The sequence below is a fragment of the Onychomys torridus genome, chromosome 9 (assembly GCF_903995425.1).
Source record: "Onychomys torridus chromosome 9, mOncTor1.1, whole genome shotgun sequence".
Lineage (NCBI taxonomy): Eukaryota > Metazoa > Chordata > Mammalia > Rodentia > Cricetidae > Onychomys > Onychomys torridus.
Window position 1 is genome coordinate 92,900,475 of NC_050451.1, and position 144,179 is coordinate 93,044,653.

Sequence of the window (144,179 nt, forward strand, 5' to 3'; positions counted from 1 at the left end):
AAGCTTGCGACAACACCCATCTAATTTCTCCTACCAGAAGGTTATATAAAGAAATAACATTTTGGAATGGAGGCTCATAGAGGCATTCACTAACATAATGGAGATCAATTTAAGAAGTGTGAGTGCAGTTGTCTTTCCTTCCTTTTTAATTATGTGTTTGTTTGCCATGGTGGCCTAATTTAGTCCAGAAGATGAGCCAACATTAAAAGCTAGTAGGAGAGGAAAGTAACCCCAAGGGTGAGTTGCTTGCACTCAACAGTTTCAAAGCTACACAGGCGGAGGCTGGAGCCAAGGTGCATTTGAGAAGGGGGTCCACATGACAAACAGTGAAAGGCGAGCAAATCAAATTTTTCACAATTAGTTGAACAACAACTGTGACAGGTTTAGCGCTTAGCATTTTCATTTGTGTGCTCAAATTTGGTTATCTGTCCTCTTTTATGCAAATGCGATGTGACAGGAGAAGCTGGGAGCACTGGAGCAGGCCAATCACTCACAACAGGGGCTAGGGCTGCTGGGCTGAGAGTCCGGGATTAAATGGACTGGATGCTGATGGATAAATGGCAGAAGCTGTGCTGAAAGCCTCATGAACTGATTTAAAACTTCTAAGGGAGGATGCTAAGAATATAATTATGCTTTATGCCCCAGCCTAAACTGTCTAAAAGATAAAATATATAAATTGTATCAAATTTATATTACCAGAATTCATAATTTAGCTAAACCCATTATGTTTATCCTGCACTGGAAGGTACCTAAGATTGCAAGGTTGAGCCCTGAGGACCACCAGCCTTAGGAATGGAGGAAAGCTGGGAATTTGGAAGTGAAGTACAATAGAAAGGAATTTAAGGCATCTTAAATCTCTAGCAAGACAGGGTCCCTCTGTGAAGCTGGAACAGACAGTTATCTTTAAGTGCATCCTCCTCCATTGTATAGAGACCACAAAGAGTGAAGAGAAGAAATTTCCTTTCTTCATAGGGCCTTGGCACATGGCGACCAGAACGTGAAGGACCATTTCCCTGAGTTTTCAGGTGCTCATCTCCAGTATCATCGAGCTCTAATGTTCAATGACTGTCAAAGACTGACACACGTCAGAACCTGTTCTTGTTTGCTTCCCCTATATCGTGTGGTTGTGCTGCTCCTGTGAGGTCTTAGTAGAAGGGTTTGCAATGCTCAGTTTCTTGCTGAGTCAGCTCTAATCCAAACCCGTTACCTGAACCACTGTTCTCAGATCTTTTTAACACAACTATACAAGCTCCCCCACTCCTCCCTTCCTCCCTCCCTGTCTCTGTCTCTGTCCCATGTCTGGTGTATGTGTGTTATGCATACATCTGTGTGTGTGTGTGTGTGTGTGTGTGTGTGTGTGTGTGTGTGTGTGTGTATGCGTGCGCGCGCACTTGTACATACTCAGCACACTTAGCTTTTTGCGGAGTTTTGGTTAACTGAACTCAAGTCTTCATGCTTGTGCAGCAGGTGCTCTCACCACTGAGCCATCGCACCAGACTGACTTCATTCCTTTACCATACACACATGACTTTCTGAGAAAGTCTCAACACTTTCAGTCAAAACCAGAAATACCCACGTCTATGTATTTTATGACTCTATTCAACAAGGGAGAGCATGAGCTTAAATTCTTTCAGAAAAAAAGGATAATAAACATCTAATACAACATGAAGATAAGCAGACAGCAGAGATAGGACAAAGGCAGGCTGGGCACTTAGCTCAGTGGTAGAGCGCTTGCCTAGCAAGCACAAGGCCCTGGGTTTGATCCTCAGCTCAAAAAGAGAAAGAGAGAGAGAGAGAGAGAGAGAGAGAGAGAGAGAGAGAGAGAGAGAGAGAAGAGAGAGAAAAGAGGGAAAGAAAGAAAGAGAGAGAGATAGGACAAAGGCAAGCTGTTTGAATGAGTTGTGGGATATTTACATTTAACATAATAAAGACATGTTACATTTTCCTATGCAAAATTCTACCAGTTAATAACAATTTTCTCATTATATAAGAAACCTGGACATAATTATTAACATAGTCCAACAACAAAATTTGTATCGTTGTTGCTGAGTATGGTAGCACACACCTGCAGTCCATGACTTCAGAAGTTGAGGCAGGAGAATACTGAGTTTGAGGCTGGACTGGGCTATACAGTGAAACAGAGGACAGTCTGAGCTACATGGTGAGATTCCATTTCAAAAAAAGTACAAAAGGGGGAGGGGTGCAAATGCCAGCCCCTTCTGCAAACGTCTGTAATCTATGAGCTTATGACAATAATTATTAAACTTTCTAGGCAGTGGTGGTGCACCACTAGAGAAACAGAGACAGGTGGATTTCTGTGAGTTCAAGGCCAGCCTGGTCTACAGAGTGAGTCCCTCTCAAAAAAATAAGAATTATTAAACTCATTTTTACAGGGCTAGAATAATATATTTGCTACTAAACCCTTGTAAAAACATTTATTTAAATTTAAAAAAAAAATAGGGCAGGGAATGTGGTTGAGCAGTAGAGTACTTACCCAGCATGTATGAGGCCTCAGATTAAATCTCCATGACCATAGAGAGGTAAGAAAAAAGTATGAACATTTACAAACTGCACAATCATCATTTTTTAAATAAAATTCCAATAGAATTTTTTTAAGATTTATTTATTCATTATGTATACAGTGTCCTGTCTGCATGTGTCCCTGCAGGCCAGAAGAGAGCGCCAGATCTCATTACAGATGGTTGTGAGGCACCATGTGGTTGCTGGGAATTGAACTCAGGATCTTTGGAAGAGCAAGCAGTGCTCTTAACCTCTGAGCCATCTCTCCAGCTCCACAATCATCACTTTACTTGTGAACACAGAAAACAAAGACAGTGTGTGCCCACCACCTGTATCAAGACAGGAAGTGTGACCATGGAAGCCCTGAGCAGGCCTGTCCACCAGAAGCGTTCTTCAGAGTTCCATGCACACCTTTTGACGGAGCCTGTTTTTAACTTTATATCAAATCTGTACATTGTGGTCTGGGGTCCTTTTTGGGGGTGAGAAATGACATTTTTGCTAAATATTTTATTTGCTTTATTTTATTTATTATTCATATTGTTGTGTAAATGGTAGCTTATTCTTTTTCATTATATGACAGTTTATTATATATCTAGAACATTCTACCATTAATGAGCATAAACTTTACTGGTTTGAGCTACTATTCTACTTACACATTTGCTCTGGTATATACTCTGCTTGTACACTACTTGGGTAAGTATATATTTTACTTCTGTGAAGTTTTATATACCTAGGACTTGGATGGCTGAGTCTTTGGACTTACACATATTTTATAATGTGAATTTATAGCTTCAGTAGTTTCTATCCTTTGTCTGGAGTGAAATAAGGCATTCTTTCTATAGTAAAGAAAACTCACTCTATGCTCTGTAGATTTTTCTTTTAGATTATGAAACAAAAAAAAAGGCAAGAAAAATAGCCAAAATTAAACACACACACACACACACACACACACACACACACACACACACACACACTCCAAGTGAAAAGAATGTGTCTGAATTAAAAGCTTAATTTAACTGCATCTAACCCTGCCTGATTGTACATGATTCACATGGTTTGGCTATCAGCTCTGACGCAATCTACAGACGAGTTCATGAATTGTATCAGAAAATGATTACTCACTGAGCAGCTTCCAAAGTGTGCTCAGCTTAAAAGCAAAGTATACACCCACAGCCTCTATGTGGAGGACACAGCACCCATGCTATGCATCTGGAATGCAAGGTATGTGTCACTCCTTTAACACGGCTGGTTTTATCTTTTCAGAAAGCAAAAACCGGCTGTATTTTCAGTGCTTCACAACTGGGCTAAATAAACTGGCTGCTCAGACGAGAGAGGAATCAGGCAGCTACAAAAAGCCATCACACGGCCCCATGCAGGCTCATCTGCTGCCAAAATGGGCACAGGCCATGTACAAAGCAAATCCAACTGCTAAGTGTCATCTACAGGCATGCTAATTCACACTCAGAGTCTCGGTGAGGGACAATATATATATTGGTTTTTCAAGACAGGGTTTCTCTGTGTAGTTTTGGTGCCTGTCCTGGATCTCACCCTGTAGACCAGGCTGGCCTCGAACTCACAGAGATCCGCCTGGCTCTGCCTCCCGAGTGCTGGGATTAAAGGCGTGTGCCACCGCCGCCCAGCATTTATTTCTTAATGAACTACAACTTCTTAATAAAAACTAAAACTCATGCCATGAAAACATCTCCATACTGGTGATTGTCTACCTGATATAGTTAGCCATGCATAACTGGGTATCATTTTTTAGTCATATAAGTCCAATCATATGACAGTCTAGAGCAGACAAATTTGGCACATGGTGATGATCAGAACAGTGGTTTCTTCTGGTTTCTGTAGCTTCCTCTAGCTCACAGGGAGAAGGCAAATATGGAGGAACCTCTAAGAAGGTCCCTGGTCTGAGAATTTCCCCACTTCTCTGGAGATCACAATACAATCTTTATTCTCTTCTCTTTATGTCATCTTTTTCACATTTATTAACTTTTGATGTTTCCGGCTGCTGGTACACAATAGACTGGTCACTCCATGGTGACCACATGACCACTCCTCTGAAGACAGACTCCTGCTGGTGCCATTCATGTTTAGCTTTAATGTCATCATATGACATGTTTCTATCTTCATCGCCCTGGAGGAGCTCAGGGTTCTGAGAAGCCCTTTGTTTTGGTTACCATTTCTCTTTTCAGCCAGCCCATGTTCCTCCCTTCCCCCGAGCCTCCAGTTTTGGTTTATACCTCTGTCACCTGTCTTGTGAATGCTCTCCCAAAGTCTTTATCCAGGGACATGTAAGTAAGTGTTCATCTGAAATCCCTCATCCCTGTATCTCCCAGGTAGTCAAATCACATTTCCGGGCCCACATCATCTGGCCATAGCTTCTTCAACAATTAGCAAAATAATTACTAATGAATAAAAATTCAATTTTCTAGAGTCCATCTTTACCAAAATAACCCTCCAAAATACAAATATCTGTAGGGAGAAATTTTATTTTCATTAATGTCAAAGCACATAAGACATGCTCTGAAGGGACACATTGTTACTGGTTTTGAGCTCAGATGTCATTGCCTCTGAGGAACCTGCACAAACTCCTTGAGACAAGTTAGTTACTTCATTGTCTGAGTTTCACAGACTATTACAGCATTTAACAGCTGTATGATAATTATCTCCCAGGACTGCTGCCTTCCCCACTGGGCCATGAACTCCACAAGAGCAAGAACTGCATCTTATTCACCTTTCAATCCCCATTTCAATTCAATTCAGCAAATATTCAATACCCAGCACTGTGTCAATTTCAAAGTTAGCACTTCATAAATATTTCATGAGAGAATGAAAGGGTGAAGGAAGATACATTTACATTATCTTAAAATACTTCCCAAAAAGTTTTGGCAGAAACTACTTTTTATTCTTACTTCTAAGAAAAAGTGTGTTTTTCCAAAATTCATACTCAAATCAAGGAACCCCAAAATTTGTTCTTCCAGTTTGTTTTATGTTTATAAATTTAAATTTAGAAGACAAATAAGTTGAATTATATAGCAGACTATAAGCAGCCTTGAAGGAAATGTAGTCTAGGGGAGACCGCTAATATATGGAACATACGGCCTGTTCTTCACCTCCTGAACCCAAAGCAGATAGCATTAATCGGTCATGGTGCTCTTTCTCACTAAATCTTAACTCTGCCTTAGAATATACTGGTTAGCACTCAGCACTTTTAGGAGTTGGTTCTCAAGATGACTCCTATGCAACACTGATCTGGTTCCTTTTCTCTTGCTGCAGAAAGTCAAGTAAGTCTCTGAGAAACTAAATCACTGTTTCAGTCACAGAGTTGGTTAGTATTCAGAGCCTGAACCAGAACTCCACTAGCCTATGTCCCTTTTTACACTACACTTATTAGAATATACTTTAATTCAATAGCTGCTCAATAATGTGCATCTATATATGTATGCATATAAATGTACATATACTACAAAAGTAACATTTTCAACTACTATTTGCCCTTTTAAACCAGATAACAGATTTAGATATATGTGTGTATGCTATTATATAGTATATGTGTATTGTTTTATATATTCTATTTTTTAATCAAAAGTAAAGTACTTTCTGAAAGCATGGCATTTAAAATGGTAAAATATGGACTGAAGAGATGGCTCAGTGGTTAAGGGTACTGCTGTTCTTACAGAGGACCCATATTCAGTTCCTAGTGCAGACATCGAGGTTCACAATAGCCTATAATTCTGAAGGATCCAAAGCCCCTTTGACCTCCATGGGCAGCAGGCATAGATTTGGTGTACATGCATATATTCAGATGAAACATTCATATGCATAAAAAAATCTTTACAAAATAGTAAAAGACAAATCAAATAAAATCTGATTAGTATAACCATTTGCATCTTTCTCATAGCTTCTTAGCATGTCTAAGACACAGCTGAGAAAAACAGGTATAAAATTGAAATAATAAGTAACTCTCATAAAGTGTTTTTTCCCATCAGTATGGAGGCAGTATTTTATTAATTTTTACTTTTCACTGAGCAAACACTGGTCCCTAGTACAAAGAGGAACTGGGGGCTCAGAACAGCTTTAGTGGTATTTCAATCTGTTCAGTTCCTATAGATTCCTATCTTACCATGCACAAATGTGCACATGTCCAAGAATGATTGCCAAAGAAAACAAGATTACTGAAAAGTAACCATAAGCTACTGTTTTCTGCTTCACCTCAAGCTGCAAATTCTCCAGAGGAATGGACTTGTTTCTTCCAAGTCAGTCAACAGGGGGGTGAGAAAAAAAACACAGGGGGTTGAAATAAAATATATTATATTCTTTAACCTCCTTTGCTTTGAGAAGAGGAACAGAAAAATATTCTCCAAGAATTAAAACCCAGGATACCTCATTCCTAGAAAAAGGCAAATGAAACTAAAAGTAAAGAAAAGCAATCCCACTGCCTGAAATAGACAAAAAAAAAAAAAAAAGGGCAAGAAAGATCTTGGACATAGAAATACACAGAGGTTTGTTATCTGAGGAAAAGAAATGAAATAAACTATTAGAAAATAGCAATGATAGCTTTGGAAAGAAAGCTGAATTTTGTGAAAGAAATAGTTGTCACTGATGTCTGGTCAATACTTGGGCTCCATGTGACCATCTGCATCACTGTGTCTTACATATGCAGTTGTCTTCTGACAGTGGCCTTGGAGATGTGCCTTTCAGGCACCGGGTTAAGGATGGGCTTCCAAATTAAGCTATTAGTGGTCCTAGTTGCTGACAATCACAAGGAGAAGTGCAGGTAGCGACTGTGGCAGGTATTTATCTACTGTCTCTCAGGCTCTAGCCAATCTTCCTAGCTTTTCTTCTGTAATAAACAGGATGTGGTGTCTGAAAATTCTCAGACTGCCTTGACAACTGATTTCCAGTTGAAAGGACTATGGTAGACTCTAAAGTGGAGGCCAAGCAGGAAAGGAGACAGGTTCTCCCACCTCCAGCTCTTCAGCGCCCTCCTCCTTCAGCATGTCTTACCACTTTCACAACCAGCCCTGTGCGATCCCCTTGAAGTCCAAGTATCAAGTGTTTCAGTTGTTCCTCTTCCCGGATCAGCATCTACATCAGTCCCCCACAGCAGCAACTGTCATCCTTCATTTCTAAGCTGCCAAAGCACTTCATTTTAATTATTTCTTTTGATAAAATATTTCAGGTGATCTTTGGAAGACAGGAAAACAACATAACTACATGTTTTGCGCTGTGTGTGTGTGTGTGTGTGTGTGTGTGTGTGTGTGTGTATAAATTGAATAAAACAGGGCTAGTAATCAATAACTGACAAACTTTAAAACAAGAAATAACATGATGGAGGAGGGGCTTATACTAATTAAAGGAACTGTGGTAACTCATGGTTACATGCATGTGAATAGCCTAATTCAAGGACTATGCACTTGTTCATGTGAAAATTCAACTATTTGGGGGCATTATCATAAATGAATTCTTGACCTGGAAATTGTCTTTACACTAGCAATAAGAAACCATTCAATCAAGTCTGAACATATCTTAAAAGATGTGGCTTTGGCCATCATTTATTGATAGCTGTTTTTATGGCCCTTGTCAGACATCCCTTTATACAGTACAACAGGAATGGTTCACCAATTGTAAACCAAAGCCTTCAGTCATCACCCTCAAGCTACTCTTCTTTTACCCACAATCACGGAACCACCACCTTCAATGCTACCTTTGATTCATTGTGCACATTTTTTAGTCTCACCTCCCAGTTACTCTTCATTTTACATCACTGTCTGCTGTGGAGTTTACACATTTCCAGATCTACAGCCTCTGGCCATCTTGATCAGATTTGATCTTACTTAAACAAGCCACTGTTGGGGGCCATGTAAGAGGAACAGGAAACAGCTTTGGAACTCATGAGAAATGGCTCAGTGGTTAGCATACACACAATGGGTATGCCTTGGAGTAGAACATGGATGACTAAGTTTCCTGAGGATCTCATGTTGTCATTGACCTGCTTATTGCCCTCAAGATCACGTCTCTCATAATCTATGAGTTGTATGAAATCTCTAAGGGGGTTTTTCTAGCCCCTCACTGGGCAATGTCACTGGTACATAAAGTGACTGACTCTTTCCTAGCATTGCTGCTGGAAATGATTCAACCATCACCCTTAGAATTTAGAGATGTAGATTGTTAGTAAAGTTAGGTTAAGATGGTTTTGTTAGTGGTTTTTATGTAGAAAGTCTTGGGGAACAACTTAAAGTTTAGAAAGGCACAGTTTTGTTAACTGAGTGGGGGAATCATTGAGGTCAAAGAACAAGAACAAAGGCAGCTTGGTTATTACTAGCTGACATGCCTTTATTGTGAAAGATAGGTTAGCAACCAAAGGTGATGATTAATTTCATGTACCCATTTTTCCCCTCAGCTTCCTGGTATGATTTCATAAAAAAATTGTTGATGAGTAGATGTGTACTCTAAGGACTTAAAGTAGAAATGGCTGGTTTTTATATATAAAAGCTTTGATTTGTGATTCTTTTAAGATTTTTTTATAAAATTACTTTTTGAGATAAATAATAAAATGATTGATCCTTTGTGACTGCAAACAGCTGTCTGCCAGTACAAAAAGAACTAGCTGAAATATACTTGGCTTGCTTAAAACCTTTATAAATTACGAAAGAATATTCCTTTGGAGTGAAGATGTTATGGTGGGAAAATAAATACAAAGAAAAACATTTAACTACTTGTAGGCTTCTAAGAAAAACTTGTAAACTTGTGATCATAATGCGATTTTTTTTTCCTGTGTAAAGATTTTAACTTGTTTTGGAAACTATGTAACTTATGGTTGTGAAGTAATCTTTTCTCGTGTAGAAATTTTTGTTTTAGGAGGTACTAAAGGGCTAAGAGAAAAATAAGAGAAGGAAAACATTAGGAAAGATGTAAAAGGAAAACATCAGGGTAAAAAAAAAAACAGAACAGAGTAGGAACAGCAGAAAGAGAAAAATAAATGAAGAATTAAGTTTCGACCCTCAGGAAAGTCTCCTGTGTGTGTGCAGTTGCACTGTCTTGTCTCCACACTTCCTCTTCAGTTCCTGACCTACTGAGGGCTGGCCCCCTTAGCCAGCTACCACTTACAAAGTTCCCTCCTTCCTCAACTTTTTTGACACAGCTGCACTTAGTTTCTGCTAGAAACTTACATCTATGCCACATATATGTTCTTGTCTTCCAGCCCTTGTAGAATTCACCAGGCTTCTATCCTTAGTCTGCTACATGTGCACCCTACAGAATTTCACCCATAGATATGGCTATCAGGTCTTTGTCTTCAGCCTAGATTGTCCTAGACATATCCACTAGATAGTTCCACTTTGAAATCCCACAGGGTCACAAATAGCAATGTATCAGAAACTAAGTCAACTCATCATTTTGGACTACAAGTTGGCTCTCAGCCCAATGATAGATTTCTGGATACCACACAGCCACCAACTTTGTGCTCAACCCAGAGACCCAGACTTTCCTAAGCAACCTATGCTGCTTCTGCTGCCCCCATCTCACCACTGCATGATTTCTTTAAAATGGAAATGGAATGATTCTTCAGGTCCCCCTTCCATTCTTTCCTAAGTTTTGAAGAGTTCCAATGGCTCCCCAATACCTCAGGATGACATTCACATGTTCTTACCACACACTAGAACTTCTGGGTTTTTTGTTTTTTTTTTTTTTCCCAAGCCAGGGTTTCTCTGTGTAGCTTTGCACCTTTCCTAGAACTCACTCTGTAGCCCAGGCTGGTCTCAAACTCACAGAGATCCACCTGCCTCTGCCTCCTGGGTGCTGGGATTAAAGGCGTGTGCCACCACCGCCCAGCTCTAGAACTTCTTTCAAAGCTTCTGTTTCTCTTCTCCTCCTCCCTCCCCGGCCCACTGCTTGCTTGGTTTGTTTTACTTAAAACCCTTCACATTTTAGTCATTTCATGTTTCTTGCCACTTCACTGAGTACTTATTTGCATGAATATTCACGAGTAGTTTTTTCCGTAAATAAGAGATTAGGGCAGAAAAAAATGGAGAGTGGAAAAGGATCACATCATGGGAAGGATAAGACAATGGTTGCCTATCCTCTAGTTTGAAGAGTTCATATAGGAAATAGGAAAAGTGCTCAAGACTGGCTCTGAAAGATGGTGTGCACTGGGCCACAGGAAGACACTGACAGTTGAGTTAGGGATGGATCCCTGACTTCCTCAGATTACAGTGCAGCTTTGTAGTTGACAAGAAAGACTCAATGAGAGATCCTGATGAGCCTCTCATTGAGTTTCATAGAAGATTCAAAGAAGAGGGGTGTAGTTGAAGCTGGACTTTTTTTTTTTAATTGAATTTTTTTCATACAATATATTCTGATCATGGTTCTCCCTCCTACAAGTCTTCCCAGATGCATCTTCTCACCTCCTTAACACCCTTTCTCTCTTTAGAAAACAAATGGGCAAACAAAACCAACTTTAAAAAAAGGAAAAACACAATGCACAGAGAGAGAGAGAGAGAGAGAGAGAGAGAGAGAGAGAGAGAGAGAACTTAAAAATACAAAATTGGAAACCATAATATAGAAGCAAAAGCTCAGTGAGGCAGAAAAATGCCCAAACAAAACAATATGAGACAAGAGACTGAGCATTCTTAACCCCAAGTATAATTAGGAAGGACAGTAAAAAATGTGCATGAGAGGTGCCAGAAATTATAGACGTGGGTACTAGGCAGCAAACTACATTTCTACTAATGAAAAAAAAGAAAGAAAGAAAGAAAGAAAGAAAGAAAGAAAGAGAGAAAGAAAGAAAGAAAGAGAGAAAGAGAGAAAGAGAGAAAGAGAGAAAGAGAGAAAGAAAGAAAGAAAGAAAGAAAGAAAGAAAGAAAGAAAAAGAAAGAAAGAAAGAAAGAAAGAAAGAAAGAAAGAAAGAAAGAAAGAATGAATCTTGAATGTAAAAAGGACTTGTAGGGAAGAAAGGAGGTCAGCATAGGTGGGAAGATTAGAGGAGGTAATAATAACCATAATGCATATTGATTTTGTTAAAAAATTTCCCCTCCCCAATCCTTCCAGATCCTTCCCAGCCATTCAACTCCATGCCCTTTCTTTCTCTCACTTCAAAAATCAAATAAGCCAAGCCCAACAGACAGAAACACAAACACACACACACACACACACACACACACACACACACACACACACACACTCCCATAGAAGCACAAAATCAGAAACCATAAAAAATATAAGCTAAAGACTAGTAAGTAAAAAAATGCCCAAAGTGGTATGAGACAAAAAGTCTATAAAAGCACCATTTAATTCATTTTGTGTTGGCCGTATACTACTGGACATGAGTCCTACCCTCAAGAGTGGTTAATAGGAGACTCCCATGAAGAAAACTAAATTTCCCTCTGCAAGCAGGTGTCTTAGTTAGGAATACTACTGCTATGATGAAACACAATGACCAAAAAGCAAGTTAAGGAGGAAACTGTTTATTTGGTTTACACTTCTATATGGGTGTTCATCGTGGAAAGAAGTCAGGACAGGAACTCAAACAGGGCAGGAACTTGGAGGCAAGAGCTGATGTAGAGACCATGGAGTGTGGGAGCAGGGGGGTGGGAGGTGGGTGGGTATTGCTGCTTACTGGCTTGCTCAGCCTGCTTCTTAGAGAACCCAGGACTATCAGCTCAGGGATGGCACTACCCTCAACAGGCTGAGCCCTCACTCATCAGTAATTAAGAAAATGCCATACAGGCTTGCACACCCCATCTTATGGAGGCATTTTCCTAATTGAGGCTCCTTCCTCAAATGACTCCAGTTTTTTGTCAAGTTGGCATATCTAGCATGGCAGTGTCAACTGTATATAGCTTCTTGGTCAAGGGTGCAATCTCCTGTCTATGTCCCCCTTTCAATGCTAGCACCATCAGGTTTCTACCTGCGCTGGCACTGTATATGCTGCCTGTGATGGTTTGGAAGAAAATAGACCCCAAAGGGAGTGTCACTATTAGGTGTAACTTGGTTTGAGTGAGTGGGTATAGCTTCGTTGGAGGAAGTATGTCACTGTAGAGACGGGCTTTGAGGTCTCATATATGCTCAAGCCACACCTGGTGACTCAGACCACTTGCAAGATGTAGGACTCTCAGCTATCTCTCCAGCACCATGTCTGCCTGCATGCCATGTTGCACCATGATGACAATGGACTCTCTCTTAACTTCCTCTTGCACATAGCTCCCTGAGCCTTGAGGGTGGGGGTTTGATGAAGTCATCCCATTTAGGACAATGTTCCAAAGTCTCTCACTTTCCATATATTGTTTAATTTTGGTTCTGTGTTCTCACCTACTTCAAGAAGATGGTTCTCTGATGATGACTGAGCACTGATCTGTGAGTATAACATAACACCATTAAGAGTCATTTTATTGCTGTTCCTTTAGCAGAATAGTATTTAATTTTCCCCTGTGCTGATGACCTATCGCCACCTAAGTAGTATCAGACCTATATGGATTCCATCTTACAGAGTGGGCCTTAATTTCAATTACAGAGGTTACTTCCCTCAATTTTTTGTGCTTTGATTAAGTTTCTGGCTTCCCTTTCTCATTCTTTGCAAATTGCTTTCATATCTTTCTGCTACACTTAAAAACCACAAAGAAAGCCATTTTCAATGGCAGATACCTGTAATCTTAGCTATGTTGAAGGCCCAAGTACAAGAACTATTTGAGTCTCAAGAATTTAAAGACAGCCGAGGAAACACAGCAAGACAAGAAAAAAAAAAAAAGCCACCTTAAAATATATTTTTTCCCGTCTGCATATCCTTAACATTCTTTGGCTTTCATATCTATAATGGGACAGGGGGCTGGAGGGATAGCTCAGCAGTTAAAAGCACTTACTGCTCTGCAGAAGACACAGGTTCATCTCCTTGCACCTACATGATGGCTCACAACCATCAATTCCAATAATTCCAATGTACCTGACGCCTTCTTTTGGCTCCCATGGGCTTCTTCATGCCTGTAGTTCATATAAACTTACACAAAACTATTTTATAAATAAACCTTTAAACATTCCCAAAACATTTTCTGTCCCTTTGAACATATTACCTTTCTCCCTCTTTGGCAGCCTCTTTGAATGCTACCTAGATTAAATGGAGTGTACCTTCTATCCTTAACCTCCAGACTCCAGATTTATTGGTTAAATTAAGATTCTCATCTGAAATTTGGTTTGCATCTTTACACTATAGTCACTTTAGTGACTATAGTCACCATAGTGGCTTCTTTCAGTGTTTCAAGTGTACTGTATTAGCTCCCCCCAGCCATTTTTTACAAACCAATAATTTATTTTCTTCTCCCAGAAACCACTGATTAAATCAAAGTCCCTCAATGCAAGGTTAGGCTATTTACATATGAGTTTTAGGTCAGAGAAGCCCAAGTCCCCCTAAACTGCTGTTGGTTGCCCACCAGAACAAGACTGTTAAAATCTTACTGCTGAAGACACATTTTTGTTGTTACAGGACTTAGAAAAAGTTGAAGGTGAACTAGAGGCTTGCTCTCTACTAGCTAGCTTTATTGGTGTTGAAAGGTGCTCTGAAGACTGCTAGTGGAGATTACCAGCAAGTTTTCCTCAGCTGTGGATGATGCATGCTTCCCTATTGACTGCTAGGCACACAGCAGTGCAACAGTGGCTTCAGTTACAGAGGTAACCAAACCTTAGGGATTTGAGGACTGCTACAGGAGAGAATTCATGGCTGGCACTGTAAATGTGGTCAATAGCCCACAACTGGGGTGCTCATGGTATACAGTGCAGAAGTGACTACTGTTATTTGCTAAATGACATATTGTGTACATAGAATTGCTAATAAGTTAGTGCTGCTGTCAGCTTCAGTTCTTTTACAGTGGGACTCCATTGCAATTCCAAACTAGTCAAAACTGCTGAGATTGTGACTGTTCAGGGTCCAGGCCTAAAAGGGACCTGTATTTCACAGCCCCCCCCCCCCCCCCCACACACACGCAAGGCTCAGGGAATACAGCAGAAGAGGTAAGAAGTGAGAAAGGAGTAGAATGTTGTCTTTTAGGTATCTCATGGCCACCGAAGCTTTGAACTTTCAGCAGTAGTGATTACCTGCAAAGGATTGAGTCAGGCAACACTCCATCCATCATATATGGGGAAGGGCTCATGAGGCTTCTCACCTCTCTGAGTAACTACAGGCTGTTTAATGGTTGCTAGAGAGATATTCTTCAGTGGCACAGCAAGCCATAATCCTGTAAGCAATCCTAATTAAACTCTTTGGAGAATGGTGTCTCTCTCTCTCTCTCTCTCTCTCTCTCTCTCTCTCTCTCTCTCTCTCTCTCTCACACACACACACACACACACACACACACACACACACACACACCATGAAAATAGAAAGGGGGAGCTGGTGAAGAGGAACAGGATTAGTGGGAGGGAACAAAAGAAAGTAATGGGCATGAATATACTCAAACCATACCACATACATGTATACATACAAGTGAGACTAATTATGTATTACCATAGACTAATAAAAAGCCTGTTATAAGACTGTTTTCCTCTACTGAACTATTGCTGTTCTCAGATATTAACTGAACTTCCTTTGGGTTTATTTACACTGCCCAAGTTTACTCCCCCAGTGCTTTACACCTCCACAGGACCATGTTACATTCCTTCCAGCTGGTATGTTGGAAAGATACATTTGCTTCTCTCTCTCTCCACCACCTTTGGATGGCTTCAACTTTCCATAGCTAAAGTAAGGACTGGTAAGGTAAAGCAAACATTCATAATTATCACCCACTTCCTCAAATATCACCCATTTCTCAGTCTAACAACTATAAGCAACAATATGGAAATGGAATGGAAAAATAAACAACAGCATACAATTGGAGTCACTCCATTTAGACACTGTATAAACAGGAGAAATGAGTTCTCGGTATCTCCAGGACAAACTCCATCTGTTCCTTTTCTCTACCTCTAGTTTCTCTTTTAAAAAATAACTTTTTTCAATGACAGCATGAAATTTGCAGGCAAATGGATGGAATTAGAAAAAATCATCCTGAGTGAGGTAACCCAAACCCATGGTATGTACTCACTCTCAAGTGGATTCCAGATAGAAAGCAAAGAAAAATCAGACTGCAACTCACGGAACCATAAGGCTATATATATGGCATGGAGGACCCTAGGATGACTGTTGCTTATAAGATCTGGTAATACTCAATTACTGAGCAACCCTCAATGAAACATTACACTATTAAGAACAATAAAATTCCTCATAGGGTTTCTGAGCGCTGAGTGCACCCTTTGGCTGCAATGGAAGCCCAACATGGCAGAAACCTATTGGGCCTTCGTGAAAAACTCCCCTTCTGATACCAATGGGGATTGAAAACCCAATAGGGCCAGGTTTGGCAAGCATTAACATAAGCCTAGGAACTGCAGCCATATGGTTGGAGTCTCCAGAAAGCAATGTATGGTAACTGCTTTTTCTTTTTTCTTTATATGGGAGGTTTATTGAGAGGAGGGGAGAGAAGGGGCAGGGAAGGGAATAGAGACTTGTACCTGGAGATGAGATTGAAGGAAAGGAGAGAGACGGGAGGTGTACAAGGCCCCCTTTTATAAGGAAACATAGTGAATGCCCAGGGTGTGCTCTTAGTGGCTGCAGCTGAGGATACATCCTGACAAGACCCTAAGGGCAAGCCAGTACAGATGCCTAAATGCCAACATTCCTCCCTTCTGTTTATTATAAAAATGTGAGGAGTTGTAAAGGGGTAGAAGGTGAGGCGGGGATGAGGGTGCCATGTTCTCGAGAATGCTTCCTGCTAGTCTGGGGGACATCAATCATCTTTGGGGAACCTGAAAAATCTGGGGTGCTGGCCATGTCCTGAGGTAGACAGCTGGACACTTCACTGTCCAGGCTCTGTGGAACCGTCAGGCTGTTTGAGGTGGATCAATCGTCAGCGTTGGAGAGACCCAGCAATTCGTTAGGTGGGAAAAAAGTAGGGCTGTCATTGGTGCAGGGTCCTAGCATGTCTCAGACTGAATCTAAATCTCGGCACCAAATGTATTTTTAAACCAGCAGGGAAGGAGTCACACCATACAACAGGGCCCACGTGGGAGGTTTATTGAGTGGATGGGAGAAAAGGGGCAAAGAAGGGGCATAGAAGAGAGCAGGGATCCAGTCCCTGGGAACAAGAGTGAAGGAAGAGAAGGAGAGGTAACTGCTTTTTCAAGTATGTTTGAGAACATGTCACCCAGACACCTAGGAGATTAAGGATAACACTGAAGATCACTGACCTCCATTTAGTAACAGTAGCATGCCAGCTAAGCATTTTCATTCTCACAATCCTATTCATGCTGGAGCAGTATCTACTTCCCAGGAGTGGCTCTGTGCAACATTTTTTGGCCTCCTGAAACTCATTTAGCCCCCTTTGAAGATACCTTAAAATTTGAGTCTGTCCCTCCTCTTTGACAATTGGAGCCCTGGAGCTCCACCTGGGGCCTGGCTGAGGATCTCTGCATCCACTTCCATCAGTTATTGGATGAGAGTTCCAGCAGGACAGTTAGGGTATTTGGCCATCTGATCACCAGACTAGCTCAGTTCAGGCCTTCTCTTGACCATTGCCAGTAGTCTACAGTGGAGGTATCATTGCGGATTTCTGGGGACCTCTCTAGCACTTTGCTTCTTCCTGTTCTCATGTGGTCTTCATTTATCATGGTCTGTTATTCCTTGTTCTCCCTTTCTGTTCTTGATCCAGCTGAGATCTCCTGCTTCCCTAAGCTCTTTCCCTCGAACCTTGCCCTTCATTACTCCCACTGTAAGTGTGAATTGTTGAGACCAAGATTGGAAAAGCACAGGGACAAATAGCCAAACTAATGGAAACACATGAATTATGAACCAAAGGCTGTGGAGCCCCCAACTGGATCAGTCCCTCTGGATAAGTGAGACAATTGAATAGCTTGAACTGTTTGGGAGGCACCCAGGCAGTGGGACCCGGACCTGCCCTTAGTGCATGAGCTGGCTGTTTGGAACCTTGGGCTTATGCAGGGACACTGCTCGGCCTGGAAGGAGAGGACTGGATCTGCTTGTATTGAATCTACCAGGTTGAGCTGTATCCCCAGAGGAGTCTTGGCCCTGGAGAAGATGGGAATGGAGGGGAGGGGCTGGGGGAGAAGACAGGGGTGGGGGGGGGGGCGGGAGGGGGAGGACAGGGGAACCTATGGCTGATGTGTAAAATTAAAACAAATATAATAAAAGGTTGCATGAAAAAATTTGTCTTAGTGTAGCCATTATGAGACCATTAGTTCTGCTGCTTGTGAGCTGCCTGTTTTTCCTTTATGGTTCTTATTCTTTTGCAGAGCTGCCAGCTTAAGTCGTGCTGGGATCAAGAATAATGGGCCTCGGCAGTTCCTGTTCCTGGAGTTGTGCCCATGCCAATGGACAGCCACACGTTCCAGAAGAGAATCTGACATCACTGCTGCCGTTGTTGCTGTTGTAACAGTGACGGCCACCACTACTACTGTTTCTGGGATTGCCATTTCATAACTGGTTACTACAGCTAGCACAGAGAAGACCCTGGCAGCAAAAGTAGCTACTACAGTCAACTAATTTTTCATTCTATTGGGCATGACAAATTTAAATCAAAAGTTATATACCTTTCGATTGGCTTTGAAAGTTATAAATTTACAAACTCAAGTTCCATTTGCTCTCAGGATACCATCTTTACAAGGACTCCAATTTGCAATAAGGCTCGTTAAGGAAGGGAATGGCTCAGCTGCCTTTAGCCTACCAGCTATGGGTGGGTTAAGACTTCTGTTGGTCTTTTCTGTGTCGAACACACAGATTGCAAGCCCAGCGCCACTTAGAGATCTTTGGCAACACTTAACTCTGCAGGTCTCACACAATTGACCCTGTATGATAGTGAGTATTCAGAGATGGGTAATGCCTGGGGGGCGCTCACCAACCCAAGACAGAACACCTGTGTGGCCTGGACTGTCTCCATGATGGGTAAGGTGACCTGATGACATCCCATGCAACCTTAGTCAGAAGCTCATTTTTTTTTTTTTTTTTTTTTAAGTAAAAGGGGGGAACCTGTAGGTCCCTGGCCCCCGTTTTGGATAACTGTTGCCTTGCTTGCCGACCTTGACCTTGATATCCTCCCTATGCTAATTCCCTGCAAGATTCCACCCTCCTGAATGCTTAAGGGAAGCTCCTTGTCTGTGTATCCAGCATATTGGGCGTTAACAGTTTAGATGCAAGATTGTAAAGCACCAGGAGCAGGGGTGGGGATTTAGCTTAATGGTAGAGCAGCACTTGCATAGCAAGCGCAAGGCCTGGGGTTCGATCCTCAGCTCCCCCCGCCCCCCCCCCCAAAAAAGAAGCAAACTGCTGCCCTCCGGGGTTCTCCCATTAAGCTGTAAGCCTGTATTTAAGACCTCCTCCCTCCTTCAATAAACAGCATTTGGCAAAAAAAAAAAAAAGAAAGAAAGAGAAAGGGAGGGAGGGAGGAAGGGAGGGAGGGAGGAAAGAAAGGAAGAGAGGGGAGGAGGAGGAGGAGGAGGAGGAGGAGGAGGAGGAGGAGGAGGAGGAGGGATCAAGATCATGATGGAGAAACCCACAGAGACAGCTGACCAGTGCTAGTTGGAGCTCACTGACTCTAGACTGACAGAGCTCGGGAACATGCATGGGACTGAACTAGGTCTGCCAAATGTGGGTGACAGTTGTGTGGCTTGATATATTAGTGGGGTCCCTGGCAGCAGGGCCAGGACTTATCCCAGGTGCATGAACTGACTTTTTGGAACTCATTCCCTGTGGTGGGATACCGTGCTCAGCTTTGATACAATGGGGAGGGGCTAGGGTCTCCTTCAACTTGGTATGCCAGACTTTGTTGACTACCATGGGAGGCCTTACCCACTCTGAGGAGTGGATGGGGGCAGAGTGGGAGGGAGGTGAGGAGGCAGGAGAAGGGGAGGGGGAACTGGTATTGATATGTAAAATGAAAAAATTTTAATAAATAAATATATTTTAAGAAAATAACTGTTTTGTTTGATTTTTCGAGAAAGGCTAGAAGTTTGGCTGTCCCGGGACTTGCTCTGTAGACCAGGCTGGCCTCAAACTCAAGAGATCCCCCTTCCTTTGCCTCCAGAGTGAAGAACTTTTTTTTGTTTTGTTTTGTTTTTCGAGATAGGGTTTCTCTGTCATAGCTTTGCGCCTTTCCTGGAACTCACTTGGTAGCCCGGGCCTGGCTCCAAGCACTGCCTCCTGAGTGCTGGGATTAAAGGCGTGTGCCACCACTGCCCGGAAAGTGAAGCACTTTTTAAAGGCTAATTTTATTGAGAATTTCATACAATTTTGAAAATATTCACACACCACCCAAGTCCTCCCATAACCATCGTTTCCACCCTTCCATCAAACATTTCCCCTTTCCTACTGAGTACAGTCTGTGTTGCCCAGTTAATCTTAGTAGAGCCTGCCCTGACTTGTGGTGGACCATTAAAACAACAAAAAATGATTCTTCCTCAACTAGCAGCTAACAACTATCAACAGCTTCTCAGCTAATAGTGAAATTTTGTGCCAATATTCCCCCACCCTACACCCTCACACACTGGGATTTTGTAATGCTGCAACTTATGCACATCTTGTGCAAACTGTCACAATCTCTGAGTTCATATGTGAAACTGTTCTGTTGTGTCTAGAAAACAGCTTTGCTTGATGCTATCTACTATTTCTGACTCAAGATCTTTCTGCTCCCTCTTCCAGGAGGGTATAGCTCAAGTTCTTGCAAGTACTAATCCTTGATAGGTGAAACATTTCATTCCAAGGTATTTCTCCAGATTCTACAATTTCAAAATGTAGTGAAAATGTTGTTCTTTGAGTACTTTTCTAAATCAAACCTAATTTAAAACTTACATACAGACATAAAGTAATAGGAATCTGGGGGAAGAGGGGTGGCTCAGGGGTTAAGAGTACTTGATGTTCTTTTCTTGAGGACCTAGATTTATTTACAAGAAGCCACATAACCTCACAACCTGTTAACTCCAGCTCCAGGGGACCCAATGCCCTCTTGTGGCCTGCATGGGCACTGTAAGCATCCAGGCACACACACATAAGACATAAAATAAATCTAAATAACAACACACACATACACATATGGGCAAGCGAGGTGGTGTATAGAGGCAGAGGCAGATGAATTTCTGAGTTTGAATTTAGCTTGTTTTATGCAGCAAGAGGCATACAAGACATGGCTAGAGAGACCCTATCTTGAAACAAAAAATACAGATTTCACAATTCTTTTAAACTAAAAATTTCCCAATCGTATTAGATTTTAAAACTGTAATACAAAGCTACAAGTAGGATACTGACAATGACAGTTCCATCATTAAGAGGGGGTTCCTGTAGCCCTTTTAGTCACATCTACTACCCTCCCAATATGCCACTTCAAACACTTATAGCAAAGATCAATCCACTAACCACTTTCACATTTCAAGAATTTTATATATATATGGAGTTTCACAATAGTCTTTTGAAATTGTCTTTCTTCACTTAGCACTATCTCCAGAAATTCATCTAGGTTGAGTATGTATCAATGGTTGGCATTGTGCTTTAATGTAACAATATAAATTATACTCAAGTCCTCTTATATCACAGAAGGTAAAAAGTGCTAAGTGCCTGTGGTCCCAGCTACTCAGGAGGCTGAGGCAAGATGATGACTTCAGACCATGAGTTCAAGTTCAGCCTGAGGAACAGTGAGGCTAGTCTCAAAATAAACAAAAGCAACAAAAACCGGATGGTGAATTTGGAACCACTCAGACTGAAGAGTGAACACTCTATCTCGATTGTGTCCAGGAGGAAAGCAGGTCCTCTACAGAAGTGCTTTTGCAATATATTCCTTCTCATGGAGTCTTAATATTCATTAACCATCAGTAAAGCTTACCAGGTGGGAAAATCAAATTGTACTGCCTGTTTCCAGGCAGCTTGCAATCTAAAACACTTTCACAATGCACATTATAGAACTCTTATTTCTTCTCACCCTGGACATCTTCCAAGGCTCTACTCTTCTATAAGCACTGTCAAATTAGGGGCTGCACCTCGACAAAAAAAATTATTCCTGTTACTAAAAAAACAATAAAGCATGTTATGGAATAGTTCATTAACTAGGCAAAGATGTGTTGGATTTCTTTATGCGCCATTTGTTTAATGGTATAAAGACGTGCTACATTTGTTTATGCTGCATTTAATTATTAAAGATGTGTTCCCGTTTCACCTTGCCTGCCTAAGGCACCTGGTTAGTCTAATAATAAGCGAATGGCCATTAGCTAGGCAGTAGAGGGATAGGCAGCACTGGCAGGAAGAGATAATACGTAAGAGGAAGACAGGGAGAATGAGAAAGGAGAGAAGGAGAGAACAAGGTAGAGAGGGACACGCCCAGGGCCAGCCAGCCATGGAGGACACACCGAAGGGAAAAAAGATTAAAAGCCCCAAGGCAAAATGTAGATGAAGAGAACAGGTTAAAATGAGCTACAAGAGCTGGTGGGGCAAGCCTAAGCTAAAGCCCCATCATTTATAACTAATAATAAGTCTCTATGTCATGATTTTGGAGGTAGTTGGTGGCCAAAACAAAGAATGCTAAAAAAGTAGGTTTCTATAAAATGCTTAATAGATGTAGCTTTTGCCCCATTTAGTATTACAAGTGATGTGTGAAGTTTGTCACAATTAGTAAGCTCAGTCACCAAATAACTTTTCAACAACCTTTTATATTGAAATAAATACAGCCCTTCCAATCTACCACAGCAATTTTATGTATGATTTCTAAATTTTCCTGTTTAATGCTTCTTTAAATGAGATCCTTGGGATAAAAATATTTGAAAACATTAGATGACTTCAAAAATATCAAGAACTTTTATAAGCTACTTTAAAAAAAAAATGGGACTTGTACTTTATGCTCACTAAGCAACTTCATTAATCATATATTCTAAATCCTCCAAGCAAGAAAGACTAGGACGCAGCTTAGCTGGGAGTGCCCCTTCCCAGCAGGTACAGGCACTGAGCTTGATGTCCAGCATCTTGTCTCCCATAGATAATAACACAGCAAGTTCAAGATCAGCCTGGAGCACATGTGACTATGACTCCAAAGTACCCAAAATTGCTAAGAATCATGATTTCATGATTTTCAGAGCACTGAATAAAATATGTATTACATTAACTCCAATAATGCACATTTAAGCATACAGTGTATCAGTAACGGAGAATGTAAAACTCTACAATGCAAACCTGTAATTACTTAAACCACAGCCATACTTTTTTATACCAACTTTTCCTAGTTATATAAAAACACTGCCATCAGGTAGATAACCCACGAAAATATTCATGATTTGCAAGGAATTTTCTTCCAAACAAAATAGATTACTTATCTCCTTTTAACTTCTTTGTCTGGGGTTGGAGATGGAGCTCAGGAGTAGAACACTTGCCGAGCATGCCCTGGATTTCATCTCTAGAAACACCAAAACAAAACAGCCTTTTCTTTTGATAACATTAGAAAAAAAGAGAACCAGACAGAAATACAACTATTTATTAGCTTATTTTCTTCTTTCACTGTCTATTTAATGCTTTGTGTATATCAGAATGGACTTCAATAAAAATACACTTTTTATTCTAGAGAAAAGCAGAACACTTAAAAAATTTAAAAATGTATTACCAAATTTCTACTTGGTAGATCTTTGTGTATTCCTGAATATGGTTTAGAGATGGAAACTCCAACCTGGATGTTATCAGTTATTTGAATAAAAATGAACATTTACTATATCTTATACTAAAATATTTAACAACATCATAAAAATTATTAAAAAGTCAGTTCCAAGAAAAGAAATTCTGGCAACTAAATGTTGTAAAAAAAAAAAAATCACTAATAGCAAGACTGTACTTTTGACTCCTAGATGTGCCTACACTTTGTAAAAGATCAAGTGCAAATTCTATCTCTGGGTTAAAAAACTAGTAAACTTTAGTGTTGAGAATGTCATAAAGAAATAACCATGCTGGGCGGTGGTGGCGCACGCTTGGGAGGCAGAGGCAGGTGGATCTCTGTGAGTTTGAGGCCAGGCTGGTCTACAAAGCAAGTTCCAGGACAGGTACAAAGCTATAGAGAAACCTATCTCAAAAAACCAAAAAAAAGAGAAAGGAGAGGGAGAGAGGGAGAGAGGGAGAGAGGGAGAGAGGGAGAGAGACAGAAAGAAGAAAGGAAGGAAGGAGGGAGGGAGGGAGGGAGGGAGGGAGGGAGGGGAGGGAGGGGAGGAAAGGAAAGAAGGAAAGAAGGAAAGAAGGAAAGGAAAGGAAAGGAAAGGAAAGGAAAGGAAAGGAAAGGAAAGGAAAGGAAAGGAAAGGAAAGGAAAGGAAAGGAAAGGAAAGGAAAGGAAAGGAAAGGAAAGGAAAGGAAAGGAAAGGAAAGGAAGGAAAGGAAAGGAAAGGAAAGGAAAGGAAAGGAAAGGAAAGGAAAGGAAAGGAAAGGAAAGGAAAGGAAAGGAAAGGAAAGGAAAGGAAAGGAAAGGAAAGGAAAGGAAAGGAAAGGAAAGGAAAGGAAAGGAAAGGAAAGGAAGGAAAGGAAAGGAAAGGAAAGGAAAGGAAAGGAAAGGAAAGAAGGAAAGGAAGGAAAGGAAAGGAAAGGAAAGGAAAGGAAAGGAAAGGAAAGGAAAGGAAAGGAAAGGAAGGAAAGGAAAGGAAAGGAAAGGAAAGGAAAGGAAAGGAAAGGAAAGGAAAGGAAAGGAAAGGAAAGGAAAGGAAAGGAAAGGAAAGGAAAGGAAAGGAAAGGAAAGGAAAAAGAACCAGAAGGGTAAAGATATTCTGCACCAGGGCCTCTGAATACATACTGTGGTTGTTCAGCTTGGGGTTTCTGTAGACCTAACAGTGGGAGTCAGGGTGTCTCTGACTAATTTGCCTTCTCCAGAACCCTTTTCCTACTACTGGGTTCCCTCATCCAGTCTTAATATGAGGGTCTGTGCTTAGTCTTATTCTATCTTGTTAGGCTATGGTTGGTTGATACCACTGAAGGGGAAAGGAGGAGCAGTGGACCTGAGGAGAGGTGGGAAGAGAGGGTGGAGGGAAGGGAAACTGCAGTTGAGGAGTACTGTATGGGAGTAGAAGAAAGAAAAAGAAAAAGCCGCGCTTTGGAGGCGCACACCTTTAATCCCAGCACTTGGGAGGCAGAGCCAGGCGGATCTCTGTGAATTCGAGGCCAGCCTGGTCTACAGAGCAAGATCCAGGACAGGCACCAAAACTATAAAAACCCTATCACGGAGGAAAAAAAAAAAAAAGGAAAAGAAAAAAAATCACATCAAAAATTACATGCAATTTTTTAAAAAGACTAAAACAGAAAAATCACTCTTTTGAAGAAATACTTTTGGGTAAAGTAGAAACTGACAACAGAATCTGAAAAATATCCACAGGACTGGCTATGTATTTGTGTACATGTGTATGAGTGTGTATTTACATGTATGTAGCTACAAATTTTAACAAGCACCATTTTTATTAAGAAATATTACTGTTTAAAAACTAAACTTTTATGCGGGGGTGGGGGGGTGGGGGGGGTAGCGGCACATGCCTTTAATCCCAGCACTCGGGAGGCAGAGCCAGGTGGATCTCTGTGAGTTCAAGGCCAGCCTGGTCTACAAATCGACTTGCAGGAAAGTTGCAAAGCTACACAGAGAAACCTTGTCTCAAAAAAAAAAAAAACAAAAACAAAAACAAAAAAAAAAAAACCCTACTTTTATATAGATTACCAAGATTTATATCCTTTAAGATAAAGATGTATTTTTAATCCCCAAACTCTGTCCCAATTAGATGGGTTACCATCAAGCTTTTTATACGTGATAGATGGAACAGCTACAAAGAAACACAAAAGAATATGTAATACTTGTAACAAAATTAACTACGACAGGAACATGTTGAATGTGAGAAAAGGGCCTACAGAGCAGGTGGGGAAGGGGGTCTCTATTACCATCAGGTTACAGGGGAACTTCTGAAAACATTTTATGAATTTGTGAATTACAATGTAAGCATTTTATATAATTTTACCTTCAGACTCCACAGCAGCCATTCTTAGTCACCACTGCAATAGTTTGTACTTGTTCAACATAGGAAGAACTTTTTGGCCACCAAATGAAATAAAGAGAAAATTCAGCAGTATAGAGACAGGAGCTGAGGACAAATGGTAATTAAGGTTTGTGCATGAATGGGGAAGAGGCACTGCGGCTAACACACTGGAGTCATGGTGAACCTTAAACAACTTCATGTGAGAACAGAGAGTAAAGAGTGAAAGAAGAAACGTGTGGCTATTTCTTCACTAATAGTTTCAGAAATCTCAACTGTGTATGCATGGTGGATACAAATCTTATTTATATAAATGTAACTGTTGTAACATGTAGGATAATTTTAAAACATTAACAACTGTTTTTATTAAGACTATTTTATTTTTAAAATTTCCAAAATATAAAAATAATAAACATGGATATTTAATAAACAAAACAACATAATTCAACTATAAATAATAGAAGTGTTGACAACCCACATAAACACAGTTACTATAAACATTCTGTGCATACAAGAGTAATTTTCTAGTTCAAGTTTTACCTTTTCAGTTCAAGTTTTATCATCACTTTAAAAAATAAACAAGAAAGCTGCTACAGCTTAACCAGTTACTTTCGCTCCACTCAAAGAGCAGGGAATTTCCCCCATGCCAACACGCATTCATGAAATGGGATAATTATGGGCACAGGTACTGACCACTGGAACAACCCAGTCTTCAGACAAGAAAAAGACTCCTTTGGTGTTTTCAGATTCAACAACAGTCCATAGAAACTGAGTTAAAATGAAGCACTTATTAAAGAAAATATTTGTGCCAGACAGTATGTTCTGAAGTTTTATCACAGGCTTAGGATTCTGAGAATCAAAAGTAGACATGTATGAATGCTTTGCTGATACTTAACTGTATCTTAAGAACATTCACTAAGGTGCTAGAATAAAATCTTAGGGGCAAAATGAAAATGATACATCAGGGAAAACTTGTACAATGTAATAGCCCATGTCTTTATAGCTCATCAAATACTCTGTAACTATCTGTAAGAAATTCTCTGCCTTCAGTGAGTAAAGAACAGATGAGAGTTTAAAGCAGACTAAAATTACACAATTATTTTAGGACGAGAAAAGTTTTCCACTTCAAATATGAGGAAAAAACCATGCTTGAATATATCATTTTAAAATGCTAATCAAATTAATAGCCTTCCTCTTATCAAAATAAACTACTTCTTTTGGGAGAAGCTGGGCACAAATAAGGATTCAGTCATTCTGCATTATTTCCTTAAATTATCAGGTGTTCTCTAATGGGCTGGGCTCGTACCCCGATTCAGCACATACCGTTTTCTAATTCTGCGGCTAGCTGGAGTCCTGTAAGCGACAACAGAGTAAATAAAGCCTAGCAAAGACTAGACAACAGACCCAATGACACTAAAAGATTGGGTAGCACCAATGACTGTTTCCTAAGACACTTGAGGGGACTGTATCACTTTAAAGAATTATCTTGTAAACAAGACCAAAAATATTTAATTGATCTGTATTTTGAGCATAAATATTTATAAATTCTATTTAAAAAAAACAACAAATATAGCATGACTAGAGCGACCAAGTGTAAAATCTAAGTATATTGAAAAATATAAAGATATATAAAAGGCTTCCTTAATGCAGTCATGCAGAGGTAAACTGCTCCATTCAATTACACAAAAATGATTCTGTACAGTTATGTACACATCGCTCCACGACGAGTTTATTCAGGAATAAATTTTAAAAGAGAATCTTTAGTAACCAATGTATAAGGACTTAAATATAACTGACCAACTGATTTTCCCAACAATTTTCAAAAAATGCACTGATCTTACGGAGACGTCAACTTGACTTCTGATTCCCAAGGGCATATTCCATTTTGTTTTGCTTTGTTTTTGATTCAATAGCAAAAGGAAAAAGTAATAGCAAAATAACTTTAAGGTGACAGCATGTAGCATTCACCAGTTAACCCATCAAAAGAGTTACTTGCAGGTATGGTCTCTTCGGACAATGTTCTTTGGCTCTAACTTAAGCAGCTACAACATTACCACTGTAAAGACTTCTTTGAAAATAAAAAATATAAACTATTCTGGTATGAAATCCTCATAGCTATATGAAAATTCGTTTAAAAAAAAAAACAAAAAAGTGTGGAGGGGAGGTAAACAAAAATGTCTTGTAGGTTATTAGGTAATAATTACTTAAAATACATGCTTTTCCTTTAATCATGCATGTATAATCAAGACATAATTTATAACATGACTAATGAATTTGTTACATTTTATTATTCATGAAGACAACCACAATGCATACTCAAGCGGGAAAAAGTGTTTGTAGGATATCTGCTTTGTATAAGTATGACTGAGCAGAACTTAAAACAAAAAAAAAAAAAAAAAGGAAAAAAGGCAGAATCAATATAATTTGGATTTGTCTAAGAATCGTTATATTAGATTTCTCAAATACCTCTAAGAATCTATGAATGAATACTCAAAATAACAGTGAAAAAATAATTTTAGTGTTCTATAAAATGATTATTAATATTTAGAATGAGAATTTTAATTGTCCACTTTCTAAGTTTAAGCTATATTGCTTATTATTAGCACATACACTTTTAAAGCAGCTGAAAACTAGTCAAAAAAACATGTAACACTATTTCCCCTTGCTTGTAAGACTGTCTTTGATGTCTTGATTACAAGTGATGAAAACTGTGTAAATTAGACAAATTTAGTAGAAGTTCAATTGTAGAACCCATAGGTCATCATTTATTACTTGAAAAGAAATAAAATTATTTTCCTTGTTTTTGAAGAGTTAAGAGCAACAACAAAAAGTTCACTGGAGAAAGTAGCCCTGGCAATCACATGAATTAATTAATACACTCACAAGAACAGACAAATTCATTACAATATGTGGAAAGTACTTTATAGTCTTCTCAAAATTATTTTTAGTGGCTATCCTAATTCAATAAATACATCCTAAAAATAAGAAAAATTAAAGCCAAACTTATGTTTAACTCTTTAATTCATTTTCTTCATTCTAAACTGTTCAATTAGTGCTCTCGTGGCTTTATAGATTTCCCAGACACAATTCTCAGTTTGGCTGCCATGTAATATATCTCATAAGGAAATTAAAAGGCCATGTTCCTTCTTAGGGTGTTTTACAAATTAAATTGCTATAAAATAAGGAAAGAAAACAGTGTGAGTAAGGTCAAAAACTTCACACATTTGATAACACCTCTGGGCTGAGATGTACTCGTACAGACTGGAAAGATAAAATGGTCACCACAGCACATGTAAACATCTGTTCAGATTGGAAAAGGGCAAACCAAATGACAGGATGGTGATATTAACAGTCGTCTCCGACAACAGGACAGGACAGAGCTTGCTCATGTAGTCATAAAGCTAAATTCAGGCAGTGATGTTCTCTCTCTGCTGGAAAAAGAGAACACTTATTAAAAAATACATAAATAACAGAAGAACCCAAAAACTGAATTGCAGTATGAACTAACTCTAACTTATTAAAACATTTTTAAAAGTCTACTTGAGAAGAATTGAAATGAAAGTTACAAATTGTATCAAAGATTACCTTTGGACTAAAGTGATTTTTTAACAAAACCTCTCTGCATCATACTTTCTAAAAACATTAGGTTTCAAGATCACAGCACTACAAAATAGCTGTCATTGGGGGCAGAAGGGAGTTAGAAAAATCTAACTGTTCAGGTGGTATTTTTACATAGAGCTGTGAGTAGGTTAAAAAAAAAATTAAAAATCATGTACAAGCCTCAAGTCGTTGTAAATAAACCAAAAGCAAAAACAAATTTCCTAAAGTTTCCCAAAGATTTTTAAAATAATTAGGATACCTCATTTCTTTAAACTCCATATAATGATCATTTCTTCCTTTAATCATCCTATGACACAAAATCCTAAACCAAGCACTAAGTGCAACAACAAAAATGTTCAAAAGGAACATGTAATGAGACAGTGCCTGGCATACGAAGAAAGACTAATTTTAGATGGGTAAGATGAGTGGATGAAATAAAGAAATAGAGGGAAGATTTAGAAAAGATCAAATATAAAAAGTTGATACAAGTAAGTAAAATTTAAAAATGTTTTCACTTAAATAATGAACACAAAATACTAACAAACAATATCAAGTTAGATGTTTTTTACTAAGCATATCTGCTTTAATTAGAAACTACTGATAATGGTAATCGTGGCCAGCAATTTTTTTTCCCTTCCTAGGAAAATTGGGTAGCTATTTAGAAGATTACAATTCTGTGTGATAAGAGACCACTCTTTTCTACAGGATCACATGCATACTGTAAAGCAAGCTCTTTTAGTTCAGGGAATTGAAAAAAGTGAGTCCCTTATTTCTAAGAGAAGGGTGTTTTCTTTTTGGCTTATAAATATTTTATAATGGTGGTTTAAAAATCTATGTTATTAAGTGTCCATTTTTAGTCCATAGAATTTTAGAAGAACAAATATCCTGGGAGAAAAATCTTAAGTAATCCAAAACTTCCTTTAGGACAACATGTTTTGAAGGCTCACTAACTTTTTAAGGGGGATAGGGCCATAGATATTTATATAAACACCAAAACTAAAACTAGTTTTTCTGTAATTAGCCTATATGCATTGTGGGGGAGAAATAGATTTTGGTAAGATCTGCATAGTACTCTGAGACAGCCACTGATGTTTCAACAATCCAAGTAAGTAAACCTTTGATTTTTTTTTGAGCCATTATACCCAATGGTTAGTGTTGCAAGTAAAATTGGAATACAGCCCCTCTTCCCACTCCCCAGAAAAACAGTTCTGATGACAAGATACCTTCTTCAATGAGACTTAGCCATACTTGCTACAAGTAATCAGCTAAAACACTGAAGTCTTATCTTCATAGTAAACTACTGGTTTGTAACATTTGACAATATTACAATAAAACAGAATCTATGAAATAGTCTTCCATTTCTTGCAACATGTTTTCATTAAGTGTCTGGGCATCAGTTACTTATTTGTTAAAAAAAAAAGTTACAATTATCCAATAACAATTAAAACATTGTTTATAGGTTAAAAATATGCAAAGTGACAACCATCCCTTGAAGTAATCCTAATCAATCTTTTAACCAGAAATACATAATTTTCCCTGTAGTTGCCTGCCTTGCCTTTAATCTTTTTCCCACTCCCAACTCTATTGCACAACCAGATAACCAGATGTGTACAACAAAGCATCAAACTGATCAGAAGAGCTGTAGAATTAACAAGGTTTCTACTTCTAGGTGACATACTGTAGAAGAAAAAATGGAGATGGAAAGAGGGTATAAATCTGAATTTGTAGAAAAATGGTATAATAAACAAATACTTTTATTTTAAACCAAGTTTAAAAGCAAAAAGGAAAGTTATAAATGGGAATGGGAAGAACTTGTAAATACCGAAGTTTACTTGCACTTTATAGGCTAAGTTCAACTTGTGTTGGCAAATGCAAGCATCTGGAAACATACCTACAGAACTTTAGCAAGAGGTATTATATAAATTATTATAATTAAAGCAAAGTGGTTTCCATTGATGAGAAAAAGAACATCAGGTGGGAATAAATGGATTACAGATGAAAAAATTGTTTTGGAATCCAACACTAGTGTATTATCAGGGACAGTAGAGAGATAAAAGAGACATTAGAGATCATTCAGTCCAACCCTTTTCGTTTTATACATAAGGAACAAACTGTGGGTAATGCAAGAGTTAGCTACGACAGAGCTGAGAACAAAAGATGAATCTTTTAATCCTTGTCCAGTTCTCTAAACTAGGTCACCTATGGATCAAATAAAATTTAGTAAGATGATCTAGTTCGGTGGTTCTCAGCATTTCTAACAATGCATGCTAATAAAAAAAAAACCCAAAGATAAATTAACCCCTAGAAATGACTACAGTATTTAATATTAAACAATCTAGATGCCTTAACTGGGGAAATAGCAGTATTGATTATAGGTGTCTACCTCCATTACTACCTGTAACCCCTATGATAAAACACATAACCCTATCATTTAATAAAATGGCCCCAGTGACTGAGGAGACTATCCAGAGATTTTTAAAAAATTGATAAGAATTAACAAGGGAGGTAATTGTCAACCTCATTACTATAAATTTAAATATGCATCCATTCATTATTTCATCCAACAAACATCTAAGTGCTCACATGAGCCAGGTTTTTCTATAAGCACTAGAGATAAAAAGATGAATAAGACATGGTCCCCTTCCTAGAGGAGCTTGCAATCAATCTAGTGGGGAAGACAAACATATAAACCAGATAAATTATATTACAACATTAAATATTTCAACAGAGATATGAACAAAGTGCTTTTTAAAAGGGTAAATACATGAACTGTCTAATGACCAAGAAGTCTAGTAATTCGTGCAGTATTTTGAGGTAAAGACTATCATGGTTACTATAAACACAATCTCATGGTTGATCAGAAAAAAGGAGACAGCAGCAGAGTTCTGTAATTTTCTTTTTTTGTAAAGTTGGTACTGAAATCACAATGCCTATAAGTAGTACTTCCACTCACTCACTCAGGACTTTAGGTAAACCACTCCATTTCTAGCAGCTTGTTTTCTTATTAGTAAAATAAGAACTACCATCTACTTAAAAGAGGTGTCTTGGGTTTTAAATGAAAAATATAAATGTGGAGTAGACTACAAGTATTTATAAACATACTCATGAATTAAAAACCCAATAGCAACGCATCACTAAATAACATTAATAATTAAAGCCAGATTAATTCTTATAAAAGTACAACTGTGAATCTAATGAGTACTGGGAATATGTAATCCTCAAGCGAGGGGACCATATCGAGTCATAGTTGGTCTTCTGATTCATTCAAAGCACCAAGCCTCAAAATATTTTAAATTCTTAAGTTATTAGACAATTTCAGGCTGGGGAAGTTGATGAGCTATTTATAAGCTTAACTGAATAGAACTGGTAATTTCAGTTACCTTTTAGGGAAATTTACAATAAAAATTGAAGCTATTATCTAATCATAAAGCCAAAAATAGAATGGAGATTTAACTGGCCTTGAAAGATTTACTTTCTTTATAATACCTGTTTGGTGTAAAGAGAAGAAACGTGAGCCTCTGCCAATTTGGCATCTTTCACGACTACTAAAAAGAAAAGAAAACAAACTTACCTAATGAATCAGAATAGCACATAGTAAACACACAAGAGACTACATAAAAATATACAACAGTCTAAGTAAACTTTAGAGTCATTATTTTAGCAAATGGAATCTGAGTCTGAAACTTTATATATAAATGTATACTAACTACAAGTAAAAACATTCCTATAAAATTGTACCGTCATAAAAACATAACAACTATAACCCCAGTGTAAGGGGGAAAAACTCAAAAACACCATCCAAGTACTAGTACGGCAGAAGATTGGTACTGCTGGGATTAGGTTTTGATTGTGTTGGCCCCAAAATAGAAGAAAGTGGTTTTGTTAAAATGTGTTTAAAAAAAAAAAAAAAAATCACTATGATCTTGAGAAGCAGAAATACTTCAAATGAATATAAAGATTTTAAAAAGATAAATATAGTAATCTCCTACCCTCAGTCTACAAAGAATATATTTCCTGAAAAAGGTTTGGTTAACTTTCAATAATTACATTCACGTGTCAGAAAATTCCACTTAAAAAAAAAAAATCACAGTATTGTTGCAAATGTGAAAGATTGTTATAGAAGTATAGTAAATGCACACTTAAAATATCAGACTGGAACACTTACCAAACAGTGTTTTCCTAAAGTAGTATCTATAGTACATTTCTTTATTCATACATCTTCAAATGGTCAAGTTTTCTTTCATACATCCAAAATGTAATATGAAGTTGTCTTATTCACCAAATGTTAGCGCTACTTGAAGTCTGGTTCCAAACTAATCAGCCTGCTTTTAAATTTTAAGACATCTGTTGAAAATTTATATGATCAAACCAAACTGAAGTGGTATAAATTTTAAACATTGGATTGTACATCATTATAAAGGTACCAGTAACCATTATTATTTAGTGATTATAGCTCCTTTTGATAGTTAGGGGAAAGGTAGATCACCATCTGGAATGGTCTGTTTCATTTTCTCTCTTTTTTTCTTTTTTTTTCTTTTTTCTTTTCTTTTTCTTTTTCTTTTTTTTTTTTTAAATCAAGGAACATTGTCATGGATTTTTTTCATTGCTTTTTTTTCTTTTTTTTTTTCTTTTAAGAGACCATTCCACTTTATTTTTAGCATCCAGATGCATAAGAACTCACGTAAAGCAGTCATACACCATTATCATTAACACCCAAGTGATAAAATACATACACAAATCCAACAAATGGCTAATACATAGTAAAGCCTAAGCATACTACTATGTAATATTATGAATACATAACTTGGAGACTTTAGGGTACTATGTCATCTATTCATTTTTGAAAACATTCATTAAGATTTTAAATGCAAATTCATTCCTTATTTGGAGTAAAACAAAATCTTCTATGTTATAACAAGTATTGGGTCATAAGTATTCAAATCTATTCATTAATTTACAAATAACCCAAAGAATTCTGTAATGTTCAATAGAAGTATGTAATAAAAACATTGCATATGTTCTATTGTGATGTCTTTAGCAATTGTTTACTGAAATAAAATGCAAACATCAATCTTTCAAAATACAAGATCAGAAGGTAGTTTTCTTCTCTTTTATCTATTTGTGAAATCCATCTTCATCATATTTTACCAAAAATTGTTTTTACAAATATGTAAAAGTACATTAGATAATACTAATGAAACACAGGTAGAGTTCTAGCATATGCAGATCAATGATCAGTCAAATCATCTTCTCCAAGAACGAGATTCATTGTCCTCTTCTTCTTCATCATCATCTTGAAGTAATGAGTCATCCACCAAAGACTCTTCCTGAAACTTTAGGTTAAGATGTATTTAGGAATTTACCCAAAATAAAAAAAAAGAAAAGAAAAAAAAAAGAAAGAAAAAGAAGAAAAAAATAAAAAAGAAAAAAGAAAGAAAAAAAAGTAACACTTTTAAACACTTTCTCTCTCAAGAGTTGAATACAAATGGTTATCTCTATAGCTAAAACAAAGTAAAGCAGTCCTTATCCATTCAAGCTCTACAGTGTGTTTTATTGCTTACATGAAGTAAGCAATAAATATCAAATTACGATTTTGTACATGCCACTTCTACTCTAACAAATCATGCCATTTGCTGTACTTCAAAATACTGCTCAATGCTTCTTTCAAAGAGGAATACATCCATTTTCACTGACTTACCCTAACTCTCAACACTCAAACGACTAATAACTTATAAAAATTCTGTCACAATTTCAATTTTTTTGCTATATATAATTTTTTTGAAGGAAAACACCACCTCTTTCTTTCCCCATTCCCTTCATAAAAGCTTTTCAGACTGCTTCCCAAACTTCAAAATACCTAATACCAGGAGCTCTCCTGCTTTTCTCCCCATTCAATTCAAACTCAGGGAAGGACAAAGGTATAATCTAAAATATAAAATGACAAATCATGTACATGAGTTTCAAATACACATTTATTCTTGCATTTGACTATGGCTATGCAAAACAGACTTAAAATGTTCTTCAAACAAAATGAACCACCATTATGGAAATCGAACAAATGTAAACCAGAATCTTTTCGTTTCCTTACCTTGCCTATTTTTACCTTCTTCAAATTTTTCCTATAACTTTTTTCATGATTAAGCAAAACAGAATTGCTTACTTTAAATCTTGTTGTCTCAAGGACTTTATAAGATTCCTACCTGCCATACCTTTTAGCCCACTGAATAGCTGGTGTTACCTGAGAAAAATACCATCTCCCATACTTATCCTGAAGCTAGAGTTCTGCTGAAAATGCCTTTCTCAACTACATTCCCAGCCCCAGCACATGGTTATGGAACACTATTTTATCATTCAGGGCTTGGCTCTATTGGCAATAGACTTTATGATTATTCTGGACAGACACAATCATTCCTTCCTGAAGCTCTGATAGCATATTGTTCAGATCTTCATTTGGCACACCACTATGCCTATTATTGTAATTAGTTTCTTCCATCTCTGCCACCACCCTCTTTTCCAGATTATAAGCTCCTTGATGATAGGGACCGTGTCTTATTCATTTTTGTGCCTATCACAAAATCTACCACATAGCAGGTAGTCACTCTAATGTACTAAAGCAATATGAATTAAAAAAGAAAGCAATTAAGTAAAATAAATACCCTAAAATGTAACATTTTTACAAGATTTCCTGTGGATGCAAATCTAATGAATAATTATCTCCCTGAGGAATTGAAAACTGACATATCACATATTCTTTTGGGTTAGCAATCAACAATTCTCATTAATCCATAAAATATATAGTTGTCTGCATTTATCTGATCTCTCCTGGCTGGAATATGGCTTAGGAATAAAAGTATTATGTTAAAATCACAGCCATAAAAAAAAAAAAAAATCACCTTTTACAAATGAATTATGAATAATGATGGTAAAACAAGTGGAAAAAAAAATAACATACTTCCTCTTCATCAGGTTCAACTTCTTCCGTTTCCACAGCTGAAATATTAGTTATTGGTTTATTCCATGCCAGTTTTAAATCCTGTCCTTTGAAACGAGCTCCATGAACTGCAGCCTAAAACAATGAAGAATATGGAGTGAAGAACATTAACCACTGCTGAAGAAAATTTAATTTTTTTTAACATCTCATATCTAAAGAGCTAAGCTCAGACAGCTGCTTGTTCATTTGTTGTTGGGTCACTTATCCCTCAACTTACTATTATAAAATCATACTACTGATGTAAAACATTTTTAAAGTAAACAACAATTTCTCATAAGCAAGCACTATTTCACTCCTGGCCAAAATCTGAGTAGAAAACAATGTTTGTCAATTTACAGTACAATGATAACTACTATTTAGACAACAATCCCAATATACATCAGGATTTTGGCTCTAGCTTCTAAATCAATGTCTATTTTAAAATCAACAAACTAAATGAATTTTACATCACTGTTAAAGTAAATGTTTATATATATATATATATATATATATATATATATATATATATATATATCAATCATGAACTAGAAACCTTTAACAAAACTAATCAAAATATCTATAAAATGATGCCTAACTAGTGCAAGTTAGAAACCCCTTCAGAACTAAAGGTCACAGCTCTGAACTCATCTACAGAAAAGCACAGCATTTCCTAGAAAACACTTTGTCGCTGCTGGGGATGGCAGCTGCACTCAGTGTTCAGGTCTACTACACTCCTGATAGGTCAGCAGCTAGCATGGGACACCACATTCAAGTAACAGAATGAACATAAATCAGTGTTAGCAGCATTTTAAATCAACACATGGTCACAAAGATTTATAGCACAGGCTCAAAGTATAGAATAATATGAAGTGTAGAAACTACTACATGTTCAACATATCTGAGTATGTGTTCTATGTGATATTAATGTCCCTGCATATAAATTTTAAATAGATACATATGAATTTTTCTTTTCTTTTCTTTTCTTTTTTTTTTTGGTTTTCCAAGACAGGGTTTCTCTGTGTAGCTTTGGAGCCTGTCCTGGATCTCACTCTGTAGCCTAGGCTGGCCTAAAACTCACAGAGATCTGCCTGCCTTTGCCTCCTGAGTGCTGGGATTAAAGTCATGTACCACCACCGCCCGGTGTTACATATGAATTTTTTAGTTCAGAAAAAACTGAAAATTGAAGCTGAAATCATTACATAAAGTATATCAGGTTACTATTGGAAATGACAAATGCAAAACACCAGTAAATTCTGGGTGTGGAATTGTTTTTGCTTCAGAAAAAAAAGTCTTTGCTGTGTAACTCTACCTAGTCTTGAACTCACAATCCTCCTGCTCAGACTCCTATTCAGGAACAATATAGTTTGTAACACTACACCTTGCACAAAAAGTTACTAACAAATATTTCTTTTTTCATTTTTTTTTTCTTTTTGGTTTTTCGAGACAGGTTTTCTCTGTGTAGCTTTGGAACTTGTCCTGGATCACACTCTGTAGCCCAGGCTGGTCTTAAATTCACAGAGATCTGCCTGCCTCCACCTCCCAAGTGCTGGGATTAAAGGGATGCACCAGCCACCACTGCCCCTTGACAAATATTTCTAACTACCTTCATTTTATCCATCTCTATATTCAAAACATTTCAAATTTGTCAGGTTAACTTTTAACTTTATATAGTTGGTTTTTTTTTGTTTTTTTTTTTTTTTAATGGATGGAGGGCCCAGTGGTCTCCCAAACACCACTATTACCATTGCTCTTGGTTACTGGAGGTTTTTAAAAACTAGATGTTTTTAATTTTTAATCTTAATGAATTTTGTGATAAACTTTTAACAATTCAGGCTATGTAAATCTGTGAAATAACTTTGAATTTTTTTGTTCCCTAAAGATGAAAATTTCATTCAAGAAACCTAAGCTTTTCTTACAAGGAACATTAAGTTTCAGTTATTTCCATTGTAGTAAAACCTTTTTATAGTAAGCCTGTAAGTATTCCAGGTAATTTAAAACATGAACAATTCTTTCTGTTAACTCACCCATTTTATCTGTCTGTCTCTCTATCGATCTTAGATTTTCAAGAATGGGTTTCTGTTTGTTTACTTATTTATTTGTTTAGTCAGTTTTTTCAAGGCAGGGTTTCTCTGTGTAACCCTGGCTGTCCGGAAACTTGCTCTGCGATGAAGCTGGCAGCAAATTCAGATCTGCCGGCCTCTACCCATCTAGTTCTGGGATTAAAGGAGTGTACCACCACACCCAGCTTCATTTTCTATTTTTTTAAATATTCAGATTTTTAAGCCACATAGTATAGAAAATTATTACTCATGGCATCATTATGCTAAGATTAAGAGATAGCCAACACTATAATAATAATAATAATAATAATAATAATAATAATAATAATAATTTGGGACAGAGGACAGTGCTAGTGGAAGTCAGAGGAGGACACGGGATCCCTGGGAGCTGCAGTTACAGGTGTTGTGAGCTGTCTGAGTGCTGGAAACTCAACTGGGGTCCTCTGCAAGAGCAGTATTCACTTTTAACCACCAAGCCACCTACCTCTGCAGCCCCTCTTTAACATTTTAAACAATATAGCCCGCTTGGATTTTTCTAACAGAACACAATTGTATCATAGTCATGGGAGCATATTTTTCCCAGAGAGTTTGATTTTTTTTTATTATATTTGTAGAAAGTAGTTATCCTTTGATTTGAACAGAAAGCTTTAAACTTTTATTATCAGAACTTGTCAGCCTTTTCCTTTGTAAATATCATGCCATTACTTAAAAAGCCCTCAGTGCATTAAGGTAATACTTCATTTACTCAACTTTGTGCTTTTAAACAGCTCTTTTATTATCTAATAAATATGTACAATATACACATATTCACATACCTATTCTGAATTCCACTTTGTTCTATTTTCTACATCTATTCTAATTTATAATTCATAATGAATTAGATCCATTTTTGACTAATTTATACAATAATTGTCATTAACTGATGTTATTCTTACTTGTGACCTTTAGAAACCTATGGCCAAATGCAGCATCACACGATCTTAAACAGGTGTTAGTGATCAACTGTGAGCTTTAGCACTGTTTTCATACAGTGTACTAATAAGAGCCGCAAGAGGTCTACAAGCTATTCATGGAAATTTACATTTTAGAAGGAACCTCACAGACAGTTTTAAAATGTTAACAAGTATCGTACAAGTATTCTCACATGTACTTTTATAAGATACTTAAGGAAAGCAGTGTAGTAATGCTAATAGGAGTAGGACTAAATATATAAAAAAGCACAAAACAAGAATAACCCTGGGATGGAGAGATGGCTCAGAGGTTAAGAGCACTGGCTGTTGTTCCAGAGGTCCTGAGTTCAATTCCCAGCAACCACATTGTGGCTCACAACCATCTGTAATAAGATCTGATGCCGTCTTCTGGTGTGTAGGCATACATGCAGGCAGGACACTGCATACATAAGATATAAACAAATATTTGTTTTTTAAAAAAGAATAACCCCATCTAAGTGCAAACACAGGTAAAAATCCACTATGTTGTCAAAATCTTCAAATTATCAAGATTCACCCAGAAAAAAATGTTTTGGTTTGGTTTTTGTTATTGTTGTTGATTTGTGATTGTTCCGTTATGTAGCCCTAGCTAGTTTCAAATTAACTATGTTGACCCGAACAGTGAGATTAGAAGTATGTGCTACCAAGCCCAGCCTTCAGGAGAAAAAAAATTTTTTAAATAATTCATAGGTAAAAGAAAATGTACTCAAATTATTTCAACGTATTAAAAAACATGGAAATTTCTAATTATGTTTTGTAAAAAGAAGTATTATTAATATGTGGGAGAAATCCTTCATTTAAAACCAATTTTAATTTTTAAAATCATGGCTAGCTCATTTCCTAGACTGCTTACCCTACAAACCAGGCCCAGGGTTCGGTCCCCAGCACGACATAAGCCAGACACGGTGGTACACTGCAGGAATCCCAGCACTTGGGAGATGGAGGGAGGACCAAAGCCTGCAGATCATCCTTAGTTACACAGGGAGCTCAAGACCAGTTTGATGACTGTCTTAAAACAAGACAGTTTGTTGTCCTGTTTTAGAGACATCAGACATCGATCTCTGGTCTCCACAAGCCCATGAACACACATGCAGGCACACCTGCAAACGTGTGATCACACAATGTAAACATGCACACACATACATACATAAGTTGAAGTTATTTCTAGGTTGTTTTTTGAAAGACGAAAGGAGCAGGGCAGGGGCATGGCAGGGCACACGCCTTTAATCCCAGTACTTGGGAGGCAGAGGCAGGTTAATCTTTGAGTTCAAGGCCAGCCTGGACAACACAGTGCATTCTAGCATGGCCAGAGCTACACAGCCATAAAGATCCCATTTCAAAACAATAAAACAACAACAACAACAAAGACAATTCAAAGCACATAGATTAAGATAACTAACTATATTACAAGGACTCTAAAAGCTAGAGTCACATATCATCTCTTGGACAAACAGCAGCAGTCTATTCAGGCACATGCTGAACTAGAGATGCTTCTCTAGAACTCAACCTGCTAGGACCCAGAACTAGTAGGTAAAGGCTAAATAAAAAGGGTGGGCAACAGAATTATACTTTCTCTGCATCTACCTTAGATAACTCTTACCATTCATTCTAACAATATCGACTTTGTTCTGGACCAGTTTGTTCCTTTACTGTGGGAAGAGTAGTGGCCCTAACTCTGTAAAAAGGCTTATGACATCTTCAAGTAAATGCAATTTTAAGTTCAACTTGGTGTCTCAATTATATATACTATATTATATAATATTTATTATACTATATTATATTACATACAGATTTCCTAAGAAAATAAGGACTTTTTGTGAACACAAACTTGCACTTCAAATATTCTACCTTCTGTCAAAATATAACTCAGTAAACCTGAAAAGCAATTTATATTAAAACTTAAGGAAATAATAATCATTTAAATCTGAAGTTTTAATTATTTTAACACTTACAGCTTCTGCTTCTGCTCTTGTCTTGAATGTAATTATCGCATGAAGTGAAGAGTCGTCAATCTGACAATCCTCAATTTCCCCATATTGCTGTAAATTAACAAATTATTTCCTCAAAATAAGTGTTTTGAAACATCTAAAACCCCCAACAGCATTAGAAGTAATAAGCATAATCCAGAATACATAATCATTCATACAGATTAAGAGATAAATAATTCACTTCATTTAGTCCTATCCTCCAATCTCAGCTCTAATCCTATACTTCCCAGAATCAGTGACATTATGCTCTACTTGAGAAATAATGAATAAACAATGGTCAAAGCCTGAGCTTGCTTACCAACCTTCTTTATTACTCCAACCTCAGGACAAGGTGAATTTGTTCTTAAATAGCATACTGAATCACCAGAACTATGAAATTCTAGTATCATTTCCAATAAAAGGGAGGAACGATTCAGAGAATTTAAGCCATTTTTCCAAGCAGTCAAGCAAATTATCAAGATGAAGGTCCAGGCCTTTTGACTGGAGGTCTAGCCTTAACAGAGCACGGGCTCACTTGCTATCCCTTACGGCTACATAATGGAACAGGGTGTGACACTATCCCTGACTGGGGTTCGTTGCATTTTTCCCACATAAAGGAAGATTTTTTTCTAAACAGCAATTTCAGCACACAAAGATTAGTTCGCTGTGTATTAATGTATTCCTCCTACCCCAAAATAAACTACAGACATAAACTCATTAAATACAACTTTTTGTGAACTATTTTATTCTCGCCACCCCCACCCCCAAATGGACATTATCTTGGTGTCAAATGGACATTATCTTGGTGTCAACTGGACTACATATCTGGAATTAACTAAAACTGAAGGATGAGGCAGACCTGTGCGATTTTTTGTTGTTGATTTTTGTTTTTAATTAAATCATTTGAAGTGGGACAAACCCACTTCTAATACAGATCTTTGAGGTGGGAAAATACACCTTAAACCGGGACCACGCTTTCTGCTGGCAGCCTACATCAAGGACAAGGAAGATGGCAGCTGGCTCTCTGCCTACGTGCTGCCACTCTCACTAGCAAGCCCATCCCTTCCTGGCATTCATGATCTACTTTTGGTAATCAGCTCAGACGTCCAGGCTTGTGAACTCATCAACCACTGGATTCCTAGACCTTCCGTTGGTACAGATAACCATTCACGGACTAGGTGGACCACAATCTGTAAGCCATTCTAATAATTTAAGTTCTGTTCCTCTAGAGAACCCTAACTAAATCAGCAGTGATTCAAAGAATTCCTCACATTCCCTTTAAGTTTCAGCTATTTTTATTACTATTATTACTAGTTTAACTAGATAAATTTTAAAAAGCATTTGCTAACCACAACTATTCTATTTGTCAATGATCTTTTATCTCTCTCCCTCTCTTATGGTCAGAGATAAAAAAGCTAAACTTTGAAATGTGTACTCTTGCTTAAAAACAGTATTTTTCATGTGTAAATTATCACTACTAACTTGCTCTAAATCTCCAAGTTTATGAAACAATTTCCACTCTAAGTGTCTGAATATTTATTTCTCAACATCTTAGTCTCAGCAAAACACAATTATTAAAAACTGGATTATTTCAGCATATTGACTGCTAGTCCCTAATTAGCTCAATAACTATATACAAGACACTGAAATGATCTGGACCTCCTTTCCTTTGTGGAAGTGGGACACAAAGCAGAGAAGAGCTGAGCTGTATCTCCAAGCACCTTTCTTTCTAGTTCTCTTTCTTTAAGCCTCTGAATCCATTAGCACAGGACTCCCCAGACTCCTCAGCCTTGAATATTCATCACTAGTGATTTCATAGACACCAAGTGTTTCTTTTCAAACTTCCTTACATTCAGAACTGGAAGCTTGGAATGTGAGTGCCAAATATACAAATATAAGTATCTCACAGAAATCCTGGTTCTCGGTTTAGTTAAACTTTCCTCCACTCATCTTTTCAGCACATGCCAGGGTCCAACATGTTTTTCCAAGTCCCTTAGTAAAGAGCTGACAATGCTTCCTCTCTCTGATATAAGTACCAGACTATTCAGGGTAATAATGATGTTTAGTAACTTCAGTTCTGGATAACACTAAAAACTGAAATAGTTAAGATGAAAGAGTAAAGTGGGTATAATCTCCATTCTGCAAATTAGCCTAATGAATCCCAGGAAGTCCAAATAAACAATGGATGAACAGAGGCTAGAATCTCCTTCTCTTTTAAGACATTCTTTCATTAGATAAACTCTTGTAACTTACACCCTTGATCTGAATAAGGCAACTTTTAAATCATACATCAAAAATGTATCTTGCTTCAGTTCTAGTCAGCACTATCAAGAGCTTAATATTTACTTTCATATTTAAAAAAATCAAAATGGTCTATATAACATGCCAATTTTTCTTTAAATTGTCAACATAAACCTACTCATAAGGTCTCTCTCTGAAACCTTATAGTATTTAAAGGCATATCTAGTTTACGAATGATAAGATTGTAGCTGGTTGGTGGTGACCCCACACCTTTAATCCCAACACTTGAGAGGCAGGGGCAGGAGGATCTATCTCTGTGTCTGAGACCAGGCTGGTCTACAGAAAGAGTTCCAGGACAGACAGAGCTATATAGTGAAACCCTGTTTGGAGAAAAACAATAAAAATAATTATAAACTTTCTTCTCTCAAACAAACAAAAAGATCCTGTTTCTATTTTATAGCTAATAATAAAAGACTACTACATATTAAGGAAGCCCTAAATATCAATTTCATAACTTTATCTATTAACCTGAGTAACAATTATTAGTATTATTTTGCTAGGTGATAAGTACATACCGCAAAGTGAGGAAGAAGATCTTCTCTATCACTCTCTGTAAATGCAGAAATCTCCAATGCTCTGGGTCGGTGATCCACCACAGCATGTCCAGGCACACCTCGTCCTCGACCTCTACCCCTGCCCCGGCCATGAGCTGCACCTCGACCTCTTGTATGAATCCCTCTACCTCGACCAGATGAAAGAATTCCTCTTTTAGCAGCCTAGAAAAGAAAAAGATGCAGAGGTTACACATGTGGTAATTAAGCATTTAGGCCTCTAATTTGAAATGCTTTAACTCCATGTTTCCGAGTTGAGAGTTTCAGATTTTGAAATATTCCCATTAACTTTCTTTATTTGTTGAGCAAATGAGGAATATACCTGTATTAAGTCAAATATTATAATTTCAAAAATGATTCAAATTTTTATGCTGAGAAATTATTTAACTACATAACATTAGAAACTCTAAAATTATTAAATGTGCTCTTTCTAAAAAGTATTTAAAATGTAACAATTTTAAAAAATATTCACAACTTTATTACATTATTTTCTGTCTCTGTCCACCCAGTAGGCCCCAGGGAACTGATTCAAGTCATCGAATCTGTCAGCAGGCCAACTGCATACACTAAGCCATCTTGCCACCTCACTCCTCTTCTTCCTCCCAACTAAGTTCATGCTGTAAGCCATCAAGAACAGGACAAGAAGACTGGTAACTCTGGATCTCTTAGTTCCTTGAAAAGTCTAGTTAACACAGACTGCAGCATGACCTACATCAATAATAAACACATTTTTACCCTGAACTATATACCCTAACCTTTCAAGCTTTATATAATTTTCCAATAAATGCTCCTATTGTCTGTTGACTCCATTGGTTTAGTAAGTTTCCTTAAATGCATTATTTTGATCACACCATAGAATACAAAGTATTAACATTATACCATACCATTTCTTTCATATGAAGCACTATTACTTCATTACACAAATATTTCATCAACTCCTAGGTTGGCAGTCCTTAACCTCAAGTGCAATTACAGGTTGTACAGTTGTCACAGTCATTAAAGTACTTATCATGTAAGCATAAGAATCTAAGTCCAACCCCCAGCACCCTACGTTACAAGGGCATCTGCAGTGGTTCAAAAGAAAATGACTCTCCTAGGCTCACAGGGAGTGGCACTATGAGGAGGTGTGGCCTTGTTGGAGTAGGTAAGGGATTGTTGGAGGAAATATGTCATTGGGGATGAACTTTAAGATCCTAGATGCTCAAGCCAGGCCCAGTGTGTCACTGTGTCTTCCTGTTGCCTGCTGATCCTGATGTAGAACTCTCAGCTACCTCTGCAGCACCATGTCTGCCTGCATGTCACTATGCTTCCCTCCTCGATGACAATGAACTAATCCTCTGAACTGTGAGCCAGTCCCAATTAAATGATTTCCTTTGTAAGAGTTGCTGTGGTTATGTTGCCTCTTCACAGAACCCTAACATCATAGTGTACATATGTAATCTCAGCACCAGGGAGACACAAACAGGCAGATTGCTGGGCTTTCTTGGTGGGCCTAATCAGTGAGCTCCAGGCTCAGTGAATTCTTGTCTCAAAAAACAAAAAACAAACAAACAAACAAAAAAATAACATAACAAAACAAAACAAAAAAAGAACAGTGGAGTTTGGGGAAGACACCCAACATTAACTTTTGGCTTCTAGCCTCCATACATGCATTAGCACCTGTGCACACGTGCAACATAAACAAATACGTATAAACCACATACACAAGCTCAATTTCTAGACAGGTAAATTACTGAGATAGGTTCTCGAACAGAATTTAGGTTCAGTTTCAAGCACCTACATGGTGCTTGACAGTTTCAGGAGATAGAACATCCTCTTCTGGCCTCCATGGGCACTATTCATGCATGTGGCACACATATATGCAGGCAAACACTCATTCAATAATAAAATAAAATAAAATTTGGGAACAACTCATCTAAAATAAGGTAAATTAAGTGAATATACAGGTTGAACAAAGGGTGAAATCAATTAAGACTCCTTCCATATTTCTAATTTGAGCAACTATAAATTCATACTTTAGAAGCAGGACATGCACAATGATGAACATTCTGATAAAGATATTTGTAGTTGGAGTTTTCCTGCCTGGCCCACAGTCAGGTCAAATCTCTCTCAACCACCAGGCCCATAGACCCTCAGACCCAACCAAGTAAACATACAGAAACTTACATTGTTTACAAACTGTATGGCTGTGGCAGGCTTCTTGTTATTTACTTCTTCTATCTTAAATTAACCCATTTCTGTTAATCTATACTTTGCCACGTGGCTCGTGGCTTACCATTATCTTACATCTTGTCATGGTGGTGGCTGGCAGCGTCTCTCCAGCCCCAGCTTTCACTTCCCAGAATTCTCTTCTCTCTTGTCCCGCCTATACTTCCTGCCTGGCCACTGGCCAAACAGCATTTTATTTATACAGAGCAATATCCACAGCAGATATTTGACATCCAAGTAAAAACATCAAATTCTGAGTACCATAAAGTAAACATGTAAAATCAAATAATAATGATAAATGAAATAAACCAGGCAAAGAAAGACAACTACTGTAAGATTTAATTTACACACAGAATCTACAATAGCAATCTCATAGAAATAGAAGAATGGCTATTACCAAGGACTGGTATGGAGAATGGGGAAATGCTTGTCAAAACGTACAATGGAATAAATTCTACCATCTGTTGTAAAGCATGGTAAGTACAATTGATGATAGCAGATGACATACTTGAAAAGAGCTAGGGAAGAAAATTTTTAGATATATTTTCGTAAGAATTGGAATATGTGAGGTGATGAATAGATTACTTTGATAACTCATTCCATGCGTACATATATTGAAACATCATGTCACATAACATATACAATTCTTAACTGGTCAATTAAGAAATATGAAAATAAACAATAAACTTTATTTTTTTTTTTTCGGTTTTTCGAGATAGGGTTTCTCTGTGTAACTTTGCGCCTTTCCTGGAACTCACTTGGTAGTCCAGGCTGGCCTCGAACTCATAGAGATCCGCCTGCCTCTGCCTCCCCAGTGCTGGGATTAAAGGCGTGCGCCATCACCGCCCGGCTAACAATAAACTTTAAAGGGGAAAGGTTATTAAGATTAAACCTATCAAAGTATGCCTTGCAGAGTATTTAATGACACACAGACACTACCTGAAAATTAAGCTTCAGCAAGCTTATAATTTGGAGATTCAAACTAAAAGACTCCAAGAAATCCTATAGTCAAACAACATACCTAATATGACCTTTTCAAAATGTATTTTCGATCTCCAATCTTTGCTCACAAGTCTCTATTAACAATAACAGAATTACTATGATGAGCAGATTCTCGCATCTACTATAGTACTCCATATATGAATATTACTGAAAAAACAAAGCTGAGTCATCATAAAAGACCAGAAAACATCATTTAACCTTTACAACAAGCAAAACATGGAACAGTAAATTTTTGTGCTATTTACTTATTAAAATCATGTCAGAAATTCACAGTGATAGTTTGTTTTATACATCACTAATGGCATGAAATATTCATATGAAAAAACTATTTTAAAATTAATATAAGAAACCTACTGTTTAGGGTAGAACATATAGGCAAACCAGATCATGTTTCAAGGGAATGCAAGTTATACATGTTTAGGACACTTCATAGCTTTTTCTAACTCTCAGGTAAGACATACCCTAGAACATGTCTAATAGATGCCAAAACTTAAATCTTTAATACTTACATAGCACTAAACAGATTTCTACTGCATTATAAGGTGAGAAAAAAAATCAGTGTCAAACTTTTAAGAAAGTATACTCAAATTAATCAAAATAATCTAAAATGTTAAAAAACAAAAACACCCCAGATTGTGTCAAGCAATGCTGAATATAGACATTTACATAGTTCCGTATTTTGTGATATAATGATAATTTTTAAACATTTTTAGTAACTATTAAGCATCATGTTTGATAAGAGATCAATTTCACTAGAAGTTTCTCATACAACCATGTAACTAAATTATAAAGTTTATTTTCTTTTTTAAAACAACCACAGCACCATCTATAGGCAAAACTTTAAAAAGCATATACTTAAACATTTACAGCTCTAAGTCTGTTCCTTTAGCAATTCAACACAATATGCCTGTATGACTTCACACCTATTGAAACTATTTCCATACAAATACCTAAAAAGCCTTTAACTGTATTTAATCTAAGAAAAAGAGAACAAAAACAAAAAGAACTAAAATTTACTAGAAATGGAGACACCAGGGTGTAGAAGGAGAAGCAGTAGGCTTCTCAGGCCAGCAAGGTATCTCAGAGGGTCAAAGCACTGAGTTCAATGCTGTTACACAACCTACAAATGTCCTCACATCCAAATGCAAATGAATAACTAATAAGCAAATGTAAAATTGTTGTTTTTTTATTCATTTTCTCTAGTATTTTTGTAAAACTCAATTAGTCTCTTTCCTCACACCTATCCCAACACACGCATACATGCAAAACCACACATGGTAGTAATTGTTAACAAGACCCAAAAAACCATTTTTATGTTAACCATGATTGTATCTGCTCCTTTCAAGTGAACTGTGTAGCTGTAATAAAACCTACCTCCAGCTGTAATTCTGTATACTTTCTCCTAAGTTCAGTGACTTCTTCTCCAGCCTGCATCTTCTTATATAAATCCAATTCTGTGTCAAGCAATTCTTTCTGCATCTGAAAAAGTCATTAATGATTCAAATAACAATTAATATTCTGAACTTATGCAAAATTTTTACAAGATACTTTTGTCATATTCACTTACGTCATTTTTTTTTCCTGTTGTTCAAGATTCTCCTGTTTTGACCTCACAAATGTCAGGACTAAAGGTATGTGTTACCATGTGAACCAACACTTATCTAGTATGTGATATACTATTGTAGTAAAAGTATCCTAATTCTTATGCTCATTGATTTCCCTAAAATTCATTGTCTATACCACAGCTAAGGTATGATTTCTATGAACTGATAATGTAATAACTTCTGGGGAAAAAAAGGGCTAACAAACAATATGTAGTATTAGTAGGTCTTTATGAAGGTAAATGCAAACATCTTAGATTTGAGGATAAAATACAAACTAATGATGAAGGTTACAAACAAGGAGTGGTATTAGGAATAGTGTATCAGGGGTGAGGTGGGAGAGAAGTCTCTCATGTGTATCTTTTTATGTACTTTTGAACCATATTGATAATAGTTACTTTAAAAAAAAACTTAAACCAGTAAAAACCGGAAAAACTGAAAAATAATGGAAATAGATCTAACTTTATCTAATTAGCAGCATTTACAAAAAGAACTAGACGAAAACCAACATCATAGTCTGACCTAATCTTTAATGGAATACAATTAATTTGTAAAGAATACAAATAAAATTTGAATCCAACTTAATTGTTGAAATCATTACTGAAGCAATTTTGGAACTATTCTGAATGGATTGTAGGTCTCTTTGAATGAATAAACTGATATTATGAGACCAAGTTGTCGTTATGGAAATTGGCAGTAGAATATGAATTTTAAAAAATAAGCATGTGATTTAGATGAAAAATAGAACTATCGATGTGGTTACACACATACATACACAAAGTATAAATACTGTACCACCTGTATTTTATCATTTGTTACCACTGGAAAACATCTTGCTCATTTGTTTGGATCATTCTGAATAGTATACCTCAATTTTCCTCTTTGCAAATTCTCCAGACAGTGATACTAGGTTACTTCCTGTCATCAACTTTTATATCACTAAGTAGTTACAATACATATAGTTCAAACTTCTTGACCATACAATCAAGCACCCATAGCACTTTGTCCCAAATTACCCTTCCAAAATTATCCATAATCATTTTCTAATAGCAGATTTCACAAGTGTTAGAAGTAGGAGAGTTATGAATAGTCAGATTCTGAAAAAAGCATATAGCCTTAAAAAAAAAACCACTTAAAAACAGTGTTTGATTTTTTTTATTTTAAAGTTCTCTTTTCTAAAGACTTATCTGTATTTATTATGTAGGGTGTTTTGCCTACACATGTATCTATCTGTGCACTATGTGCATTCAGTGCATTCAGGGCACTTGGGGCTCAAAATAAGGCGTGAGATCCTCTGGAACTGGAGTTACAGACAACTGTTAGCTGCCACGTGAGTGAGTTGAACCTGGGTCCTCTACAAGATCCACAAGTACACTTAACCACTACATCGTCTCTACAGACCTCTGCTCGATAGTCTTAACAAGTAGTCATATGGATAACAAAGCAGAATACCTGAGTCTTTGTTTTTATACTTTTTGGAAGGCAGCGTCCAGGAGATGTAGCTTTGACCTCATCTTTCAACTTGGTAATATTTTTTGTCAAAACCTCTAATGTTTTCATTATTTCTGCTTTATCTTCAGACTTCATTGTTTTGTTTTTCTCCAGTTTTGAAATAAGCATCTGGCAAATTTTAAAACAGAAGTATAAGAGACTTACTCCTACTACTTATAACAAAACACATATAGCAAAACAGTTAAAACAAATACTATTTCTAGTTGACTGTTCATGACAAAGCTGACAGTCTAAGTGTATAAAGATGTACTTGGTTGCTAACAGTAACGTAATTACAACGTTTACTTTGCAAAGAACTTTACTATTAGTTGGCTCTCTTACAACACAAGATTTGAACAAGATAAGGGAGGTGGGAGATCACATGGAATTATGTTCTCTGAGTTAAGATGGCTTCAATTTTCTATATAAAGCATTGTGACTCACTTTAAGTATATCCAATATGAGAAAAGGCAGAATTTCTAATCTTAATGTAGGTTTTCAGTCTTAATTTGTAGACTAAGCTGGCCTCAAACTAAGCAATTTTATAGCCTCAGCCTCTCAGGGGCCAAGATTACAGTAACGCACCACTGTGCCCCAATAAAACATTGTTTCTGTAATTTTACATTTTTCTACTAACATTCATTACAGAACACATCAAGAATTAATTTCTAATTAAATATCATAAATTAGAGCAATCTGCCCCCAAAAATGTCATCCAAGAAATACCAGCCGCATTAAGTAAGTTTTAAAGATTTACTTTATAATTGATGTGTGTGTGCCTGTGCCATATGCGTGCAGATGCCCATGGGGGCCAGAAAACAGGGTCTGGTATCTTGCAGCTAGAGTTACATGCAATTATGAGCCACTTGATATTGGTGTAGGAACCCAAACATGGTCCTCTGGAATAGCAGTAGTAAATACTCTTAACCACTGTGCCATCTCTCCATGTCCACATATAATTTGATTGTTTTATAAATCACATTAAAAAGATAAAAAGGGAAAAAGTCAAATTAATTCATTAATTTAACCTAGTGTATCAAGATTCACATTTCAACAACAACAAAAAAATTTCTGAGATTTTTTTTTCCCCTTCATACTATGCTGTGAAATAAAGCTTTGTGCACTGATTTAATAAAACGCTGATTGACCATTAGCCAGGCAAGAAGTATAAGTGGGATAAGCAGACAAGGAGAATTCTGGGAAAAGGAAGGCTGAGTGAGGAGACGCCAGCCCACTGTCCAGGGAGCAGCGTGTAATGGCACACAGGTAAAGCCACGGAACACGGGGTGACATATAGATTAACAGAAATGGGCTGAGTTTAAGTGTAAGAGCTAGTCAGTAGTTAGTCTGAGCTAATGGCCAAACAGTTATAAATAATATTAAACCTCTGTGTGATTACTTTATAAGCAGGCCATGGGACTGCAGGGCCCAGCCAGGACCAGAGAAACTTCTAGCTATAATACTACATCTTTTAAATTTGGCATGTAATTATCATTTTCACCTCAATTTAGATTAGACACATTCTATCAGTCAGATGTGGCTTTTGACTACTCTATTGTGTAACACAGGAGTAAGAGGACCCCAAATTAGTGAAGAACATATCCACAATGAGAAAAAGATTTCATTTCATTTTTCACTGACCAAACTATTATATAGTAACAGAGCCAAATGAACTCATTTTTCAATTCTTGTTGATAACCAGTTCCATATAAACTACATCCACACTTCGTAAGTTTCTTTAACCTCAATGCTAATAAATTAATATATAACAATGACACACTAAGTTTTACACTTATACCACCACCAATTACAATAAATCTGCTTTTCACTATGAATTCAATAGGTCAAATTTAGTAAAAATAAGAACATTGGCAATTTTGCCAAATATTTTACTGTTTTACCTTCTGTGTTTCAATGTGCTTTTCTAAAATTTCCTGCTTCCTTTTTCTTACATCTTGCTGAAGTTTCAGTGCTTCCTAAAGGAATCAAAATATCATTTGAGTGATATCTAAAGATAGATAAAGCAATACAAGAGAAGAAAGGCAGTTTTAATTGAAATATGATAACAAAAGCAATACACCAAGTTTCTACCTATAAAACTTAGAATATGAACGCTGTCAACAACCAAACAAAAGAAACTTCCCTTCACAGAAAGAAGAGGGTGGGGAGAGTATTGATCGCTACACATAGATCAATCCATCTAGTCTTACCTTGGGGTAAGTGTCTTAACGTGCACACGCACATGCGCGCATGCGTGCGCGCGCGCGCACACACACACACACACACACACACACACACACACACACACACACACACACCAATTGTAAGGGTCTTCCTGTGTGCAGACTGTAAGTGTTATACCACCTGTGCTTACCTGTTTCTTTTTCTGTGCTTCATTATTATCAACTGCAGGGGTAGAAACTAGTAAGGTTTTTTGTGCAGCCTTCAAAGCAGCTGGATTATACACCGTTTTTGTAAGGCCAGTAGATGTAGACAACACCTACCAACACAAATTCAATTTCTTAAGAAAAAGTGTTATGATTCATAATTTCTTAAGTCTTGCTTTCTCAGAAATTCAAACTTTAAAGCATTTCTGCCTAAAATTAGCATGTTGAACTAAATGTATTATATAGTTACAATAACTAAATCACATTTTATTACTTGAACGATATGACTGAATAATAAGCCCTAAAACAAACAAAAAATTCCTGGTGACTTAATATCTATAACAAAAAAGCAAAGTCAAACATGTAAACCATGAAATCAAAGGGGGAAAAAAGACTGGGATTACTGTATTTCTCAGAAAATATTTGTGAATATAATGAAGCAAAAAAACAAAGAAAAGCACAAGAGAAAAACTGAATGTCATCCTACAAACAATTTAGTATGATCACTATAATTTATTGTTCCAAAATAAATGCAGCAATCATTCTCCATTCCCTGCAGGCCACATTCTTCCTGCTTGGAGTGATCTTAACCTCTTAAGCCAAGTTCAGATGCAGTACAAGCCAAAGCACTAATTATTTTTCTTTTCTGTCCAATACTTACAGACTTTTATTCCTTAAGCCATGATATAAAAATACCATTAAATATTGTTAGGTAATATTAACTGTTTAATAACAAACAAACAAACAAACCCTGATAGTAATGTCTTCCTATCTACACTGCAAGGCCCTTGAAACAAAAACCTAGTCTTTCTCTTCTTTGCGATTCTTGAATATAAGTCTTACTAACACAGAATTATTCGACTTTGGTTGAGGTAAACTTGAGAGGTGGGGTAACCTCAGTGTGCTCATCTATAAAACTGGGAGGCTCATCTTGATAGTATCTAAAATAAAAACCCAATGAGCAGACATTATTCTTCACTTGGTTTATCACTATAATGTTAGTAGCTAAAACAGTACAATCACACACAATAAATAATAAAACAAATATTTTCACACCAAATTAAACAAATGATTATAGATTGAATACCCTTTAAAACACAAGGTTTAATTTAAAAAAAAAAAAAAAAGAGGGGGGAGGCAGTCCTGACAGGCAACTTATTTCCTTCACTAAGTTCCATGAGGTGATGGGTTCTTAGAAAAGATAGTATCAATAGATTCTATAAAATCTAAACTAGGGTTGGGGATTTAGCTCAGTGGTAGAGTGCTTGCCTGGCAAGCACAAGGCCCTGGGTTTGATCCTCAGCTAAAAAAAAAAAAAAAAAAAAAAAAAAAATCTAAACTGTAACCATACACCACGGTTTTCTAGAGAAAATGTTATTGCTTCTATTGCCTTAAGTGTTCCTGGGCTAGAACATGATAAAAGTATAAATGAGAATTATTATCCTATTTTTTAGCTATGTTAACATCCAGTATAGCATAAATACAGAAGTCTGGAAACCACTTTATAATCTTCCATTATGAAATTAGAGGGGGAAAAAAAGGCAATTCATTACTCTTCCAAGCATCTTTGAATGTCTCAAAACCTAAATGAGATTAAAAAGTGTCACAATTCTACCTACAGAGAGCACATCTGATGTTTAAAAGGTAAAAGAAAACAAACACAACTATCAAAATTTCATGTGTAACTTTCTTCAAGGTTAAAGACTGGCACATATCACTAATAAACATGAAACAGTAACTATGAAGTACTTGCATTTATTAGAATACAATACACAGATTTAGTTTATAGTCTAACTTTAGTGACTATTTTGAGTAATTCAGGAGAATTTCTTTGATGCTAGTTTACCATGTAACAAATATTAAACTGAATAATTATACAGAGAGAAAACTTATGAGAAACGTAAAACAGTCTCACTGTTTTAAGTATACATATATATATATTTTTAAGTATATATTTAAGTACTTTAAATATAACGTTTCTTCATATGAATTCCCTAACAAGTTAAACAACTGTGAATAGAAAAAAACTTTCCACACTCAAATAACCTGGAAATGTATCACAACTATTTTTTCTAGTATCAAATATATATAAAAGAAAATCTGTTTAACCATTAGCATTTTTCTCACTACAGTGGTATAGCTTTTAAAACCATCTTAGCATTTCATATCAGACTTAGGTGTGCTGGCTCAAAGTTTGTATCTGATGAGAATAGAACACTTCTTTGTTTCTACAAGCTGTCTTATAGCCACATCCATATTCCTATCCAGTGATTTCCTTCTGCAAAAATAGCATATATGATAAACTGTTCCACAAAACCTCAATCTCAAGGACTCCTATTTAAAATTAAATAAAAAAAAAAAAACAGCAAAGAGCTTACATTTATAACTTTATTTTCAACAATGGTGAAACATAGCCCAAAGGTGCCAAGACGTAAGGTTAAGGATATAATCTTGGATATAATGAACTGTGTAGGACTACAAATATTGCTTTTTATTTGAATCTGTTAAGTTCTAGAGTTTAGGTACTAGAATAGTAAAGAATATCCACATTTTTCAAGAAAAATGTATCCAGGCCTGGTGACATATGCCTGTAAATCCAGCACTTAGGAGCTGGAAGCATAGTGAAAGCCAGCCTTAGAACTACATATGAAATTGAAGGCTTCCAGTACAGCACTACCATGCTCAAAGCTCTGGGTTCGACCTCTAGCACTGACAATTAAATAAATTAATAAATACATTTAAAATGCAAACAGTGAAGAAAGCTGACAAGTCCAACAGACAAGACTAAGTTACAATCCCTAAGAATACAAACCATGACCTTTACAAGTAAACACAATATGCTTATTTGCCAATTTTTTTCATGTACTGTAATTTCATATGGTGACACAATACTAGCTTAACTAGTGACGATCTAATTGTACTCACCTATTGTCTCAACTGCTTGAAAGTTTATTTTGGATTTTCTACACAAATAATAATTATGTCATCTATATATAAACAGTTTTATTTCCTTCTTTCGAATCTTTACAAAGGTTTATTTCATTTCATAACTTTACTGTATTGGTTAAAACCTACAGAAAAAACTGAAAGTGATTAAGAGTGGACATCTTTGTCCCATTCCTGAACTTGACAGATGGGGGACAGTCAATATGTTTCACCATTAAGTTTAATTAATGTTAGTTCTGGTGAGTGGGGTGCAAACATTCTTCATCTAGGTAAGAAGTCTCTGTCTACTCCTACTTTGCAAGAGTGTTAAATATTTCACCAAATGTTCTCCCAAGAAGTCATGCAAGGTTTTCATTTTTCCCTTACAATGCCAATGTGGTCAATTAAACACATTTCTTGATGTTAAATCATCTTGACTTTCTTGACTAATGACCATGATATAGTATGTACTTTACATACACTGGAAATTACTAATATTTTATTTGGACTATTTATGCCTATGTTAGCCTGTAATTTTCCTTTCTTATAATATCCTTCGTCAGGTTTGGGTAGCAAATATAAACCCAGAAAATGAGTTAAAAGGTCTATAATCTGCTATGCTTTTATTAATATCTCCTATGACCATGATAAAAGTCAATTCTCTAAATTGTTAAGACTCCATTATATATATATATATATATATGTATATATATTATACTCCAGTATATATGTTATACTCCATTAATAAATTTTTCTTTCTTTTTCATTTAGATTTATTTTATATGTATTAGTGCTTTGCCTGTATGTTACATATATGCACCATATGCATGTCTCTTGTCCAAGAAGGTCAGAAGAGGGTATTCGATCCCCTGGACCTCCTGAAGTTAGGATGGTTGTAAACTACCATGTGGGTTCTGAGAAACGAACCTGGGTCCTCTACAAGAGCAACAAGTACTCTCAACAGCTGAGACATTTCTCTAGTTCTCACATCTCTATTTCTTATGTGTAACATTCCCATCCATACCTAGTATTAGTAAGTGCAAAAACCAAACATTTTCTTGCTAAGGATGGGCGGAAAAGACTATTCTGTAAAAAGTAAAATTATTTACTATTTAGGATTACTATGAAGTCATCTAAGCTTCATTTTTTAAAAAAAACTAATGCTCAAACTGAAATTTAACAAAAAAGGATGCAGGTATTATATTTTAAAGCAGAAAAGAGAAACAGCTTAATTTTAAAAGGATCTGAGGCACTGAGGAAGATTAATTTGCTCAATGTTTTTGATTACGTATGTATCTATTCAGCAAAAGGGAATGTTTATTTACAATACTATTTAACAGCACATAGATAATGCACTCTACAACACTGGCCAAGTGAAGAATTCTGGTGAGTAGAACAAGATTTTGTTTGTTTGTTTGTTTGTTTTCGAGACAGGGTTTCTCTGTAGCTTTAGAGGCTGTCCTGGAACTCGCTTTGTAGACTAAGCTGGCCTCGAATTCACAGAGATCCACCTGCCTCTGCTTCCTGAGTGCTGGGATTATAGGCATGTGCCACCACCGCCCAGCGAAGAACAAGATTTAAAGTTTCATTTATAAAGTATTTTGAAGATTCTTCTCAACAATATTAGGTACTTTTTAAGAACTTGTCTTAACCAACAGTAAAAAATTTTGTCTGCCATGTATAATACATTGTGTTACGGTATGGTTAAACTGAACTAATACGTGCACTGCTGCATATTTTGGTAGAAAGAACACTTGCAGCCATGGTTATTAACTGAGGTCACTTGTACTATGTTCTGAAATCATTTTACAACTATTAGCCATTATCTTCATAACTTCCTTGCCCTGGGGCCCTAGTAACCATCGTTTACTCTGTTCCATGAGTTCAACTTTTAATTTTCCATATATGATAAAGGAATTAATGATCTTCAGAGAAACATTTTAAACAAACATCAAAGAAAAACTATTTACAACCCATAATCAATTTTGCTAAAAACTCTACGTCCCAGAAAGTGCAGCCAATCTTTTAAAAAGTCAAATTTTCCTGTAATAAATAAAAAAAGAAAGTCTTCACAGAAGACAATGTACTAAAAAAATTAAGATAACAAATAATGAGAAAAACTTCCTGTGTTCTACCAATCTTCGGATTTATATTAGCAAGACTGTACATCAAATCAAAATTTAAAATCAAAAGGCTATTAGCATCTCTATTTTATAGTCAAGAAAATTTGTTTAATGTCATTTCCAATGGCTAAATGAAAAACTGAAATGTTTATATGAAATGTAGCTCAATTATATCACACAACTTCACAATTAAAAAAATTCCAAATACAAATGTTAGCTTTCATTATGAAAACAGAATAATATATATCTCAGATTTTAAAAAATACATTAAGCTAGGTGGTGGTGGTGCATGCCTTTAATTCCAGCACTCGGGAGACAAAGGCAGGTGGATCTCTGAGTTTGAGGCCAGCCTGGTCTACAGAGTGAATTCCAGGACATCAAGGACTACACAGAGAAACCTTGTCTCAAAAACACCCAAAACAAAAAACTTAAATTAAACTTGAAAATGAACATCCTATGATGCATTTAGTATGTAAAACTGGTGTATTAGACAGCAGGACATTTGAATGGTGGGTAAACGCACTCCAGGAGAAGTACCACAAGAAGCTAGAGCTAGACTGATACCGAGCAACATAAAGAAAGAGAAAAGGGTGAGCTAGAAAAGAAACTGGATGAGAACAAGACTTGGGTTGGAGGACACAAGGCCACACACAAAATTCCCTCACAGCAGATATCTCCTACTGCACAGCCAAAGTAAGTAAGAACACTACTAGGGGACTGGGGGGGGGGGGGGTTTGCCTATGAACTGTGAACTAAATGTAATTGTAGTCAATAAATTCACATTTTCTATCATAAATAAACATTGGAATAGTACTGACAGAATGGCAACAAAGTAAAATTTAAAAGAGGAGAAGGACAAGACAGCAGCTAAGAAAAGGCATCCAAAGCAGAAAACTGAAGGCAGTAGAGAAAAAGCAGCAGACTATAAATACATGTACTGTGCCCTTAAGGCTTTAAGACTGTATCTTAGACAACCATTTCTATGGGTAAGGACTAGAAATTAAAATGAACTTCTATATGGAAAATAATTCATTTTAGGCACTGACATGCCCAAGAGGAAGGTCTGATGCAGAGTTTCAAATTTCTAGAAATGCCAAAGTTTACCAAAATAAATAATAAACAAAACAGTACTCTAAGAACAAACAGATGGCAGGTCAGCTAGATGCTTGATTCACTCTTCCGTGAACTTTCTCTGTAGTCTCCAGACTAGAAAGACCATGAACTATAAATTGGAGAAACACACATTTTGTGGGGCTTTGTCCTTTCTTTTCCTTTCCCCTTCCTCTTATTTCTCCTTGTTTTCTCCTTGTATGTGTTGATAACAAAAACAGTCTTTAATACTAATCATAAAAACTACAATTCTAATATCCTATCATTTCATATATTTCAAACAAAACAATGTTATCAGGGCAGTCCTAACACCTCAACATGAAAACAACTTTCAGAAGCAAGATCCATAAACAGCCTTAACAATCTGTATTTACCCTCTTATTTAAAAAAAGGGGGAGGGGGGAGAGTGTACTGTAAAGCCTTATATGAATAACTGTCAGCAATAACTTTAAACTGCCAAAAACCAAGTAACTGTCATCCTTCCCATTTACAGACTACTTAGTAAATAAAGCAAGACACATATTACCATCACCAGCCTACCAATAAGTAGAGATTCAGAAACGTTAAATGCACTGCCAATTATCATGCAGTTAGTAAACAAAGAGCTGGGGATCAAATTCTGGTAACATTCCTAGCTCATGACCCTTTCTATTACACTACCAGAGTTTTCAAACTAAAATGCACAATGTCTCTTTAGAAAATAAACATAAATGAAAACAAAGAATGAAGCACACAGAAGTGAGAGAAGCAAGTATTAAAATGTGATGTAAAAAGGAGGTAGCTAGGGTAAATTTTTTTTCCAGCAAATAAGAGTAAGAGCTACCAATACTATTAAGAAGCAGGAGTTTGGAGCCATGAAAAAAAAATTACAGATGAAGATGCCACCTGGCAAACATTTATGAAGCCAAGACAAACATATCATGCTATTCTTACCTTTTCAGTTGCTGAAACAGATGGCTTTGATACAAAACCCAACCTGTCCTTCACAGATAACTTAGTTACATTCTAAAAAGATTAAAACGGACATATTCAGTGTTTCCCCAAACATATATTAAGTCTGTTGGGATTTTGAACATCCTGATTCTACTAATATATACTGAGCTTGTGCATAACAATACTAGCCACAGAAACTTGAGCCTTAAAAAAACATGGGAGAGAGAAACAAGGAGAAAGAGGAGGAAGGGGAAAGGAAAAGAAAGGACAAGGAGGAAGTATGTGTTGATAACAAAAACAGTCTTTAATATTAACCATAAAAAATTACAGTGTATAATCTGTCCTCAAGTAGTTAGTTCCTAAAGTCCCTTCCTGGAAGTGTACATAACATGTAGAAAGTCTGCACATCTTAAAACAGATTTGAACATTTAAAGTATAAGCCTGCTTCATAAGCTTTAAAATAAGTGTCATCCATTCCTAAAAGGTTTATAATTAAACACACTATATTTAGTGATTACTTAGATATAATTTAAAAGTAACAGTTCATCAATTTGCATTGTGAACCTTCATATAGAATCTCATTCTCTTACTCTACGGCATCTATTGATAGGACACTACATCTGAACCCAATTTTGTATGGCACATCTTGAAACAGCTGGAGAAAAAGGAAAGTAAACTTCTGAGACTGAGTGGAGAAACAAGAAATTGCCACTCAAATATGGAATTGGGAAAGAAACGACATGGAAAAGAGAATCCCAGTCAGCAGTAAGTGATACAAAGTTCTAAGCAGGGCAAGTGAGTTCTTAAAACAATATATCATCAAATACATGTAACCTGATGGCTTAAGTCTTCCCTTCTCAAATGTTTTCTGTTCATTCTACTGCATAATTATCGGGAGATAGAACTCTAAGTAAAAGATAATAGAAAAAGTAAGATTTAGTAAACTGAAATTCACTCTCAGGAAAATATGTTTAAATACATCTCCACAAAGTGAAAAAGAGGCCTTTCTCTTAAGTATTAACTAGGAAAAAGAATAAAGATTAAACTCTCTAGCAGAAGATAGTGAAAATGTTATGGTAAAACTTATAGGTGGAGTTCAGAAATATTAATACCATATTTCTGTGTAGAACATACATCGTTTACTATAATTCTAGTCACCAAGGAAAATTAATTGACTGAGCATGTACTTGACAGACCTGTTGATAACACCTTCTATTTACCTGGGGAAGCTCGGAAGTAGCACTCTGGGCTTCTGCTGGTTCAACAGTACTTGAAGGTACAGGACCCAACCGCTCTTTGACAGACTGTTTCACAACAGGTAAAATAGGCTGCTGAACTAACGGCTGTATTACCTCAGAATAAGAGGAAAAATAAAACAAGCTAGTTAGTAAAAGAAGATAAAATCCAACCAGGATGATTTTGTACTCATGCACCCATATAAAGAAAGTTTAAAATGTAGCTTATAATCAAATTCAACTATCTTTCAATGTGCATAAATTTTCTTTGTAAGAAATGAATTATAAAAGTACAGAAAAATTTGGGGAAGTTAACTTTCTCAAGTCTCTGGAGACATAAAGCCAAGTGTCACATGAGTCAAAAGCCTCTGCTTAGGCACTTTTAAAAGACCCAAGAAACAGTAGCCTTCACACAAATTTCTCTCTTACCTTTGGTGAAGTGGTCTGTAACTGCTGAGTAGTTCCTTCTCTATGCCAGTAAACCTTAATAAAGCGGTTATTTAATACTGCTTCTGTACTTGAGATTGCTTTCTTTGCTTCTTCATATGTTGCAAATTGGATAAGTGCACCTTCAGGATCACCATTATAGGCAACCTAAGATTTAACATAATAAGAACAATTTACTTCTAAAGGAATATATGGCTTTGGACAGTCAATTTCACAAGATGTGAAATGCTGAACCGTCCAAGTAAGAGCTTATCGTCACAGCTCCTTATACAGCACACCAACTCTGTCACTCTCGAAGTTATTCCAAAGAGCATGAGAAAGTTCTTTGTTTTTTGTTTGTTTGTTTACTTGTTTATTTAAGGGAACAAGAGAAAAGCTTATCTTGGGGCCAGATCTGAGTGACCATGACCTGGAAAGACAGATTTAGATGTCAATGTGGAACAGTTTCATACATCTTTAGTTTTAAAGAACAAAGACAGGTCAAAGCAATTTATTAGTGCCAACAGTTCTGGTAAGTAGTGTGAATCTTTGCAGAAGTGAGGGCTGTGGTATGTCATCAGATCATACAGAGGAGCTGTCCTTACAAGCTGTGCTGCATAGTTTGATGTCAACTTGACACTCCTTCTCAGAGGAAGGAGTTAAGAAATTAAGAAAATGCCTCCATAAGCTGTACACAAGCCTGTAGGGCATTTTCTTTAACCAGTGACTGATGAAGGAGGGCCCAGGCCACTGTGGGTAGGGCTCTCCCTAGGCTGGTGGTCCTGAATTCTCTAAGAAAGCAGGCTGAACCAGCCAGTAAGAGACATTCCTCTATGGCCTCTGCAACAGTTCCTGCCTATAGGTTCCTGCCCTGCTTGAGTTCTTGTCCTGACCTCCTTTGATGACGAAGGGTGATGTGGAAGCATAAGCTGAATAAATTGTTTCCTCCCCAAAGTGCTTTGGTCATGGTGTTTCATCACAGCAACAGTAAGACACAAGCTCTCAGGGATCCTTGGGCTCTCACAAGGGAAAGCTGTGTAGGAGTGAATCTGAGCACTGAATCCCTCTGACCCACCTCTATGCCTCATCAGAGACCAAACCAACAGCATCACTTCATCTTACAATATCTCCTTTCTTTATTTTTATTAAGTTAACCCTCTTCAGGTATTTTATTATAGTGACAGATAAGATCATTTGAGACAATTTTCTAAATTTCTCTATAAAAGTTTTCTTAAGTTCTGACAAGAATATCACTCAACACCTCTTACCTGTAAGTTAACCAACGTTCCAAATCGACTAAAATGTTCATTAAGTTTGCTGATATTATTTAATTCTGGAGGAACTTTCCGAAGTTCAAGTTTAGTATTTTCGTTTCCAAACTGAACCTTCTTCTGGAAACCGGGACTGTTTGTCCTATTAAAATTTGGTCTGTAAGCAAACATTAAGTGGATCAATGTCTATAAATGCTGACTCCAACTACAAGAAAGGAATAAATTTTTACAAGTAAAATAGATGTTCTCAATTTAATCAATTTTTCTCCAAAACTGGAAGTACTAGTTGATAAAGAAATTTTTTTTTTCTTTCAAGCAACAGTTTCCAAATTAGTGGTGTTGGTTATCTTTTATGGAAACCATCTGAGGAGGTTCACCATACCCCTTTTAATTTTGTTAAATTATTTTTACCCCCCCCCAAAAAAAAATACCACTACCTACATTAGTCAAAATATACATACAAATCTTTTTCTACTCTGCAAATTAGCTTACTGAAAGGTATGTCATTTTAAGACTTCTTTAATTTTAATTTTTGATATAAAGATGACACCTCAACCTGTTTCTAGTTTAAGAAGAAATAAAATTATTGGAAATATATGATACTTTTGTCATATGAAAAAATAGTATCTGTGATCCAATGATATTACCCTTTCCCTTTTTACCTTAAATCACAGATTTAATCACAAAAGCAGATCTAAAAACTACTACTTCTGAACTATTAAGTGTGGCCCTAATTTCCCTTCATGAATGAAAATGTATAAATGTGATGTCACACCCTCCAATATTCTGGCTTTCTTATTTTCTTCAAAGTTCTTTCCTGATTTACTCAGTGCCTTTTCAGACTCTCCACCCCCCAAAAGCCCTTTGCAGATCTTAACAGGAAGTGCCTACATCTGAAGTCTCCACCCAGATCTTCTACGTCCTTTCTCCTATGATGCTGGGTTCATAACTATTGTGTGCACAGCTCCTACTCAATAATACGTTTAACATGTTTAAGGGGTTGTTTCTTTTTGAGGTGGAAGAGGAAACAGTAAAAAATGTGTCCTACATTATCATACCACTTTACTAAGAAAATAGCTTTGTAGTGCCAAACCAAACTCATAAACTTCTAGAAAACTACCAAAATTGTAGCTGAGGACAGCCTACAAATCAGTATAACTTAATTTTTTTAAGAGAAAAGATTACATGGTCATAATACAGCAACAATCAATCAATGCACAACCAAATTTTTCAATATTCTGTCAGCTTACTTGTCAAACCATGTCTTCTTTGTAGAAACTCCAGGTTCCCCAGACCCAATGGTTCTTTTCCTTGATTCTGAATCCACTACTATCCTCATGCTGCTTTTATTAGGAGGCTTTTCTGTGTCAAAACAAAAGAAAGTAGACCTTAATAGGTTTTTTTTGTTTATCTCAGCTACTTCTCCTATGAAAGTGTTTAGGCTTTCTATCTAATATATTTTATAATAGAATATATTTTATAAGCCAGAGAGTCAATACACATTCAAATACAGTAGTCCAAGGGAACTGTAGTCTACTTCTTTAAAGGCAGGGTTCATGCCACTCCTCGAATTGCTCATCACTCTCGTCCCAAACCAAAACATAAGCATATAAACAAGTCACCTTGAGACTTTAAGTTCACAGTCTTAAAGTCAAAGGCACAGTATAAACTCAAACATATCAAACTACCTTTGCAAATTATAATTTTACTGCTCAAATAGCAATATATTAACATAATTGAAAATATTATTTTAAAAGAAATATTCAAGACTGAATGTAGTGCTAGGGAATTCTAAACATCTATTAACCAATATTTTACAAACATTCTGCTAAAGCAATCTTAGTACAAGCTTGTTCTTACTTTTTCTGTAGCCTGTTATCTTAACTGGGCCTCTACTTCCAGATTTCTCTGGTCAACTATTTAAATATAAAGACAAAGGCTCCAATCTATGTCCCAGAGCCCCGCTGCTTTCTTCCATTTTCTAGTTCTCCTATGATACTGGAACATCCCATCAACACTGGCTATGACACCTCACACCCCTACATTCACATTCCTCCATATTTACAAAAGCCATCTGGGAAGTTTCTCCTTTCACTAGTCTATTTTCTCTCTACATATCCTACAGCCGGTCCCTAAGAGATTTACATCCAACTATCTCTTCCTCCTCACCACACTCAATCATTCACAGGTCCTCTGAAAATTGGCAGCTGCTTGCATTACTACACTTAACTTGTTCATGCAAGAAAAAGAAGTAACTGAAGTCACTATTTGATACTAAAAGGAGTATGAATAGTCAGGGAGTCTTTCAGTATTTATTTATGTATGTGTACTTTGCTTGCATGTATGTACACCATGTATATGCCTGGTGGCTGCAGAGAAGGAGGCACCAGATGTGAGCTACCATGTGGATGCTAGGACTGGAATCAAACCCTGGGCTTCTGCAAGAGCAGCAAGTGCTTTGAACATCTTAATCAGCTGTCCAGTCCTACTTCTCGGTTTTTTACTGGCCTCCAAGAGACATTTGCTGTTGTTGATTACTTCCCTTCTTAGATATTGGTTCTGGATTTTCAGGAATCCCTTTTGTTTGGTCTTTGGCGTCACTGTTTTCAGTTCCCTGCTGTGGATATCGCTCTGTAAAAATAAAATGCTGTTTGGCCAGTGGCCAGGCAGGAAGTATAGGCGGGATAAGAGAGAAGAGAATTCTGGGAAGTAGAAGGCTGGGGAGAGACACCGCCAGCCGCCGCCATGAAAAGCAACATATAAACACACCGGTAAGCCACAAGCCACGTGGCAAAGTATAGATTAACAGAAATGGGTTAATTTAAGATAGAAGAAGTAGATAACAAGAAGCCTGCCACAGCCATACAGTTTGTAAACAATGTAAGTTTCTGTGTGTTTACTTGGTTGGGTCTGAGCGACTGTGGGACTGGCAGGTAAGAGAGATTTGTCCTGACTGGGCCAGGCAGGAAAACTCCAACTACAGTTCCCCATGGAAGCTTGGCTCTCTCATCTCACTGCACTATCTCTCTCCCTTCTTTATCTACTCTCATTCATCTTTCCTTCCCAGTGTTTCTCAGGAGTTCGGGGAACTATAAGAGAGGACTTGAAAATAAACAAAAACAAGGCTGTTTGTTCCTATGAGAGTCAACTATGCAAGACAGTGCAGATCATTTTATCATTCTTTACCTCCATATTTATGATTCCAAAATAAGTAATTTCTAATCAGCAGTGTTCATGGAACTCAGACTTTAAATTTGGGTATTTCTAATCAGATGACTTACAGGCAAAACAACTAAACACTAACAAAATTAAATTTATTTTTCTACTAATCTGCTTTTTGTAACAAATGTTATTATCACTTTGCTAATTACCAACACAGAAACTAGTATTTGATTTTAGCCTTTACATTACTCTTCTAAGCACCACATTTAGTAAATCCTATTGTCAATTTTCTCTATTAAATATAAATCTTCTCAGTTCCCATTGCTGCTACCCTAGACCAGCTGTCACCTGTTTTAAAATTCTTCAAATGTCTTCACTGTCCTGGGAACTTCCACACCTCCTCCTTCCCTTTTGAGAAGTGTAAGTTGTGTATGCGTTAACTGCCCCCTTTCTCTTATCAGTGTATTGTATGAACTGTTTGTACAAATGCCATGCCATATTGATCTCAGTGGGAAAAGATGGTGCTGCCACTAGTGGTGATCAAAATGCCAGCTGTGGTTTCTGTGTGTATTAGCGCACTCACGTGGCCATCTTTCTCTCCAACAGAACTTAGTCATGTATCCCACACTTAGGTCACTGGCTCTTTTAGAGAATCTCTATGCTATCTGATATCCTTTGCCACTTTAACATACTTCTGTTATCTGAAAGCTAAGAAACACAATAAAGTGTTTTTCACCCAGTAACTGATGTGTTTGCTACACCTATTTTCTCTCTCAGATTCACTTTCATTAAGATTTACTTCACTGGGAGGTGGTGGCACACGCCTTTAATCCCAGCACTTGGGAGGCAGAGCCAGGTGGATCTTTGTGAGTTTGAGGCCAGCCTGGGCTACCAAGTGAGTTCCAGGAAAGGTGCAAAGCTACACAAAGAAACCCTGTCTCGAAACCCCCCCCCAAAAAAAAAATTTACTTCAAAATAAATATTAAAAACAAACAAGTGCCCCATAATACGCAATTAGCAATGTATCTAAAAAATCTACACATACCATTTCCCACCAATATTATTGGTTCCATATTGTTTTTCTGGTTAAAACTGACAGCACTGGATAGTTGCCTTAATCTATTAAACTCTTCTTCCTGCCTATATCCACCTGTGGGGACATCTATCCAGTTCTTGTCCTTAGAAATATAAGCAGAATTTTGAGGGCAAATAAGAAATTCTTATATTAGAATTCCATAGCATCAAAAGGGCCCAAAATGTTTTATTTAATGATTACCCATACCAAGACTGAAAATATGAAGCCTAAGTCTAATTACCAAACAATACCCTATGACAACTAATGCCGTAGTTCAGGCTACCAGAAATGCATAGTAATTAAATATATTACTACAAGCTTTTTATGAAACTCTCACAATCCAGACCAAGAAATCTGAAACCTAAAAAGGAGATTGATAAGAACATATTGAGATGAAAAGAAATGATTGAAAAAAAGAGCATTCATACAAACTCTCAATTTAAATGGTTACTAAATCAGCTAACAAAAGTTATCATACAAAATGCATTTTAAACTATCGTTTAAAAATATATATGACGAATACAAGTAGTATTAAAATAATTACACAATTATAATTCTATAAGAAAAGGCATTCAAATTCCTAAGTGTATATTTATCTCTCAATAAGAGCACCTTATGTATCTTGCAACATTAGTCACAAAGAGTTGGAATTACCATAATACCAATTGCTATGCGGTAAAATTTACATGTAATGGATTGGATCTTTCTTCCTTCTCTCAATAAAAACTAGAAATCAATTTGGCACTAAACTCGGTTTAGAAATATTATTACACAGTATTAGCATACACTTCTGTCAATCCAATAAAGCAAAACATGAGTGAAGTAGGAGTTATCAGTAAAAGCAGGGAATATTGATATGACTTTTAATGAAAATATAGGGCTGGAAAGAGACCTCAGCAGTTAAAAGGGAATATTACTCTTGCAGATGACCTGAGTTCAGTATCCAGCACCCACGTTGGGCAGCTCACAACTACCTATAACTCTAGCACCAGAGGAAACAACATCTTCTGCTGGACTGTTTGGGCATCTCCATTCACATACACACCAATACACAAAAAAATAGATAATTAAAAATAAATATTTTTTCCTTTTGAAGTGCTAAGTTGACCTAAAGAAAGAAAGAAAATTTCTGTAAACTAACCAGAGTAGGAGAGAAATTCACAGGATGATAAATATTACAAACAACAATAATCTTAAGGGGTTACTTTTCTATTATATGTGTTTGTTTCACATATAGAAGCAAAAAAAGAAAACTTTTTTCCCTGCTACCACTGATGATTAGTTCTTAGATTACGTTAGGAAGAATTTAGCAGTGTATTGAAGAGAAACATACACATTAAGGCTCTCAAGAAGGGCAAACACATGGACAGATTCTGTGATACCTCAAGGGATATAAATGTGAATTAGAATGTTCCTCATATCCTGCCACAACATGCTTTTCCAATATAAAAAGAAGATATTCAGAATCTGAGAGATTCCAATAAATAACAAAACCTCAAATTATGAGTAATCCTAAATTTACTGCTCCACATAGGTACTGTTATTTAAGTTGAACATTTATATGCAACTGGGAAGTTTTGATATTTTTATTCTACTTAAGACAGCAAGAAAAAAAAACTGGAATGTAAATTTCAAATGCCATCATTAAGAAAAAAGACCTATTTCTGCCTGCATAATATTTTGTCTAACAATCTTTCATCTCCTCTATCATGTTATCTGTAACTGCTACACTGTTTCAAACTGAACCATTGCCACAGTTTGATGCTAGTAAAGAACTTTTGCTGGCCTGGCTCAGTCTAACCTCTAGTTTTTAATAATTTAGCTTAAAGATCTGCCTCTCCTAGAATTTAAAAGATGAGTTAACTGCTACTCCATATTTCCTTTCGCTAAAAAAATGTGTCAAATTTTAACATGTCAAGTGTACAAAAAATTGCATATGGAGCACAAGTTTTAGATAATTTCATTATCTAAACTAGGACAGTGTGGTGATATTGTGTTCCCCAATATATTGTGCACCCTAATAAACTTATCTGGGGTCAGAGAACAGAACAGCCACTAGATAGACAAAGAGGTCAGAAAATGGTGGCACACTCCTTTAATCTTAGCATTCCAGAAGCAGAGATCCATCCGGATCTCTGTGAGTTCAAAGCTACACTATAAACAGCCAGGCATGGTGACACACACCTTTAATCCCAGGAGTGATGGCAGGAAGCAGAAAGGTATATAAGGCGTGAGGACCAGGCACGAGAGCCTTATTAAGCTTTTAGGCTTTTAGCAGCAGTCCAGCTGAGATCCATTCAGATGAGGATTCAGAGGCTTTCAGTTTGAGGAAACAAGATCAGCTGAGAAGTTGGCCAGATGAGGTTAGCTATGGCTTGTTCTGCTTCTCTGATCTTTCAGCACTCACCCCAATAACTGACTTCAAGTTTTTTTATTAATAAGACCCTTTAAGATTCGTGCTACAGGACAGACTTAAGTATTCTATCTTACTCTAATCAGTGGTTCTCAACCTTCCTAATGCTGTGACGCTTTAATACAGTTCCTCATGTTGTGGTGACTAACCATAAAATTATTTTCATTGCTACTTCATAGCTATGATTTTGATACTATTATGAATTATAATGTAAATACTTTTGGAGATAGAGGTTTGTCAAAGGGGTCGCAACCCACAGGTTGAGGCTCTCTGGTTTAAGTGAACCAGAAAGACCACAAATGAAACAAAACATAAGAAATAAACAAGTTACCTGAGAAATGCATACTGTAGGGGGAATTTCATAAATACAGAACTCACGACAGACCAGAGACCCAAGTGAGCAAACCATCACCATCCCTCCTATGTTTTCTCCTTTCTCTGTCATTTGCTTGTTTGGCTAGAGATCAAGCAGTGCCCTGTGCATGATAATCAAGCATCCTGCTACTACGCTGCATCCCATCCCGCTTTCCCTTTCACTATTAACACTGTGAAATAAGAAAGACGATCACAATACCTCTGGGTGGTAGATCCATGTCCCCGGATGTCAGTCCTATCAAGTTGGGCCTCTGTGCATGCACTCTGTGTCTATACACCGGTCTGGACGTGCTCGTTATGCTCGGTGCTTCTGGATTGTAGCCGTCTGTGTCGTAGGCATCTGGTGACACAAAAACTGTAATTAAACAACAGTTACAATAAAACAAAACAAACACATTTGGTGGCTTTTAAACATTAATTTATCATTAATAAACAACATAAAATTAATGTGTTTTAAATATATGATAGTTCTATAAAAACAAAAAATGTTATCAATAGAAGTCTTCCAAAAGATCTTAATGGAATAATTTAAGATTAATTCAAGTCCATTTTGCACTGTGTAATTTTAGTGAGAAATTTTGTCCCATATTTTTAACTCACTAGGTATTTTTAAAGCTCTGCTTTAAAACTGTGTTACATTATGAATTTAGAAGGGACCAAAACTGCACCTGCAGTAAAAAGAGAGGGTGGAGCAGGAGGCGGCTGGTGATGAATGCCAGTTGTTACTACAGTAGGAACAGAGCTGGTAGCAGAATTGGGTGGTGCATCCATGCCAGATGGCTGTAAAGGAGGAAGTGGAGGAGGTGGTCCTGTCAAAACCAAAGAATAAGAAATATCATCTGAAAGCAAACAAATGAAATAAATTATTATACATTCAAACCTAATATTCTCTTTTGTCATCTGAAATGTTTTCTATAAAGAGCAAGCTCTTACAAGTTAGCTTTTTTATGATAAATATTCTTTTTAATCATTTCCAAAATAGGTTTGCTGTAAACTATTAAAGACTATAAAGCAGAGGGAGTATTATCATAATGTATGTAAGTCATAGGCTTTTACAAATCACAGTAGTGACTAGTTTATTAAAGGCTGAATTGTACACGATATTCCAAATGGGAGTATACTTGGTTTCTAACAGGTATGTATGGGCTAACTTTAGAAATTGTTAACAAAACAAGCATGAAACTATTAATTTCATAAAAGACTATTAAGTGAGCAAATATAAATATTAGGAAATAAATTCACCTACTGACCTGTGACAGGTGGCAGACTGGGTGGTAATGGACCTGGAGGTGGCACTGGGGGTCTAAGATTGACAGGTGGGGGTGTAAGGATTGGAGGAGGTGGCGGAAGTCCAGGAGGAGGCGGTCCTTCCACAACAGGTGGCTGTGCTGGGAAAGGCAACATCCCAGGCAGGTTTACATCTTCTACCACGACTGGGTCACTTCCATGATCAAAGGGACACATATCACCTCTCATACAAAACCCCTTCTCTGTAATTAAAGGATTATTCAAAATAAATTCGAAAAGTTCTGGAAATACAAATTATCTCTAGCTAACAAACAGCGTATAAGAGTATTTTTAGTATTGAACAAAATGATAATTTACACTTTCAAAAGAGCTCTCTTCATTCCTAATAATATAAGCAATTATCAACTAATAATATGCCTAACATACAAACTAAAATTTAAATAAGCATACTAAGTAAAATAATATAAACTACATATAACTTCTGGCAAATATTTATCATCAGTTAATACATCTATTACTTAAATCTCTCATTTTACACTAAAACCATATTGCAACTATGCTTTCAACTCTCAACATAATCTTAAATTCTTATAGTCTTTGAATCTCTTTGAAAAAAATCTTTCATGGGATGTGTTTACTTTATGTCCTACATATATTCCAATAATCACTGATTTCTAAAAAATGATTTGATCAAAAACGTTGAGTGAGCAGATTTCTTGAAAAGTAACTCAAATGGTATTTACTCTTTTTTGGTAAATTCCAACAATATTATAAACAATCTAAATTGTTAGTAACAGTGAACTAATGGAAGATGATATGGAATTCATAAACTGATAAAAGCTAATCTGTCCTTTTTAATATCATAGATAACTCCATTTGAATTATTATACAATCTGAACAAATAATTTAGACAGAAATACAAATTTCTGCCTACAAAATACACAAAATAAATTAGGCAAAAATACAAGCAACCCCATCATAAAAATAGCTGAGTGACTTACCATCATAATCTCTACACCGTTTCTTTGGCATTGGTGGCCTTACGTAAGCGTTGTGATCTACCTGGTCTTCAGGAAATTCAGACCAACTTTCGGTAGTGTTATTACCATGATGAGTAGGAGCGATTACAGTAATGGTACTGCTCAAAGTCGGTACGGGATAGTGGCCAGATGAAATATTAGACACTGAAGAGACTGGTGTATAATTATTTTCTAGTGGATCTGTTCTGTCCAGGTCATATTTAGGTTTCACCAGATCTCTTTCTGAAATAAGATATAAATAACTTGTAAAATCACATTATAAAAAAAAATCCCAGATCTTAAAACCACAGTGATAGTTTTTGCTAAATATATCCAACAGTTCAAACTTTGCATAAATGTTCTTTTAAAAGTTACTTAATAACTCACTGGTCAAAGTGCAGAAAATAAGTGACTGGAGTGCTCAGTCCTACATGGGACGGCTATGTCACAGCCTTTCCCAAATATCTATGGAGCCAGAAGATTGTACAGCCACAATTCAAGGAGGCAAAGAGCCGGAAAACTGGGGTAAAGTAATGTCTTCCGGACATGATAAGGCAATGAATTCGCAGCCAACATGGCTGCCTGCAGATCATGCCAGCACGGACAGAGAAAGAACTCACTCAGGAGCTACCAGCTGCAGCTGGCTGCAGGGGCGGGGAGAGTCAGTTGACTTCAGTAGTACACTCATGGTAAGCTGGCTGTGCTACAGTGGGTGGTGATCCAGACTTATAAACATGCAGGCAGCACTAATTTGATTTGGTGAGTTATTTAAAAATATTACAAAGACATCAAGTTGGAAAAGTGAGGGGAATAGATCTGGGAGGAATTGGAAGTATAATAGTACCAGTATATTGTATTCACACATAAAATTACCAAGAAATATTTTTTAAATTTTAAAATAAAGCTGTCCAATAAATATTCATTGTGTCAAGATCAGCCAATTTACATGAAATAAAAATATTTTATAGAAAACTTTAAAGAGATTCACAAACCAGGTTTGGTGGTGCACACCTTTAATCCCAGCTCCTAAGAGGCAGAGGCAAGTGAACCTATGTGAGTTCAAAGCCAACCTGTTCATATATAGTGTCCCAGGACAGCCAGAACTACATAGTGAAGCCTTATCTTGAATAAAAACAATAATAAATAGAGTAATTTTTTTAGAAAGCGTTCCCAGAAGCCAACCATGGAGGAGCATGCCTTTTATCCCAGTACTCAGGAGGCAAAAGCATGCAGATCTCTGGATGTTTGAGGACAGCCTGGAGTACATAACCAGTTCTAAGATAGCCAGGGCTACACAGTAAGAACTTATTTCCAAAAGAAAGAAAGGGGGAGGGGGGAGCCAGGCGGCGGTGATGCACACCTTTAATTACCACATTCGGGAGGCAGAGGCGGGCAGATCTCTATGAGTTCGAGGCCAGCCTGGTCTATAGATCAAGATCAAGGACAGGCACCAAAACTACATGGAGAAACCCTGTCTCGGAAAAACAAGCAAACAAACAAACAAAGAAAAAGGCATTCTAAAAATCATAGTAGGAAGCGAGGCAGTGCTGCACACTTTTAATCCCAGGAGGCAGAGGCAGGCAGACAGGAAAGAAAAGACAAACACTGAGCAGCACGGAAGAACTTCTGCAGCAAAGAACTACAACCAAATCACAAACCCATGGATTACTAACCCCGGCTTCGTGTCCTGCTCCTGCTCCTCGTCCTGCTTCTATCTCTATCCCTGTCACGAAGCCTCTCTTTACTCCAACTCCGACTCCGGCTCCTGCTGTAACTGCGACTTCTCCCTCGCCTTCTGTTATACCGGTCTCGGTATGAATCTCTTCGAGGAGGGTTTCGATCATAATCTCTTTTTCGAGAACGATCATCTTTTTTCCTCTCATCACGGCTTCTAAAAAATGTATTGTTACTTTTATGTAAATAATGATGAAGTAAAAGTAAGGGAAAAACCTCCAAATGTGTAAGTTGTGTCAATATCATGATACAAACCAAGGCAACTGCAAAAACTAAAACCTCAGATTACTTAATCTAAAAGCTTTCTAAAAGAAAATCAACTCATCCCTTAATTCTTTTGTACAAAATCTATTCAATTATGTATCTACAGACAGACAGACATCTACACGCATCTTATATACATACAATCACATTTGCAAGTATCACTTGTATCAGTCTTAATGCTTCTGAAGCCACAACGGGCAAAATAATTTAATCAACTAAAGGGAATCTTCAACCCCCACCCCACCCCACCCCACCCAAGAAATTAAAAAAAAAAAAGCCCCAAATAAAATCTCTCATTAAGAGTCACTGGATCTGAAGTTAGGAAGAGCAATATCAATAACAACTAGCATACAAAGCAATGTTCTAAATCTCACTCCCCACACATACATTGGACCTAGATGTGCTTGGTTAAAAAGAACCTGATTTTACTTTGCTGGACCAATAAAAGAGCAGCAGTGCTGAGTGATGGCGGCACATGCCTGCAGTGTAATCCATGCACTCAGGAGGCAGAGGAAGATTGCTGTGAGTTGTATGCCACCTAATTGGCAAGGCTGTATCTCAAAAAAAAAAAAAGAAAAAGAAAATTCAAAAAGAAAATGTAAATGCTACTTGTCCCTATGTAAAATATAATCAGTCTAAATAACAAAAAATAAAATCTAAACACTAAGAATGTCTCAACAAATCACCTATTGTCTCTGTATCGGGAGCTTGACTGGGGAGGACTATGATTCAGCCTTCTGGAAAACTTCTTCTCTCGCTCTTCCTCCTTTGTGAGCTAATAGAAAACAAAATTGGACTTTATCAACAGAAATTCTTTGCCATGTTACTATTTCAATGACTTAATATTAAGCTTAATTTATGTAACAGAAACAAAATCATCATAAATATTCAAGGAAAATTACTTTCTCTACCAAATACAACCCTTTACCCTTACTTTAGATAACAATGGCAAAAAAAATTTCTAAGCAAATGTCTTCAACATATGAAAGCCACTTTCTTCTTTATATCAAAAATCTAACATACATTCATGCTTCTGTTTCATGGACTTGGTTTCACATCATAGAACAGAGAACATATTAGCACTAAACAAGTCATAAAAAAAAGTACACAAGAAAATAATATAATAATGGAAGTTTTTTAGTAAGATATACAAATAATAATATAAAATGAAACAGTCATTTTAGAGCATCATGTCAGGTATATATTATTATTTCCTACAGGAGGCCTCTATTTTATAGCAACTACAAAGTAATTACAGGAATATGCCTTTAGTCATTACTACACTATCCAAATTATACTTCTCACAACACTGATTCTATAGGACACTAGTATGTGATTCGAAAAAATTTAGAAGTTAAACAAATTCAGAATATTAGTAATAGATTCTGTAAATATTCCAGGGCTTTGAAGATTGTATATTTTAAGTAAGGACATAAAGAAATTCTGATGCAGACAATCTATGAGTACATAAATCCAAGTTTATGTCAGCCTTCCCAGTATCCCTCTAGGTTACACTTTAAAAACCACTGGTATGGAATATTTGCCACATGAATTAATTAAATAGAAACCTACCAAAAACCTAACTTGGAGAAATGCACTTTCAACAATCTGCACCCCAGCAACTGTTTTTCTCTTCCTACTCACTTCAAATTCTCTTGCCAGTTCATACAAAAACCAGTATTAACAAAATCTACCTGATGCAGTTTTATTTAAGACTTGAACGCACTGTGTCCCCAAGGCTGGCCTCAAACTTCAAACCCTTCTGTCTCAGCCTCACATGTGGGTATTATAAGCCTAAGGATATTCAGATCACCTGGTGCACTTTTGCCTTCTATTTGTTTTCAAACAACTTAACACTCCACACTACAAACATACACAGCAACATATTTTGTATGTGCACGCACGCGCGCGCGCACACACACACACACACACACACACACACACAGAGTAACACCCTATAATATATGCCCAACCACAAAATTTTAGTGTTTCCACACCATATGGCATTTTAGTAATTCTGAAAGCTCATAAACAAAAAGAAACCCTTCACAACTGGTCAAGAAAAATATTAAAAAACTTTAGCAACAGATAGGATACTAAGCCTTTGTTATCATCATGCACTGGACAAGGACCCAGAGTTAACACAAGAGTTATTGAGAGTTCAAATAGAATTTAAAGCTAGGTATAGTGACATGCACCTGTATTTGCAGATGTGTCAGAAGCTGACACAGAACGTCACCAGTGTCACGTGCTGCTTCATCTCACCCTCACACACTCTCTTTCTTCCCATATGTTACGTGTGTGTGTGATTGTGGACATCTGAATACATACATACACACACACACACACACACACACACACACACACACACACACACTTAACTGCAAGCAACCCAAACTTCTGCCAGCGGACAAAAGTTTCATAATTGTATGTCTCCATATGGAAGAAGTGATGATCAGTACAATGGTGTCCTGCTTACATTGTATCTACTATGCTATCAGGTATTACAAGACAGTTATAAAAGTACATTATCACCTAGCAAGCGCAAGGCCCTGGGTTCGAGCCTCAGCTCAAAAAAAAAAAAAAACCAGTATATTATAATCCTCTCCTGCAGCTAAAACTGATTGGACTGTGTGTGCATGTGTATAAAAATATATACTCAGGTACAGAAATTAAAAATAATTTTGAGAATTATTACACATTAATATGTATCTATCATGATACAATAAGCTGTATTACTTTATATAATCTGAGAACAGACTAAGAGGAAGGGAAAAAAAATAACAAAAGAATCTCCCAACAGTAATGGCACTATCATTTACTAAGAACTTGCCATGGGCCAAGCAGTATACCAATTGCTATATATACATTATTTTACTTGTTCCTCACTATAACCCTGTAACATTTCTATTTCACAGCTAAATAAAACTAAACTCAGGAAATTAATGTATATACAGAGAGAGAAAATTTTAGTAACATTGGAATGTAGGGGCTATACTGCACTTGTAGAGGACCTTAACCTGGTTCCCAACACCCATGCCAGACAACTCAGAGCCACCCACAACTTCAGGAGATCTGATTGTGGGCACTGGCACTCACGTGCAAATACCCACACACAGACACAAAAGCATGAATATAATTAAAAATAAAATGTTTAAAGGATGGGTCAAGTGTGGTCACAGGAGGAGGAGGCAGAGCCAAGGAAATTGTCAATGAACTGGAGATCATCTTAGTAACACTTCAATTTTCAGTCAAGCTAGGAATACATAAGCCCGGTCCCCAAAAAAGCAAAACCAACACTCATTTCAACTAAAACCAGCTGAAAACAAACAACATCATAGTATGAAAGCCAGCTTTTGTTTTCTGTGGCACAACGACCCTAGGTCATGTTAATTTTTATAAAACTGAAAAAAAAAATCTAAATTATTCAGGTGCAAATGTAAATACAAATTATAAAATGCAATTTAAAACTTCCAAAAATTTAAGTATGAAGTCATCTCTATTGCTTTGTAAAAGTTCCTGTTTGACTACCTTGAAAATATTCTCTGACTAAACATGTGAAGGGCAGACACAAATAAATTTCCTGTCATCCTGATGAGATTCACAGAACATAAACTCTAAGACTCCATTACCACAGATGGTACAGAAGAGTGCAAAGCAGACCCAGAATGCTAAGCTTTAAAAGGCCTACTTATAAAACTGGGCTTCAAGAATGGCTCACTGTACTTGTTTGTAAAAATACAATAGTTTACGCTAACACTTGCTTTTCTCTTGGCAGGCTGAAATTCTGTTAGGTATAATGTGAATATTCCAAATAAAAACTGAGCATTGCTGTTCTTCAGAGGACTTGGGTTCAACTCCCAGCACTTACATGTTGGCTCACAACCATCCACACCTCCAGTTCCAGGCAATCTGAGACCCTCTTTTGGCTTACATGCACTAGGTACACACATGATACACAAACACCCAGGCAAAACACCCATAAACAGAATAATTTTTTTAAATTCAAGAGTGAACAGTAAGTCTCTAACTTCTTCCTTACAATACTGTTGCTGCTACAACTAGTGTCTAGGGGAATTAAGTACATTCCACGTGATCCCACAGTGTAGATGCTCACTCACACTTGTTTTCCACCAACTTCCTCTCAAACTTTTTCTTTGCTAACTTTTAATTCTTTTGCATTAACTAAACCATAGCCATGATTACAACTAAATTCTAAGTTCACTAAATACTCCCAGAGAAATCCCTGAACTTAGGAACAGGTATTTAGGACACTCAATACAAAAATGCAGAAAAGAAAACTCAACTGATTAATCCTTCTATGAATTTAAGGAACCAACACAATATAATGAATTCTCACCTCTTCTTTTTTTATATCTTTTTCTTGGTGCTGAAGAAAGTCTACCTTCAGGCTTCCTGATGATGGCTGCTCTGGAGGAGGTAGATAACTCTTTGTATTCACAGCATCAAAAAGTTTTTCCACAAATATTTGTGTCTCTAGATATAAAACCAAAACATTCACAGAACAAAAGATATTTATTAAGACTTTAACTCTCCAGTTCTACACATTAAGATTCTTAACATCCTGACCAATAGCTTTCCAAGCAGTGTATTTCGGTACAAGTTCCCTGATAATGATTCATTCAAGTTTCAAGACTAGAATGACAAAAGCCTCTTGGCCAGCTGCTCCCATCCATGACTACTCTTTGACATGTAGCACATCCAATACATAGACCCCAAAACTAGCCATTGTCTAGATTTGAGAAAAGTACAATAAAGTAGAAAAATATGCTCTAAATATTTCAAGGTTTCTTTAGTATTGTCTAAAATAGGCAGTTGTTTTCTTAACATGTTAATCTATGTAACAAAGTAAATATAAAAGATATTGAGGAAAGAAACCATAAATATAAAAACAGTCTTATGTGTATTCAACACTATTACAGCTAACACAACCAGGGGCTAAATTCCTTTACTATTATGTACATATTATTATTTTAAATAACTTACTCAAATAGTATTTTAAAACCAAAGGTATTACCTTTCTGAAGAAATACATCAAGCTGATCAATGCATAATGCCTTTAATTCCTTCTCACTTTTGTCTTTCTTTACAAGAGCCAAAACATATTTTGCTAGGGCTGATGGATCAGCATCACAGCTAAAGAAAAAAATAAATAAATAATGCTGAATGAAACTTAGACATAAATGACTTCACATCTACAACTAAGCTAAAACTCGCAAAATATGACATATAATTGATTAATATATGTAAAAACACTAGGCTCATCAAAGGCTCTGAGTGAATATATTTTCCTTATGTTAATATATTTTATATGCTGCATCACATAATTTTTGAGGGGGGGTTCGAGACAGGGTTTCTCCATGTAGTTTTGGTGCCTGTCCTGGATCTCACTCACAGAGATCTGCCTGGCTCTGCCTCCCGAGTGCTGGGATTAAAGGCATATACCACCACCGCCCAGCCTTAAAAACATAATTTCTTAAAAGAATGTCATTGGAGCTAGAGAGATAGATTAGTGGTGGTTAAGAGCACTTGTTCTTGCAATCCCCAGTTCAGTTCCCAGAATTCACATGGAGGCTCAAAACCATCTGTAACTCCACTCAAGAGGATCGAATGCCCTCTACTGATCTCCAAGGTATGGTACACACACATATACACAAATGCAGACAAAACACTCTGCACATAAAACACACGCACACACCAACAAATAAATCACCTCAGACAATATGTAAAACAGCAGAAAAGGAAATCTAGAAATTCAATCAAATACATTAGGAATTTAGATTTTTAAAGAAATAGCATTCAAGTAAACAAGGAAAGTGGTATTCAATTTGGTAACTATCTTTAAAAAGTAAGTTGGGAAAGGAGGGAGCTAGAGAGATGGCTCAGAGGTTAAGAGCACTGGCTGTTCTTCCAGAGGTCCTGAGTTTGGTTCCCAGCACCCACATGGCGGCTCACAGCCATCTATAATGAGAACTGGTGTCCTCTTCTGGCTTGCAGGCACACAAGCAGGCAGAACACTGTACACATGATAAATAAATACATCTTTTTTTTAAAGTAAGTTAGATTAAAAAATATCACATTACATATGAAACTAAAAACATGAACCCACTATAGACAATCACTAGCATTAGAGAAAAAACCTGAGTCATATTACAACACAAAATTCTTGTCAGAAAAGAGTAATACCACTGTATAAAAACACAATCTTCAGAATGAAAAGTCAAGAAAAATAGGACTAAAAGTTCAATAATTAAAGCAATGGTTCCCAATCTTCCTAATGTTTTAACCCTTTAATGCAGTTCCTCATGTTGTTCCCCAACCATAAAATTATGTTGTTGCTACTTCATAACTGTAACTTTGCCACTGTTATGAATCGTAATGTAAAATTTGTGTTTTCCAACCTTCAACCTCCAGAGGGATCATGACCCACAAGTTGAGAACTGATGAGTTAAAACAAAAAGATAAATTCCTCTAGCACCAAGTTTCTATAATTAAGACCTACTCTGTAACAGGGACAGGAGGTTGGGGAGGAATGGCCATTTAAAGAGAACTGGAAACATTAATTACATTCAATTCACATATGGGAATGACAAGCAACAAAATACCAGAAGAATAGACTTCGAAAAAGCAATGTTTTAAATATTGAAAGTAAGGTATAGAAAAGTGTAAACAGCTGGGCAATGGTGGCACACCTTTAATCCCAGCACTCAGAGGCAGAGGCAGGAGGATCTCTGTGAGTTGGGGGCCAGCCTGGTCTATGGAGTGAGTTCCAGGACAGGCTCCAAAACTACATGGAGAAACCCTATCTCAAAACAACAACAACAACAACAACAACAACAAATAAACAAATAAGTAAATAAATAAATAAATAAGAAAAAAGAAAAGTGTAAACAATATGCTACCATTTGCAAAGAAAGAGGTTATATACATGGATTGTTACAAATAAATACTACATATGCATAAGTATAAACTAACAATTATGGTTACTTGTATTAGGAAGCCTTAGCAGGCTCCACGTAAAGGAGAGACCAGGTCAGAAAGGAATTCTCTGATGCCTGAATCATGTTCGTCCAATTCAAAAAAAGCAAAGAATTCTTAAACTAAATATGCTTTGTAACTAAGAATCACATTACAAATTCAACAACAAAATAATAGCAATAGCTAGCTTTACTGAATTCATTCTGTTCCATAAACTAGGCTAGCTCTCCTATTACGTGGAAGGCTCTCACTTTACTGAAAACCCTGAAGGGGGCAGTGGAGCTAAGCAGGTTTCCTAAGACTGCTAAGCAAGTAAGTCGATGAGCCATTATTTAAAACTAAAATATTCTACTCTAAAGCTCACACTTCTAACCACTGTGGAGGACTCCCCTTTGTAATGAAATGCCCAGAAACCAGATAATCAACTCATCATTTCTCTAAATGCCTAGTGTTACAACCACAAACTTCTATGCACTTTCCATATGATTTTCTGTAAAACTCCACCATAGCTTTTTTTTAACCTCTCAACAGCCTTGGTTGCAACCCAGTTCAGTTAGTTCCCTTAGCTCACATTCTGCACTCTACCCTTCCCAGCTTATTTTTCAAAGACCACTATTTCAAAAAGCTTCGAAATTCCCCAAATTCCCACACTCATGCCTTTGCATCCTTCTAATATCCATTCAAAGAAATCCTAACTCAGAAACAGATATCTAGCTTAAATTTAATGTGAAGGCTTAGCACAAAAACACCTTAATTCATACCAAGAATGTAAGTAAAAAAGATTTTTTAAAGATACTGATGATACAGAAATTTAACAGTAACTTTTAAATATATATGACAGTAAGGGATCAAAGTAACAAAGATTAGCTAGGCGTGGCATTGCACACCTTTGAAGCAAAGGCAGGTGGATCTCTGCATTCAAGGTCAGCCTAGACTACATAGCAAGTTCCTTATCTCAAAACAGAACAAAATAAAAACACAAATGCTAGGGAGATGGCTCAGTCCACAAAGTGCCTGCTGCACAAGCATGAAGATCTGAGTTGAGTTATCTAGCACTCACATAAAAATGAATACATAAATAAAAACAAAAAAATGTTGCTGTGGCCTATTTCGAAGTCCAGCACTGTAGGGACAGGCAGACTCCTGTAGCTGTGGCCAGCTAGCCAACCTAACTAAATCAATGAGCTCCAGGTTTGGGGAGAGATCCTATTTCAAAAAATAAAAATAAAATAAAAAGTAAGGTGGAGTGAGACAATCAATATAGACCTACAGCCTCCAAATGCAATGTATACACACTCATATAAACACATACACATCACATACCCCCCAAAAAGAAAAACATTTATTATCTGTACTGTAAGGAATTCTCAGTCTATATCATTGTGTTAATTTTAAAATAACATCCACCAATTAGTTCTTCATTCTTCCCTTCAAAGAGTTACCACCTAATTCTCTCCCCACTTGAGTAATAGATCAGTTTGAAGGCCTGCTTATGAACTGAGCACGCCAGGTGTTATGGCAGGTCTTTCTTCTGGGCTGGGGTGAAAATTGCATTGTGGCATCCCCCTTGCTTTGTCTCTGTCACCTTTTAAATCATATTCAACATCCAAGAGCACTCAAGCAGCATCATGGAGACTATGCTAGGGCAATGAAATAAGGATGCAAGGCAATGGCTAACAGGGAACTGCCGAGTCTTGCAAACACTACATATGTAAATAAGCCTTGAAGCAGCTTCTGAAGTCCAAAGAGAACCCAAATTTTATTTCCAGCAATCTGACCACAATCCCATGAGAGATAGAAATATCAACTAACGTGACATATAAAAAGCTTCAAGATCATAAATGCCTGTTTTGTTGCTAAATGCCCAGGTAACGTGTTACTCAATAACTATAAATTGATTTTTCTCAAAATTCTACTTCCATTTTTAACCAAGACTTGAAATTAGTTATAATCAAGGGGGGGGGGGGGGCATTTTAATTGTACATGAGAAATTTCATGAAAATGTCTTTTCAAAATGTACTTTGGACTAGAGAAATGATTTGATGGTAAAGAGCACTGGACATCCTTCCAGAGGTAACAAGATGGCTTCCTAAATTCTTACAATGATCAGCAGTGAGTGCAAGTGCACGCACTTCATGACTGGAAAGCAGAACTCAACACAAAAAACCCAAGGTGGAAGAAGAGTTGACACCAAAGGAAGATTCCAGCAAAAAGGAGAAAATGAACATGAAACATCTGAATTTCCACCAGATTAACTGCTTCAGTGACTTTTGACAAATTATCCAGATCAATATAGTCATTCACAAAATTACTTAAAAGCCCAAGATTAAAATATCAATATTTTAATAAACCTTAATACAACTGGTAAGAATACATTTTTAGCTTCCAACCTTGTGGAGTTGTAAAGGTCCAGCTTCCTACCCCTGGAAGCACAGGAATGGGGCAGCGAGAGGGGTCCCTGCATAAAGGTAACCCAACAAGCGATCTTCTGACTGCCACATGCACACAAAGGCAAACATGCAAACATACATACACACAAAAGAGAAACATTTTGAATAATGTAAAAAGAAAGCATAGGAGTAGCTATTAAGAGCATTAGTCTCATCTAGATAAGGAGGAAATTGTACATATTAAATGAAGAAATTAAAAGAAATGGAGAAAGTCAATAAAATTCTTGAAAATAATTAAACTGACTTAATAATTTAAACTAGAATCAGACTGAGCCTAAAAAGAAAAGCTGCAAGCAATCGTATAACATGCTTATCATATTTGTATTTTAACTTAACAATGTCAAATTGGTAATGACAGTACAGAAAACACTGGCATTCCACTATAGTGTCTCCCTGGCTGTCCTGGAACTCACGCTGTAGACCAGGCTGGTCTCAAACTCAGAGAGCTGTTGGATGAAGGGCATACGCCACCATACCCAGCTTCCACTACAATATTTTTAAAAGATATTTGAGCAGGGTGGTGGTGCACGCCTTTAATCCCAGCACTCAGGGAGGCACAGCCAGGCGGATCTCTGTGAGTTTGAGGCCAGCCTGGTCTACCAAGTGAGTTCCAGGAAAGGCGCAAAGCTACACAAAGAAACCCTGTCTCGAAACCCCACCCCCCAAAAAAGATATTTGCTGTGGGATGTCCTGTATGCTGTGAATATATGTTGCTATGATTGATTGATAAATAAAACACTGATTGGCCAGTAGCCAGGCAGGAAGGATAGTGTAGGTAGGACAAAGAGAGAATTCTGGGAGGTGGAAAGCTGAGGTAGAGGCGCTGCCAGCCACCGTGATGAGAAGCGAGATGTAAAGATAGCAGTAAGCCACGAGCCACGTGGTAACTTACAGATTAATAGAAATGGGTTAATTTAAGATGTAAGAACAGCTAGCAAGAAGCCTGAGCCATCAGTCCATACAGTTTGTAAATAATGTAAGTCTCTGTGTGTTTGATTGGGCCTGAGCGGCTACAGGAGCCAGGTGGACACAGGAATACTCCAGTTAGATATTTGTCCTGTTCAATTATTCTGAACTTTCTAAAATTTCAGTGGAAGATAACTGATGGAATTTAACCCAAGCTTCCATTTTCAATAATATTCAAAGAGAGGAGCTGGAGGTTACCTGGGGTGGGAATTAAAATTTAAATATATTATCTCAATAGCTTTAGAACACAGTAATAATAACCCACATCTGTTCTGACTATTTTTTATTTTTATATTCATGAAATAACTAATTTGCATCAAAGTCATAATTCTATATTCTATACTTAGGATTACTCTTTCAAAAACCAAAATTTTAAACTGGGTGGTTGACCCACGCCTTAATCTCAGCACTCTCGTCTGAGGCCAGCCTGGTGTACAGAGGGAGTTCCAGGATAGCCAAGGAACTCTTGTCTCAAAAAACAAACAAACAAACAAACAAACAAACAAACTACAACCAAACAAAGAAAAAACAAATTTCATTGCAAAAGACATAATACATGGAATATGAAATTTAATTACTATAGCTTATTATACTGCTTCATTCTACTAAATAAAGCAAAAATATTCACATATAATTAATTCACTTACAATAAAGGCTATTAAAAATTATGAAGCACCGCGGGAGAAGGGGAGGGAGGGGGAACTGGAGTTGGTAAGTAAAATGGAAAAAAATTTAATAAATAAATATATTTAAAAAATTATGAAGCACCTGCATTGCAAAATTAAGATTATAAAACATTTATACACTCTTTACATAACCATCAAAATCCATTTTTAGATATATTAATTGTAGATTTCAGTGATATTTTCACATATGCAAATGTATATATAATCTGATCATATTCACTCCATTTCCCTCCCTCGATATATTCTCTAGTCTCCTTTTACCAGATACTTTTACAGGATTACTTTTTAAATATAGATTCTGAATTAAAATGGGAAACCAGTAATAATTTATGAGTCCAGTTTACTTCGCTTAACATACAATCTTCAGTTCTAGCTACCTTCCTACAAATGATACAATTTTGTTTACCTTTATTGTTGACTAACTTACTGCTTTACATAAATAGCAAATCATCCTTTCATCTCCTAATGAACATATAGGCTGATCCTGTAATACGGCTATAGGGAGTATTTCCAGTAACGGGGCAATGCAAGTATCTCTACTGATTTTGATGGTATACCCAGGAATTGTACAGGGAGATCAGACGGTAGTATTACTTTAGTTTTCTGAAGATCTTCCATACTGACTTCCTTAATGGCAAGACTAATAATACATATTCCTTCTAAAACCTATCCCAATCATCAGAGCCAGCATTTCTTTTTGTGGTGTAAATCTGCATATTAGTTCAGGTATGTGAAGTAGAGGAGTCAATATTGGGTGTCATCTCTGATTACTCTCCATCTTATTTTTTAATTAAAATATAATTACATCATTTTCCCTTCCCTTTCCTCACTCCAGTTCCTCCATGTGCCCCTTTTTCTTTACTGCTACACACACATATATAAACACATTAATAATGAATTCAACCTAATGGTCCATTTAATATTAGTTGTATGCATATGATTTCAGGACTGACCACCTGATACTCAAAACCCACCTAAGAGATTCATCCTCCAGGAAAGCCTAATTCTCCTGCTCTCAGCATTCCTCTATCATTCTTTGTCCAGGGGTAGGGTCCCATGAGATTTCCCCTGTCCACTTTAACCTGTCTAGTGTCGTTCCTAGCTCAGTCCCTGTTTAGCCACCCTGTTGAAGCATCATGGTTGAGGCTTTGCTGTCATTTCTAGGAGTCACAATCTCACAGCAGCTTCCGGGACTCTCTGGCTCTTACAATCCTTCCATCCGCTCTTCCAAGATGTTCCCTGAACCTTAGATGCAGGAGTTGTGTTATAATGTAACCACTGGGACTCAGCACCCCACAATTAGTTCTCTGCATTTTTTAGAAACTGCAGTTTACTGAAATGGTCTCTGTTGCAACAAGAAGTGTCTGTGGTTAGGGGTGAGAGCTACGTAATTAGGGATTATTTCTGAAACCAGTTTTACTCAAGGTTTCAGTACACAAGCAGAATGTAGCCATTGTCAGAATTCAAACAGCCTTGCCAAGCGCCATGGCATAATACAGCAGATGGCAACTAATATTCAAGGTGCCAACCCACCACATGAATAATTCTCTGATGGAGGAACCTCATTAAGCATGGCTGTGGGGCCATAGACTCTGGAATAGTTTGCTTCTGTCTGTAATTTCTCATGTGCTATTACACTTTTCCACTAAACAGTTAGGGGAATTTCCCCCAAAGCCTGTATTGTAATGTGTTCATCTCAGGAATATATCCCATCTACTAGGCACATTTATATCTGTGGATGGTCAGGAAGATGATTTCTTCCTAAAATTTATAATTGTAATGAATAAATAATAGGGTATTTTTCATAACTAGGCCTATTGTTTCACAAGGACTGTGAGATACTTAGGACCTATTTTATATCATAGCTCAGGCGAACATAGGAAATTAGTTGTATTTCCAGCTTTAAGACAGCTGTATTTAAAGCTTCAGAATGATTTAGTCCTTGAACCCACTCCTGACCTCAATTTGTGAAACTATATTCTGGCTTGTCAAGGCCACAGAAAATAACTTGACTCCATAGCCCCAAATGAGGCCTACAGATGTTTTTAGATAATTAGAAGTTACACACAGGACAGAAAAATATATTTTAAGATTTAAAATGCTTTTAATGTCACTGTGCCTTGGAAAATACCAAGAGGGCTTATATTAGGAGATTTAAGGTAAACCTGAGTTCCAACTAAAGCATTTTACTATGGAGTCTGAGAAAGCCTGGCATTTCTGCTAATCACAAAAATATTAGTTTAAAATGTTACTATACTTAGAAATATAGGATATATGAACAAATTCCTTATTTTTCTTAGACTCCTCAGTAGTTTAGTTTTATAAAGCTATCTCTCTAATTAGGTAACTATGACTGGTTCTTTTTTTGAAGCTGCAGCTGTGAGATTAAAACCCATCAATTAGGAAGCTAAGATTTATTACATGTATGTTGTCAGGATGACTCTGTTTCTTATGAAATGAAATATGACCTTAAACGCAATGCCTACATTCAACCTGAAAGTTTGATAGATATTATAGCTGTGTAGAACAAAAAAGAGAACTCAACATGAGAGAAAGCAATCTTCAAAATGTGTATGAGTTGTTTCCCTATTCCCTAAAAATCCCTCGGATAAAGTCTTAGCTTCGGAACGCTGTGTATTCTTTGCAAGCCCTGTGTGTGGCCTTAAAGCTGGTTCTCTTAAGGCTGCAATACAATCCCTAGCCTAATTCCCCTAGTTTTCACTGCTCATGTCTCTTGGCATTCTGGTCTTCTGAACCCAACCAGAAAGGCCTCTCAAGCACTGCTTACAGCATTCTGCAGCTTCACTGGCCTGCAGTTCCAAACTTTTCTACTTTCTTTCAACAAACCAGTACATAAGGCTTACAAAGCACATGAGCAGGATTTTTGCAGCAACAGACTTGTAGATGTAACAGTCTTGTTAAATAAGACACAGAACCAATTGCAGAGTTAAAAACCACTGAGGTCAGAGCAAGAGCGGAAGATCTTACCCTTCACTGCTTCTGCTATCCTTCCTCTCCGCAAGAGACCTACTTCTGTGAGTCTTATCTTTTTTATAGACTTTCTGTTCTGTTTTCTCATTGGTTGTAAACCCAGCCACATGACCTCCTCGTCACTGCCTGTTTGCACAGACCTCCAGGTCTTCTATGGTTGGTATTGAGATTAAAAGTGTGTGTCTGCCATGATGGCTGTGTCCTTGAACACACAGAGATCTACCTAGCTCTGCCTCCCAAGTGCTGGGATTAAAGGCGTGCCCCACTACGGCCCAGCTTCTGCTCTGGCTTGCTCTGACCCCAAGGCAACTTTATTGACATACAAATCACATTTCAATACAAATAAAATATCACTATACAGACCCACTTCTTGAAAATCATTTTTCTACATTAGTTATTTCCTTGATCCTGTGACTAAATTTCTGAAAAGAAGCAATTTAAAGCGGATGCTAATCTGGTTCCTGGTTTAAAGGACAGTCTCTCATGGTGGGGAAGGTATGGTGGTAGACAACATTGTGGCAGCAAAAGCAGGCAGCAGCTGCTTGCTAAGATCTCAGGAGATCAGGAAGTCTGAACTTCTTTTATGAACTATTCAATTCAGTTGCCCATTTACTGGTTGGATTATTTATTCTGTGGTGATACATTGTGTACCCTAATAAAATTTGCCTGAAGATCAGAGGACAGACAAGTCACTAGATTAAATATAGAGGCCAGACAGTGGTGGCACATAGCTTTACTCCCAGTACTTGGGAATCACACATCTTTTTTTTTTTTTTTTTGGTTTTTCTTTTTCTTTCTTTCTTTTTTTTTTTTTTGGGGGGGGGGGGTTGAGACAGGGTTTCTCTGTGTAGCTTTGCACCTTTCCTGGGACTCACTTGGTAGCCCAGGCTGGCCTCAAACTCACAGAGATCCATCTGGCTCTGTCTCCCGAGTGCTGGGATTAAAATTTTTTTCCTATTTATTATATATACAGTGTTCTGCCTGCATGTATCCCTGCAAGCCAGAAGAGGGCACCAGCTCTTATTACAGATGGTTGTGAGCCAGCATGTGGTTGATGGGAATTGAACTCAGGACCTCTGGCAGAGCAGCCAGTGCTCTAAACCTCTGAGCCATCTCTCCAGCCCAGGAATCACACACCTTTAATCCCAGCACTTGAGACCTCTTGCCTTTGCTTGGGAATCACACAGGACTTTAATCCCCGTACTAAGAAGGAAGTGATATAGCAGGACGGAGAAAGGTATATACGGCGTGAGTGAGGGGACAGGAACTAGAGGATTTTTCGGCTAGAGGCTTTCCAGGCTGCAGTGGCTTGTTCCTTTGTCTCTCTGATCTTTCAGCAGTTACCCCAATATGTGGCTCTGGGGCTTTTTTATTAAAAGACCATTTTAGATTCGTGTCATATTGCTCGTCTGTGTTTGGTGGTCTGAGTCCTTTACGTATTAGGTATCCACCAGATATACAAACGGCAGCAACTTCTCCTCCTCTGAGCTGTTTCTTCACTCTACTGTTTCCTCTGCTGTACAGAAGGCTTTTGATTTCGTGCTTGTTATCCCGAGCTTGTCTTCAAAAGCTGCTGCCTATGACTAGATCTTGAAATATTTTCCCTGTTTTCCTCTAGTATTTCTAAGTCTCAGCTCTTATAATGGGTCTTTTTTTCACTTACTTTTTTATGCCACATAATAAAGGGGGATCCAGTTTTATTCAAGTGGCTAATCAGTTTTCCATACATTGAAAAGGTGTCATCTTTTTAACAACAACAAAAAAAAATTTAACACCTTTGTTAGGAATAAGATGGCCATAGCTGTGTGGGATTGAGCTCTGTAGGTACTGTACTATTGTTGACTGTGGCTCTAAGTATAATTATAAACCAGTTATTGTTATACCTCCATTTTCCCCTTTATCTCAGGTTGCTCTGACTTTTCATTATCTTTTTTGCTTCCAAATGATTTTGTGGGATTTCTCTTTTAGTTCTGCAAGAAATGTCAATGGAATTGTGATGCCTATTAGATTAAATCTGTAGATTACTTTTGGTAATGTACTATTCTTGCAATAATATGGTCCATCTGTAAACACAAGTACTTTTTGTCTTCTATGGTCTTTCTTCTCAACTTACATTTAGTGTTTTACAGTTTTCACTTAATCCACTCACTGCCAAAGCTTATTACAATTCTTGTAATCGTAATTCTTGTAACTATAATAAACACATAATAAATAACTAACTCAAAGCCTACCCTCATTAACGCACCCCTTCCAACACGGCCACATCTCCTAATCCTTTAAAACCACTACAAAGCCCAAAGCAAAACTCAACATTTGGTACATATTAGTTCTTATCCCGATTCACAAATGAAGAAGAGTGTTTCCCACTGACCACCAGTTTCCTCACATTCTACTTCACTACAAAAAAAACTAAGGTAATCCATTTTTTTCAGGAACTAAAAGGAAAGAGAAAGACTAGGAGCATCCTGTCATGTCAAGAAGAAAAGGCAAAATTATCCAAGGGAAATGGTTCCCTAGACCAAAATATAAAGGCAAGGGCTAGAAGTAAAGCTCAGAATGCAGCATGTTTGCCTAGCATTCAAGAAGCCTAGTGTGAGGGACAAATAGGAAAGAACTGGGAGGTGAGTGGGACTTTGGTACATGATGTGAAATTACCGAAGAATCAACAAAGAATTACGTTATTTTTAAAAAAAGAAAAAAAAAAAAAACAGAACAAAATATAATATGTAAATGTACAAAACTATTGTAAAATAGAAAATGAGCAATGTCACTAGAAGACAATTCCTTTGTCACTCATCCATCAGCTGGTGATTTCCTCATTACAAATGTATAGACAGGGGTTGGGGATTTAGCTCAGTGGTAGAGCGCTTGCCTAGCAAGCACAAGGCCCGGGGTTCGATCCTCAGCTCCAAAAAAAAAAAGTATAAACAACCCACTATAAATCAAATAAACAGATTTTTTATATGTATCTAAAATTGCTCTATATAACTGTGTTATATAATGTGCTCTGAACACACACACACACACACACACATACACACACACACACACACACACACACAAATAGATGTAATAAAAAAAAGTTTTGTTTTGAGGGCTAGAGAAATGACTCAGCAGTTAGGAGCATTTGCTGTTCTTCCAGAAGATGAGGGTTCAATTCACAGTAACAAATCTGATCACAGGAATTTATAACTCCAGGTCCCTCTTCTGGACTCCAATGCCAATGCCCACACATGGTGCAAAGACATAAATACAGGCAAAACATCTGTACATGTAAAGTAGTATTTTTTAATATAACTTAAAAACTAGGTATTTTTCAGCTCAAAAAAAAAAAAAATCTCAAGGCTATTAATCTTTAGATTCTTCTAGGAAAACGGATGTCCTGACAAATTGGAATTACAAGTCAAATTACAAGAAGGCATTTGATTAACTTGTCAAGTACAGTAAAAAAATATTTAGGAATTATCAGCGCGGCAGTGGTGATGCATGTCTTTAATCCCAGCACTCTGGAGGCAAGAGGAGGTGGATCTCTGAGTTCGGCACCAGCCTGCTCTTCAGAACTAATTCCATGAATTCCAGGGCTACGAAAAGAAACCCTGTCTCAAAAAACCAAAATAATAATAATAGTGACAATAATAATTTAGAAATTACTAGAGAATGAGCTAGCTAGAATTAAAAACCCTGTTTGTTGTCTTTTAAATACGCTATCCATTCTAGCCCACTCAGTACTAACTCTATTGTTAGTCCTTCCTTGAAGCAGTCTAGTGGTAGTGGAGGGAGGAGAAAGAAGAGGAAGAGAAGGAGGGACAGCAGCAGCAGCAGAATGAACTCCAACGTAACTGGGATATCTAGGTCCTTGTCTGGGGTTATTTCTACTTTACTCACTAGCAATGTACTCCTGGGTCAGCATCTTCCTTCTCTCTGAGCCAAACCTTCACGTGAGCCTTCAGAGACACTCCAGGTCCAAACTAGATCAGGAAGGCAGTGTATGCCTGTGTCTGTCTCTCTTCCGCACCTATACCCCCTCCTTCCTCCTCCTTGCCACTCCCTATGACCTCAAATTTTGGAACTCACTGTTGATCAGGCTAGCCTCTGCAGCCCAACCCACCCCCAAGACTGCTACGATTAAAGATGTGAGCCACCAAGGCCAGCACACTTACAATCTTTAAAAATCACACACAGCAAATCTCAAGATGTATACTCTACATTTAGAAGAGTTGTTATAAGGAACATAAATTTATCTGCTGGACTGCTAGGTTTTTAATCACCCATTTTTTTCATTTGTAGTGAATGACTCCACTTAAAATTTAGTAATTTTTCATAGCAATATTTGAAAAAAGTAACTTGAAAACAACAGGGGGAGTGCAGGAATGGCAGGATGCAGAAAATTTTGGAAACTCAAACCAGGCTATAATTTATACTGATACATTATCACCTTTCACTTCTTACAAAAATGGTCTGCTGTAAGAAGACAGGAGAACTTGCTGACCATGATAAAATAAGTTTACCTGAACTGCTGTATTTAAGAGCCAACCAAGTACCTGGCCTAGCTTTCAAGCATCTTCTTTTTTTTTGTTTTTTTGAGACAGGGTTTCTCTGTGTAACAGCTCTAGCTGCCCTGAATCTTGATTTGTAGACCAGGGTGGCCTCAAACTCAGAGATCCACCTGCCTCGCTCCAAGTGCTGGGATTAAAGGCGTGCACCACCACACCCTGCTCAAGTATCTACTTCTTAATAAAGTTTTCAACAGCCACATTACTCAATTCCTAATTAAATATGTACCCATTGGAAACTACATAAGAGAAAATGTCCATTGCAGAAGTATTTATATAAACAAAGTATAGAAAGCAACCTAAAGATAAGGACAAAATGATGACATAAACCATGGGATAGTAAACTGGATTTTGGTCATTTTAAAAAGTAGAAAAACTATGTAGGTACTGAGTGTGCAAGGACAAAGTGTGAAAAACACTTTGCTTTTCATTCTAAAGAATTCAAGAAAGTTCTTATTCTTGCTGTACAGTGATTAACTTAAAAAAATTTAAGGAGCTGTCTAATTTTTCTTAAACATTATTCACCTGCTATGGCTTAGATGTCTCTACTGATAGTGAAAAATTAATCCTCACTGTGAAGTATTGAGGTGGAAGCAGGTGGGCCTTTGAGAAGTAATTAGAATTAGATGAGTACCCTAAGACGGGTCCCACACAATTGCAAAAGCAGCTTTTTGTCCTATGGCAGGCTAGCACACCATGGTGAGACTACATGGCAAATAGAAAGTGCCCACTTACCTCACAGCTGAGAAGCGAACAAGAAAGAAGAAAAGGAGTTGAGTTCCCACTATCCCCTTTGAGTTCACAAATCTGAAGCAAGCCAAATGTTTCAGAAAATGAGTTAATAATAGATAGATATCAATTATAGTTCTAAATACTAATAACAGATGCAAAAATGAAATCTTTAAATGCTAATTATAAGACATGGAAACAATCTTTTTTTTTTTTTTGTAAAACCTCACCAGTGAAAACTATAAAATATTGCTTATATGTGAGTAAAAATTTCAGAAAGGTGCACTAGGAAACCTCAAACTTACTCCACTGTTTACAAACAGAAATCAAATTAAAAATAAGCTTTTTCTTGGTACAAATGATTATTTGAACATTGTCCTGGCTAGTCTTATGTTAACTTGACACAAGCTAGTCATCTGAAGGGAGGACCCTCAACTGCAAAACTGGGTGAAAGCAGGCCAGCCTTAGTGTATTTTCTTAATTAGTGATTAATGAGGGAGGGCCCAACCTATTGTAGGCGGGGACTTCCCTGGGCTGGAGGCCCTGGGTTCTACAAGAAAGCAGGTGGAGCAAGCCAGTAAGCAGCACTCCTCCATGGTCTCTGCATCAGCTCATGCCTCCAGGCTCCCACCTAGTTGGGAGTACCTGCCTTGGCTGTGACTGTAATTCAGGATACGCAAGCCAAATAAACCCTTTCCTCCTCAAGTTGTGTTTCATCATAACGTTTCATCACAGCAATTGTAACCCTAACTAAGGCATACACTAAAAATAATTTTTTTCTCACAAAAATAAGTTAGTAAGAAGGTAATAGATTTGGTAAGAAAGGTTTATCATCACCCACTTCAACTCATTCATTCTCTTTGGAAAGAAATAAGAAAGGAAACCTGGGAAACTTGTTCAAGCTTGACTTAGCTATTTTCAACACATATACACCAAACAAGGTAATATATCCATTTTGCTCCCAATAGTTTTCCTATCTTGTGATTTATGGATGTTAAGTAATTTTATTTGAAAAGTACCATAAGGCACACACATAGACAAAAAAACAAAACAAAAAAAAAACCCCACTAAATTTAGTAACTCAAAATTCAAATGGAAAACTGAAATAGGATTCAGCAATAAAATATGGTCTTGAGAGGCATTTATCAAGGTAAGGAAATAAAGTAAGTAATGGGCATAAATATCATGGCCAATAATTAATTACACAGTATTAACTCTTCCACTAACCAAAATTAATATATAATTAGAATTATTACTTTTGTCTAGCTCCATTTCTAGCTGCCTTGCACACACACTCAACATTTTCTTTAGTAAAAATGAACTCATCAGTGCTCTGTCAAAAAAAAAAAAAAACTAAACTATTTTAACTAAATTTAAGCTTTAAACTTCAAATCTTAGCCTGGCACAGTGACAAATGCACGTTAATTCCAATTTTGGGGACGACTAAGACCAGCCTGCTAGGAAAAAACAAAATGGAAAAAAAAAAAAAATCCTAATTCTGAAGGTACTATGAAATAAAGAGGATTCTGGTGAGATTTCTAGGCAGCTAAAGGTGCTTGCCACCCAGCTTGATGACCTGAGTTCAATTCCCAGAATCCATAAGTAAAGAATCCACCCCTACAGGCTGTCTTCTAATGGCCACCATGTGCCGGTGCCTGAGCACACACAAGTAAGCAAATACATGTTTCCATAGTGAAATAAAAAGGGAAATAGGCCCAAAGAAGTATTTTTAATGCTACTCATGTCAGCTACTCTAAAGGTAACACAGTGTGTAATTTTATACAAACGAGCTGGTCATTCAGATTTTCAGTCAACGAAGGTCTATGTCACACACATTGTACTAGGTGCTACCTAGAACAAGAAGACAAACTATAAAAGGCAAAGTTGGTTTTCACCTGCCAGATTTCAAGAATGATGCTAAAACAAGTAACAGTTAACTACTAAACATGTATGTTGCTTGTGATGCATGTCTTAAATTATGAAAGAGTGATATAATTATGGTTGGAAAGAGTCAATCCCCAACTAGATAGATCCCAGATAAGTTCATGGGAAAAATGGATCACATCAGATCTCTATTTTAGTACTGACATACAACACATATACATATAAACAATCTAAAGTCAAGAAGCACCACCACACAAAGCTTCAGAATCAAAATGCCTTCTTTTAGAGTCGGGCACCATCATTTAATGGCTATATTCACACAGGACCACTGTGGTGATATATTGTATTCCCTAATAAAATTTGCCAGAAGACCAGAGGACAGAACAAGCCACTAAATAAAATACAGAGGCCAGACAGTAGCTGCACATGCCTTTAATCCCAGCACTAGGAAGAAAGTAATATAGCTGGGCGGGGAAAGGTATGTAAGGTGTGAGGAGACAGAAACTAAAACCCTTTTGGCTAAAGGCCTTTTCAGCTGAAAAGCTTTCTGGCTGAGAGCCTCTTTTCGGCTGGAGAGACCTTTTCGGGTGGACCCCTTTTGGGTGAGGACTCAGTGGATTTCAGTAAGAGGATTCATGGAGTTGGCGAGGTGAGATGTGGTAGTGGCTTGTTCCTTTGTTCCTCTGATCTCTCAGCATTACCCCAATATCTGGCTCTGAGATTTTTACTGAAAGACCATATAGATTTCAAGCAACAGACTGCGGCAATAGAATATGGCCTTGAGAGCCATTTATCAAAAGGAGATAGGAAAGTATATTCATAGCTAGTAAGGTGTGCTACTAAATAGTCCTAAGAGTTCACTTTGTCATCTTTAACAGAGGAACCCAGTTCATATTCAATAAAGGCAAAATGATCAGCGTAGAATAAGCTGTCAATGAATTTTTACTATTTAAAAATTGGAGAAAAGGGGCAAATATAAGCAATGTGATAGAGAATCACAAAGAAAGTTTAGCTTTGCAGAAATTAGATGCTCATAAAAACAGGAAGTGGAAACTAGCAAGAATGCAATTGTAAGAAAAGTATGGGTATAGTTTTTGCTATTTTTGCTTAGTTTTTCTTCCTTAATGTGCAAACTAACTTACTATGCCAAAGAAGCTACTCAACAGTACGAAAAAATTAAGAAGAAAATCTAATCAAGGTTTAGGGTAAAAAGATCATTGTGTGCCAGGCAGTGGTGGTGCACGCCTTTAATCCCAGCACTCAGGAGGCACAGCCAGGCGGATCTCTGAGAGTTTGAGGCCAGCCTGGGCTACCAAGTGAGTTCCAGGAAAGGTGCAAAGCTACACAAAGAAACCCTGTCTCAAAAAACCAAAAAAAAGATCATTGTGCAAACACAAAAGAACAATTTTTCCATAATTTAAGATTAAAAAAAAGTAAATCTTAATGAGTTTTTTTGAAAAAGTACTTATTAATAGCAAATATAAGCCAAAAAAAACAAAAAGTACTACAAAAACTCCAAGGAAGTATCTCTCAAACTGTACGTAATGCTTTTAGAACCTTAGAACCTTGTTCCTTTTCAAAGGGGTTACAGTGAATGAGTCTAATAGTTTAAAAAGAAAAGTAATGCCAGGTGTGGTAGCATATGCTTTTAATCCCAACACTCAGGAGGCATAGGCAGGTGGATCTCTGTGAGTTCAAGGCCAACCTGGTCTACAAATCAAGTTTCAGGACAGCCTGGGCTGTTACACAGAGAAACCTTGTCTCTAGAAAAAGGAAAAAAAAGGAAAGAAGGAAGGAAGGAAAGAGAAAAAGAAAAAGAAAAAAGAAAAGTATACCATCATGGAAAGAAAGTATCACCCCACTACCATGCAGTATCATACTCCATGCACGGCTCTGGAGCTGTGCATGTTCTACTCAATCTTCCTAAGGCTGTGACCCTTTAATACAGTTCCTCAACCATTAAATTATTAAATTATTCTCACTGCTACTTCATAGCTGCAATTTGCTACTGCTATGAATTATAATGTAAATATGTCTTCCAATAGTTTTAAGTGACACCTGTCATAGAGTCATTCGACCCCCAAAAGGATCAAGACCCACAGGTTGAAAACTGCTGCTCCAGAGTATAAATAAGGCTTGAATTTAATTGACTATGAGCTAGTATCTTAACTTCAACTTCAGTGCCTCACTGTCATCATCACCTGCAAAACAGAGATAACACTCATCAAATAAAGGGAATAAAAACACCAGCAATGCATGCAAATGTTAGTGGGCGCAGTAGGAGTAAGCTATGTGTGGTCAATCAAGCAGTATTGAAGGAAGGAGGGAAGACAGTAGACTCTTAGATGTGTCTCATTCTCTTCTAACTGTACAAGGAAACAATTCTCCCCAATTCTATCAGTAAAGAAAGGGATTTCGAGGAATCCCTTCATATAAAAAAAAAAAAAAATCTGATTTTTTAAAAATTACCACATAGGGTAACAAGCCCACAAAAAAATTAGTGAAAGAAACTTTTTCTATTTAAAACAAACAAACAAACCCTAAAGCCTTGTTGGAAGAAAATCACAGAGAACACTCTAAGATTTATTTACAGACTAGGACTTTCTGAAAAGTACTCTTAATAATAGCAACAGAAATAAGCCCAAGAGTTGACATATGAGATTACCTGAAATTAAGAGGTACTGCAAAGGAAACAATTACCAGAGTGAAAAGAACCTAGAGAACAGGACAGGGTTAATAACTAGATTGCAAAAAGGACTGCAAAACCCACAAAGTATTCAACCAATAAATGAGAAGATAGTTCTCAAAGGAAGAAATACAAACGGCCAATAAATAGCCTTAGCCATCACAGAAACAAATTAAAATGCTTTCAGGAGACTGGAGAGATCAGTAAAATGCCTGCCTTAAAAGTATGAAGACATGAATTATTAGAGCTTGGGCCGGGTGGTAGTGGTGCACGCCTTTAATCTCAGCACTCGGGAGGCAGAGCCAGGCAGATCTCTGTGAGTTCGAGGCCAGCCTGGTCTACAGAGACAGTCAACAAAACTACAGAGAAACTGTTTCGAAAAACAAAACACAAACAAAAAAAAAATTGGAGTTTGGGTTTGGGGTGGTGAACAGGTAGACCCTAGAGCTCATTGGTCACCTAACCCTAGCCAAATCAAGGGTGCTTAATGAAAAACTTTGTCTCAAAATATCAAGTGTACAGCAGTAGGAAAAGATACTTGATAAGGACTACTGGCTTCAAGATTCTGGCTCAATCCCAAGCAGAATGGAAACAAAGGTCAGCCAGGCAGTGGTGGTGAATGCCTTTAATCCCAATGCTCAGGAGGCAGCGGTTCGAGGTCAGCATAGTCTACAATGTGAATCTTAGGACGCCAGAGAAATCCTGTCTGGGGAGGGGGAGAGAGAGATAGATAGATAGATAAGAAAAGAGAAGGAAAAAAGAAAAAGGAAAAAGGAGAGGAAAGGGGAAAGGGGAAAGGGGAAAGGGGAAAGGGGAAAGGGGAAAGGAAAGGAAAGGAAAGGAAAGGAAAGGAAAGGAAAGGAAAGGAAAGGAAAGGAAAAAGGAAAGGAGAAAGGAAAGAGGGGAGGAGAGGGGAGAGGAGAGGAGGGGAGGGGAGGGGAGGGGAGGGGGGGGGAGGGGAGGGGAGGGGAGGGGAGGCAGGCTGGAGAGGCTCAGTGGTTAAGAGCTCTGGGTGCTCCTCTAGAGGTTGAGTTCAATTCCCAGCAACCACGTGGTGGCTCAGAGCCTCTATACTGGGATCTGATGCCCTCTTCTGTCTGATCCCCTCTTCTATCATACAGGCATACAAGCAAATGGAGCACCCATATACATATAATACACAAATAAAGAAAACAAATGGCAAGAAATGCTGGTGACCACGTAAGGTAACAAGTCATCTACAGTGGTGGTGGGAATGTAAACTGGTATAGCCCCTATGGAAGAAAGTGTGTAGTTCCTCAAAAGCTTAATGGTTATGACCCAGCTATACCACACTTAGGTATACACCAGAACGACTTTAACTCAACATAACACAGAAACATTTACATCCAGGTTTATTGTTTCACTATTAGAAATACCTCAGAAACAGAACCAGCAAAATATCCAACAGATGAATGGATAAAGAAATGTGATACATTTACAGAGAGGAATATTTTTCATCCATAAAGTATAAAATCATGATCACTATAGTTAGTGAACCAGGCCAGACTCAGAATGAACAAGACTACTTATTTTCTCTCATCATCAGAATCTAAGTGTTAAGTGTGTATGTTCGTGTAAGAGACAGAGACCAAGTGAGCATGTGAAAGAGAGATCTTAGGAGGGAGAGGGTGATTACAGAGGTAAAGGAACACATGATATGTACACTTCAGGAAGACTATCTGAGAGGAGAAGAGAGTGCAATATGGGGAGAGTGGGGTCAAGGCCAGTTAGAGAGGAGTAATAAACACAAAGACAGACAGACAGACAGACAGACACACACACACACACACACACAGACACACACACACACACACACACACACACACACACACACGCCATAATAAAGCCCATTACTTTATATGCTAACTTTAAGGTCGAATCACCATGACAAAGATCCTATTTTAGGGGAAAGGGATTAGGATTTCACATTACCAAAAAGACATTAATAGTGGAGGAAGGGCTGACTAAGCAGATGGCTGAAATCAAAAGACTTCAAGTCTAAATACTTCAAGAGGAAATTTTAATATCTAAATTCTCAATGATTTGTGAAAAAAGAACAGAACTCTGCTACTGTAGAACTTAAAATGGAACAAACAGATGTACACATCTGCCACTGAGGCTGGAAATGCAGCCAAGCTTCCCAGCATACCTGATTCTCCATCACTCACCAACTCACCTACCCTAACCCAGGCTTCCTAAAAAAACTTTAATAACCACAAAATTATTAATGTGACTCAACAAAGTACTGTGTGATCTGGCTCCTCTCCTGTCCCTAACCACTTTTATTCTCCCTCTGTTCTTCCAATTTCGTTCATTTCCTCCAAACAATTTTCTCCCAACTCATTTTTAGGACATTCAATACAGTCTGTTCTCCAAAACCTAGAAAGCTGCTCTTCATCCAAGCTGAGATCTAATGTTACCATTTCAAAGAAGCCTTTCTTGACATCTACCTAATGTATTTCCAAAGCACTTTGGACTTCTTTACCACACACAGTATTGCAATTACTTGTTCAGCATCTGTCTTCCCTAACAAATGAAAACAGCCATTTCATACCTTGCCACATACTATTTCCAACTCTGATTAGTACAGAGTAAGTACTCAAAAATTTTCTAATTCATTCAAAATTCAGGTTTATCAAAAAACAAAAGTGTCATGAATAGCTAAAAACTATATAATGTTCCTTCATAAGGCACTTTCTCAAACAGTATATATTTTATAATTACATGTCAACACTAAGCAAAAAAAAAAAAAAAAAAAAACATTAAAAAAAAAAAAATAAACAACAAACAAACAGACATTTGCCCAGCAGTGGTGGTGCACACCTTTGATCCTAGCACTCAGGAGAAAGAGGCAAGCAGATCTCTTTGAGTTCATGGCCAGCTTGGTCTACAAAGCAAGTTACAGGTCAATCAGAGCTATTACACAGATAAACCTTGTCTCAAAGAGAGAGAGAGAGAAAGAGAGAGAGAGAGACAGAGAGAAAGGAAGAAAGAAAGCCACATTAGAAACCACGACGGTAAATAATTAAGCTTTCATAGATCATCATCACCTAGAAGAATAGAGAACACATGTACATTAGAAAGGGCCACTGTATAGACTCTACTAGCAGAAACTATTTATTGTAATCATGGAAAGTAACAGACATCTGAATAGTTGCTACAATAAGCATGCTGTTGTTTTAATTAAAAAAAACTAGAAGCATACACACTAAGTATCTATGCTGTAGGTTAGTGAAAAAACATGAGATGGCAATCAAGTTGATCTGAAACGTGCCAATTACAAACTGGGCAGTATTCTAAGTTTTTCTTTATATATATTCACTATGTTTCCCTCTTCAAAGATGAAAACACGCACTGAGTTAAGCAACTTATCCAATACTACATACAACTTGTGAGTTAAGCAACTTATCCAATACTACACAACTTGTAGGTGAGTGGCAGTGGCACAGTTCAAGGCTAGTCCTCAGGCTCTGGGGTCCTCCCTCTCACCTGCTATACATGTTACTCTCCAATCCACTGAAAGCAAAGGTCTTTTTTGTTTATTTGGAGGTGGAGGGTACTGAAGATTTCATCTATGGCTCTGCACACCGCATATGCCACCACTAGGCTATCCCCTCCAGCTCTCTGAAATAGAACCTCTCTATCCCATTCTAGTCAACTAAACTGCTAAGACTAACAGCTGGTCACCTTATAACCCCCACTCCAGCCTCCTACACCAACCATCCAGCTGTTAAAACTAACTCTGGGCCATCATACTTGATTTTTCTTTCCCTATCTTCCCCACCTGCTCTATCAGCATGTTTTATCAGATCTATTTGTGAAATACATTTGGTTCTGTCTCCACTATCATCCAATAGTCCAGTCAGTCCTGGTCTGCTTTAAATAACCCATCTTTCTAGTATATGTTAAATAAAATCTGAATTCCTCACCTTGACCTAAAAGCTCCCCTATGATTTGGCCCTGCCTACTTGTAACTTCACTGTCTTTCTCTCTTCTCCACACAAATCAAGGACCCATGTCTTCTAGCAGGACTTTTCATCTACAACAATTCTTTCCTCAGACTATTACACAGAAGAGTCCCTCTCCTCTTTAATTTTGTTAAGTATTACCTGCTCACACAGCTTCCAACAAGTAAGTGCTCAAGATGCCCCATTCTAAGCACGTTTACACGATCCACTACTATTATAATGGCCATAACTGGTCATAGCTGAAATACTATCTTATTGTATCTTGTTAACCTGGTAATGTTAAAGTTCTAAACCCAAAACCTCCCTCAGCACACTGTAAAATACATGTATTTTAATACATGTGTTAAATAGGTGAATTATCTGCCGCTGCATCCAGTTATTGTAAATCAACCATACCGAAAAAAAATTTACCTATCATGTTTTGCATTGAATAAATCCATAAAAAAATCCTAAAAATTCTCAGCCTAAGACATTTCAACGGTTGCACGAACGACTGAATTTCTCCTTAAAGTGCTAAATATCCCATATAGAGAGAAACTTGATTTTTTTTTTCCTTCTCCAAGTGAGTAAGGTGTGAGTGCAAAAGGGGGGTTAAGGTGTAACAGGTGCTAATGTGCCCAGTAAAACCCCCCTTCTGGGCACATTAGCACCTGTTACACCTTCAATCCGTTAAGAGAGATGCGTATGAACCAGACACCACATGGAAGACGTGGCCTTTCTCTAGAGGGGCTGTAAGTGAAACCTGAAGTTTAAACTCGAACTGCCCTAATCCCTAACAAAAGTCATTCATTTCGTTCCAGAAAACAATGTAAAATACTCTATGGCCAGGATGATATTGCGAGCATTCATGAAAATGCAAAGACACCCATGTGAAGGCCCTCAGCAAACACAGATGTACGGGGGAAGTTTGGTATCCCTCTACATGTAACGGGAAAACAAAAGCAGTGGACACCGGTTCAAAGATCAGTCAGCGATAAAAAATACAGCACAGTTCCCCAGCTTTGGCTATCTCGAACCGGGGCGCCAAGGTGGAGGGAGCGGATGAAAACAGAGCCCTGGGACCCCTGCTTTTCGCTCTGGCCTCCGCCACCCGCACACTTGGAGGAAGCCGCAGCGACCTGTGCGTCCGCCGGCCCGGCGGCGGCATCCCCTGCAAGGACAGCTCCCGGGGATACTCACATGGGCTCGAGGGTCTTGCTGAGCCAGGACTTGAGCGCCTCGAAGTTTTCAATGATCATCTTAGAAACCATCCACCGCGGCCCCGAGGCCGGTCACACTGCTGCGCTCGCCCAGGTCGCAGTAGCAGCCGCCGCCGCCGCCGTCGCCGCGCCGCCGCCGCCGCCGCCGCCGCCCCCTCCTCCGCGCGCCGTCCGCGTGGGCCGCGGTGGGAGGTGCCGCTGGCAGGTTCCCGCGAGCCGCGCTCGGCGAGCAGCTCGGCGGGGCCGCCGCAGGCCACGCGCCCACCTGCTACCCGGAGCTGCCCCTCCGCGGACCCCCGGCCCCAGGCTGAGGCGGCGACGGTTTACGCGGGCCCTCCCCCTTGCCCTGCTCCCCAGTGGATCTTCCCGGAGGACGGCCGGACGCGCTTAGACCCAGGCTTCCCTCTCAGCCTCGGGGTGAGGTGCTGGTTGGCAACGCGGCAGAGCAGAGGTGAAGAGAGCGAGGACGAAGGGCGGCTCAATGGGGACGGTTCGGGGGTCTTCCCGGCTTCCAGCACCCCCAAGAAGATGGCTGCCGGTAAATCTCGCGAGAATGCATCGGAGTCTCGCGGTGAGTCCCGGAGCATGCTGGGAAGAGACGCAAGTCCGCCGGACCGTACGCCGAGCAAATGCGGGAGTGTGTTTTGTCTCTGCGTGGGCCGAGGCCTTAGTTCCTTTTCACCCCCTCGGTCCTCGGGATGAATAACCACAAGCGCCGCCTTATTTCACGAGGATGGAAAGGACACTGACTCCCAAACATTCTCCTCTGAGAGGACCGTGCTTGGGTCGGCATGAATGGACAGATGAAAGGGCTCCTTGAGAAGGCGGACCCCCGTTTGCAGGTGTTCTGCACTGTGCAGCCTGCTTTGTTATCTCAGCACCTCCCAGTACCATATTCTGTGTGTGCTGTCCTGTGCACACGATGGGTAAAGACAGACTGCTCTGATACCCACCGAGACCGCCCGAGGATTAGTGTCTTACCCAAAAGTACATGACGTTGGCAAAGGTCTATTGGCCTGTGGATGCCCCCCCCCCAAACAGGAGTTAACCTTCGTGATTTCCAACCTAGCTAAAGACAGTTTTGATACGTTTTCAATTCTCTTCGTTTAGAAAAGACTCAACATTTTCTCCAAGAAATTACAATGTACTAAAGCAGAGTTTGCAAATCAGCATCATATATATATATCATGGGTGGTCCAACAAGTTTGATTCTATTATATAATAGAATTATATAATAATAATATTATTAAGAGACTAGCAAAGACTCTATAAAGTCCATAGACTGCAAGTGGAATGAAAATAGTTCACGATCTAAAGACACGGCGAACCATAAAATAATTCCTGATGAGACAGAATTTATAATTTGCTGGAGTGGAGAGTCCTCTAAGATTTAATTGAGATTATACAATGCAAAGCTAGACGTTTGCTCTAAAATAAAATACCTTAATTATCAAACTAATGGATAGCCAAGGTATTGGTTAAAGTGATTTAACTAAGTGAAATAAGCCAGATAGGAAAAGATAAATATAGAGGTTGTTAGAGGAACAAGGGACAGAGAATGTAGAACGGTCCCCAGGAGTGAAAGGTGGACTGGGAGGCAATGGAAAGGGAACTTGGGAGACACGTCTCAGTGATACAGAGTTTCGGTTTGGAACGATAATAGAGTTCTGGGATGGATGGTGTCGATGACTGAACAGTTTGACTATATCTAATGCCATAAAGTTGTATACATACAGTTATTAAAATAGTAAACTTTGGGTTACATATAATTTATAAATATTTTATTGCTGAGAATCATGTTTCTGTTTAAAGTCACTATATGTATTGTTGATTAATCAATATTGAACTCCTGTTCACTGGCATTGTAACACATGTTTAAACAAAGCTCATAAAATTCATGTACTTTTCTTTGTAAAATACATCACTTTTTTTTTTTTTTTTTTTGGTTCTCTCGAGACAGGGTTTCTGTGTGTCACAGCCCTAGCTGTTCCGGAACTCATTCTGGCTGGCCTTGAACTCAGCGAGAACTGCCCTCCTCTGCCTCCCAAGTGCTGAGATTAAAGCTTAAAGGCTTGGGTTGGGGATTTAGCTCAGTGGTAGAGTGCTTGCCTAGCAAGCACAAGGCTCTGAGTTCGATCCCCAGCTCGGGGGGGAAAAAAGAAAGAAAAAAAAAAAAGGATTAAAGGCTTGTGACACTACCTCAGGGCTGCAACACCACCACCACCGTGCGGCTTCTTTTTAGGGACCATGGAGAGTAGCTCGTTATTGCATATGGAGCGCAGGGGCATTTTAAACAGCAAAATCATCAGCAAAAAGCCCATAAATGAAGAAAATAAAACATGGCACCAAATAGAACACAAGACAGGGCCTTGTTTCCATTGTGTGAACTGTGAAAAGGAGGCAGGATGTCAGTTATGAATTATTACGTGGGGGGCGGGGGAATCCCCCGAAGGTATCCCCCGCGTGCAGGGAAACATGCTGAGCAGATGCACGAGACGTGTGGGCATGGCGGAGACAGCCAGTGCTTCACAATCCAGACGCACATGGAGAGTTTATTATAACAGATTAAGAGAAAGATAGGAAAGAGACAGAGAAAGAGAGAGAAGAAAGAGGAGGAGGAGGAGGGAGATGGAGAGAGAGAGGAAGAGGGGAAGAGAGAGAGAGAGAGGGGGGGAGGAGTTTCTCAAAAGAATGAGGCTTTTATGTGAGGATGCAGGGCACCAAGGGGAGGGATTTCAAGGGGCAGATCAGAATATTAACAATGTCTCTTTGTCCAACCTTAGCTGAGAACATAAACATCACTGAACCTGAATTTTTAACCACTCAGCCTTTGGCCTCAAATGTCCATTGCAAAACCACCACCAGTATTGGTCTGGGGGTTACAAATCAATTCTCAAGAGGAAGAAAACGCATGAACATAGAATCTGTGAGTAAGAAGGATTAGCTGTGTTTCTGAATAACAAGACGAAGCCCTGTACTTCCAAGACATTTTCCTTCACCACTGAGTGACAGCAGTTCCCTCCCTTCCGTGGTACACTGGAGTACCACTCTGCAGTTAGGCACTGCGGCTCCCATGCTTTCCTTCCTGAGGCATTATCATTCAGTCTGTATTACTTCGTTACTTCATCTTCTTTAGACCTCTTGTCAAAGATAGAAGTTTGGCTAATGCAGTCATCGGTACTACTCAGAGAGCACTGACCACCAGAGTGGACATTTTAGAACCCAGCATTTGTGACTTCACATTTTCCAACGTATATTGGTCTTTCAAGCCCCAGTCACTGTTAATGTTGTTCGTTTTGCACAGAATAATATTCCTCATTGCTCACATTCCATTTCCTCGCTGACAGCGAGGGTTTTAATAGCCTTTTGGTTCCTAGGTGTAGAATAAAAGTTAAATTTTGTTATTTAGTTTTCTAATCTTTCTCATCTTCAAATATGCTGAGCATCAAATTAATTCCCTTTTATGCTTCTTGACTTAGCAAAGTATCTGGAACAAGAAAATTGTTAAAGGACATTGCTCCACTTTAAGCTGGAAAGAAACAGAAGAAACTGTTTCACCTAGTCGTGACAATGATACATTTTTCTACAGGTTTGTATCTTTCTAGCTCTTTTGTCATGAGTTGCCTTTCCATTTCCCCACCCCTCTCCCCAGGAGTTAGCGGACTTAACTTCTTAATTCTTTAAGTTTTCTCACATAGTTGGTGAATATAGTCTTATCACTTCTTATCACTCTCAATAGTGCTTTTAGAGCCTTCATTGAGCAGTGGTGGTGCACGCCTTTAATCCCAGCACTCTGGAGGCAGAGGCAGGTGGATCTCTGAGTCTGAGTCCAGCCTGGTCTACAGAGCGAGATCTAGGACAGCCACAACTATTACATAGGGAAACCCTGTCTAGGAAACAAACAAACAAACAAAAAACCAACACACACACACACACACACACACACACACACACACACACATCAGCCTGCATTTCAAGATCAAAGAATATTGTATATTTTCTTCAATTTCGTCTTACAGCTCTTCATTCTCTCTAAAGAATCACACTTAAATATTTATTCTCCTGCAGTGGTGCAGCCTGAAGATGGTCTGAGATTGCAGTCAGCCTTCTTTTTTGCTCTAGAGCTGATTATTTCCCCATCGATAGGAAATGTTACTTTTCATACATTATATTCCCATTTACACATGACTCAGGTTATGGCTTCCAATTCTTTTGGTCTACTTGTCCATGACTTAACACCAGCACTGTGTTGTTTGATTTCTGTTGTGTTGATACCTCTTCTCTGTACTTCTTTTTCAGATTAAACCTGGCTAAATGAGAACGTTTTTTTTTTTTTTAATTTTTTTGAGACAGGGTTTTTCTGTGTAGCTTTGGAGCCTCTCCTGGAACTTTCTCTGTAGCCCAGGCTGGCCTCAGACTCACAGAGATTCACCTGCCTCTGCCTCCCAAGTGCTGGGATTAAAGGTATACACTACCACCACCTGACTCTAAAGCCAAGATCTTTGAAAAGGTGTAAAAAGTAGGGAAATATGAAGTTGGGTGGAGGAGGAGAATGGCTATGGGTCATTCTGAGGTTGAAAAGGGAAATAAGATTTCTGTGGACTAGGCTATGGTGAGAAGCTATTGAAGAGTGTTCAGCATGGTAAGGCAAATTAAAATCAAGAGAACACCTGCACCTACTTCTCAGTGCTGAAATCTGAAAATAGGCAAACTGTTCTTTAGTATAATAATACTAGAATTTTTGTTTACCCAAAAATAATGTCAACATCATATTTATAAATGGAATGTATTTTCTTTTCCTTCTCACTTTATTTTTTATTTTTAGATTATAATTTAATTGAAATATTTCTCCCTTCCCTTTCTTCCCTACACACCCTCCCATATATTCCTCTCTGTTCTCCTTCAAATTCATACCCTCTTTTTCACTGTCATTGCACACATATATGTATATGTATAAGTGCATGTATATGTATATACATATGGGAATATATTTTCTTAACCAGACTGACTGCTGCTAGCCAGCAAAGCAAAATAATTTTTCTGTGGCAAGCACAGTGATGCAAAAGAAAGGGCTTTACAACTTGCTGCTGATGTAAACTGAATCAAAAGGCAGACTATCATTTCCCCTCACAGGACTGTGGTGCTTCCAATATAAGAGGATTGAGAGGCCCTTCAGCCCTTCAGTGAGCATTCTCCTCCTGCCCACAGAAAATTTAAATAACTACTTCTTTAATTCAGAAGTGTCATGGAGCCACTATCCTTTATGGTGGGTAACAATAATGTAAAGGGGGCATGAATGCGTATATATGTATATTTCATAATCATTACACATCATTTAGTGTACAGACTTTTACAATGATGCCAGGGAAGTATAAATCTTAATAACCAGGAGAGAAAATACAGTGATATTTAAAAGCATCTGTCAGTGAAGTGATACAATGTCTGTGTTGTCAACATCATTTGAAAGAATGTAAGTAAAAAGAGTAGAATATCAGTGAGACAAGATTGGTCATGAATCCATTATTGTTGAAACTGGATGATGAGGAATGATTATGTTTCTTTCAGATTTTGAATATATTTGAAGGTTCCATATTAAGAAAAGTGTTTAAATGTTTTGTTAAGGAAGAGAGACTCAAGAAACAAACAGACTTCTGAGAAGGCTGGAGTAAGAGGTCCTTGAGGACAGAGACTTGGCCTTCTGGAGGCCTACTGTGTCTTCAGTGCTGGAAAATGTGCGTAACACAAAGTAGGCTCTCACTGTGTGCTAAGTGAATGAATGCTAGGGAGTAAAACGTGGACTTTGTGAGAGAATCTGGTCGTTTGGAGTAGGAAGCCTATCCCAGGGTTCACCCTTCTATCATATCACATCTGACAGTTCATTATCTATATGTTTAAATTATTACTGTGTGTGAGAGTGTAGGCACATATGCCATGACATACATGTAAAGGTCAAAGGATAACTTTCAGGAATTAGTTCTCTCCTTCCACTGTGGGATTTTGAAATCAAACGCAGATTACCATGGTTGCTAGACAAGTACCTTTACCCTCTGAGCCACCTCGCCAGCCCTCATTATGTGTTGTTTTTTTTTTCAATTTATTTTTTAAATTGTGTATGTGTTGTGGATACATGCATGTGGGTGCAAGGGCCTACAGAGACCAGAAACATCAGATCTCCCTGGAGCTGCAGTTAGCAGGCAGCTGTGAGTTGCCTGGGTTGGGTACTGGGAACCTATCTGGGGGTCTCTGCAAAGCAGGGGCACTCTTAACTACTGAGCCATCTCTGCAGTGCCCTACTGTACGTCTTAAACTTAAATACTTCAGCCTTGCATGGTGGTTCGAGCCTGTAACCCTAGCCCTTGAAAGGCATAGGCAGGATCTCCAATGGGGCCACTCTTGATTGCAAAAGGACTTCCAAGCTACACGGTGAGCCTGTTTTTAGGAGAAGAAAAAAGAAAAAAAAAAGGAAGAATCCCTCAAAAAAGGAAAATAGTTCTGTTCCCCAAGGGAAGCTGAACACAAACTTCTGTCTTGGGATCCCATGACAAGTAGCCATTCTCAGGCTGGCACACACATGATTCCTACAAAGTTGCTTTTACAGACTCTGCCACATCCTTTCTTTCCTCCTTTCAACAACTAGTTATGGTGCAGTGCCCCTGTGCTTTAAGCCAAAAACAGTTGAAAAACTAAAGTGTCTTTTACCCAGTGTTCTCGTCCCACTTCCTTCCTTTCTAATTTGAGTGGGAGAAATGATTAAATATTCTTTTGAAGTCCATCCACCTCTGCATGTTATTCTTGGTTTCTGTGATGCCTTGGGACAGAACTGTCTGCTACGAAGGTAATGATGTAGAACTGAAATCAAGGCGTTTGGTATTCAAGGCCATTATTTTGAAGACCAGAACATGAAGAGAAGGAAGCAGTAACAGTGAGAGAGTGTACACTGGCCAAATTAAATGCTCTCATGAGACACTGTCCATGAGGACTGAAAGCTGCCCTGTCTACTGTCAGAGCCACCAACAAGGTATGGCCACTTAGCACTTACAATGTGGCAAAAGTAGTGTGAACCGTGCTAAGCACTGACTTTAAAACACATTGCGACCTCCAGAACTCTTTGGTTAACATAGCATGAATTAGCAGGAAAACGAGATTTGTGTGTGTACACATAGGCATCCCACAGACTTACAGATGACTAAAGCTTCCACAGCATCCTGAATCACAGGAGGAAATCGTGGTGGTGGCTGCAGCACACGTTATGTAAGGCTGAAAAAGGGAAATCATGGAGAATAAAAGGTGTCTTGTTAGATAGTAAAAGGTCACTCAGGCAATAAAAACTCTTGCTCAACAACCTTTAGAAGAATAAGTGACTGTGCATGCAGGGCACCAACCTCTAGTCCAGCAGCAGTTCTGTGGGTTGCGACCCCTTGGGAGGTCAAACGACCCTTTCACAGGGGTCACATATCCAATATCCAGATATTTGCATTATGATTCATAACAATAGCAAAATTACAGTTATGAAGTAGCAGCGAGAATAATTTTAGAGTTGAGAATCACCACAACATGAGGAACTCTAGTCTCTTGTGTGACCCGAGTTCAAATTTACTAGCAGATTCTTCTGGTGAAAGGATGCACTGCAGTTGTGTTCCTCTTAAAAACAGATATTTTATTAGCATTTCATTATTTTATAGATGGCTGTGAACCACCATGTAGTTGCTGGGAATTGAACTCTTAGCCTCTCCAGCCCCTGTGTTCCTTTTAAAGGATCCACTTTTAAGCACATAAGGGAAGCTCACAGATAGCTTCTGCCTGTATCTATCTATTATTCCCAAAGTACTCTCAATTCCAAGTGCCAGCTTTAAATGTATTCTTTGATAATTTTATGCATGTACACAACAAAATGTGATCGTGTTTGTCTGCATCACTGTTCTATTACTGCGAAAAGACACCATGACCAAGACAGTTCTTATTAGAGAAAGCATTTAGCCGAGGGCTTGCTGACAGTTCCAGAGGGTTAGTTCACAAACATCATGGCAGAGAGTGAAGATGTCAGGCAACCCCACATGGCACTGATAGTTCACATCTGATCAGCAAGTTGCAGGCAGAAATTGAGAGACTGGGTCCGGTGTGGACTTTAAAATCTCAAAGCCCACCCCTGTGACTCAACTCCTGCAACGAGGCCACACCTCCTAATCCTTCCCAAACAGTTCCACTACCAGGGACCAAGCCGTCAAACATATGAGCCTAGGGGGACCATTCCCATTCAAACCACCACAATGTCCACCCTTAATTATCTCTCTCTCGCCCCCTCTGAATGCCACCCACTGCACCCCTCCAAACTCCTTGGCTTGTTCTTATTTTTTTAAAAACCCAAATCCAATTAGTGGTGACCATATACATGCTCATGATGTGGGGCTATCCAGTGGCCACACACACACACCCAATGCAATGATTCTTTTTCCTCTAGCAGCTATCAACGGTTAATAGCTTCTCAGTTTGAGATAAGGCTTCATGAGCTTCTCCCCCATCCATGCTAGAATTTCAGTTGGCTTGGTCTTATGCAGATCTCATGCAGGTCAGCAGAGCTGCTGGGAGTTTATGAGTGCAGTAGTCATGGCATTTCCAGAAGACGACATTTCAAAGCACCCCTGTCCACCCTCAGCTCTTCTTACATTCATTCTGCCTCTGCTTCCGTAAAGTTCCTTGAGCCTTGGTTTGGCCAGAGTGGGGGATTTAATAAAGATATTCCATCAAGGGCTGAGCACTCACAGTCACGAATTCTCAACACTTGGGTCAGTTGACTGCTGCCCGCTGCAAAAGAGAAGCATCTCAGAGCTGCCCAGGTCTAAGGGTATAAGCGTAAGTACTCATAAGATAATTTGAAAATATGACTGTTTATCAAAATAACAATAGTTGATCCCACCTTAGGACTTACGTATTTCTCAGCATGGGGCTTTTGACCAGGTTTACATTACCATTCCTGAATTCCTTCCTGTGGGGCAGACCTCAAATCCAATTAGAAAGCAATTTGCTACTCCATAACAGCCATGACACTATCCTATAAGTGGGCACATCTTGCCAGACAAGTTGGTATTACTAACATACAGGATTCAGTGCTTGGCAAGAGCACTATATAACTTTTATCACCTAGGAGTTTGACTAGTACTTTCAAACACTATGAAAACTAGCCAGCAAGGAGGAGGTTCAAATGGCTTTAAATGGGGTTTTCCATGACCTGCACCTAAAGTGTGTAGTGTCTTTAGCAATAGGACCTAACCATGTGCTTATGGTTGGTAAGCAAGAGCAAAGGCAATAGCCTGCATTCGTTTGGAGACTGTGAAGATCTTTGTTTCAGTTAGGCTTTCTGTTGCTGTGAAGAGACACCATGACCACAGCAGCTCTTACAAAGGAAAAAATTTAATGAGGCTAGCTTACAGTTTCAGGGGTTTAGTCCACTATCACAATGGCAGGAAGCATGGTGGCATGCAGGCAGACATGGTGCTGGAGAAGGAGCTGAGAATTCTACATCTGGATCTATAGGCAGCAGGAACAGAATGCCACAATGGGCGTGCTTGAGCATCCAAGCTCTCAAAGTCTGCCTCTAGTGACATACTTAATAAGCCCATACCTACTGCAACAAGGCCATACTCCCAAAAGGGCCGTCCTTGTGAGCTTATAGGGCTGTTCTCACTTGAATTACAACAGTCCTCCTATAGGTGTCACACTTGGGAGTAGTTCCTGAACTCTGTCAACTGTTTGTTTTCCATGACGGTTAATCTTTATTACCTGTCAGCTTGGCTAAGAGAGTGACCAATGACCATGGAATCCCAATCTCTGGGGAGATGAGTTATAGCAAAGCAGGGAGCTCCACTGTAGGCCTCAGATGGTACCTGATAACATTCTTAGCCTTTGGTTTGGTTGACTCTCATAGTCTAAGCTAGTACAATCTGAAAGGTTTCATCTGATCACGTGATGACTATTAGGACAAACAAAGAGGTAGAGAAGGAACGTCTATTAAGGGGCGAAGGCAGCCCAAGATGAATTGCAACTGGGCTCTGAACCTGCATGTTTCCACCCTCTCCACGTCCCTTGAAGTTCTAATCAGTTAATCATCCTGATGGAAGATTTAATAAGGTGTGACATCTCTCCATGAACTCTCGTTCACAATACTCAGAGTTATAGGAGCCATTGTTTAACTATACAACTATTTTACATTCCTCTTTGCTTCCATAGATGCATTGATGTATTTAGTCAATGAGCTGCCATCATATGGATACAACACATAGGCTTTCTGTTTCCTGAAATTTGAAAGGCACAATACATTAAAAAACTAAATCCTTTGTACATATTGAACACATGGAGAGAAACTTCCTATGAAAAATACACTTAAGTGATACTACTTTGGGGGAAGTCTCACATTGTTCAATCACAATTCAAATAAAACTTTAGTATGTATATTGAAATGTTAATGTTTCCAATATCATATATAATAATTTAATATAAGATCATGAAAAACCAATTAGAATTGCTCTTTTATATTAGCAAAGTGAACCATGTGCCGGTTTGTATACACACACACACACACACACACACACACACACACACACACACACACACACACAAATGTACATTTGGTTATGCTACTACATATCCAGTAGAGGGAGCTCACACATTTTTGTTAAGTTAGTAAAGAAAATTTCCTCCTTTAAAAGCTACTGAATTTAGAATGTCATTACTATTGATACACTAAAAGTACAGTAGTAAACAAAAAACATCATACTGTTGGTTAAAATAAAAATTATTGCAATGTAAAAAGATATTAATGTTACTTATTTTTATTTAGAAGTGGTTTTAGAATTACATCCTTTCAATTTATTTTCCCAATAGCATATATATATATACACGCTTATATACACACACATATATATATACACACATACACACATACACACACACACACACACACACACACACACACACACGCACACATATATATATATGTATATGCTTCAATTACTAGTTTTACAGAGTACATAAAAAGATACTTCCAGCTACAAGCAAAAAAAAATACTGGGCAACATATAATAAATAAGTTATTTTAAATTTAAATCTTACATATAAAATTAATCACATTCATTTAAACATTTTTACTGACTCCGTAACTTTGCCTTTTCCAAGATGCCGTATAGTGCTAATTATAGAATATTAGTCCCTTAATATGAGTTTGTCTCCCTGAGCAATACGCATTTAAGGGCCAATGGTATTGATAAAGTTCTTGCCTATCACGCAAAGGCCCTGTGTCTCATGCCCATCGACACCCTGGACTCTACAGCTCATTTCTTTACAACCTTATTTCTCATCTGTTACTATTATTTTCTTTTAAGAGTTGCCTGCTGTATAATTACTCTTCCCTGACTCAGACAACTCACAGAAGAATGGGTAGTTTTCATGTTACTCTTCCAGAGGGTTAGTGACCATAATGTCAGGACAGAGGTAGCAGGCAAGCATCGAGGCGGAAGCAGGATGCTGAAACACACATCTTTAGTGACAAATGCTCAGATAGAGATGAGGGAGGAGAAACAGACAGACAGACAGACAACAGACATAGAGAAGAAGTGGGGGGATGAAAGAGGAAAGGGGAGTTGAGAAAGAGAGAGAGGGCTGGGAATGACACCAGGCTTCGGAACCTCAAAATCCACCCCCAGTGACGAATTTCCCCAGGCAAAGTCATAGCTCCTAACTTTCCCCAAACGCTACCACCGATTGGGGTCCAAGTGTTCAAATACATCAGCCTACAGGGGACGTTCTCTCTCATTCAAACCACTGTAACGTCTTTGCAGATTTTGGTTACTCTTTAATTAATTTAGGTAGCTATTGTTGTTGCTGTTTTAATCCTGACTATATAATAAATTGTTTCCGTGATACCAGTACAGAAACCTGGATTCAATGACCCAAAATAGAATACATGAAGCTCCAAGGAGTACAACGGCCTAGAATGGAGCATAACAGTAAGAATAGAGAGAAGGCAAAAAGCTGAGACTACACACACACACACACACACACACACACACACACACACACACACACACACACACACTGGCAAAGCCTTGTGACTCTGAACTGCTGCAGTTGACCCGTCCAAATGTTCTTCAGTGTGGGGAGAAGGTGAGAAAAGGAGTTGAGGTTATAGTAGCCCACAGGACTGGTGATTTTTCACAAAAGACAAGTGAAGAAATGAGGCAACAATGAAGGGAACTTAGGTGATTTTGTTTGACACTAACTCTACCTTTTAAGCAAACCTGTTCTTACCCTTTTCCTCTTTGTAGTACACCCACACAAAATAAATCCAGATATTTTCATCTGCTGTTGCTGTGATAAAATACCCTGGCAAAAGCATCTTATGGGAGAAGGCGTTTATTTGGCTCACAATCCAGGTCACAGTCTCTCATGGCAACAAAGTCACAGCAGCCGGAGCTGGGAAGAACCAATAACATTACATCCACCATTGAGAGAAAAGATGAGTTAATGCATGTATGCTGGTGCTCGGCTCTCTTTCTCCTCTTCACAAAAATTATCTATTCTTCAGTCGTTTCATATAATTACACAGTGCATTTCCACTACATACATCCACCACTGCCTCCATCCAAGTTTCCCTTTTTTGATGCTACTAAGAACCCCGAGTCCCATCAGTGCTGCCCATATGCACCTGCATGCGGGGCCATCTATTGGAGCTTGTGGTGGTGACTCCCTTCTGCAACCACCAACTAACAATAGCTCCTTTATTAAGTATGGGGCCTCAGGGAGCCTCCCCATCATGCATTGGGGCTGGCTTGGTATTGTGCAGATAACTACAGCAGCTGTGAGTTGCTGTGTGCAGCAGTCACCTCAGTTCCAGCAGTCACTTAAGCACTTACATTGGCATTCTGACAGATCAGGATGCCCTGCACTAACCACTACTCACTGGAAGAAGGAGCTACTCTGACCAAAGGTGACAGCAACACAAAAGGACAGATACAAATGCAAATACTTAGTCAACAGACTTCAGTACTCAGTTCTTACCATCTAGTCATGGTGGGCAACCAAACACCATGGCAATAGCCTCTAATGCTGGCTAATTTTATGTCAACTTTATACAAGCTATCATGATTTGAAAAGAGGGAACTTTGTGGTGGTATTTTATTTGTGCTCTAACAAATAAAGCTTGCCTGGGGATCAAAGGAAAAAGCCAGCTACTATATTACACATAGAGGATAGGCAGTGGTAGCACATGCCTTTAATCCTAGCATTGGGGGGTGGGGGCAGAGATTCATCCAGATCTCTGTGAGGTCAAGGCCACACTGGGAACAGAGCCAGGCGTGGTGGCACATGCCTTTAGTCCCAGCACTATTTAATCACAGAGGTCTGGAGGTCTATACAGACAGGCAGGAAGTAATAGAACTGGGAGGAAAGAGAACAGTGATGTATGGGTGGAGAGAGGAAGTGAGATGGCAGGGCACAGAAATGTATATAGATACGAGTATGCAGGAAGTAGCTCTCTCTCGGGCTGAGGAAGAAATGGCTGGCTTGCTCTCTGATCTTTCAGCTTTCACTCCAATACCTGGCTCCAGGTTTTATTAATAAGACCATTTAGCAATTTATGTTACAGAACTTTACCTGAAAAAAAAAAAAAAATGCCTGGGCCAGAGTGGCCTGTGTACAAACTTGTGGTGCAATTCCTTAATTAGTGATTGGTGGGGCAATGAGGAGGGGTCACTAGGGGTGGAGCCACCCCTGGGCTGGTGGTCTTGGGTTCTATAAGAAAGCAGGCTGAGCAAGCCGTGGGGAGCAAGTCAGTAAGCAGCACTCCTCCGTAGCCCCTGGATTAGATCCTGTCTTGAGTTCTGTACCAACTTCCCTCAGTAATGGCATGTGACCTGAGAGCTGCAAGCTGAAATAGCCAAGTTGCTTTATTATTATTGTTGTTGTTGTGTTTTGTTGCAGTAACAGAATCCTAACTAAGACGTTCATGTTTCTTTGGATTCTCTGGGGTCTCCCTGATGGATAGCTTGTAAGGAAGTATCCAGTACTTGATAATGAGATTTTCATTCATTAACCTGTGCTTTTTGGAAGCAGCATTGTCTGCCCATGCAAGTAGTTCTGGTCAAACACCTTAAAAATGGTGTGTGTGTGTGTGTGTGTGTGTGTGTGTGTGTGTGTGTGTGTTTTGGGATGTGTATTGAGACAGGGTCTCATTATGTAGTTGTCCTGGAACTCACTGTGGAGATCAGGCTGCTTTTGAAGTCATAGAGATCTGCCTGCCTCTGCTTCCAGAGTGCTAGGATTAAAAGTGAGTACCACCATGCCCAGCCAATAGCACATTTCTTTTTTGTCGTAATTTCAAATTTTTATATTATGATTATATAATTTCCCCATTCCCTTTCTTCTTTCCAACCCTTCCAATGTACTTTTTTTTACTTTCATTCAAATTTGTGATTTTTTAAATTGTTGTTACCTGTGTGTGTCTATGTGTGTGTGTTTCTAAATATAAAAATGCAACATGCTCAGTCTGCATAATGTTGTGTGTGTGTGTTTCTAAATATAGAACTACAAACTGCTCAGTCTATATAATGTTACGTGTGTGTGTGTGTGTGTGTGTGTGTGTGTGTGTGTGTGTGTGGTGTTTATGTGTATGTGTTTTCAGGGCTGAAAATTTGGTATTAATACATAGGTTCCAGCTTCAAGGTTACAAGATAACCATTATAATTATGGCCATCATGTGTCCATTCTGAGCAAAATCAACTAGGAAGGCAGGGGACAGATGAACTCATATAAGCTCTCCATTAATAGAAATATCCAGCTGGGCATTGTAGCACACACCTTTAATTCCAGCACTTGGAAGGCAGAGGCAGATGGAGCTCTGTGAGTTTGCAACCAGCCTGGTCTATACAGTGAGTTCTAGGACAGCAAAAGGGTACATAGAGAGACTCTAATTTAAAAAAAAAAAAAAAAAAAGATGAAAATAAAAACCAGAAACATCCAAGGAAATGCATCCTATATCCTTTGCCTATACCTCTTTGGTCAGTTGTGCAGACATTTCTATGTATACAAAAGAGGAGAAGTGCATATTTTAAGGTGGGAGCATTGGACCTTGAATAAATTGAATAAATAAAAAAAACTACGTTAAATAGAATGAAGATAAAAATGGACATAAAATAAGCAGCCCGCTGTCTGCCACATACTCCAAATGACATACAGCCTTCTCAACCAACTTAAGGAAAAACAGTGGGAAGGGGAAAAGATGAAAGGGATAAGGAAAGGAAATATAGTGACCCACATTGTTGTAGATGTTTTAAGATGTGCTACATTTGTTTATGCTGTGGAACATTTGCTTAATGATGAAAAGGTGTGTTGCATTCTTTTGTGTTGCATTTGTTTAACTCTGTAAAGCCATGTTACTTTGCCTGTCTAAAACACTTGATTGGCCTAATAAAGAGCTGAATGGTCAATAGCAAGGTAGGAGAATGAATAGGCCTTGGCCTGGAAGTTCCAACCCCCATTGAGGCTTCGGTAATGGTCACGCCCACAAGGCAGGGCTGAGGGAGGAAGCTGAAGACCCAGGATCAAGAGGAGAGGCTTCTCTTGGTTCCAGGACCCTGGACGCTGGAGGTAGACAGAGCAGAGTTCTCCAGAGAACACCACCGGACTGCGCCATACCTTTGCCAGACCCTGTAACCTATCCCTTCATTTGTAAGTTACCACACAAAATAAACCTCCCTTTTAATGACGTGGAATGGCCTTAAAATTTCACCAATATCTGGCACTCAGGTGGGACAAATTCCAAAGGCCTAGGCCGCTCCCTCCCTCAGCCTCCTCCCCTGCTGGCGGGTACCTAAACCCGCCTGCAAAGTTCCATTTAACCAGGGGACGCCTACAGGGTTCCATTCCCGAAAAAGGGAGCAGCTAATCTGGTCTCAGTTCCCTAGCTTAGCCCCCAGGCCAGGGAAAACCGCTGTGAGTGAGGCGTTCCCACTCCTCCCTGAGTGCCGGCTTCCTGCCATCTTGGCTCCTGCCTTCAGCTGCCGCCAGCCAAAGTCGCCAGCAGGCCCTGCTTTGGAGCTATACCAACACCTCCTGCTGGCTGAAAAGTGCTACTGCACCCCCCCCAAAACCACAGAAAGGTAAGCTTATTTCAAGTAAAAGTACTTGATAATTTTACACCTTAAAACTGACTAACAAATTTTGAGTAATTCTTGTAATATGGCTGACAACATTACCTCACAAGAATTTAAAAACCTTTTTGCCTGTATGATGAATGACATTCTCCTGGAAATACATGACCTCCCTAAGGCATATCTGGCCTGTACCATTTTGACATTCATTGTAATAATTCACACAGTGTTCAAACACTGGTTTAATAATAAGAACAAAGATGAGTCATTATTGGGACTGATACAGACTTTAAAAGATAGCAATGAAGGTTTACAGAAAAAGATTCTCTCTCTGGAATCTGCTAACCAGGATTTACAGGCTTTAAAAGATAGCAATGAAGGCTTACAGAAAAAGATTCTCTTTCTGGAATCTGCTAACCAGGATTTACAGGCTTTAAAAGATAGCAATGAAGGTTTACAGAAAAAGATTCTTTCTCTGGAATCTGCTGACCAGGACTTATATAAAAATAGCCTCTCTCTGGAATCTGCTAACCAGAATTTACAAAATAAGCTTGTACCCAAAATTGATTTTATTGATAATAAATATGAATATTTAATGGATAGAACACTAACTCTCCAGAATGAAGTTGTAGCTACTCAGACACTATATAAGGAAGAAAAATTATCATTAATTGATAAGATAAGGTCCATGGAATCATGTGTTTCAGAAGAACATAAAACCTTCCATGATTCCATGAAAAATCTGGAATCCCTTGCAAGAGAGGAGGTTTACTCCCTGGAACAGACCCTAGGTGCTCATTTGCAAGCCCTGCAAGAAAGTCTCAGTAAACATGACAAGGGACCTAATAAGCAGAAGGGCAAGACCATACAGGTTGTAACATCTCCAAATGGCTCTCATACAATGGCTTATCCTGTTATCATCCATGAGAAACCAACAGATGACACACACCCCGAGCCATATACAACATATACATTTCAACAAGGGACTTTAAAAATATAAAGGAAGCAGTAGTTACCGATGGGATAAACTCTACATACGTAAAACAGATGTTAAATTCGTGGTCTACCTCACATAGAATCATTCCAGATGACTGGCATCAGTTAATTTCAGCTGTTCTAAAGTATAGCCAGCAGTTACAGTAGAAAAGCTGGTTGAGAGAAGAGGCAAGAAATTTATAACAACAAGGTAAACTCAGAGGTTTTGTGATCTCCCAAGATTAACTACTTGGTGAGGGATGTTTCACTGACAGCAATGTACAAGCCACTTATGATGAGCATACAATATCCCTATGCCATACCGCAGCTCTAAATGCTTGGGAAAAAAATTCCAGAACCTGGAAAAGCAACTGAGGTATACACAAAGATATTTCAGGGACTGCAAGAACCCTTCACTGATTTTTTACAAAGGCTGAACACAGCTATAACAAAAGCTGTGTCAGATAAAGAATTAAGAAAAGTATTAACTGAGACCTTGGCATTCAACAATGCTAATGCAGAATGCAAAAGAATACTTATACCATTAAAGGTCAGACCTGCTCCTTTGGAAGAATGGATTCAGTATACTAATTGTATTGAGTCTCTTAACTACAGTAATGAGGCATGGATAGGAGAGACAAATCCCAGAGGTGAAAGAAGGCCCCATGGTACCAAATGTTTTATACAAAGAAATGAAATTTGGCAGATGGATGTGTTTCATTTTGTAGAATTTGGAAGATTAAAGTATGTACACCATACCATTGACACATATTCAGGATTTCAGTAGGCAACTCCTATGAGTTCTGAAAAGGTTGGTTCTGTGATTACACACCAATTAGAAGTTATGGCCATCATGGGAATACCTGTACATATTAAGACAGACAATGCCCCAGCATATGTCCCCAATAAAATGAGACAGTTCTTTGCTTATTACAGTATAAAGCATGTTACAGGTATACCACACAATCCCACAGGTCAAGCAGTCATAGAAAGTCATGGACTTTAAATGATATGCTAAATAAACAGCAACAGGTAACAATGACTCCTAGAAATAGATTGCATAGTGCTTTATTAACCTTGAATTTTCTCAATGCTGATGAGAAAGGAACAACAGCTGTGGAGAGACATTGGACAACAGACAAAACTCCTGAGCTAAACCAACCAGTTTATTTCAAAGATGTGTTGACCTCAGAATGGAAACCTGGATATGTCCTACGTTGGGGAAGGGGTTTTGCTTTTGTTTCCACAGGAGAAGAAAAGCTATGATACCAACACAATTAATAAAAATTCAATTTGAACAGGAGAAACCCCTTGATGAGGAGAAGTAAAAGATCATCCACCAATGTGACATCTCTTCAAGTTGTAAGAGAAATTTAACAATCAAAGGTTGGGGTAGGGTTCTGTTTTTGTCTTTCCAGGATAATGGAAATACCCATCTTTCAGAAATCATAAGGCCTTGGATATCTGGATGTTTACAGCAGAAAAAAAGAATCTATTGATACCAATCCACACAGGGTAAAATATCACTGTCTAACATCTATATCTCTATCAATCTAGAATAATTGTGGTTCCAATTTAATTATAAACCAAGCTGGCTTTGAGGATGGAATTGGCTCACTCCTTCTCTAAACCCAAGCATATTGATAAACGAAAAGATTGAGAGATTCTTCAGTCCCATATCAGAAGAGCCCTCTGGTGTGAGACAGAAGGAAACCAATTATAAGGGACCATTGTCTTCAAGATTCTAATTCTCTCCATGCTTACTCGTGAGACACAATTGCTCCTGGCAGCACCAATTTGATCCCGAGAGAATGTTGGGCTTCTAAGACATTTCCATTTGGAAGTTCGTCTTCTTGGCACAAAATGGCCTACTGAGCAAAGAACTGCCCTTGCCTCAACTGCTGACAGTACAAATGCTGTCCTTTCTGGACAAGCGGGACACAAGGAAAGCAACCACTATACTTTGCCAAGACAAGGTAAGATGGTCTTTTAGAATTCCTGCTTCTGAAAATGGTCTGTCAGATACTCTAGGCCTGTAGCCAATTTGAATGCACCAATGATGTTGAGAAACTTTAGGTGACTGTCCAGGCTGCCAGCTGTCTCTGTCTACTCTTGCAAGACTCCCAAAAGTTGCTTGCGTCCTTCTCCCATTCCTCAGGTATTATTATATTCCTTCTCAGGTCTTTGATGAGGATGAAGACTAGCAGTTATAGTTACAACTTTATATATATATATATATATACTATCTATTAGACTCAGGTTCTTTAGGATAGGACACCTTTTGGAATGATCTTTGTAACATGCCACCTACCTACACTCTAGACTTCCCTGGATTTTAGTATGAGTTTTTTGCTTGATATTGTTTGCATTTATTGTAATTCCAATTTATCTAGGTCATTATCCCTCATTACTCCTGGACAATATTTGATAACCATTTCTTTGTATATAGTCTTGTATTAGGTTAGAACCTTCTTATTTAGACAAAAGGGGAAGATGTAGTGGGTAGCCATTCCAGCCTTGGCCTGGAAGTTCCAACCCCCATGGAGGCTTCGGTAATGGTTATGCCCACAAGGTGGGGCTGAGGGAGGAAGCTGAAGACCCAGGATCAAGAGGAGAGGCTTCTCTTGGTTCCAGGATCCTGGACGCTGGAAGTAGACCGAGCCGAGTTCTCCAGAGAACACTGCTGCCAGACTGCACCATCCCTTTCCCAGACCCTGCAACCTACCTATCCCTTCATTTGTAAGTTACCACACAAAATAAACCTCCCTTTTAACTACGTGGAGTGGCCTTAGTAATTTCACCAATAGGTGGTGGGCAGAAAAATGAATAGGAGGAGAAATCAGGGGAGAGAGAGAGATCAAGGAGTAAGAGAAGGAAGAGGACTCTAGGGGCCAGCCATCCAGCTACACGACAAACCACAGAGTAAGAAGTAAAGAAAACATATACAGAAATAGAGAAAGGTAAAAGTCCAGATGGGATAATTTAAGAAAAGCTGGCTAGAAACAAGCCAAGCTAAGGCAGGGCATTCATAAGGAAAAAGAAGGCTCCATATGTTTTTATTTGGGAGCTGGGTGGAGGCCCAAAGAGCCAGGAACAAAGAGTTGAAGAGTAAAGAGTAAAACCAAAAACAAGAACTACAGTTTGGCGCCCAATGTGGGGCGGCTTGAATATCCCTAGGGCCTGAGAAAGCTGGATTAAAAAAAAAAAATAGAAGGGGCTGGAAAGATGGCCTAGCAGGTAAGAGCATTGACTGCTCTTCCAGAGGTCCTGAGTTCAATTCCCAGCACCCACATGGCAGCTCACAACTGTTTGTAACTCCAAGTTCTGACACCTTCACACAGACAAATATGAAGGCAAAACACCAATACACATAAAATTAAAAAAGCAAAAATTTTTTTAAATAGAAGAAAAACAGAAAAAGGACAAAGCTCTGTTAAGAGGCAATGTAGTTAGAGTTTTCCTGCCTGTGGAAACAAAAGCAGAGACTCTTTTCCAAAGCAACATATCCTTATATCCAAATTTTGAAGTCAAGGTACCTTTAAAATTCACATATTTGTTTAACTCAACAGCTTTTACGATCAAATCTTTTTTTGTAGTTAAAAATCCCAAAGACAACATAAACCAGATTCTCTGTGTAATATCCATCTTTGTAAGACTGAAACGCCGCTGTGGCTGCTGACTCCGCCCATCTCAGCTTCCCAACATGGTGGTGGTACAGTTTACCACCAGCTCTGGGTCTGGAGCCATGTGTACCATCAACTATCAGAAGCAGTTCTGTCAAAGCAGTGCATAGCCCAGAAACCCCCCCCCCCTTTTTTTAACTCCAAAAGGCTAAATCTACCATGCAGCAGAGCAACGTGCCGCTTGTAGACTCCTCATTCCCGACACATTGCAGGTCAGACGCACACGCCAGGAACCCGCCATAGTAGCTCAAACCGGCAGGCTGCTGCTAACTTGAGAGAGACAATTAGGAAGCTGTTTTTAGCTCCATCTTAGAATCTTTTTTCTCAGGTTTTAGGTGGAAATTCTTGCCCCACGTTGGGCGCCATTTGTAGTTAGAGTTTTCCTGCCTGGCCCAGTCAGGACAAATCTCTCTCACCCACTAGTCCCACAGTTGCTCAGACCCAACCAAGAAAGCACACAGAGACTTACATTGTTTACAAACTGTATGGCTGTGGCAGGCTTCTTGTTATCTACTTTTTCTATCTTAAATTAACCCATTTCTGTTAGTCTATACTTTGCCACATGGCTCGTGGCTTACCAGTGTCTACATGTTGCTTCTCATGGCGGCAGCTGGTGGTGTCTCCTCAGCTTTCTATATCCCAGAATTCTCTTCTCTCTTGTCCCGCCTATACTTCCTGCCTGACCACTAGCCAATCAGAACTTTATTTACACAGAGCGATATCCACAGCAAGGCAATGCTATTCATCTGGCAGCGTTAAAGAGAAACAGCAAGCTAAGTAACAATCACTTCTGACAGTGCAGGTACAGGCTTCCTACAGCTAGGAAGATCGAATGCAACTCCAGGTCATTTCCCTCCAACTGGGCTGCTAGCCTTAGGCTTGGCTCTCATGAACCTAGAAGCAGGCAAAGCCAGTTGAGCAGTACAGAGGATCCAGGTGTAGCTTAGCAGTCTAAAGTTTGCTCATGCAGCCAAAAAAGTCTAAAAGATATGCAGTAAAAGAACCTCTAAACATGTTCCAGCATGTTTTACAATGTGTGTAGGCTTAAGAAAGAAAGAATGTGGGTACAGACAGCCATAGAAGGAAATAGTTTGAGAAATAATAGTGAAGTATTTAAAAAGAGAGTAAAAATAATATAAAAGAAAAATCTACATAATATGGAAACACACAGGGAGTCTGTATCCAATATAGTACTGTGTTGATTTTGAAGTTTTTGAATACTGATAAGCAAACAGCATCTGCTAAGAAACATGGGAGGAGAAGTGGTTTAGCTTTTCTTTCCACAGGAAACAAGAGGCTGTGGATTCATTCCAGGTTAATATGGATCAGGTTTGATCAAGGGAGACCTCCAGAATCTTGACAGGTGATATATGTCAACAAAGGTTACAGCTGGTCTTCCTGGACTTGGCCGTTACCTCACTTTTTCCTCAGGGACACCTAAAGATACCTTCACCCATAGACAACAGGAAGCAATATAGAGAACAAGACACCTACATCCTAAGAAGTGGGGTGGGTGGTCTTTGGTTATTTGATGGGTTATTGATGCTTGTTATCATTTAGGGGAATACAGGAATATAGGATAAAAAGACAACTATCGATCACAGGTATTTTGTATTGGCATGGATTTTGGTATATTGATAAAAAATTAAAGTTATTTTTGTTTCTGTATGTATGCTTCTACTCTTTTTTGGGAGTATTGTGCTTATGTCACTCATTTAGAAATGCAACATATAAGTTAAAAAATGAGGTTAGTAGTTAATCTATAATAATCAAACTTGTAGTCACATTAGGAATTTTTTCAAGGTTAAAAGGTATATTTTTGACAGATGATTTTCAAACACTTCAAAGACATTTAAGATGTTTAATGACCCAAGGTTTTTCATGACAATGAGACACATCTGCTCCTGGCAGCTCCAATTTACTTAATAGAAGGACAATGGGAATTGAAGAAACACCTAATAGAGTTTGCTTCCACTGTGGTAAGGTCAGCCTCTGGGCAAAGAAATTACTCTTGCCTTTGACTGCTGACAATATGTTGTACAAACTAGACATTCAAGACCCACAGGAAAGTGACTGCTGAACTTTGCCAAGATAAGGCAAGACAGTCCTTCAAAATTCCTGCTTCTTAGAAAAGTCTGCCAGACATTCTGCAGGACACACAGGAAAGTGACTGCTGAACTTTGTCAATACAAGGCAGGATGGTCCTTCAAATTTCCTGCTTCACTGGAAAGTCTGCCAGATATTCTAGGCCTGTATGCTGAAGATGGATGCACCAATGTTGCAGAGGAACTTTGGATGACTGTCCAGGCAACCAGATGTCTCCATTTGTTAGGTAATATTACATTCTTCTGGAGTCTTTGATAGAGTTAAATACTAAATTTTTGGTTACAGTTTTTCAGTAAATTAGGTATACAACCTTAAAATCAGTAAGATAGATAATGGAGTATTTTCTCTGAGTTTGTTAAATACAAATAGACTGAATATTGTAAATGTAATTCTTACTTGTTAACTGTTTTGTTGTATGTAGTTTTGCTATGTTAACATTAAAACCTTTTATTTTTACTTAAACTACATTCACAGGTATCAGGTATGTCTTTGCAGGCATACCCAATTTTGGTGATTAAATGGTTATTTGGAAACTGTCTCCCTTTTCTCTCTGTTCTGCCATTTATTTGGAATGGAAATACACCTTAAAATGCTGTCTCCTCTGACAAGCAATAAAGCTGTAGAAAAAGCAAGCTTGCTTTCTCGTGAATTAGCAAGCCCATTGGGAAGAAGTCACCTATTTTTTTAGTAATTTTACTATGAGTTGTGAAAGGCACTGTGGTCATTGGTATTACATGCCCATTCCTGAGTCAATCACTGTAGACTTGCAAGTGCTGCTCAGACTGCTTGTATTTACTTCATGGACCCCATCTTCTGAGGTCAGCTCCAACTAAGATCTATAAACAGAGTTTCTGAAGCCGGGCATTGGTGGCGCACACCTTTAATCCTAGCACTTGGGAGGCAGAGGCAGGCAGATCTTTGTGAGTTTGAGGCCGGCCTGGTCTACAGAGCAAGATCCAGGAAAAGCGCAAAGCTACACAGAGAAACCCTGTCTCAAAAAAACCAACCAACCAACCAAACAAACAAACAAACAAAAAACCTAGAATTTCTGTTCTGCCAGCAAACCCCAAATACCCAGCAGCCACTTCCCAGATAATTGACTCAGAGGCTTAATATTACTTATAAATGCTCGGCTAGTAGCTCAGGCTTATTACTAACTAATTAGCTCTTACACATAAATTAACCCATAATTCTTATCTATGTGTAGCCACATGGCTTAGTACCTTTACTCAGTTTAACATTCTCATCTTGCTTCCTCTGCATCTGACTGGTGATTCCTGACTCTGCCCTTTCTCTTCCCAGACTTCTCCTAGTCTTGTTGTCCCTCCTATACTTCCTGCCTGGCTATTGGCCAGTCAGAATTTTATTAAACCAATTCGAGTAACAGATCTTTACAGTGTAAAAGAGCATTATTCCAGAGCAAAGTCTGATGGACTAAGCTGAGGGAAGCAGTTTCCTGAAGGAAACTTGCTTGATGGTGTCAGAAAATAACAAATACCAAGCAGACAAAAATAGTGTGTTTGGTAGAGAAGGTAAAAACTTGAAAGAAAAAAAAAGTGTGTGTGTGTGTGTGTGTGTGTGTGTGTGTGTGTGATTTCCAGCCTAGAAATGTAAAGGGAAAATACTGAAGATTCAACGAACCCCTTTTGTAATATCGAACTTTCTTTAATAACATTTCTTGGCACTGTCCACAGAGAGAATGCACACAGAAGGCCGATGCTCATCCTGTTTTGAGCTTTGTGAAAAGCATGTGCAGTTCTAAAATGGTAAGCAACATACCAGGAGGGGGATTTGCAGAAGAGCACTATTTATAAGGATGCTTATTTGGAGTGACTTCCTTAATACTTAAATCACGGAGATTCAAAGAGACGCACACTGACAAATCGATCCTTTCAGCACTGTAACACGAGCTTGGTGGAACAGATTCTGAGGAGGACAGGACACAAAACAAGTCATGTGTCCCCGCCCCCTCCCCAAGGTCATGAATTCAATCAGTGACCAACCAAAGCTGCTGACTCCTACACTACATGACTCATACTGTTTTCCATTTCCATATCTTATTTTAGCATACTGCAAAGGACTGGTCTAATTTGTTGTATTTTTGTAAGTGATTGGCAGAAAGTGAGCATCGCCATATGTTTAAAAGTGAGCACCCTCTGCCCCGAGGAATAACAGATTAAGGAGAAGAGAAGTGCAGATTCTGAAGTGAGGAAGTGGGACTTGGGGTAAAAAAGTCTATATAGGATATTTAGCAGGAGCTAAAAACTAACTGTGGTGTATGAATTTGAGTGTGAGAATCTTTGGTGTTCGGTGTGACAGTGAGGACATTTAAGACCAAGCACCATATTTCCCCTTTAATACGATTTTGTGTTTACGAAATGTTAGAACTAGGACAAAGAATTCAGAATAACTTCCACCCAGATTCCCAGCGCTGACTCTTGTTACGTTTGTTGTCTCCTTTCCTTGTGTACCTGCACACACATATACACACACACACACACACACACACACACACACACACACACGCACACAATTTAAGAGTCAGTTGTAGCTATGATGCTTTCCCCCTGCTACCTAGCCCAGGGTATATTTGTTAAAACCAAGGATTGCTTTGTATGTAACTATGTCATAATCATAAAAATGATGTGATCAGCACTGATACAGTACTGCCACATAATGGACAGCTTTTCTTCAGGTTTTGCTGAAGGTTCTGATAATGGCAAATACAGCAAAAGAAATTCAAGATCGGGATAGGGGATTTAACTCAGTGGTAGAGCAATTGCCTAGCAAGCACAAGGCCCTGGGTTCGGTCCTCAGCTCTGGCAAAAAAGAAGAAGAAGAAGAAGAAGGAGGAGGAGGAGGAGGAGGAGGAGGAGGAGGAGGAGGAGGAGGTGGAGGAGGAGGAGAAATTCAAGATCATGTGCACTCACTTTTAAAATCTATTTGCTTTCTTATACTAAGGAGAGTCTGAGACTTTATATTTCATAAAGTTGACATGGAAGCATACAGGACAATTTTTTATGGCTGTGTCCTTCAAATTAGGGTTTTTCTTCTTGCTTCTGATCAGATTCCAGTTATACACTTTGGGCATAGCTTCAGGTACACCACAGGAGTGATCCTGTATTCTCTACAAACCAGATTTGAAGGCACATGCTGTTGATTTGCCCCATTATTAGGGACATTAATGTTGATCTCTTGCTGAGATGGAGCCTGTCCTGTCTTTATCTTTGTTTATTTTTATAGTTAATACCTGTTGGAAAGATAATTTGAGACTACTTCATTAGCCCACCAACATTGACAAACTAGCTTTAATACCCATGACGACTATTGTCTGAATCCATTAGAATGAGAATCTTTTCATGAAGCATGTTTCTCAAATGTCACACAATGCTGTGTAGACATAGATACAAGTCCTGTGTTATATAATACTCCCCATAACATCAGGAAAATTTTAAGCAGTTGGATATACAGGTGGAATACTGTTTTTATATCCCTAACAATTGTATGTATGAGGGATCTTAAAGGGGGAGTGGAAATTGATGATAGTTGGTAGCATTTGATGGAAATTTTAAAAATTATTGAATTTTATATGAGAAATGGTAACTTTTAGACATATGAAGTAGGATATACCTTGTTAAAGGTAACAAAGGTAGGAAAATTAGCTTATGGAAATAATAGAATGATCTGAGTGAGAACACAAAAATGGCCAGAAATCAAGATTACATAAATAACAAGCATTTACACCTAAATCAGGGTTTCTTAACATTTTTATAGAATGAGCACATTTAGCAGTATGATAAAGTCTGCGATCCTCTTTAAGAATAATTCTTGGGCCTGGCCTGGTGGTGCACACTTTTAATCCCTGCACTTGGGAGTCAGAAGCAGGAAGATCTCTGCGAGTTCAAGGCTAGCCTGGTCTACATAGTGAGTTCCAGAACAGCCAGAACTACATAGTAAGATCCTGTCTCAAAACAACAAAAAAGAAAACTATATTCTTTTAAGACAATAATGCATGAGACTTTAAAATATGCTAAATGACAGCAGATTTAAGTTATTTCAAGTCATTATAAAAGCTTATTTTTTGCAGTTTGTCTGTATGAAGGTTACTCTCATTTAGTATGAACAAGAGCAATACATTTGACAGGTCAATGTGCACATCATGTAAGACATTTAGTGGATGTCTAGTTTTTATTTGTTTGCTTGTTTGTAAGGATTGATAATCTGGATTCTTAAACATATATTACCATAGATGTAATTAAAGTTTCCATAGCTTACTGAACAAGAAATGGAAAAATTCTCTCAAATAATACAGCTGAGTTAGTTTGGGAAGTCATCAGAAATTAACCTACGCTGAGTGATGTTGAAAACTACCAGTATTCCTCACTTATTTTCAGAGGTTGAAACTCCAAGATCAGGATGTCAAAAGATCAAATTGCTACAGTAAGAATCTTTTGCCAGGATATACATTTCTGATACATTGATATATGTTTATATTGTGGGGAGAGAGAAAGAAAACTCATTTGTGTCTTTAAAAATTGTGTGTGTGTGTGTGTGTGCATGTGCGTGTGTAGGTAAAAGTGTGCAGAGCTCAGAGGACAATTTGTGGGAGTCAGTTCTCTCCTCCTACTGTGGATTCTGGGGATTCAACTCAGGTCATGGTGTCTTACTCACTGTTCTATTGCTGGGAAGAGACATCAAGACCAAGGCAAGTCTTTTTTTTTTTTTTTTATTTAAAAGTTTTTTTTATTTTTTTATTTTTTTATTTTACATACCAATCTCATTTCTCCCTCCCTCCCCTCCTCCAAAAGGGTAAGGCCTCTCATGGGGAGTCAAAAGTCTGGCACATCAAGTTGAAGCAGGACCAAGGCTTCAAGGCTGAGCAAGGTGTCCCTCCACAGGGAATGAACCCCAACAACCCAGTTCATGCACTAGAGATAATTCCTAGTCCCACTGTCAGGGGCCCCACAAACTGCCCAAGCCACACAACTGTCACCTGTGGGTGGGCCCAAAACAGCTTGACTATGTAGCTGCCATGACAGGCTTAGAAGCTCAAGCACAGTTTCTGGCAGGCAACACCTGGACCCAGGGAAAGGAAATACCTGACGTTCCAAACATTCCCTATATAGACAAATGTCAGCCAATCAGGGTCCTGAACCTGGAAATCGCCTCACCCCAACCTGCACTATGATAAAACCACACCCTGCCTGAGCTTTAGGCTTTTTGCCCTCATCACTGCATAGGACAGAGAGCCCAAGCTCCAAGCTTGAAAATAAAGGCTCTTTGCTTTTACATATGGGATTTGGTCTCTGTGGTGGTCTTTTGTGGGGTCCCCACAATCTGGACATAACACACCCACATTCAGAGGGCCTGGTTTGGTCTTATGCAGGTTCCCCAGATGTCAGTCCAGAGTCCGTGAGCTCCCACTAGCTCAGGTCAGCTCTCTTTGTGGGTTTTCCTATCATGATCTTGACCCCCTTGCTCACACAATTCCTTCTTTCTCCTTCTCTTGACTGGACTCCAGGAGCTTGGCCCAATGTTTGGCTGTGGATCTCTGCTTCCATCAGTCACTGGATGAAGGCTCTCTGATGACAATTAGGGTAGTCAGTCATCAGTCTGATTACAGGGGAAGGCCAGTGCAGGCACTTTCTCCACTATTGCTTGGAGTCTTAGCTGGGGTCTTGGGGATTCCTGAGAATATCCTTAGCACCAGGTTTCTCCCTAACCAAGTAATGGCCCTATCAAGGTACCTCTTTTATTGCTCTCCCTCTCCCCCAGGAGATCTTATCTATTTATTTCCCCTTCCTAGGGGGATCCATGCATGTCCCTCTTAGGGTCTGTTGTAATTTAAAAGCAGCTAGGAGTCACAACATACAACAGTGCTCACATGGGAGGTTTATTGTGGGAAGAGCAGAGAAGGGGGCAGAGACCAGTCCCTGGAGACTAAATCAAAGGAAGAGAAAAAGAAAAAAGACGGCCTGCCTTTTATAAGGGAAAGTAGCACAGGGGGTGCTCTTAGTGGCTACAGCTAAGGCTGTATCCTGTCAGGACTCTAAGGGCAGGCTAATACAGATTCCTAAATGCTAACAGGGTACTCCTTGCTACCCATTTTCTCTGTGGTTGTGGATTGTAGCATGGTTATCCTTTGCTTTACATCTAATATCCATTTTTGCCTTTCTGGGTCTGGGTTACCTCATTCAGGATGTTTTTTTCTAGTTCCATCCATTTGCCTGCAGATTTCATGATGTCATTTTTTTAAATCGCTTAGTAATACTCCATTGTGTATATGTACCACATTTTCTTTATCCATTGTTTTTAGTTGAGGGGCATCTAGGTTGTTTCCAGGTTCTGGCTATGAACATAGTTGAGCAATTCTTACGGAAAAAAAATAAATTTAATTGAAGGTTTGCTTACAGATTTAGAGGCTTAGACCATGGCATGGCAGAAAGCATGGCACTGGAGCGGTAGCTGAGAGAGGAGACAGGGAGAGGGGAGAGGAGGAAGAACAGGAAGAGGAGAGAGGAGGGGAGGCGGTGGGCGTGGAGGACTGGGTTTTTGAAACCTGAAACCCCACCCCATTGACTCACTTCCTGCATCAAGGCCACACCTCTAATCGCTCTAATCCTTTCGAACAGTCTGACTCTCTGGTATCTAAGCGTTCAAATGCATGAGTCTATGGGGGTCATCTGATTCAAACCTCTATCCACGGCAAGCACTTAACCAGCTCAGCCATCGCACTGGCCCTTTTGTGTCGTTTTCTAAGGCAGGAATCACATTTCTGTGAGCTCTATCCTGCTGACTTATTTTTCTCCTAACAGCCTCACTTCAGGGAGCAGGATCTCACATAAGGGTTTGGAGGCAGGAGACACAGACATTTAGTCCTTTGAAAATACCCAAATCCCCCAGGTCGGTTTGAGGTGAAACTTTATTATGAAGTTCTGCAGCATCACCATGTGGTGGCGCTGTGTTCCTCGTTAGTCAGCCCGGGACAGTGAGTGTGTCTGTAGACGCGAGGGTAAGATTAAGTCCAGAGTGTTTATGACTGAATGACAGGAATAAATAATACTTTGAGATATCTACAACACCTTCACTGTGATATGAAAACATCTGTGATTTCTTGGTCAGGGACCAAGATACTTGCTAATATTCATACCTAAAGGAGTATCTAAATTTCAGTTAAATGTTACTGAGAACAACGATGCAGTATTTTCATCCAATCAAGTTCAAAGGTCTTCTGAATTTGTTTAAGAACTCCAGGGTAAGAGCTCTTTAAACAGAATTTATGCCCCTCGTATTCTGTACCTGGTATTAGTACAGAGTCCTATGACAGAGTAAATACACATGGAAAGCCACTGAAGAGAAAGGGGGGATTTCTGGTATCCTTCAAGACTCTTTCCTATGAAATGTGTATATTTAGCGCTGCTTTAAAAACAACGGCGATAAAAGCTCCCCCTGCTCTCCAGCGCTCTTGTTTCTGGGCATTTTTCCAACCTGGGGTTTTCCTGCCTCATCGTTTATTGTAGAAAGAAATTGATCTCTCATTTGTTATTTCTAGTTTACAGCCTTTTTTCCTTTCTTTTTGCATTCTCGTCTAAATTTTGGAGTTGATTTCTTCTGAAATTCACTGCAAGATGAATTCATCCCGTTACCTATTTTTTGAGTAGTTGATTATTTTCTATTATAATACTTAGAACCCAAATGTGTTATCAGATTGATACTTCTCTTTTAATATGGGGGAGGGCATGGAGACTAGAGAGAAGGTTTCTGCTGCTTATACACTAGCCGAAAGCTAAGTGTCTGCAAGTCGATAGGAATTAGGGCATAACAAAGTTGTACTTGTTGGATGTCACATCTGTGATTTAGTTCAAATTAGGACAAATTAGGTTCTGCTACTATTGTATTTCTGACCCATGTGGAAAGTGAATGGCAATGTCTCATGTTATCTGGAAGCTGCTTCATACTCCTAAAAGCCCAGGCAGTCATGACTGTCTCACACAGGCATCCTGGGAAGCTGTGGACATTGTCGGTGCCCTGCCTCACTGGCGTGGCTGGCTTGGCCACCTCATAGCTGTTTGGGAACTTGGTTGTAGTAAAGGCACTTGCTACAAAGTTCAATCTCTGGGACCCCCGTGGTGGAAGAGAGAGCTGATCCCTGTAAATCATCCTCTTGACTTCCATATGTGCCCTGGGGCACAGGCAACGCCCCTCCACTTTTTAAAAAAAGAGATGTTCTCATTCCAGAAACATTGCTCTCTTGCTCTCAATACAACAGAAAAATCAAAAACAGCCACACCTTGAGAATTACAGCTGCCATTCAAAAACTGGCTTCACCCTTTCTCCTAAGGAAACCAGTTTTCCGTTAAGCTGTACTGAACTCAGAACCACATGAGACGATATTCTGCTAAGAGCTCCTATTTCTTCCTTCCTCCTCCTCCTTCTGAGAGTACGTGCTCCGCTAATCATTTCAACAAGAAGTCTACTTCAGCCCTTCACCCAGCCTTCATCATGCTAGTTGGTAAGCACTAGCTTTCTTCCTTTAAAAACAAAATTTAATTCATTAACTAGTTCTATGCATATTGGTGTTTCGTCTGCGTGTATGTATGTGCACCATGTCTAATCTTGATGGCCGTGGAAGTCAGAAGAGGGCATCAGGTCTATTGGAACTAGGCTTGTGAATGGTTTTGAACCACCATGTGAATGCTAGGAATTAAACTCTAGTCCTCTTTAAGAGCAGCAAGTGATCTTAACCACTGAGCCATCTCTCCAACTCCAATAAGTGCTATCTTATAGTATGTATTCAGTGAAACTTATGAAGTGACTGGATAAATGAAGAAATATAGTCTATGTAATTATGAAACATATAATGTATAAACAGCTTGAGAAGGCTTCATGGAGTTTTCAATAATAACTATATGTCAGAGATATTTCTTAGTATATCCTACAAATATGTCTGTAAATCTGCTCTTGTTCCTCTCTGATTAAATTAATTCATTTCTAGAAGAAGCTTTATCAAAACGCTTATGGAATTTTCATCAGAAGAGAAGCTAATCCCAACCACTGGCCAAAGTGATCAGAGATACGAACTCAAAGAGAGTGATGGCTCGCTCGTATTACCAGTGTTCAGCACCTCAGGTTAATTATTTATTCCTAACTTTAGGGTGGTACATTATCAACTTAATAGTGACACCGTATTAAGAATGTATGAGAAGACAATGTAGTAAGTGCTCAAATGTGAGGCTAACTTTCAATTATTCAGTAACAGAGATGAGTAATGCAGATGAGTGGGTTGGAACACACTATACAATTTGTACTAGACCCTCACAAAGATTGGGCAAAACTTGGAATTTTTAACATTTCTTCTTTTAAATTACTTGGATACTTTTAAAGTGGAAAGAAATTGTGCAGCTTTTAAAACTTTTTAATGGAAAGAAGTTTTCTGATATGACTCCCCAAAACAATTATAAGTGCAAGAGAAATCTTGTTTTGTAAAGCAATGACAGTCTGTGTGTAACAGACAGGATGTTAGGTCCTTCGGTGTTGAGACTCCCTCTGTTCTCCATTCAACTGTAGACACCAGTTTCCTGGCTTCAGGTTATAAGTTTTCAGTGCATAATGACCTGTTTGGAGATTATTGGAGCATTCCAATTAAGTGTCGTATCAGTTTCAAAGCTTTTACTTTGGCATTCCTCATGATTCCTGTGCAATTGAGCTAGAAAAATTAGTTTTCATTAACACCTTCCCTGAAAGTAAACATTTACCTCTTGAATATAGTTCAAGCAGACATTGTGAATCATTTTAGACATATGAAATGAAAACTCAGTTTTCTTTTGTTTAATAAAGAATTCATGAAAATATGGGTCTGTATTTATTTTCTGTTTTCAACTTTCTTAATTCTGTAGATCAAGCTGGCCTTGAACTTATAGAGATCTGCCTCTTTCTGCCTCCTGAGTGCTAAGATTAAAGGAGTGTGCCACTGTACCTTAAAATGAACTTTATTTTTTTATTTTTATTTTTTACAAAGTCTCTGCAGTCTGGCAGGCCTTCAATCACTGTATTGTTAAGGATGACCTTGACTCCTGATTCTCCTACTTCCATCTCCCATGTTCTGGGATTACAAGTGTATCATCACATCTGGCCTAATTTTGAGTATTCTAAAAAATGAAACAAATATTTAAATGTCTGTCTTCTCCATAGTTTCTAGCATACTCTAAGCAGTTTTTAATCCTCACTGAAGATAAAGTAGAAAACTCCTTGCATTCTATAGTGATGGCTGTCATAAACAAAACATGGATCATTCTCTCATTGTGACAACACCTTGACTTTCTTCTGTGTACCCACATGTCTGTTTTCAAATTTCCTTTTTATAAGAACCCCATCATATTTAATTAGGTTTCACCCATATAACCTTATTTGTAGTTTGAATGTAATTGGTTCCAGTAAGCTCATAGGGAGTGACACTATTGGGAGGTGTGGCCTTGATGAAGTAGGTGTGGCCTTGATGGAGTAGGTGTGGCCTTGATGGAGGAAGTGTGTCACTGTGGAGGTGGTCTTTGAGGTCTCATATATGCTCAAGCTATGCCCAGTGACACAGTTCACTTCCTGTTGCCTGCAGATCAAGATGTAGAACTCTCACCAACCTCTCTGGTACATGTCAGCCTGCATGCTCTCATGTCCCACCAAGATGATAATGGACTAAACCTCTGAAAATGTAAGCCACCCAATTAAGCGTTTTCCCTTGTAAGAGTTACCCGTGGTCATGGTGTCTCTTCACAGCAATAGAAACCTACCTTTTCAAGGCTCTATCTCGGGAGTATGAGAGATGGCACACATATGATATATGCATCTAATATCAGCAGGTGGATTCTGAGTAGGCTGGGCTGCATATTGAAATTGTGTCCAAAACAAAACAAGACACACCCCATCTCTACAATCACACTTTAAAATAAGGGTTACCCTCAACATTGAAATCTTCAGAGGGCACAAAATTGAATTAATAACTCCTTCATATTGTTCTTAGAATTTTGGCTCTTATTAAGTTTATATTGAGACAGAAAATGTAAAAGTACTTGTCTTTTAAAATAAGAGATATGAAAATAAAAGCATTTTTTCCCCTCAACATTGGTTTGGAAAATTTTGTGTTCTAATGGCAATGTAGTAATTGCTGTAAACTGTACTAACAGAGGTTGTCGAGAGGAACTGAACTTCCATCCCCCAAACTTTCCACAGAAGCAAATATAGAACTGTTTGATCGAATTAAGCTTTTTCATTGACACCCATCTAATGAAGAAGACACATGTCTAAAACACATGGGTGGTTTAGATTTATTTATTTATTATGTATACAGTGTTTTGTCTGTACATATCCCTGCAGGCTAGAAGAGGGCACCAGATCTCATTACAGATGCTTGGGAGCCACGATGTGGTTGGTGAGAATTGAACTCAGGACCTTTGGAAGAGCAAGCAGTGCCCTTAACCTCTGAGCCATCTCTCCAGCCCCCAAAATACATGTTTTATTTCATAAACAAGTGACAACTATATTATATTTTCAGTATACTCATTGAGTTACTTTGAATGTGACACAAATGAGGAAAATTCTGGAGCAATGTTCTATAACATTACTTTTATTTGTGGGAACTACATTTAGAGCAATGCCATTTAAGTGAGAAACTTTTATTTTGTAACTAGAGAAAAGATTTTTTTGTTTGTTTGTTTTTTCAAGACAGGGTTTCTCTGTGTAGTTTTGGTGCCTGCCCTGGATCTTGCTCGGTAGACCAGGCTGGCCTCAAAGTCACAGAGATCTGCCTGACTCTGCCTCCTGAGTGCTGGGATTAAAGGCATGTACCACTCCCACCTGGCGGGAAGAGATTTTTAGAAGTAGATCAGATTATAGTTTGGAACTTAACATCCTTTTTTAACCAAAAAATGGTTGTTAGAAGATAATACCATAGCATCTATTTCTTGAAGAAAGGAAGAAGAGAACATTGTCATTATATGCAAATGTCTGATCCACACCATCTACTCAGTACAAAAGCTTTACTTCAGTTTTATAAAATATGAGCATCTTATCAACTTTGTGCAATGTGACTATCTTACCACACATACACACATACATACATATACACAGTTGGTAGGCTTTGTGTAGAAACCCTTTACAAGTGGAAGAAGTTCTTGTTTATACATCTGTTGAGTTTTTATAATGAATAGATGTGGGATGTTGTCAGAGATTTTTCTAAATCAATTGATAATAAATGTATGTCGTTTCTTCCTTAGGCTTGTTAATGCACTAAATTACTATGACTGAAATTTTAAATTCCCAGCATGTCTCACTTGGTCTCCGTGTATTTGTTATTTTGTCGGATCTTATTTTCTAATGTTTTGCTGAGGATATTACAGGTTTGTAGGTAGAAGCTTGAGAAGGAGGTAGGGAGAGGAGGAGGTTGGGAGGGAGAGAGGAAGCAAGGGAGCAAGAGAGAGCTACTGGGCCCAGAGCACTGAGCCGAGTGCCTGTATAGCAGGAGTGGGACCACAAAACTGGGTGCTATCTGGGGTGGGGTATTGGGAGGGGAACGAGCTGGTCAATCCAGTTGGTACAACACACCTGTCCCAGTGTGTTGCAGATTCCTGTGTTTCCAAGAGATTGCATAAATTAACAGTCCCCCCCAACCCTTGTTTTTGCCGGAGCTGAGGACCAAACCCAGGGCCTTGCGCTTGAGCGCTCTACCACTGAGCTAAATCCCCAACCCCAGCAGTCACTTCTTTAAACACTGGAAATGAAGTCAGTTCTTTAAACACTGGAAATGAAGTCACTTCTTTAAACACTGGAAATGAAGTCACTTCTTTAAACACTGGAAGTATCTTGTGAAGTACTCTGTGCCTAGATTTTTTTTTTCCATAGATTTTTAAGCTGTGAATCCAACTTCTTACGTGGTTGTGGGAGTATTCAGGTTGCCTATTTCAACTTAAATGGTTTTCAGTAGCGTGTGGTTTTTAATAAATTCATGTTTGCAAAGGGTTATTAAATGTGTGCACATAATTATGATCTTTGTACTGTCTGTGGGGTCTGTAGTGCTATATTCTCTTTCATTGCTTTGGTTTATTTTGCTTTCCTTTCTTGTTTTTGCTTTGGAAACAGGGTCTCCAACCGCAGAAGGCAAGTGTTAGGCTTGCCTTCCCTGTATTTCCGGTCCCCCCTCCTTTTGCTTCTAATGTTGCTACTTTGTGTCCTGCTCTACTCTTTAGCCAGCCTTGCCGAGGGCCATCAATTTTACTTTATTTCCGCCAACGAATTGCCTTTTTGTTTCATTAACTCTCGCTATTATTTGTCTTCAAAACTCCATTTCTGCTCTAATCTTCACTATTTTCCTTCATTCTTCTTGCTCTGGGTTATTTTCCTCTTCCTTAGTTTGTTCCTAAATTGGAAGCTAACATTATTGATTTGAGACATCTCTTCCTTACTAACATAAATATTTGATGTTGTAAATATCCCAGTAAGCACTGTTTTAACTCTAAAGTTTGCTGTATATTAGACTTTCAGACTCTGTATCATGCATCATCAGTATATGTACTCCTAGTTGGGAAGTATACTTTGACTTTGCTGGTGGTGTGGGGTTTGTTGATCATGAAAAAATTTAGCTTTTATATAGTCAAATTTATTATTTTATTAGTATCTCTAGATTTTGAGGCATAATTAGAGCTCCTTCAAAATATCAAGGTTAAAGAAGAATTCGCTGATATTTTCTTCTAAGATTTGGAGTCAACTTAGAAGTTATTTTTGTGTATGATGTAAGATGGAAATCTAAGTTTATCTTTTTCCAAATAGCAACTTAGTTGTCTCAGCCAGTTTGTTAAAAATCATCTTATTTCAGCACACTTTATTTATTTGCGTGTGTGTGTGTGTGTGTGCACTCATGTGAGCATGTGCACGTGCACACACATGCATATGCCCCAACATGTGTGAAGGTCAGAGGACAATCCTTTGGGAATTGGTTTTCTTTCCATCATGTGAGTCCCAGAGATCAAGCTCAGACCATCAGGCTTGAAAGCAAGTGCTTTTTTTTTTTTTTTAAAGATTTATTTATTTATTATGTATACAGAAGAGGGCACCAGATCTCATTACAGATGGTTGTGAGCCACCATGTGGTTGCTGGGAATTGAACGCAGGACCTTTGGAAGAGCAGTCAAGCCAGTGCTCTTAACCACTGAGCCATCTCTCCAGCCCCTGAAGCAAGTGCTTTTACTTACTGAGCCACAATACTGCTAGTCCTAAAAACTCATCTTTTACAGATAAATTATATACTGTATGTGTGAGTACCTGCACAAACTTAGGAACACCACATGAGTGTCTAGTACCTGCAGAGGTCAGGAAGGGTGGTGGGTGGATCATATGAAACCAGAGTTACAGGCAGTTCTGAGCCATCATGTGGGTGCTGCAATAATTTGGGTATGCTTCTCCAGGCAACAGTAACCTATGAACGTGCTGTGAATGGATGTTTAACCATTCTCTCATCCAAGCCAGCATCCAATTTATAGTTCCCTACATGTTTCACAAGTGTGTCATGATCCTCTTGTTTCATATGGATAATGGAAGCTAAACCATTTTCATTATCTGCCTAAAAAGTAAACATCAAAATTCTCTCTATTAAAAAAATGTATGAAATCAAAGGCATGGTAATTTGCTGACCTAGTTAAATAGTACATAGCATACTGAATGCATAATTATGGTGCCAGTTATTTGTGTGTGTGTGTGTGTGTGTGTGTGTGTGTGTGTGTGTGTGTGGTGAAGATATGAGGTTCTGTTTTACAGAGCACAGTATATGCTCTATGGGCTTGGAGGTATCTTTTCCCCCTATAACATTTGGTAGCAGAAATCAAGGAATAGATTTGGGAGTGGGTTACAGAGATTTTGTCTCCTGTCTCAGAAATTCTAGGTTTCGCTTAGGCCAAGCTTTGACTCTGAGGGAATGCTTCCAGCAGAAAATCAAACAATACTTCTATCGAAGTGAAATCTAAGTTTGCCACATTTCTATATCTTGAAATCAATTAAAAAGAAAGAACAACAAATCCTTCAATGGGCTGGTTCGTAATTGTGATTAGCTAGTTGGCATATGAGCTACTCAGGGGAAATGTGGTAGCTGCTACATGCAGAAGAAAGAAATATTGTGTTCTCTGCATTGCCTGTTCACAATCCCATGCACTATAGTTTGTGAAAAACACAGCAACACCCTCCTCAAATACAAGTAGAATAAGATTCTTGAAACACAGAAACAAGATGATTTGGGGTACAGACAATCAATAGTGTCATTCCACCCTTCCATTAGAGAGACTCAATCAGCTCATTTCTCCCCCAATAATGGAAACATGGAAAGTCATTTGTGGCTTCATGGCCAGTTACAGAAACAAAGGTGGTAGTAATCTTGCAAATTCTGTATTTGCTTGCTATATGTACACGTTTATTTGCATGTTAATGATTTCTCTCCCTCATTTATTATCTTATATATTAGTTTTAATATGTTAAGTCAGATTAGATTTTCGATAAATATTTAGTTGGACTCCGGTTAAATTTTTATGCAGTATGTATAACAACCCACGGAACTGTATGTCTTCTCATTTTGGGAACTGAATGAGAACTTAATTGGAATGATAGCTGCATCTCTTGGGAGGGAACTTGTACTGGCTGGTTTTGTGTGTCAACTTGACACAAGCCAGAGTCATCAGAGAGGAAGGAAGGAGCCTCAGTTGAGGAAATGCCTTCATGAGACCCAGCTGTATGGCATTTTCTCAATCAATGGAGGAGGATCCAGCCACTGTTGGTGGTGCCATCCTAAGGCTGGTGGTCCTTGGTCCTATAAGAATGTAGGCTGAGGCGGGCGGGGGTGGCGCACACCTTTAATTGCAGCACTTCGGAGACAGAGGCAGGTGGATCTCAGTGAATTCGAGGCCAGCCTGGTCTACAAATCTTGTTCCAGGACAGCCAGGACTGTTACACAGAGAAACCCTGTCTAGCAAAAAAAAGAAAAGAAAGGAAGGAAAGAGGAAAGGGAGGGAGGGAGGAAGGGAGGGAGGAAGGGAGGGAGGAAGGGAGGGAGGAGGAAGGGAGGCAGCTTGAGCAAGCCATGGGGCAGCGGTTACCCCCAAGCAGCATTCCTTCATGGTCTCTGCATCAGTTCTTCCCCGCCAGGATCCTGCCCTGCTTGAGTTCCTGTTCTGACTTCCTTCAGCGATGAACAGTGATGCTGAAGTGTAAGCCTAATAAACCGTTTTCTCCCGAACTTGCTTTTTAGTCATGGCCATAGAAACCCTAACTAAGACAGAACTCAAGTTGCTTTGCTGTTGAGTGGAAGTCTGTGTGTAGAGACGGGGAGGCTGAGGAGCCAGGAGCTGGCTGTGCTGTAGTCATTGTGTTAATCCTACGCCTGCCTTTTGCCAGGCTTTTTGATACACCCCTAGATTCTAAGGAGTTCCCACGTGTCCATTGGAAAATCTGCCAGTATCGTCAACTTACGTGACCCTGAAATGCCGAGGCAGCCAGGAGATATATTGCTTTCAGATTCCACTCCTTAGGTGCTATTACTGAGGGGAAGTCAGCAGCCAGCTATAAGCAATGTGCTCTAGCCATGCCCAAGGCCATGGCCTCTCTACCAGAACGGACTGAATCCTGCTGGCCTGTCCAGGCCTTCTGCAATGGTGGTCCACCTTCACATACCAATGTCAACTTAGACTGGGGTAAACACACTCTCTACTAGTTTCTGCTAGTATTCTGTCAGCTGCTTTTGTCTCAGGCTAGGCAACAGCCCTCTTCAGATATTCAGTTCCTTTCATCTTAGTCAGTCTGTGTTTTCAGGGACTGGAGGAGGAGGTGGCTGGTGTTTTACACCCAATACATTGTTATTGTTTGTTTGTTTGTTAAATAGGGTCTTTCTATTCTGTCATCCTGGCTGTCTTGGAACTCACTCTGTAGACCATGGTAGCCTTGAACTCACAGAGGCTTTCCCTGCCCTTTTGTTCTGAGTGTTGGGATTAAAGGTGTATGCTACCATGCCTGACTTTAAGTGACACCTTTGGAATCTTCTGAATCTTCTCCCACTCCTCCAGTGTTGACTGTGGTCCACTTTCCATTGTCAAACCACTTCTCATATTTCCTGTGAAAATAACTGGCAAGGTTCTGCTATCCTGGTGCAGAAATCCTGTCTTAGCCCCTCTGTGCTGCTGTCACAGACTGAGACAGAGTAATTTATCAACAACAGAAGTCTGTGCATCAGACATCAGGAAGTTAGCAAACCCAAGAGGCTGCAGCAGCATTAGCGTCTAGTGAGGGCGCTTTCCTCACAGGTGGGACTGCCTAGCTGTCCACACACGGGGGCTGCACAAGGTGACAGACACAGAGACAAACAGCTCCCTCATACCTCATCTGTGGGGGTATACTACCATTAATCACCCCCAGAGGATATCTCTGTAGTATATTGGTCACTAAATTTTAGAGAACACATTCTGATCAGAGGGCCCTGCAAAAAGGAAGTCATGTTCTTATCAAGCAGATTGCCTTCTGCTCATTGAAAGTGTTAGGACAGCATCAGGTTGCATTTTTGTTTGTAATGTACTTCCTGTTCTCTTAGCTCCTGTGCTCCAGGAGAAGAGGGCATGCTGGGGAGCCCAGTCCTTTCTATCATGAAACACCCCCCAGGAGCGTTAATAGCTGGAGTAGCGTGGTGGTTTTGAGAAGCACTGCTGTTCATCACAGTCTTAAGATGTCATAGCGTAGCTGCAGTGGAAACTCATGATGGCAGGACAATGAATGGGTGCATCAGCGGCAGGGGCACCGGGTCTCTCTTCTGTTTGCATCTTTTGTTTTCAGTCGCAAAAAATGTTTATGGTGATTCCCGGTGGTTAAGAAAATGGCATTATTTTCTCCAGCAAGTATTTTTTGTTTTTAACAAAAATATTTGTGCTTGATCTCTAAAATCTAAATACAACATAAAGATTTTAGGTGGCTCTCTCTCTCTTTAAGTAGAAGAATCTTTTGACCTAGAATAGTCAAGACAGAAACAAGCCCTCTGAGTTAGTCCGAAGCTGTAACTGGTATTTGAGGAAGGCACTCTCCCACTGTAGCAGCATGTATGAGAATCAGAAACTCCCAAGTGG

The 144,179-nt window shown here is 38.4% G+C and overlaps 1 protein-coding gene across 6 annotated transcripts; it reads right to left on the bottom strand.

Moving 5' to 3' along the window:
• Positions 1-25,990: 25,990 nt before the first annotated feature.
• Positions 25,991-103,702, bottom strand: Rbm26 (RNA binding motif protein 26). 6 transcript variants are annotated; one of them, XM_036199951.1, is made up of 22 exons: positions 103,123-103,701; positions 79,049-79,167; positions 78,371-78,507; positions 74,697-74,785; positions 73,686-73,903; positions 71,995-72,255; positions 70,996-71,235; positions 70,414-70,554; positions 69,945-70,085; positions 63,971-64,082; positions 62,718-62,877; positions 61,453-61,617; positions 61,009-61,140; positions 59,789-59,860; positions 52,685-52,810; positions 52,212-52,286; positions 50,272-50,439; positions 48,593-48,697; positions 43,973-44,173; positions 41,142-41,228; positions 36,123-36,236; positions 25,991-28,998 (listed from the first exon to the last, which is right to left on the bottom strand). In XM_036199951.1, exons 1-22 carry the CDS (start codon positions 103,191-103,193, stop codon positions 28,978-28,980), a joined length of 2,955 nt encoding a protein of 984 aa, XP_036055844.1. In that variant the 5' UTR covers positions 103,194-103,701; the 3' UTR covers positions 25,991-28,977. The 6 variants fall into 6 exon arrangements, with proteins under 6 accessions (XP_036055844.1, XP_036055843.1, XP_036055842.1 ...); XM_036199950.1 differs by having other exon boundaries at positions 25,991-29,001; XM_036199949.1 differs by lacking the exon at positions 25,991-28,998 and adding an exon at positions 33,796-34,503 and having other exon boundaries at positions 61,009-61,131.
• Positions 103,703-144,179: the final 40,477 nt, after the last annotated feature.

Coding starts and splice junctions, on each gene's coding strand:
- Rbm26 (XM_036199948.1), bottom strand. CDS start 103,193: ATGGTTTCTAAGATGATCATTGAAAACTTCGAGGCGCTCAAGTCCTGG. Junction 72,256..73,685: donor GAGCAGGACACGAAGCCGGG/GTTAGTAATCCA, acceptor ATCTTATTTCAG/AAAGAGATCTGGTGAAACCT. Junction 59,861..61,008: donor CTACTTCCGAGCTTCCCCAG/GTAAATAGAAGG, acceptor TAATCTTTTTAG/AATGTAACTAAGTTATCTGT.